Source organism: Bos indicus x Bos taurus, chromosome X (genome assembly GCF_003369695.1).
Source record: "Bos indicus x Bos taurus breed Angus x Brahman F1 hybrid chromosome X, Bos_hybrid_MaternalHap_v2.0, whole genome shotgun sequence".
NCBI classification, from domain to species: Eukaryota; Metazoa; Chordata; class Mammalia; order Artiodactyla; family Bovidae; genus Bos; species Bos indicus x Bos taurus.
The window spans coordinates 108,316,854-108,455,116 of NC_040105.1; the positions used below are offsets into that span (position 1 = coordinate 108,316,854).

General features: G+C 53.0%; 5 protein-coding genes and 2 non-coding genes across 15 annotated transcripts; 3 read left to right on the plus strand and 4 right to left on the minus strand.

The window, feature by feature from the left end:
* Nucleotides 1-6,621: 6,621 nt before the first annotated feature.
* Nucleotides 6,622-22,510, minus strand: ABCD1 (ATP binding cassette subfamily D member 1). The gene is made up of 10 exons (XM_027535035.1): nt 21,127-22,510; nt 17,614-17,794; nt 13,583-13,725; nt 13,308-13,476; nt 12,809-12,903; nt 11,040-11,185; nt 10,637-10,782; nt 8,210-8,294; nt 7,842-7,967; nt 6,622-7,753 (listed from the first exon to the last, which is right to left on the minus strand). The coding sequence occupies exons 1-10, from the start codon at nt 22,039-22,041 to the stop codon at nt 7,546-7,548; spliced, it is 2,214 nt and encodes a 737-aa protein (XP_027390836.1). The 5' UTR covers nt 22,042-22,510; the 3' UTR covers nt 6,622-7,545.
* A 284-nt stretch (nt 22,511-22,794) lies between these two features.
* On the plus strand, nt 22,795-51,857 carry BCAP31 (B cell receptor associated protein 31). Of its 2 annotated transcripts, none has more exons than XM_027535037.1 (8): nt 22,795-22,899; nt 23,759-23,892; nt 25,315-25,415; nt 29,036-29,183; nt 48,625-48,760; nt 49,617-49,737; nt 50,532-50,632; nt 51,500-51,857. In XM_027535037.1, exons 2-8 carry the CDS (start codon nt 23,801-23,803, stop codon nt 51,536-51,538), a joined length of 738 nt encoding a protein of 245 aa, XP_027390838.1. In that variant the 5' UTR covers nt 22,795-22,899; nt 23,759-23,800; the 3' UTR covers nt 51,539-51,857. The 2 variants fall into 2 exon arrangements, with proteins under 2 accessions (XP_027390838.1, XP_027390839.1); XM_027535038.1 differs by lacking the exon at nt 22,795-22,899 and adding an exon at nt 23,082-23,169.
* LOC113888337 lies at nt 27,586-27,690 on the plus strand. Its single transcript, XR_003509963.1, has one exon. It is a non-coding gene; the product is annotated as a U6 spliceosomal RNA (small nuclear RNA).
* A 3,751-nt stretch (nt 51,858-55,608) lies between the features above and the next one.
* On the minus strand, nt 55,609-64,227 carry SLC6A8 (solute carrier family 6 member 8). The gene is made up of 13 exons (XM_027535036.1): nt 63,846-64,227; nt 62,188-62,319; nt 61,107-61,356; nt 60,565-60,697; nt 59,693-59,827; nt 59,482-59,585; nt 59,267-59,391; nt 58,567-58,679; nt 58,304-58,441; nt 58,112-58,214; nt 57,926-58,026; nt 57,664-57,834; nt 55,609-57,091 (listed from the first exon to the last, which is right to left on the minus strand). The coding sequence occupies exons 1-13, from the start codon at nt 64,105-64,107 to the stop codon at nt 56,951-56,953; spliced, it is 1,908 nt and encodes a 635-aa protein (XP_027390837.1). The 5' UTR covers nt 64,108-64,227; the 3' UTR covers nt 55,609-56,950.
* Nucleotides 64,228-68,875: 4,648 nt separating this feature from the next.
* Nucleotides 68,876-69,003, minus strand: LOC113888276. Its single transcript, XR_003509912.1, has one exon. It is a non-coding gene; the product is annotated as a small nucleolar RNA SNORA57 (small nucleolar RNA).
* A 14,293-nt stretch (nt 69,004-83,296) lies between these two features.
* PNCK (pregnancy up-regulated nonubiquitous CaM kinase) lies at nt 83,297-86,925 on the plus strand. Of its 6 annotated transcripts, none has more exons than XM_027534693.1 (12): nt 83,297-83,371; nt 84,085-84,154; nt 84,304-84,435; nt 84,634-84,708; nt 84,812-84,950; nt 85,076-85,199; nt 85,367-85,442; nt 85,538-85,650; nt 85,753-85,831; nt 85,910-85,997; nt 86,150-86,294; nt 86,611-86,925. In XM_027534693.1, the coding sequence occupies exons 2-11, from the start codon at nt 84,087-84,089 to the stop codon at nt 86,285-86,287; spliced, it is 1,032 nt and encodes a 343-aa protein (XP_027390494.1). In that variant the 5' UTR covers nt 83,297-83,371; nt 84,085-84,086; the 3' UTR covers nt 86,288-86,294; nt 86,611-86,925. The 6 variants fall into 6 exon arrangements, with proteins under 6 accessions (XP_027390494.1, XP_027390497.1, XP_027390496.1 ...); XM_027534696.1 differs by having other exon boundaries at nt 83,299-83,371; nt 84,085-84,164; XM_027534695.1 differs by lacking the exon at nt 83,297-83,371 and adding an exon at nt 83,381-83,656 and having other exon boundaries at nt 84,085-84,164.
* Nucleotides 86,926-103,188: 16,263 nt separating this feature from the next.
* DUSP9 (dual specificity phosphatase 9) lies at nt 103,189-112,054 on the minus strand. 3 transcript variants are annotated; one of them, XM_027534548.1, is made up of 4 exons: nt 111,947-112,054; nt 106,514-106,915; nt 104,882-105,331; nt 103,189-104,723 (listed from the first exon to the last, which is right to left on the minus strand). In XM_027534548.1, the coding sequence occupies exons 2-4, from the start codon at nt 106,878-106,880 to the stop codon at nt 104,398-104,400; spliced, it is 1,143 nt and encodes a 380-aa protein (XP_027390349.1). In that variant the 5' UTR covers nt 106,881-106,915; nt 111,947-112,054; the 3' UTR covers nt 103,189-104,397. The 3 variants fall into 3 exon arrangements, with proteins under 3 accessions (XP_027390349.1, XP_027390348.1, XP_027390350.1); XM_027534547.1 differs by lacking the exon at nt 111,947-112,054 and adding an exon at nt 107,431-107,639 and having other exon boundaries at nt 103,191-104,723; XM_027534549.1 differs by lacking the exon at nt 111,947-112,054 and adding an exon at nt 107,431-107,630 and having other exon boundaries at nt 104,361-104,631.
* Nucleotides 112,055-138,263: the final 26,209 nt, after the last annotated feature.

Here is a 138,263-nt window from a genome sequence, read left to right on the forward strand (position 1 = left end):
AGTTAATATGGTAAATTATGTTAATTGATTTTGTAATTTTAAACCCCTCTTTCAAAGAAATGCTTACTCTTGTGCTTCTCAGACTAAACTCAAGTTTGTCATGGTATATTGGTGGATTGGTTTTGTTGCTGTTTTTGGAGAATTTCCTCTTTTTCTGTTCCCTGGAACAAATTATCTAATTACAAGGGTTATCAGTTCCTTGAAGGCTTGATAGAATTCATCTATAAAATGATCTAGGCCTTCCTTGTTTTTGCAGCCACCAGCCCCTCTATCCATACATTTTAAATTACCAATGTCTTTAATAACTGTGGGACTGTTCAGGTTTTCTGTTTCTTTTTGAGTCAATTTTTTGTATTGTGGTAAAAGAATGCATAGTATAAAGTTTACCATCTTAACCATTTTTGTTTACATATCAGTAGTGTTAAGTATACTCACATTGTTATGAAACAGATTTCCAGAACTTTTTCATCTTGCAAAACTGAAATACTATATCCATTAAACACATCTCCTTTTCCCCAGCCCCTGGCACCCACCATTATACTTTCTGTGTCTATGAATCTGACTACTCTAGGTACCTCATATAGGTGCATATGTGCTAAGTCACTTCAGTCATGTCCGATTCTTTGCAACCCCAAGGACTATAGTCCACCAGGCTCCTCTGTCCATGGGACTCTCCAGGCAATAATACTGGAATGGGTTGCCATTTCCTTCTCCAAGGGATCTTCCCGACCCAGGGATCAAACCTATGTTTCCTGTGGCTCCTGTATTGCAGGCAGATTCTTTACCTATGAACTACTGAGGAAGCCCTCACATAGATGGAATCGTGTGACTCTTTTGTGACTGGCTTATTTCACATAACATAATGTCATCAAGGTCTACCCATGTTATAGCATCTGGTTGGATTCCCTTCCATTTTGTGTATAGACCGCATTTTGTTCATCTATTCATCTGTCAGTGGACATTCAGCTTGCTTCTGCCTCTTTGCTATTGTGAATAGCACATGGATATGTATATGGGTCTACTTTCAGTTCTTTTGGATATATACTCAGAAGTGGGAATGCTGATGGTAGTTCTGTTTGCTTTTTTGGAGAACTTCCAGACCATTTTTTTTTATGGCAGCTAGCACCACTTTACAATCCCACCAACAGTGTGCAAGGCTTCTAATTTTTCTACGTTCTTGCCACTATTTGATGTTTTCTGTGTTTTTTAAAGTAGTAACCATTCTAATGGGTGTGAAGTATTTTATTGTGGTTTTGACTTACATTTTTTGATGATTAGTGATGTTGAGTATGTTTTAATAGGCTTGTTGGCCATTTGTGTATCATCTCTGGAGAAATGTCTATTCAAGTCCTTTGCACATTTTTTAATCAGGTAATTTGATCTGTTGTTGAGTTGTCAGAGTTCTTTGTGTATTCTAAATATTAACCCTTTATCAGCTATATGACATAAATATTTTCTCTCATTTTGTAGGAGGCCATTTTATTCAGTTCATTGTATCTTGTTACTACACATATGTCCCCAGTGTCAACTGGAGGGCAACATTACCAATGACTCTGAAGCCCTCGTATACCCTCCTCCTCCCTTGACAGAGGCAAGCACTATCCTTACTTTTCTTTGTACTTGGCACAAATATGGATAATCCTTAAACAATATACATAGTTTGGTTTTATACTTTTGGAATTTATATAAATGGAGTCATACTGGATGTATTTTTCTGTAACTTGTTGCTTTAGTTCCATATTACATTAGTGACATGAATCTAAGTTTGAAACATATAGCTGGAGTTTATTCATTTTTATTGCTGAATAGTTTTCCATCATATGACTGTAACATTGTTCTCCTGTTAATGGACACCTGCTTTTTTTTTTTTTTCTTGGCTTTTGCCTATTATAAATAAGGCAGCTATGAATGACCTGTACACATAATCTGGTGTATTTGCAAAAGACCTTCTATAGGATACACTCAGGAGTGACACTGTCAGGTTGTAAATATGTACATCTTCGATTCCACTGGGGTTTAGTTGCTAAGTCGTGTCCAACCCTTGCAACCCCATGGACTGTAGCCCGCCAGGCTCCTCTGTCCATGAGATTTTCCAGGCAATTCTACTAGATAATGCCAAATTGTTTTCCAGAGTGATTGTACTAGTTTATATCTCCCCCACAGTGTATGAGTTCTTGCTACTCCAGATCACTGCTAACACATGGCATTGTCTGACTTTTTGTTGTTGTTCAGTTGCTAAGTCTTGATTCTTTGTGACCCCATGGACTGCAGCACGCCAGGCTTCCCTGTCCTTCACTATCTTCCTGAGTGTGCTCAAACTCATGTCCAGTGAGTCAGTGATGCTATCCAACCATCTCATCCTCTGTCACCCCCTTCTCTTTTGTCTTTTTCATTTCTATCAATCAGTGCATGGGACTAAAATGATATCTCACTGTGGCTTTTTTTTTTTTTTTTGACCGTGCTTTATGGCATATGGGATCTTACTTCCCCGAGCAGGGACTAAACCCACACTGCCTGCATTGGAAGTGTAGTCTTAACCACTGGGCCCCTAAGGAAGTCTTCACTGTGACTTTATTTTTTTTTAATATAAATTTATTTATTTTAATTGGAGGTTAATTACTTTACAATATTGTATTGGTTTTGCCATACATCAACATGAATCTGCCACGGGTGTACATGTGTTCCCCATCCTGTACCCCTCTCCCACCTCCCTCCCCATACCATCCCTCTGGGTCATCCCAGTGCACCAGCCCCAAGCATCCTGTATCCTGCATTGAACCTGGACTGGTGATTCGTTTCACATATGATATTATACATGTTTCAATGCCATTCTCCCAAATCATCCCACCCTTGCCCTCTCCCACAGAGTCCAAAAGACTGTTCTATACATCTGTGTCTCGCATACAGGGTTATCGTTACCATCTCTCTAATTCCATATATCACTGTGACTTTAATTTGCATTTCCACAGACCTTCTTTTCTAACTCACGAGAGAGTAAAGTCAGCTCTTCTGCATGAGGTGGGACAAAGATGTGAGAATCTAGCAGCTTTATATATACATATACGTGTATATATATATATATGTATATATATAATTTATGTATATAATTGAAATACATGTGATCTAGTAGCCTCTTACACAGACTCTCAATAGATCCTCCTGTTCCCCACCCCAGCACACATACACACACACACACGCACACACACACACACGCACACACACACACACGCACACACACACAGTATTTCTTCTGAGTTATCTGGTGCTTCCAATTCTTGTGGAAACCAGCCTTTGCTGCCGGCTGCCTCTCAATGCTGTTTTCAACAAAACCAGAGGTTGGTACTTTGAAATTAGTTCTGCTTTCTCAAAACACTGCAGAAGTGATGGTAAGGGGATGACAAGTGAAAAAAGGAATAAATGTACCACAGAAAAGGAGTACCTTTCAGGGGCTACACAGGTGTCCACGCTTCCATGCTTTATCCAGAGCCTCTCATTACATTGGCAAGGGATGTGGCAGCTGTGATTCTACCTCTTTTCCCTCCTGACATCATTTATTTGGATACCCTGTCCTTTCATTCTTGCCAGTGAAAGTGAAACTCACTCAGTTGTGTCTGACTCTTTGCGACCCCATGGACTATACAGTCCATGGAATTCTCCAGGCCAGAATACTGGAGTGGATAGCCTTTCCCTTCTCCAGGGGATCTTCTCAACCCAGGGATCAGACCCAGGTCTCCCACATTGCAGGCGGATTCTTTACCAGCTGAGCCACCAGGGAAGCCCGTCTTTCTTGACAGAGCCTTATTTATGTTACTAATTTCAGAGAAATTTTAGTTTTATCTTTGTTTTTTCTCAATTTCATCAACTTCTACTGTCTTTGTGAGTTCCTTCTTTCAGCTTTCTTTGAGTTTATTCTACTGCGGTTTTTCTGACTTCCTGTGTCGGGGTTCAGCTCCCTCAACTTAAAGCTGGACGTTTTCTCATAAGTCCTACTTGAGCTACATGCCGCACGTCTTCATTGTCGTTCAGTTCTAATGTCTTTTAGATTTTCATTATCATTCTTCTGGACCAATTAATTATTCAGAAGTGTATTTGTAAATATAACTATGTAAATTTAAAATTTCAAATGTGGGAGGACTTCATTTTAGCTTTATCATCCATTTATGGGTTTATTCTATTGCAGTTTGAACATGCTCTGTGTGATACTCATTCTAGTATTTGTTGAGATTTGTTTTGTGGCTGAGAACACGGTGGGTTTTAGTAAGTGTTCAAGGTGAACTTGAAGTGTGTACTCCCTAGTTTTCGTATATCTGTTAATCAAGCTTGTTCAATTGGTGCTACATTCTTCCCCCTTTTGTCTGCTTGAGCTACCAATTGGAGTGAGGGGTAGTGTGACTTATTGTGGTGAATTTACTAATTTATTAATTTTTCCTTTTCCTACTAATTTTTGTTTGATGTACATTTGAGGCTCTGTCTTTAGGTAGCTACACACACACCTTCAGAATGGTTCAGTTCAGTTCAATCGCTCAGTCGTGTCCGACTCTTTGCAACCCCATGAATCGCAGCACGCCAGGCCTTCCCTGTCCATCACAAACTCCGCTTCTCAATGGATTACTTCTTTAATCATTGGGCAGCAACCTCTTGTATTTCTAGTAATGATTTGTGCCCTGAGGTCTACTTTGTCTAAACTTAACTTCTGTCCATTAACTTCCTTTTGAGTGATATTCACTGGGTATGTCTCTTTCTATCGATATCAATTAGGGTTTGGTGGCAGACCACAGAACCATTCTAGCTTTGTAAGTTGAAAAAAAAAAAAAAAAGGATTTATTATCAAGTAGGGACAACTTGCATAATCTTTGCAAGAGACGGGAATGACTCCTAAACCTCTGAATTGCTAGTTCTCCCAGGATCAGGAACAACTCCTAACCTCAAATCTCAGATAAAATGCAATCTGCCTCCTGTTTCCCAGATAAGAGACCAAGGCACCTCCTGACCACGCTGCTTCTCTGCTGGCCAACGCCCCTGCAGAGGACCTCCAGCCTGGAGCTCTCAGCCAGCTGCACCCTCCTAGTGCCAACTGCCTGCTCATCACTTCCACTCGTGCCTTCTGCTGGGGCTGCAGGCCCGGGGCCAGCAAGCAGTCATTGGGCAGAGTACCTTCTCTTTGACCTGTCCTTTCTTCAACAGGTGCCACCACCCACCCGGCCACCCAACCATCACCTTGAGTCTCACCCCACCCCTTTCCTGCCCTGGAGTTTGAGCTGTGCCCCCAACCATCTGTTTCTTTCTTTTTGGCTGCCCTGCATGGCATGCACATGCGAGATCTTAAGTTCTCCCAAGCAGGAATTGAACCCGGGCCCTCTGCTGTGGAAGTGCAGAGCCTTCACCACCGGACTGCCAGGGAAGTCCCCCTGTTGACTTCTAATTACTCTCTAATCCATCTGGGGTTTCAGGCCTCAGCACATCCGGCCCGGGTTGTCAAGCCGTATGCTCCTTGTCTATGTCTCTCTGTATCACTTCACCTATTATCCATCCATCCACCCATCATCATCATCAATCTATCATCTCTATTATTTATCGGTCATCCATCACTTCTACCTCTTTAGGATCAGTGTCTCTATCATCTATTTTTCGAGGTACAATTCACATAAAGGCATACCTTTTAAAGTGCACACTTTGTTGGCATTTAGCAGATGGACAGTATTTACAACCATGGCCTCTACAGATCTAGAACATTCTTATTACCCCCAAAAAGGAAAACTGAGCCCATTCAGCAGTCACGCCCCAGCTCCTGGCAGCCATCGGTCTACTTGGTAAGTGGAATAATACTCTATTGTATGCAGAGACCACATTTTGCTTGTGCATTCATCTGTTGATAGACATTCCAGTTGTTTCCACTTTGGATTACCATCAACAGTACTGTGAAGAATATTCATGTGTAAAGGTTTATGACTGAACATCTATTTTCCATTCTCTGGGTCTAAACCTCCGAGTGGAAGTGCTGGGTCACGTGGGAACTCCGTGCCCAGCTTTCCCAGACCCACCACCCTCTTGCCCACCATGGCTGCCCCGTTTCCGGTCCCACCAGCAAGGGATAAGGGCCAGGTGTGGTGTTCTTGCCTCCCTCCGCTCAGCCTTCTTGAAGCAGAGCTCCCATGTTATCTCCATCCTGCTTCCGGAGTAAGTCCAAGCTCTTTAGACAAGGCTCTGGCCCCTCTCTTCCCCCTGCGCTTGGCATGTGGCACAAGCGTCTCCCACTCCTACAAGGTCTAGAAGCCTTGTGTCCCGCTGCCCTTGGCCTAATTGGCTAGGGACTCTTGTTCCTCTGTGTCCCCCACCAGTCCGCTGCTTGGTATCTCTCTCGAAGCTTCTCATGTATGGACCAGGCATCAGCCCCTTCCTCTTCCCTGGCACAGGGTCCAGGGTCCTCTTTGGGCTTAAACATCATTTTGGGGAGATACTGCAGATGCCTCCTTGCCATGGCCGGGTCCAGAGGATGTGCAGGCCAGCATCTTTGGCTGCAGGTGGGCCCCTGAGGTTGCCCCTCATCCAGGCCCACGGCTGCTCCTCCTGCCTCTCCCCCAACCAAGCCCCCATGTGGAGACAGAGGCTGGGAGGCAAGAGTGCACTTTCCATGGCAGGTCTTTACTGAGGAACTCAGGGAGGCTCCCTGACCCCAGGGCTGAGGGCCTGAAAGGCACATGGCGGCATGGTGGCGGTGGGGGTCTCCCTCTCAGGTCGAGGCTGCCTTTGCGGACACAGCTTCCCCACTGACCTCTCTTTGGCACTGGACTGGGCACCACGGTGCCCTCATGCCTGATGGCCCCAGGGTCCGTCACCCCTGGGGCCGGCCCGCCCCCACCCACCCTCTGGTGGTCGGCAGTGTAGGCTGGTGGGGTGGTGGGTGGGCCAGGGGCTGGCTGACTGGGTGCTCCCGCTGGCAATGGAGATGTCTACAAACAGGAATCCAATAAATTAGCTTGGAGAAGGGGGGAGGGATGGGGCTACATTCTTATCATGGCTCGGTAGGAAAAGCTGTGCAATTCTTTTCCTTGTGGATTCTACAGAATGACGGGTGGCGGGGGGGCCATGAATGAGGGGCTGTGTCTCATTCTGAGGGTCTCACTTGGCCGTTTTTATGGCAAAAACGGTATCCCAGGGGATGGGAGCCTTGCTGGGTCCCTGGGATGATGGCAATAGAGGCATGGACCATGATGTCTCTGAGGGACTGCAAACCCAAGAGTGATGAGCTGCAGCCTTGGGAGGTGCTGCCTGGCAAACCCCAGGGCTCCAAGGCCCAGGCTGCTGCTGGCAGCTGGTTGCGCCTCTGGCTGCTCTCCCTTCCCCTCGCTCAGGTCCCTGGGAAGGGGGCACGGGTTTTGTGGGTGGTCCCCTGGGAGGCCCGGGAGGATGGTGAAGCATGTGGTGGGGGGCGGGGGGGCGTGGGGCCGGGTTGCACAGGCGCTCTCTCTCCTTCACGTGATCCGAGGGTTGGGGTGGGGGCGGAGGGGGGCCAAGGGCCAAGTAAGAGAGAGCCAGGGCCCTCGGTCAAGTGGCAGTGCCCTGGTTGGCCCCGGGGCCCTGGCCCAGGATCTGGCAGAGCTCCTGGAGGCGCCGCTGCATCTTGGGGATGCCTGCCAGCTGCTGCTCGAGCCGCTGCTTCTCCTCAGTCAGGCTCAGGCGGGCGGCTGAGTCCAGTTTCTCGAACTTCCAGCCACCCTCCCCGTCGAACTGCAGCAAATGGGTGTGGTACTTCCTGCATCAGGAGAGGGACAGGGAGGAGGCACTCAGCGGGCCGCCAGGACCCTATGCCAGAGTCCTTCGGGAAGGGAGGGCACACCTACCACAGGGAGGGTCGGTGGGTGATGGAAAGCAGCGCGATGCCTGCATCCTTGGCCGCCTGGAAGATCTTCCCTTCCACATCGATGCTCACAGCGCTGGTACACTCATCCAGAAGAGCGTACTTGGGCCTTGGGGGTGTGGCCATGTGGGTGAGGCTGTGGGCCTCTGGGGCCAATGCCCCAGGCTGGCCCCAGCCCCTCAGGCAGAGGCAGGGAGCCTGACCCCAGTCCTGCTAGGCCCCCAGGGCTGGGGCCAGGCCTCCAAGCAGTTCTGCCCTCCCCACTTCAGGAGGTCCCAGGGAAAGAGGATCAGGGAACTCCCGGTGCCCGAGGGAGCCCAAGCTCCTGGGACTGGGAGGCTGGCAGCTCACCTGTGGTAGAACATGCGGGCCATGCCGACTCTCTGCTTCTCGCCCCCTGACAGGACATCTTTCCAGTCACACACGGCCTCCCAACCTGGCACAGAACAAGGGTTGATGTTCAGTTCAAGAGGGCTGGGCAGCATCTGCAGAAGAGCCTGGGCATGGTAGGTGTGGTGGGAAGGCTTGGGGTTGCTCAGAGGGCTACAGACATGAGTGAGAGCAGAACATGGCAGGGAAAGGCCAGCCACTGGGGACGTCTGTGGACACTGTATTAGTCCAAAAGGACTTGGTCCAGATTTACACACATTTCCTCCAATAGACACCGGGCAGCCCTCACCCGGAGGCCCTGAGGATGCCACCCACCGCACGTGGACACTGGGTCTTCTCAGGGGTGATCGAGTTAAAGGGAGGTCACGAGGGTGGTCCTAGTCCAATGGGACTGTGTCCTTATAAAAGGGGACACTTGGAGATGCAGACACGCACGGAGGAAAGATGACGTGAAGACACAGGGCGCAGACGGCCTCTCCCATCCCAGGAGAGAGGCCTGGAACACACCCTCCCTCATGGCCAGCAGGAGGAACCAACCTTGCCCACGCCTGGATCGTGGACGTCTGGCCTCCACAACTCAGAGACAATATGTTTCTGTTGTTTGCCCCACCCAGTCTCTGGAGCCAGCAAAATCACACAGGACCTAATGGGGCTAATGAAGTACCAGTGGGCAGCAGACAGTCAAGGCAGAGCCCCAAGAACAGCTCCGGGGGTCTCTCCGGAAACCTTCTCACCCACTGGGACGAGGCCTGTGTGTCCCAGTGTGAAGCATGTCAGCAAGGCTCAGGAGAGTTCCTTGGATGAGGAAGGAAGTGGGTGATTCATGAGAAACGCCTCCTGGCTTGCTCCCTCCACTCTTTCCAGAGAACTAGAACTTTCGGTAGGGCATGTGGCCACCCACCAAAAAAAAAACACTTCAATGCTCAAGTTGCCCCGATGGGAGGTTTAACCACAGAACTGAATCCTGGCCAATGGGGTGTAAGTTTAAGTGTTATACATGTGGCAGCTTCTGGAACTTTCTTTAAAAGACAGCATTCACTCAGTGATTGCCCCCACCTCACCTTCTCTATCCTATGGCCCAGGATATATGATGTGATATGATGCCAAAGCAGCCACCGTGGACTGCGAAGTGACCTTGGGAATGGAGACCACATACAGCAGTGACCCAGGGGCCTTTATGGGGTGGGGCAATCCCCGCCAATTGCGGCCTGACTTCCTCAGGACTTCTATGTCCCAGTAAGATAAACTCGTAAATGATCTGAGCCACTGTTGGTGGGTAGTTCTGTTACTCACAGCTGAACTTCATGCTAACGGGGTGTAACAGCCAGCCTCGGGGACCCCAGGCACTCAGGGGCACGTGTGGAGCCCAGGTGGAGGGGAGTGCTCCCAGGGTGAGCAAAAGGGGTCCCAGCAGGCCAGGAGGAAGTGAAGTGAAGTGAAGTCTCTCAGTCGTGGCCGACTCTTTGAGACCCCATGGACTGGAGCCTACCAGATTCCTCTGTCCATGGGATTTTCCAGGCAAGAATACTGGAGTGGGTGGCCATTTCCTTCTCCAGGAGATCTTCCCGACCCAGGGATCAAACCCAGGTCTCCGCATTGCCAGGAGGAAGCTGAGGATAAAGCTTTTCAGGGATCGTGGCAACCAGGGGCCCCAGAGGAGCCGGCCCACTGAATCCACTGTCTGAAGCCCCTTTCTGCATAGGCGATGACACCTGTCGGCCCTGAGCTTGAGACTAGCACCTGCCTCTTCTACAGGTGGAGGGCATGTCCAGAAGTCAGGTTTGGCTCAAAGTTAAGCTGCCCCTCAGTGGCCAAGGCAGGACTCTGACTTCAATCATTCGGCTTTCAGTACAGAAATCCCAAAGCTGGCAGTTGGGCCACCCCACCCTCCTCTTGGTGCCGTGGGCATTTAAAGACCAACCTGAGAGGCCCCCGAGTACTGGCCTGTTCCTCCTTCCTGTGGTCTCTTCCCAGGGGACACAGCCCTAGGCTGGAGGGAGACACATGGGAGGGCAGGCGTCCCCTCCACCTCCACTGTCGCCATGCACATGCCAGGCTGCCCTGCCTACACCTGGGCTCTGTCCTCTCACTCAAATGCCTAACGTACCTGTGCATTCCCTGCCTGGCCCGAGGGGGTCTTGCCTGCCCCTGAGCCCACCGCCTGGAGACAGTGCCCCTCTGGATGCCCCTGCCAGGGTTGGCTCCCTTCCACGCTCAGGCTGTCTGGGGCTGTATGCTTCCTGTGGGTCCCCCACCGGGGTGAGGCTCTCCCGACTCCATTGCGCTTTGGACTCCTGCATGTTGCTTGGGGTCATCTTCACCCGGGGTGGGGGAGGCTAGGAGGGAGGCAGGGGCGGCACTGGTGGGTGGGGATGCCCCTTCCCCTACCTCCCTCCCGCTGCAGGATGTGGTTCAAGTGTACGATGTCCAGGATGCCTTCCAGATGCTCCTCGGAATAGCCCTTCCGGCGCATGTCTTCCACTGAGTCAGGGTAGATCACCTGGTCGCGCAAGGAGCCCACGGACATGTAGGGCCTGCAGTAGAGCCGGGTGGCCATGGAGGCAAGGCTGGCACCTCGGTGGGGGGCACCAATCGGAGGGCGGCACACCCACCCCCTGGCAGGCTCAGACACACTCACATGTGCACACGTGCCCCATGGCGGTGAAGCTTCTGGGCCAGTGGGTTGCGGCGGGGGACTGGCAGGTGGAGGTGCCCAGCCCTTCCGACCCCAGGGGCAACCTATTGCCACCCTCTGCCCCCTCGGATCAAAGGGGGCAGGGGTGCTGCTCACCTCTGGGGGATGTAGAACATGCGCTGGGGTGGGGGCTTGTAGAGCACACCGCCATACGTGGGCCATAGCCCGCCCAGGATCCGGAACAGGGAGCTCTTTCCGCAGCCGTTGGGGCCAGTGATGAGCAGGTGCATGCCTTCTTCCACCTGTGGGGGCGGCAGGCAGCTGTGGGCACTGCCCAGGCCCCCTCCCCTCACCTGTGGCTGACCTGCTGGCCTCAGAGAACACCCTGCACCTGGCCCACGCCCACCTTCCACCTCTGGCTTAGGCACGGCAGGGCCCCTGGGGCAGGCTCCGGGGTTCAGCTGTAGGGCTCTGGCTTGTCCCTGACACACGCCAGAGACCACGGGGACAGCAGGACAGCTTGTCCTGCCGCGGCCCAGTGAACAGTCAGCGGTGCCCCCCAGGACACCTGGAGGCCATGTGGGCAGCAGGTGCTTCAGGCTCCACAAAAAGCCTGACATCTGCTGATCTGGAGACACCTGGGGGGTGCTGCTGTCTGCAGGGTGGGGGATGGCACTGAAGGCACAGCTTCCTGATCGCACCCCCCCCCACCACCACCTTGTGTGATTTCACCGCAACACCCCAGGCCTTCCAGCCAGGGCGGTCCTCTCACCATCCCAGAGCATGTGTCCCAGGCGGTCTCCCTTGCCCCCTTCCCTGAACCTCTGCGACTGCCCTTCTTACCCCATCACCTGGCTGAACAGAGCCGGGTGCGCCCCATCCCTAACCTAACCAGAGCCCAGCTCCACCAGTGGCTCTGGCAGGATGGAGCTCTTTCTCAGCCCCCAGCCCCCACTCCCTTGCCTCACCTCACCTTCTAACTAGCTGCCCACCTGGGCTTCCCCTGGGCCTGCCTGGCAACCATTCAACCTGGATAAACCAGCCATCAGCGGCACCCAACCTCCCAAAGGTGACTACTCCCAGGGGTAATGGCGATCATACCACTGCTCTGTGCCCAGCCTCCAGCTGGCAGCCTGCCCACCCGCCCAGAGGCTCCTGGGTGAAGCTTCATGTGACTTCTACGCCCCCAGAGCTGGTGAGCTGTGATCCTTGCTGAACCTGGAGAGCTATCTGACCCAGGCTCTTTGTAACCCTTAAGGGCTTCCCTGATTTACCTCTGGTTTACAGTGCCCAGCCTGGAGCTCAGGGAACATTAGGTGAACGAATGAATGACTCCCATTCCCCAGGACGCCCCTTCAGTCCATCACTCCGTCCAAAGCCCTAGCTAGGCACATGGGTGACTGATGGCTGTTGGCCCCCAGGGAGTCCTGTCCATAGACAGCCTGCATCGTGGATGAGCGCTCTCCCAAGGAGCCAGGCCATGCCCACCACCTACCTGCCCTGGGGGCCTCTCACAGCATATGGGTGGGACCACCAACCTGGGACCAGAGTTGGACCAGAGTGCCCAAGTCCTGGGCTTCTCAGGGACAGGGCGGGGTGTGGGGTGCTGGCAACAATATGGCCAGGAACCTATGGGTGACTCTTGCCCAGTCCTGGTAATCACAAGGCTCTTTTATCAGCTCTGACTCCATTGCCCCAGAACTAATAGGTAGACACGTTGCTCTTTCACCTTCAGCTTCAGCTGCTGCCACGTAGACCTGGGTTCAATGGCTACTGACAACACAAGGCAGGCTGATCAGGCTGGGTCCTAAGGGCTGAGACTTGCGGGTGGCTTGTGGGTATAGAAGGCCAGGCGTGGGGCCTCAGGGTTGGCTTCAGCCCCGCCCGAGCTTCTGGGCTGGTGCTTGGCTGTGCCTTCTACTTACCCTGATGTTGAGACTGGCCACCACCACCTCCCCAGTGGGTGTGATAATGGGGATGTTCTCACACACGATGCCCTGTTCCACATCCACCACTTGGCCTGGAGAGAGGGCATGAGGCAGAGAGAGGGGGGCGGAATGCTCCCCCACCTTCTGCTGGCTTCCGTGGGCCCCCACCTCCAGGCAGCCCGCCAGTGTGTAGCTTTACCATGCTCCCCTTGCTGTGCTCGGGGCTGGGGAGAGGGATAGTGTCTGCTCCTGCCCCGCAGCACCCCCCAAAGCCAGCTTCAATGCTTAGGGCCTCTTCCACAGTGCGCCCCCTAGCCCCTACTCCACTCAGGGGCTACCCTCCACCTCTTTTACAAAGAGAAATCCTGGCAAGGGCTACTGCTCTGGGAAGTAGGGCAGTGGGGACCACAGCTTTCCCGGGAAGCCCTCCAGGGCACACCAGGCAGTGGTGGGAGGGCCGGGACCCGTGGGACCTTTCTGGGGAGGGCAACCTTACCTCGGATCTGCAGGGGCCCCTCCATGCGGATGCCAGACCTCATGATGGCCCCGGACCCTGTGTGCGCATCCTCTGGCTCCCCGGGCCTCTTAAAACGGCACTGCTGGACATCTTCGAACACCTGGAACATCTCGTAGACCCTGGCTGTGTAGCCAGCCAGCTCTGTGACCTGCAGGGAGGGTGATCCTGGCTTAGCCTCTGCCAGCAGGGGTGGAGGGGAGAGGGCATAAGTGGGGTCGGGGGAGGGCTGGGCCATGGGCTGGACCGGGGGCTACCTCCTTGTAGGATGACATGACCCGCTCGATGGCGTCTGCGGCAGCGGTGAGGAGGTTGCGGGCGATGGTGAAGGCTTCCGTGCGCTCGCTCACCAGTTCCCCCTCCTTCATCGCTTGGGCCGCCTTCTTCACTGTCTCCGAGTCTGCAGAGCATGGTGGGGGTGGGTGGGGTGGGTGAGGAGGGGGCAAGGACAGTGGAAAGTCAAAACTGAACCACTAGGGGAGAGAGGAAGTCCCTCTAGCACATGATGCTTGGACAACTGGGTCTCCACGTGCCAAAGATGAACCTCGACCTCACACAACACACAAAAACGAACTCGAAGTGGAGCCCTGGCCTGCACACAGAGCTGAGACTATGTAACTCTTAGAAGAAAGCACTTCGGCATTAGGTACGGCTCCTTGAATAGGACACCAAAAGCAAAACAGAGAAGGCAGCTTCATCGAACAGAAAAAGTTGGGGGCACCAAAGTAAATCATCCACAAAGTAAAAACACAGCCTATGGACTGGAAGAAAGTATCTGCAAATCATTAATCTGATAAGGGCCTAGGTCCCAGAATACATAAAGAACTTTGTCAATTCAATAGCAAGGAGATAAACAACCCAATTAAACAATGGGCAAAGGATCTAAATAAATGTTTCCATCGTACGATACACAAATGGCCAATAAACATGTGAAAAAATGTTGACTGACCCCGTTTTACCCTTATCTCTCCCCTTGATGCTGTATTCTCTGGCCATCCTCAATGCTACTATTTCTCTAAAGAAGCCCGCTCCTGTCTTGACTTGCTTTTTTCTTTTCTGTCTCAGTTGAGACCTCATGGTTGCCCAGTGCAACTCTCTTTTGTCCATGGCTTTGACTCTCTTGATCCTTGGGTCCCCTAGACGGGCAAGGCTTTTATACAAGGAATGTTCTCTAAATGGTGATGGGAAGCAAAACAGGCTGACTCTGAAGGTTAACTCTATCCACAGGCATGAACGTTTCTGAGCCAGGAGTCAAGGATATGATGGTGGGGGTGGGGTAGGAAGGGGCAGAAAGGTTAGGGCAGGGGCAATAGGGGGTAGACAATGCTGGACCACTGGCCAGAGCACCAGGAATCCAGGGCACTGGGTAGGGGAGGGGACTGGCAATTCTGAGAGTCTAAATCCCAGAACTTCCTTCCAACTGTGGTCCTAGGCAGGGCAGAGGAGGGGGGAACACAAACCATCCTCTCCAGACGTCCTGAGAGCTTGAAAGGGACTGCACACAAAGGGGAAGGGTCTGTGGGGACCCTGGCAACAGCGGGTACCTCCCTGGAGACAGCATAACCCTCTGCTGCTTTCCTCAGTGCCCACAGCTAGACCCTCGACAGCTATTCCTGGCCAGGTGGCCCCTCCCTGGCCTTCTAGCTTGGAGGTGCCGGCAGGCCAGAAGGGCAAAGTTAGCTACATCTGTTTCCCCTGATGATCGCCTGCCTGCTTACCTCGTTCCCAGCGCTCTCCAGTTTGCAGTTACTGGAGACACAGCAGGGACAAAACAGACACACCTCTGACTTCCTTGAGTCTGGCCACAAAGGTGGGCACAGGAGCTGAGGCCTCTGAATCGCCCACAAAGCCCAACACGGCAGAGGCTCCAGAAAGTCCTAGGCCTGCAGAGGAGGGAAGTGGCCGCAGGCACTTCCTCCCAGAAACCGCAGGTTGGTTTCCTCCTGGGTCCCTTCCCATGCTCCTGGCCTAAATCAAGGCCACCCCTTGAATAGGTCCATTGGTGGAAACAACGACCGCCTCCAACTAGATCTTTCCTCTTGGCAGAGAGAGACAGACAGCTGAGGGTACGGAAGCCCCAAAAGAGAGGCACCGATACGGAGAGAGTGAGAGATGCTTCTGGTTCTGGAACGTGCGCGTCAGGCTCACTCTCTTTACATAGTACTGAAAACCCTCTAACTACCCAACTGCACAAGATACAACACCTTTTCCATGGGAGCTGTGCTTGCAGGAAAGCAAGGGAAATTCCCAGGAGCGAGAAGAGAAGCTAGCAGCTAGTGCTCCTGTGACGTCCCTGGAGATGGAGATAGGAGCTGCTGTCACACAGCCAGGTCTCAAGATGCAAGGTCTCCTCTCTGAACTGGTGATTATGTGTCTAGGGCTCAAATTAATATCACCTCCAAATTCAGGAACCCCTCCACCCCAAGTGGAGAAGTTAACAGGAAATGGCCTCCAAACGGTTCATTACCTGGGAGCTCAGCTAAAACCAAAGCCAATGAGTGCTCTGGGGAATCCTACCCTCCAGTGCTTGCTAAGCCCACAAGGACCTTGAGCAAAGAAGACCAGCAGCTGGAAGATGAAATTGGTTTAGACTCTCAAGAATTCAGACAACCAGATGGCTGGATAGATAGTGAAGAGGCTCAGTCGTGTCCGACTCTTTGTGACCCCATGGACTGTAGCCTACCAGGCTCCTCTGTCGGTCCATGGGATTTTTCAGGCGAGAGTACTGGAGTGGGTTGCCATTTCCTTCTCCAGGGGGATCTTCCTGACCCAGGGATTGAACCCAGGTCTCGAATGCCTGGATAGAAACCTTGGAATAAGCATGATTAGTATGGTAGCTAGCAAAAGAGGGGCAGTCAGAGAGATGAGAAAGCAGACACAAACACACCTTGAAATTTCTATTTTCAAATGTCTATTTAAAAGAGAATCAAGTAGAACTTTATAGAAACATCATTGAAAATGAAAATAATTTAAATTAGATGCAGCCAAAGAGAAAACTAGCCAATGAGTGAGCAGGAAAATCGGAAGACCCCTCCCAGAATTTAGCACAGACAATGTGAGGTGGGGAAGGGGGCAGACAGAGGCCAGAAGTAAAGAGCACAAAGAACGAGAGAGGAATTCATTCAATTCATTAATATATTTGAAAAGGGAACAGCTGAGAACTTTCCACGATGGAAGCAATCTGAATGACAGAACAGTCTGGATATTCACAGGACATACAAGAAGTTTCAAGCAGAATAAATGGAAACACACGGGCAAACACCTCCCAGAGAAACTGCAGAGAAAAAGTCTAACCAGGGAGACCATGCAGGCAGCTGAGAGCAGTTAAGCTGATGGCAGGTTTTCCAATAGAGGCAATGGGATGTTGTCAACAGACTAAAGAGAGACCAACGGACCGCCTCAACTTCCTCATCCAACTAAACTTCAGTTGTTGGGGGGAGGGTAAAATAAAGACATTTTCAGGCAACAAAATATTCTCAAAGCTCCCTTGACAAAAGCCTCACGGTATTCTAAAACTAATTAAAAGTCTTTGGGAAAAAAAAAGAACAAAAGAGAACTTCTGAAGGACATCTGTCCAAAGGAGGGTTACCGGCCTGCAGGGAAGGGCTTTCCTAGAGAAAACTGCAGAGAAAGAGAACCAAAAAAAAGCAGAAACTCACGGGCGAATCTGAACATGCAGTGACCCAATAAAGCCATGGCAAACTTGATGGTGGGCTGGTCCTCCAAAGTGTGGTAAGCAAGGGCTGGGATGAGCAGGAGCTATTGATTAACCCAGACTTTTCTCAAGTATGCACATTAACCTTTGAAGGGCAACCACGAAGACTGCAAATAGAATGAATTCCTTGCAAACAGGTAGAGGAACAAACTGGGAATCCTTCACAGTCCCCCAGGCCTCAGGCAAGAGGGCCCTGCCCTTGACAACCTGCAAGAGCGGGCGTGGGAAAGCCCAGGTTTTAGCCAGAAAGGGGCTCCTTGAACGTACTTCCCCATAATCCCACTGCCAAGATGGGTCAAGACAGGGCCAGGTGGGCAACTGTGCAGATGCCTGTTGAAGGGTGTTCCTGAACTGACATCCTTGGGCTTGGCTGAGTGGGACCAAGAAGCGTGAGATACTGTAAGGGGGACCCACATGTAGGGTGGCAGAGAGGAGCTCTGGGAGGGTGTGACTGTGGATGTTTCCCAAGGGTGCCAGCTGGGATCCCCAGCAGTAGAAGAGGCAGGTGGGCCAGCTGGGCACTGGGCCCTCCCAAGCCTAGCCCAGTGGTCCAGAAGGCCGGCCCTCTCTCACCTGACTCTGAGTAGCCAGTGGCAGTGATGATGGGGACAGCCACCATGAGCAAGCCTGAGGCGCTCCACACGTACTTCATAAGGAACTGCTCCAGCATGACATACCACAGGCGTTCCAGCAGAATGAGGTTGATCTGCGAAGCCAGGTCCTGGTAGGAGTGCTGCAGAAGGGCCAGCTCCACCTGTGGGGAAGGGGTGCCAGAGACCCAGAGGCATGGCAGTCAGTCCCCCGGGGCAACAGTGAGCATCCCTGAGTGCCAGGCTACACAGGCCATGCCATTCGAAGGCCATGACACGGCTGAGAGCCGGGGCTTAGGACTGGGCCACGCTTGATGAGTCAAAGCATTGTTTACCAAAATTGGCTTTGCTTAATGGCTCAGCCTACCTGGTCCAAATGCTATACCTCTTGCCATCTCCAGGCTGTGTGAGCTGGAGCAGGTCACTTTCCCTGTCTGGGCTACCATGGACAGGGGGACAGGTCTCAAACTCAGGAGAGGTATGGCATAGACAACGCAGCGCTGGGGTACAACGGCAGTGAAGGGGCTCATCCCCTCATTTCTGAGGCTCCCACCCCCTTTCCACTGTCTCTTCAGTTGGGATGCTCACCATGCCCCCTCTCTGCCCTGGAGAGCTTTTCGACATGGGCTGAGGGCAGCTACCTTGCCCATTTCTTTGAGCAATTGCCGAGGGGTCACCCTGAACGAAGCAGAGGGGAGTGCAGGAAACCCAAAGGCAATAGACGGTTTCGAAGAACGTGCTTCAGTCATCTCTACCTCTGTAGGCCCTGGCCTCCCTTTCCTTGCCCACAGTTCCTCTGGGTGACAAACTTACACTGCGTCCTCCCATCGTGATCGGCAGGGCACACTCCCAAGCAAGCTCGTTCAGGCATCACCCCCAGTGGACAGCCCCATGCCAAAGCAAGCTGAGGATGCCAGCCCACCAGCCAGGCCACGAGGGGGCCTGCCCTGCCTGCTTGTACACTGGCCACCACTTGCCATCTCAGGAGAGAGAGTGGGCGAGAAACAGGCTCTCTGGGACAGCAGCAGTTAGATGGGCTGGAGTGGCCAAGAAGCAGTCACAGCAAGGTGGCCATTGGGTCCTGGATGGCTTGGTAGGGGCACCTGCCCTGATCCTGTCTCCCCACCCAACGAACAAGAGCTGCCCAGCCTGGAATAGTTTCCTTTGCCAATTCACCATGTTATAGCTGACTTTTGACTTGATTCTCACCACGTTCCATTATATGTGTATTCTCCTGTCCGTGGTAGCCCAGACAGGCAAAGTGACCTGCTCCAGCTCACACAGCCTGGAGGTGGCAAGACGTATGGCATTTGGACCAGGTAGGCCGAGCCATTAAACAAAGCCAATTCTTGTGAATGATGCTTTGACTTATTAAGAAAATCTATCCATGCTCAGGCTAATAAGAGGTTGGGTGTGTTGGTATGAGCCTGTTTAATAACCCTTCTGTGGAGAAGGAAATGGCAACCCACTCCAGTATGCTTGCCTGGAAAATCCCATGGATGGAGGAGCCTACCTACAGTCCATGGGGTTGCCAAGAGTTGGACAGGACTGAGCGACTTCACTTTCACTTTTCACTTTCATGCACTGGAGAAGGAAATGGCAACCCACTCCAGTATGCTTGCCTGGAAAATCCCATGGATGCAGGAGCCTACCTACAGTCCATGGGGTCGCCAAGAGTTGGACAGGACTGAGCGACTTCACTTTCACTTTTCACTTTCATGCACTGGAGAAGGAAATGGCAACCCACTCCAGTATTCTTGCCTGGAGAATCCCAGGGACAGAGGAGCCTGGTGGGCTGCCATCTATGGGATTGCACAGAGTTGGACACGACTGAAGCGATGCAGCAGCAGCAGCAGCAATAACCCTTCTCCTTGACATCCCAGGAATAGCAAAATACTCGGCGGTCTGCCCTCCAGTCAGCCAGCTACCTCTGCCCCAGCCTGCTGATCTGAGCCTGGGCCAGTGTCCATGGGGACATCAGCCAATGGGACTGGGCTGAGCCACGTGCCCACACAGTGAGGGCAATCAAGCCACCCATGAAGGCCCATCACATCACAGAGCCCTTTGCCCGAGGCCTCGACAGACAGGTTGGGGACGCACATCAGGCCCCTCCCACCCCAGCCGGTGAATCTGCCCCATGAACATGTTATTTCCTGAAATTAACCCAGAGGAAATCCTTCAAAGAGCTAGCGATTCTCCCTTCTTCCCACCTCCCCTAACCCCAGCCAGGTCTTGGGCATTGCTTTGCCATTCCTGAAGTGAGCACGCCTACTCTGAGCGCCCTGGCGATCCAGGCTCGTGCTGGGAGCTGGCAGGAGTGCCAGCTGGGGCTGACAATGTAGCTGCGGGGAATGTGCCAAGTGCCTCACCCAAGGGCACGGCTGCCTGCCAAGACCCTGCGTCCCTGGAGCACAGGGGAGGAGGATGGGGGATTGTGGCTGCAGATCCGGCCCTTTTTCTCCTTATCTGGAGCCCAGCCGGGAATGCCCCCTATCTGCTCAGGGATAAGTCTTTAAAAAAAAAAATCAGGGACAAGCCTGCCTCCCTGCCTGATAAGATGGGCTGCCAATGAGACAAGGTCGAGGACACAAGGCCATCTGATCTAGGGAGGATCCGTGGGCCTTCAGGAGCTGGATGCCATTGTACCCCTCCCCCAGAAGCACTGGGGAACCGAAACCAGAGTCGCAGAGAACCTAGCCGGAGGCAGCTGCAACCCAGGCAGGAGGAGGGGAGGGGCCGGAGCACTGGCCTGGAGTAACCTCTCCCAGGCCCCGGCTCCTGGCCCTAGCCGGCTGGCCGCTGACCCAGCCTGCTGGGGAGCTGCACGGCTGGGACCTGGGCGGAAGGGCGGCCACACTGGGGGCAAGGTGGCCGCCGGGAGGGCAGGAAGTGCGTCCTGCTGCAGCTGCGGCTTGGGCCCCGGCACCCCCGGCTGGGGCCTCGGGGAGGCAGCCAAGCCTGCAGCCAGGCCAGCCTTTGGGCTCCGGAGGCGGGGAGAAGCTTGATCTGGAGCGCTGAGATCCGATCAACACACCGAGCGCTGCTGCTCGTTAACCTCCGCTTGGGCTGAGTCATGCCCATAATGCCCACTTGCCTGGCCGGACGCCGGTCTTCAAAGGGCCTGGGGGACTAGGAGGGGGCCAGGCAGCAGGCTGCATCCCGTCATCCCTGCCCCCAGATGGCAGGAGCCCCTTCTCTGTTAGCTGCAGGCAGGGGGCAGGCTGGGAGCTCTTGGGTCTCCCATCACTAGGGTCCGCAGCCCTAAGGCCAGGACAAGGGAGGTGGGGAGGAAGCAGAAGTGACCCAGGACAGTCTCCACCCAGCCTTCCTGCTTCTCCATTAATGTACCGACCTGGGCTGCCCGCGGCTCTGGTCGTCCCCAGTCTCCCTCTCCCACGGCCAGCCCACACCTGTGCCATCAGCCGCAGGCAGCCCCCGGCCTTCCTGCCCTGGACTCCCCCAGCCACGCACTTTCCGGCCCCACGAGCGGCCCCACCTCATGGCCCCCGTAGAAGGCAATCTCCTCTGAGTTGGCCACCACTCGGGAGTGCATGTAGCGCAGCTCTCCCTTGCGCCGCGCCTCCTCAGCCACCAGCTCCCCGAACTTGGGCGAGAAGGCTCGCAGCACATTGGCCGTGAGGAAGACCACGAGGCCAGCAATGGCCGAGGGCCAGGCTGTGCCGGCCCCGCGGGAGCGGGCCGCTCGAACCAAGGTGTAGGTGGTCACGGCCACGTCCAGGAGCGGCTTGGTCAGGTTGGAGTAGAGGTGGGCCACGGAGGCAGCGAAGGCCACCACGTCCTCTGTCAGGGACTGGTCCGGGTTGCGAAGCCGCCCGTCCATGTTGCTGACCCGGTAGTAGGTCTGCTGGGAGAAGTAGAGGCTGTAGGCATGGGCCACCAGCCGGCTGCGGAACGCCAGGGCCAGCTGGCCCTCCAGGTAGCGGATGGCACTGTTGATGAAGGTGGCAGGCAGTGCGATGAGCAGCCACTGCACGAGCTGCCAGCTGAAGGCCTGAGGGTCCTTGCGCACGATGCAGCGGGCCAGCCGGCCGTCCAGGCGGGCCACATACACTGACAGGAAAGTCCGGCTCACCAGGGCAGCCGAGTGCAGCGCCAGCAGCCCCGTCTCCCGGCACAGGATCCTGGGGAACAGCAGCCTCAGGAGCCATAGGAGCCGCTGCAAGAACACCTGGTTGACGCCGGCCTTGCCCGCTGAGGCCACGGGGGCACCGGAGACGTCTGGTGTGGGCTCCCCCTCCACCGCGGGCGCTTGAGGGCCCCTGGCCGGAGCCAGGCACTGGCGCACCAGAGGGTAGAGTTTGTGGGCTCCATAGGCCACGAGGGCCAGGACCACGGCAGTACGCTTCAGCGTGGTCACCCGCGAGGCTCGGGGGGTAGAGAGCACCGTCATGTCACCTGGGCTGGACTCACGGGACCGGGACGGGTGCCTGAGGCGGCAGAGGAGGCAGGTGGCTGCAAGGGTGGTGGCTCTGACCCCGGGCTCGTTGTCTAGGCAACTGGAGACCTCGCAGTGGTCCCTGAGACTGTCGCTTTAGGCCACCCGGGTGGTGCTGGGGCCCCTGGCGCGGGTGGGCTCAGGGCCCTCCAGCGTCGCGGCCTCTTCAGGCGGCCGAAGTGGAGGAACTTGTCAGTCCTTGGAACTTGTCAGTCCCTTGGCCCTTGGGGTCAGAGCCTCCAGAGGTCTCCGGCCGAGAGGGCGTCTTTTTCTCTCCACCTCCTACTCCTCCTCCCCTGGTGGCGCCCCTCCCTGGGGTACCGGGCGCGTCCGTCCGCTCCACAGCCCGGCTGAAGCGACTGTGACTCCGCCACCCGCCCAGAATCCCCACCTACCCACCCACCCCTCCCCAGGGGCGAGTCGGGGGAGGGGGAGGAGGCGGAGGAGGGGCGGGAGGCGGAGCTCAGGCACGGGGCGCCCCACCCCGTTCTCGCCCCACGGTGGGGCCCCGCCCCCTCCCCGGACCACAGAGACGCGGGAGGACCGCGCAGGCTAGAGAAGCGGCACCTCGCCTTCCCGCCAAGGCCGGGGACCCGTCGCTCCGCGCGCGCGCGCGAGGCGCGGCTTCTTCCCCAGTCCCAGGCGTCGGGAGCCTCGGCTCGGGGGCGGGGCCTCCGGGGCCTTGTGGCGGTTGGGGGAGGGCCGGGACTAGCCGGGCGCTTCCGGTTCCGGCCGCGGGGAAGGGGCGGGGCCGGGCTCGTGGTGGGAGAGTTTGGCGGCGACGAGGCGTGCGTGGTGACTCTGGAGAACTCGGTGAGCGGATTCGCGCGCCGCGCTGGGCTCCCGGGCTGCCGAGATACCCCGGCTCTTCGACGAGGGGGCGCGGGGAGGCCCAGTGCGCAGGGCCAGGGCCGAGGCTGGAGTGCGGGGGCGGGACCGGGCGGAGGGAAGTCGGGGTGGCGGCGGGTGGAGCCGTCTCCCGGGGTGGGGGGCGACGTCGAAGTCCCTCCGGAGGAGCCGGCGGGGTGGGGCTTGTGAGGGCGTGCCGGGTCGGGGCCTCGTCTAGGGGTCTTCTGGAGCCTGGTAGGCGCCGCGACAGACCTGGGAGGCCGGGAGGGGTTTCTCCAGCTTCGGAGGAGACAGTCTTCTAGAACTTTCTCTGGACGGGGCCGTGAGGTGCTGGGTCGAGACCCGCTCTTACCCTTGGCTCCGACTCTCGTCCTCTAGGAGTCGCTCTCGGGGGCTCTCAGAGGTACCGAAAGCCCGAGCCGAAGGGGCGGTGATTGAGAGGCTTTGGAGTTCCGCTCCTGCCCTGGGAGGAGCTGCTCGCTCCTTCTCTGTCGGCCCGGGTGGAAGGGCCCAGAGGCATCGCAGCTTGGGAGGAAGCGCGAAGGCGTTGCTAGGACCGAGGCTGCGGTGTGGTGGGCGGTAGCCTCTGGCGCCCCTCGGCGGGCGGCGATCTCCGGGCTCCCCGAACTGCCGATTCCCACCCACTGCTGCCAGGGTTCCGCAGGCGGAGTCTCCCAGACTCCACGGGGAAGAATTGTTTGGAAAGGTGTCTCTGGAGGTGTTGGCAGCCAGGCTGCGGGGCTCGAGGGCTGGGAAGGCTCTGAGGTCTAGGGCTGGTGGCTGCCGAGCTGTCACGACGCCTATTCGTTCTGTGCTCCGTCAGGAACAGGCTCACATCTTCTGGTGGAAAGCTGCTAGGAACACGATGAGTCTGCAGTGGACTGCAGTCGCCACCTTCCTCTATGCGGAGGTCTTCGCTGTGCTGCTGCTCTGCATTCCCTTCATTTCTCCCAAAAGGTATGGGCAGGCAAGCCAGGAAGAGTCTCGGTAGCTTGTGCCTGCAGAGTTGGGGGGCCCTGGAATTGAAGCCAGCCGGAAACAGGTAGAACCTGTCTGGGATGGGGGTGGCAAGGACTGTGTTTATTATTGCCAGCTAGGCCCACAGTTGTGCTCAGTCACATCTTGACGAGGTCCTTTCCCCTGCACCCTGCCTTCTGGTCTTCAGAGTGTGCCAGAGGGGAGAAGACCAAGCGACCATTCTGGGAACGATGCCCTCCGGGTGTTTAGGGGATGGCATTGTGAGATCTGCAAGACTTGCCCCTGGGTCATGTTCCCATTGATTTGGTGACTTCTGTCCTCCTAACCAGTCTCGCTGGGGTTGCGTAGTGGCCTCATGAGCATTACTCAGCCTAGGAATGCCGAAGCCATGTTTCTTTTCAGTGAACAGAGGACTTCTGAAAAGTTATTTTGAAATTCATCTTGATTACATATACTGTAGGAACACATCTGGTCTTAAGTTAGAACATTACAAATAAGACTCTTTTCGCAGATGTTTTCATAAAAGCTTCTTTTTAATGAAAAATTATAGGCCACTGTTGTGATAGAAAGTGTATAGCATTGCTTAAATAATGTTCTTGACAAAAGCTAGATCTGAATCACCGTATATATTTCACAGGAAATGCAGGGACAGTGGCCCACTTGGAGCTGCTACATGGAAAGCTTTGCAGGACAAACAGCCTGGTTTCTGCAACAGTGAATTGGGGGAGAAAACAAAAGAGAGCAAGGGAGGGGGGAGTTCGTAGAATAAGAGAGGTTTAAGGTACTTATCAACAGAATGCAGAGTCAGAAGCTTGTCAGGATTCAAATAGACCAGTTGTTAAAAAATAATTGCCTCAATTGGACTTTGGAGTTCTGGCTCTGATGATGAGAGATTTTTCTTGATATTTTTGAGGCCTGGCGGTGGCATTGTGATTGGTAGCCATTTCTGAAGGCTCTTCTCTGATGGAGTTGTATGCTGAAGTATTTATGGAGGAAAAGGAAGGGAGGTCTGGGGTCTGCTTCACGGTAATCGGGTGTGGTGGGAGTCTAGATGAGCCGAGATTGGGCACATGGGAAAACAGTTTAAAGAAATAATGTGGATTTGGCAAGCATTTTGATACTACAGAGGGAACACTAAGTTTTGCATTTCTCTCCCCAGAGCCTACCAGTGTTTAAGACTTTTTTAGAAATTTCTATGCTTGGACAGGTTTTTTTTTTTTTCTTTTTAACACCGTTGAACGGATGTCATAAGTTGGAAAATTGCAAGCAGCTGAGGCTGAATCTGTATGAGATATTCAGCCTTTGAAGAAGAGTGCAAAACTGTATTTCTGTTTTCAGGGCCCTGGATCCCAGGTGTGTGTTCTTACTCTACTGACTTTAACCTTTTTGTCCTCTTCACAGATGGCAGAAGATTTTCAAGTCCCGCCTTGTGGAGTTGGTAGTGACATATGGCAACACCTTCTTTGTGGTTCTCATTGTCATCCTTGTGCTACTGGTCATTGGTGAGTGAGTTGTGGCTGCTGGTAGCTACCTGACTTAGACCTTTTGCTGTGGCCTCTGCTACAAAGCCCTGTGCCATGTGCCATGTTCCATGATTAGAGTACAGCTTTGACTTCTCAGAGACAGACCATTTAGTGCGCCTGTCTTTCTCTTGGGGGAAGAAAAGCTCCCTTCGTCCACAAAGACGTCAGCATCCCTGCTACTGCCTGCTGGCAGGGTCTTTGCTTTGACCAGCAGCCTTTGTGCCCCTGGTGCTGACCACCTCGTGTCTCAGGCAGCTCCTTGGGTCCTTCCAGAGCTGAAACCAAGAGAGGCTAATGGACCTGTGCTGACCTTGGTCCCAGTAGGCTGCAGGGTTTAGGGACTGGGTGTGTGTGCTTTTGCTTTTAGGTGTGGGCTGGGGGTAAGAGTTGGGGTGGGGAGGGACCATGCTGGGGGATGTTCACATAGAGCTTTGCCCTTCTGCACACCAGATTCCACGAACTCTCCTGGTATGGCAGATTGGGTGGGATTGGCCCCTTGCAGAAGGTGGTAGTGGGCAAAAGTGCCGTTTTTCTTTTTGAGGAGTCAGGGAACTGCCTGGATGTTCTAGAGCGACATCCTGCTATGATAACAGGCTGCTTCATATCCTAATGTAATCTATAGAGGCTTGCCTAAATAAGTTGTTCAGTTCAGTCGCTCAGTCGTGTCCGACTCTTTGCAACCCCATGAATCGCAGCACACCAGGCCTCCCTGTCCATCACCAACTCCCGGAGTTTACTCAAACTCACGTCCATCGAGTCGGTGATGCCATCCAGTCATCTCATCCTCTGTTGTCCCCTTCTCCTCCTGCCCCCGATCTCTCCCAGCATCAGTCTTTTCCAATGAGTCAAAAATAAGTTGCTGCTGTTGCTAAGTCGCTTCAGTCGTGTCCGACTCTGTGCGACCCCGTAGACGGCAGCCTACTAGGCTTCCCCATCCCTGGGATTCTCCAGGCAAGAACACTGGAGTGGGTTGTCATTTCCTTCTCCAATGCATGAAAGTGAAAAGTGAAAGTGAAGTCGCTCAGTCGTGTCTGACTCTAGCGACCGCATGGACTGCAGCCTACCAGGCTTCTCCATCCATGGGATTTTCTAGGCAAAAGTACTGGAGTGGGGTGCCGTTGCCTTCTCCGAGCAAATGCTAGGGACATAGCATAACTAGCTAGAAGCTGCAGCCCTGGCTGGCCCCTAGCCGTCCTTGGGAAGGGGTCTAGGGTACATCTCACTGGGGGAGTGGGCCTAAAGAGAGTTCAGGGTCAACTGCCTTGGGCTGGAGGCCTGAGATAGAGAGGGTAGCTCTCTGCTGTATGACTTGAGTTGGTTTGGCCCAATGCCCCCATCCCTGGTTGGCTCTTTGCCATTAGTCAAGGTGGACCTTGAGGTGCTGGGGTCTCTGGATGCAGAAGACAGTGTGGGAAAACATGTTTTTTGTTTAAATCACAAAAATAGCACATCTTTAAAAATTTACAAATTTAACTTACAAAGTTAAAGGTCCCCATAAACCCACGTCTCACAGGTAACTATTTTAACAGTCTGTGTTATGTTTCCACAGTCGTTTTCTGTGTTGCCGTGTCTTCACATGGAGGAAGGGACAAGGGAGCCCTCTGGAGTCTATTTTATAACGGCACTAAACCTACTCATGAGGGCCTTGTGCTCATCTCCCAAGGGCCCTACTTCCTAGTATCATCTGGTTGGGAGTTAAGGTGCCCAAATGGGAATTTTGGGGGTCAGGAACCCACATGTGTGCATGCTGAGTCACTCAGTTGGGTTTGACTCTTTGCAACCCTGTGGACTGTAGTGTGTCAGTCTCCTCTGTCCATGGGATTTTCTAGGCAAGAATACTGGAGTGGGTTGCCATCTCCTCCTCCAGAGGATCTTTGTGACCCAGGGATCGAACACACATTTCTTGTGTCTCCTGCATTGGCAGGCAGATTCCTTACTGTTGAGCCACTTGGGAAGCCCACAGATGTAACACAAAGATACCATTAAGTGGAGGTGTATATTTATGATGTAAAATCAGCCTAAAAAACAAGCAGTCTCATACCATAAATTAAGATCCAGATAGTAGGCTTACATTGCCCCTCTCCCATGGGGATCCATTAAGAGTCTTCTTTAGGTAGATCTTTATGTATTGATTTTTGATGTCTTAGATGTTCATTTCAGCAGCACATATCCTAAAATTGAAATGAGACAGAGATGATTAGCATGTCCCCTGCATAAGGATGACACACAAACTCATGAAGCATTCTATATATTTTTTTAAGCACGTTGTAGGGGATATATACATAGAAGTAAAAAATACTAATGGAACTTATATAATGTTACAAATCAGTGTACCTCAATTGAGAAAAAAGAGATAGCAGGGTTGAGGGAGAAAAGTAGTAGGTATGGGATGGTTCCATTTCTAGCCTGCAAATGCACAGATGTGAATATATGAGTGGCCAGCAGTGGTTTTTTAGAGCAGAGGTTTTTCACTGTTCAGGTGTTTGTGCTCCCCCTGTATGCCTAGAACTCTGTTAGGCCTTAGGGATGTAATAGGAAAGGTTTCTGTTCTTGTGGTGCTGTAGTCTAATTTGGGGGACATGGACATTAATTTTAGGTCTGTGTAATACAAAGAGAATAACACTAACTAGAAGACTCTTGAGAGTCCCTTGGACTGCAAGGAGATCCAACCAGTCCATTCTGAAGGAGATCAGCCCTGGGATTTCTTTGGAAGGAATGATGCTAAGGCTGAAACTCCAGTACTTTGGCCACCTCACACGAAGAGTTGACTCACTGGAAAAGACTCTGATGCTGGGAGGGATTGGGGGCAGGAGGAGAAGGGGACGACAGAGGATAAGATGGCTGGATGGCATCACCGACTCGATGGACGTGAGTTTGAGTAAACCCTGGGAGCTGGTGATGGACAGGGAGGCCTGGTGTGCTGCGATTCATGGGGTTGCAAAGAGTCGGACATGACTGAGCGACTGAACTGAATGGGACTGAAAATGACTGCTTTATTTAAGCTGGCCGCATGTAGTAGGTTCTACTGGAGGTGATTGATTATATTATGGGCTTCTTTCTCCTGCATTGAACATTGATGAGCGTGAATTTCTTTTGTAAGCAGAATACACCAGTTTAACCAGTTATAAAGCTTAGATGCTTAGAAATGAAAACCTTTGAGTCTTTAGCAGGCATGCTCCAGGTCTTGACTCCTAGGCAGCTCATGCCTGCCTCGTGGGCATTTCCATAAACAGGACTCGCCTGGTTTATCAGTTGGGTGGCTGATGGCCAGCCCCATTTGTGATAGAACCAAACAGTGGGGGCACCGTGGGAAAGGGAGTTGCCCCAGTTGCTGGCAACATCTCAGATTCATTGAGTTTCTTGACATGGAGAGCAAGCTTGCAGTCTGGGTAGAATGGGTCCAGAGGGTGACATGAGAAAAGCTGGAGGAGAGAACAGGTCGGAGGGCAGCACTTCTGACAGGGCACCCATCAAAATGTGTGTAGAAGGGGAAGAGCAGGGGAGACAGTTTCGAGGAAAGCAAGGCTGCCCAGACTCACACCTTGCATCTCAGCTGGACTGATCCGGGGCTGAACATCTGTATCTCTGCTCTGCCGCAGATGCTGTTCGTGAGATTCGAAAGTATGATGATGTGACAGAGAAGGTGAACCTCCAGAACAACCCTGGGGCTGTGGAGCACTTCCACATGAAGCTTTTCCGTGCCCAGAGGAACCTCTACATTGCTGGCTTTTCCTTGCTGCTGTCCTTGTGAGTGGGGAGGGGCGAGGGACTGAAGGGACCTATGGGCTAGTCTGTGGCCTTGAATTGGAGGCTCTTTCTACATTCGGGGAACCACACAGTTTCTCTAGAGGCAGCATGGAAGATGGGAGAGGGCTGACTGGTAGGCCAGAAGGCCATGCTGTGGCTCTGCCATAGTTGCAACATGTTCTTTTAGGGCCTGTGTGCTACTATCACCTTGCTCTCTGTACACAGTGGAGTAAGTGACGGGTGCTTTCCCTCCTATGAAGAGGCCCTTTGGAGCCCAGCTTTAAAAGGGAACAACTGAATAGGGCCTTTTTATGTATGGGGTCCAGTCCTGAGAAAAGTGGGCAGAAAGGGCACAAAACGGGGCTGAGACCAACCGTGTCGCCAGGGCCTTCCCTGGTGTAGACCTATCACAGGAGCATGAGACCTATTGGAACTTGAGGGCTGGCATGCTGCCTCCTGTTCACAGGGGTTCTGATGGAGTGAGGGGCTGGCTATTCTCAAGTGTGCTTACTTGGCAGGGAATAAGACATTGTGCTCAGGACAAGGGCTTCCAGGAGTATTGGGAAAAACTTACTGTGAGGTTACTCAGAAGTAGGGTGAGTTTGTGGATTCTTGGGCTGGGCTATCTTAATTCTAATCACCTGGACCTCCTTCTTTACTACACATTGGAATGACTGTCTTGGTTTCCCTTTTTCACACAAAAAAGTCAGTTGCTCAGCTGAGCCTGGTGTCTCTGGGTCAGAGTTGGAAAGTGACAAGAGGTGGAGCTGGCAAGGGCTTTTCAGGGGGATACACCTAATCCCAGGAGTGATCTGCAGGCCTGCCGTGTTCTACCTTCCGAGAGTCAGGAACTGAGAGTGCTGGAAGGAGTTGGACACAGAGGCCAGGGTTTTAGGGTTTCAGGAAGCTCCAAAAAAGTATGATCTTGTGGACTGAAACTGAAAGGGAAGCCGATCCAGAGGACTGAGTCCAACCGCAAGTGAGCCAGAGGGTGGGAAAAGAGAACTGGCTGTGTCTGAAGGACCACAGAGGCTCTTGGGGAGGATTTCATCTGGAAGTTAGAAAGGACAGAAAGAAAACTAAGGATTGGACTGCAAGAGGACAGGGAGCTTTTTTTTTTTTTTTTGGGAGCTTTAAGAATAGTATTGAGAAGGCAAAAGTCTGGTGAGCACTGGATCGGGAGCACAGTGAAGCCTGGGAAAAAGACAGTCCCCTCGGTGTTTCTGTGTAAAGTAAGGAAATGGTGGGTAGGGGGTCAGGGCAAAGGAAGCACTGGGATGAGAGAACTGAAATCCTAGATGGGCGAGGCGATACTGGAGCGCCCAGCTTCTCTGACTTAGTTTCCGCTTGGGCTAATGAAATGATGTCTAGAGGCTCTGGAGTTCATTTGCAGCTGGAATCGCCAGTCCTTGAGGAATTGCAGGGTAGGAGAGATTCTGCACGACTGCAGACGGGCAAGCATCCCAGTTTCCAAAGGAGGGAGATAGTAGGTGAGGAAACAGACTGGGAGGGTCTGGTCTGACTTTGATGTCAAGCTGTGTTCCAGAAAGAACAGCTTGTATGCCTTTATTTATTTATTTATTTTAAAAATATAAGTTTATTTTAATCGGAGGCTAATTACTTTACAACATTGTATTGGTTTTGGCATACGTCAGCATGAATCCACCATGGGTGTACACGTGTTCCCCATCCTGAACCCCCCTCCCACCTCCCTCCCCATACCATCCCTTTGAAGAGAGAGGGATCACTGGCAACTATTGTGAGTGCTGGGGGGACAGGTTCTGTCAGTCTTATCCCTGCCTTTGCCCATTTGGGGTGTGTGGATTTTCTGCAAAAGGTTTGCCAGTCTCCGATTCAAGAAGATTCTTATGGACCAGGTGCTGAAGTGTGGGCACTGTGCTGGCATAATAGTGTAGTTGGGTGGGGTCCTAAGTCCCAGGAGTGGCTGCTGTATGGGTCACCTCCATCCAAATAGGGGTCTCAGGAGCTTGCACTCCATCGCTGGCCGGCTCAATGCTTCTCTGCTGAGGATATTTGTTATGGCGAGCAGGTGCAGGGAGAAATGGAAGTGGGAGGAGTTGAAAAACAGGTATGTGAGCTACTACTCAGAACCCACGGCCATCTAGACAGGTTTGCTGATGGGGCCAACTCGAATGAGACTTGAGTTTTTAACAGGATTACGTTTGCAAATGTGTGTGTAGGTTCATAAAGGGCAGCGGAGACAAGGCCAAACAGGAACTCAGAAAAACTTGGGCTTGTGCCTTACTGCAGCTTAGTAGGAGTTCGTGGCAGAGCTACTGCAGAAGCTCATGAGCTGTTAGTCCCCTCCAGTGAGGGCTGGAGGCACCAGCCTTGCTTGACTCAGTGTCAGCCAGTGCTGTGTGGAGGGTTGCAGTTGGGGTCCCACCTTTAAAGAGATGCTGGCAAAGCTCAGGTAGTGAATTTAGAAGTAGTCACAGTGCTGTTGGGTGGAATGGTGTTTGTTCCTCACGTACTGTGATTTTGAAGTCTGACTCTCCTGACTGCTCTGCTTTTGTGATCTCTTCCAGAAGAATGCCTCCAGGGCAGGTATTATCTGAGTGGGCCGGGGGACAGTGTAGCCAGGTGTATCAGATGAGTGAGTGTGTGCTCAGCTCAGTCCTCTGCAACACCATGAAGCTAGGCATTCCAGCTTAATTCCTGCAGTTGACTTTAAAAAACTGGCATAAAGCACTAGTCAGCGTCTAGTTCTAGCTTGACCAGTGAAGAGTAGAACACCACCACAGTCAGGGTGCAGAGCAGTTGGCAGTCTCCTTTCGAACCCAGACTGGTGAATTTAAAGAAGAGCAGTCGTCGTTTATATCTCTGTCTTTTCCTAAGCGGGGTGTGGAATCTCTAAGAGGAGAGTGAGATCTGGACCACAGGTCCAATGCGCTCTGTCCTCTCAGCTGCTTCCCCCACTGTGCTGTGACCTCTCAATCTGAGAAACGTGTAAGGAAGGTTTCAGCGAATTCCCTTTAAAATGTGTCAGACAGTAGCTTCTTGGGCCGGGTTGTTCCCGCAGCTCCCCATCTGTTTGTTGTCTGTCTTGGCTGAAAGAGGCTTTGCTGTACCTGCCACACTCTCCTGGATCCCTGTCCAGTAGCTGATCAAAAAAAAGGATGTGAAATTCTCGTGTGACTTTTTAGAAAAGGAAAGTGACCCCGAGGATCGGTGTGGATTCACTAGTTGTCCACAGATGATCTGTTTAGTTTCTAGAATTTTCCAAGATGATACACTCCTCCCTAGTCTAGGGGTCAGACCCTGTATGGTGGCTGTGACCCTTGAGGAACTTCTCTCTTTGCATGACATTAGCCATAGAACTGTTCTTGTCCAAATACACAGCTCATATGCAGCTTGCAGGAAACACTTTAAAAACACAACTATCACCTATGTTATTCTGATTACAGAAGTTATCCCTACTCACTGTAAACATAAACAAAGCCTCCCAAACTTCAAATAGTTGTGTGTGGTGAGAAACTGCAAGTTTTCATCTCCAGAGATAGCTATAGGTAATAAGTGGGATGTTTCTGAAACTTTTAAAAATAATCTTTTACATATATGTTAACTGTTTTCTTATGAGCACTATGGTTTTTTTTTTTTTTTTTTGCTCTGCTTTGACTTGCCCTTTTCACTCAATTATCTTGGCAGTTTTTCTAAATGACTTGCACAGACTTCTCCTGTACTTCATGGCTGTGCAGTGTTCCATGCTGTGAGGGCACCATCGTGTATTAAATCAGTTCCCTGGTCACACATAGGTGAGCTGGTTGGAAATTTTTACCATTAAAAAACCACTTTCCCACATTGATGCTTTCTAATCTGGCACAGGATGCTTCTTTTTTTCCCCTTTTTCTCTGTTTAATTATTGGAAATGGGATCTGTGGGATCCTCGTTCCCTGGCACCTAGCTGCTCTCAACGTGGCCTGTGGCCAGCAGCATTGGCTAGACCTGGGGGCTTGTTGGGAATGGAGACCCTCTGCCCTGCCCCTGGCCTGCTGACAAGGACCTGCATTTTGCTGAGCTCCCAGTGACCCTGGTGTTTAATTGTTAACCATTGAAAAAAATCAAACTATAGTTTATTTACAATGTTGTGTTAATTTCGGGTGTACAGCAAAGTGACTCAGTGGTCAAGTACATTTAAAACACTGGGCATACTCTCTCCCTCTCCTTGTGTACCTGGTTGGTATTTCCAGAAACCATGCTCTTGTCTGTCCTGTAGTTTTGGAAGCGCTTTCTCTTTGAAGACTGCCTTCTCTCCTCTGTCTGCCCTACATGGACTAGTTCGTTTATTGTCCTACATGGCTTTGCTTCCATGTTCCTCTCAACTTTTGTACACTTTTCTTTTGCATAAATGACCCACTAACTCTTGTTAGCCGTGTGCAAGTCTGTGTGAAAGAACAAGAGAGATGTCTCTCTGTCACGGCTGGGTCAAGTTTAGGTGTATTAGATTGTTTTGCAGAGTCCCACTCACGGTCGTAGCTCCATAACCAGAACATCATTGTACAGGAGACAGAGCTGCTGCAGGAATACTGAGGGAGAATAGTTGTGTGTGTGAATTGTTTGGGTTCTGGTTCGGCTTGAAATCAGTAAGGACTTCTGTAATAGCTTCATAATTCAGGGGGCCTTTGTGAGTGGAAAAGGGCAGCCCAGGAGAGAGGGAGCACTGGAGAGATGGCCTGAGTTGCACAGGTTCTAAATGGCCAGCCCAAGCCTCTGCCTAGTTCTGATACCAGTTCGGATGCCCGCTTGTTTGTGTTGGTGTGAGCTCTTAGTAACAGATTGTTGGTTTATAGTCTGCCTCTGACTGTAGACTGGATTGTAGGCTGTTTTTTCCCCTGGATTTTGGTAGGAAGGTGCCTGGGTCAAGCACATAATATATGCATCAGCCTTAGCCTAAGTTTTAGGAGTCCAGTGACTTTAATCTCTTAGTCCCTTTTGTACTCTGAAGATTATTTATTTGGCCACATTGGTCTTACTTGCAGCCTGCAGGATCTTTGCTGTGTCATGTGGGATCTTTCTTTGTGGCCTATGGGCTCTCTAATTGTGGCACAGTCTCTGGAGTTCACGGGCTTCAGTAGTTGTTACATGAGGGCTCAGTTGCCCCATGGCATGCGGGATCTTAGTTCCCCACCCAAGGATCGTCACGTGCCTTGCAAGGCGGATTCTTAACCACTGGACCACCACGAAAGTGCCCCTATCTGAAGATTATTAAGCCATCTGAAAGTATATAGCCTTTGGAGGAAGTTGAGGCTTTAAATAAACAAATAAAAGACATCCTCTAAAATGTCAACCAATGTTGCCACATGCCTTTTTTGAATATCTTTCTAGACTGATATCAGTTACCATTTGTTAAGGATTCCATGTGCCAAGCACACGTTAATTTTTACAGTAGTTCTGCAAAGCTGAGGTTCAGAGACCCAAGTTCCCAGAGCTAGTCATCAGCAGAACTGAGAATTCCGATTTAAAGTGATAGGACCTCAGCACCTGGGTTCTTTCCCTACAGCAGCCACACGCGTCTTCACATTGGAACTACCACAGGCGAACTTGGATCTCCCACTGTCCGTCATGAACATTGTTCTACTACAGCCCATCAGTTTCCAGCGTTCTTACGAATCTTCTAGTTCCCCGCTGCTGAACATCAGGCTCATCCCCCCAGTTTTCTCTCATAAACCAGGAAAACCCCTCTCAGTTGCCACTTTGCATGCCTCTCAGCTGGACCTCCTGGTCATAGTGTTTGTGTCTGTCTTCCTGTTTTTCTCCTGCGAATTTGCACATGTCTCACTGGCAGGTACTGGCCCAGTCCCAGAACCCAGTGGGCTGTTAGAGAAGGAGCACGTGGAGCAGGGTAGATGACTCAGGAGTGGCCAGAGACATGGTGGAGGGTTTTTAATGCCAGTTTCAGAGTGTGTACCTGACCTCTGTGTGGTAGAGTGCTGCATTTTTCCAGCAGTGCTGTGCCGTGGTCCGAGTTGCACATTTGTACTTGGCAACAGCACCTGGGGTGGGGTAGTTTTTAGCGCAAGAGCACCTAGAAGCAGGGGGCGCAAAGGGGAGATCACTGAATTGGGAGATGCTGGTGGCCTGAACCAGGTTTCTGAGGTGCTGGCCGGAGAAAGGAGGGGAACTAGTGGGGACCCCAAGCCTTGGAGGCAGAAGCGGTGGTGGTTCTGCTGTGGGTGCCCGCAGAGTGGCAAAACCCAGAGGAAGACTGGTACATGCATGTAGGGGAAGGGAGCTCGAGAGGCCCACTGGAAGGTGCGAGGAAGCAGGGGCTGGGCAGTGGAGGGGGGTGGCTTCACGGAGGGGTCGAAGGATGGCGGATGGGTGAGAGGGCTGGGCGACCACTCCCTGGAAGCCAGGTTAAGGGTAATGAAGGCCGATTCAGGGAGAGACAAGACTAGGGGAGAGAGATAGCAGGTTAGTGGTGAGGGGACCACAGAGGGAGAGAGCAAGGCTAGGAGAAGAGGCTGGGAGTGGCACTGGCTCCTCCTGGGTCTGGGGTTAAGAGCACACAGCGGGGAGAATTCCCTGATGGTGGTCCAGTGGTTAAGAATCCGTGCTCTGACTGCCGAGGGCTTGGGTTCAATCCCTGGTCGGGGAGCATCACATCCTTAAACAGGTGTGTCCTTCCTCACAAAGCTCTCCCCTGCTGCTCCATGGTTGCTCTGATGTGGGGCAGCTTGCTACCTTCCCAGGTCTCAGTGCTTCCTGCTGAGAAAGCCCAGCTGTGGGCTGGGCCACGAAGTTCGAGAACAGCTGTCTCCACACAGAAGGCTGGGGGAGCTCTGCCCATTTTTCTCATCACAGGTGATTCCCCAGCTCCTGTGGTATCTTTTTCATTCGTTTGTTTGTAATTGTCAAACGTACATATAGCATCAAGCAGGCTATCTGAACCGCTTTTTCATTCTTCTGTCATATATGAGATTGTCAGACAGGCTTTCTCATATTCGTTGGTTGCTGTTTTGGCCTGGCTGCATGGATCCTAGTTCCCCTACCAGGGCTTGAACCCGGGCCCTTGGCACTAAAGGCACAGAGTCTTAACCACTGGACCACCAGGGAAGTACCTGCCCCTCCAAACCATTTTTAGGTGTGCAGCTCAGGAGTGTAGTTCAGGCAACCCTCCCAAACTCTTCATCTTCCAAACGGGAACTCTGTCCCCCCTCCACAAACCAGGGAGCTTACCTCCTGAGCTTCTCTTCCTCGGTGTCCAGAAAGCGCTGCGTCATCTCAGTAGGCTTCCTGCCCCACAGTTGCCCTCATAGCCTGTCTGCGCTGCCTGGTCCAGCCAAGCAAGCTTTCTGATGGTATAAAACCGCCCCACCGCCCCTGCTTCCAGTGCCTTCAGAGTGGCTTTGACATCAAGGCCTGACCCTGAGACCTTCGGGATGTGACCCCTTCCTGCAGCCCTCTGAGTCTTTGCTTTGGTCTCTCTGTCATGAACCAGCCACGTGGGGCCCCTTCCCTATTTCCGTGGCCTCAGCCTGGACCCCCCTGACCCCCACCTGCTGGCCTGCCAGTCAGCCTAGAACCCCCGTTTGTGCTTCCTGCCTTTCTCATCCTGTGGTCCAAGGCCTGTGTTGTGCTGACCTCCAAGGCCCTGGTGGCCTGGGACATGGCCACCTAGGGTCACCCCCTCTAGTCTTGCCGGCTCCATGCCAAGGGCCAGGCACATACACAGGGCTGCCTTCCCCTTTGGGCCTGAAGGGAGTGTCTGGGCAGACAGGGCCGGCTTCAGGCCCGTGTCTAGGTTGAACTCCTCGAGCTGCTGTGCCGACTGTTCTAGGTTGGATGCCCAGCTCTTCAGGTCTCCTTAGCACTGAGCAGGAACGCTGGGGTGGGGGGAGTGCGTGCGAAGACACACGTGTTGAGGACATGGATGCTGCTGGTTCTGGCGCCGCGCTGTGGGTCTTTGGTCCCTGAGGGCACGGTGCAGGTCACCATTTAGGATGTACCCGGGCACTGTGCACTGTGTCTCATCTGTTGCCTTCGTGCCTCCTTCCCTGCTCTGAGTGGGGCTGCAACTGGCCGGTGTCCCTCTGCAGTTGTGGATGTGGCTGCCCGGCAGCTCTTGCTGGGCTGAGGTTTGCAGGTTCTAAGAGTCAAGCTCTGTTTTCTTTGCCTTTGAGGAAATGTGAATGGTCAGGACCAAAGCAGTAGTTGCATCCAGGCCCTGTGTGTGAAATTGCTCCATCTCTAACGACCTGAACTTGGTCCGCGGTTCCCTCTTGTTTTCTGCCTACTCCTTTAGGGCTGGGTTCTGTCGCCACAGTCAATACGGATGGGGTGGCCTGGGCTTTCTTGCGAAGTTCCCTTCCCCAGCGGGATGTAATAGCCCACAACGGCCCTGAGAGGCAGGCAGCTGTAGTGAGAGTGGGTGTTGGAATTAGCTGGGTTTGGGCCCTGGGTCTGTTACTGTTGAGCCATGTCACCTCGAGGAAGTCACTCAGTCTCTGGAGCCTTTTCCCTCCCTGGTTAAATGGCTGAGGATGCCTTTTCACAGGCTTGGTGTAAGGATTAAGGTGACCGGGGCTGTGTTCTTGGCATCCTGTCTGGTCTATGGGGATTGCTTCATAAACAGTGACTGTTCCTGGTATCACCCCAAGTAGTGAGAGAGTTTTGTGGGATTTTCCCCACTTGTGTGGTGGGCTGTGCCACAGAGAATGCCAGGCCTGGCCCTCAGGGTCTTAACTTTCCAGGCTGGGCACAGGGTGGGGAGAGTGAGTGCAGGGGGAAGAGTGGAAGGCCAGGAGAGGCCGGCCGAGGAGGGGTTTGGGGGGAAACACCAAGGAAGCCTCAGGGCCCTGGCGTCTGGTTGGATGTTGCTGGGGGTTCTCAGGCCTGGCTGAGCACTGGAGGCAGTAGAGAAGAGCAGCCCCCTGCGGGTGTCACTCAGTTTCAACAGCGAGTGTGTCCTTGGCCAGTCTAGTTTGATCACTCCCGTTATCCTCTGGAGTATTTTGAAGCCAATCCCAAATAGCATGTTTATAGGCAAAATAGGATTTTGGCCTATCACTTTGAAAAGAGAGGGATTTGGTTAAAAAGTTTTAAGCACGCTAGTATTTTGCATATGAGAACCTTAGAGTAACTTCATAGTAACCAACTTAGTGGTGATTGGTCACATTTCCCAGATTACTTTGCAGGTTTTGCTTATACTTTTTTGAAAGTGAACATGAAAGTGAAAGTCGCGCAGTCGTTTCTGACTCTTTGGGACCCAGGCCAGAATTCTGGAGGGGGTAGCCTTTCCTTTCTTCAGGGGAGTTTTCCAACCCAGGGATCAAACCCAGGTCTCCTGCATTGCAGGCGGATTCTTTACCAGCTGAGCCACAAGGGAAACCTAAAAAAGTATATTTTTTTACTCTTGCTGTAATCCACATCTAAATAAAATAACTGAGGGGTTTTTAAAATCTGATGCTCAAGATCATCCCAGAGATAAAGTGATTTAACTGAAGGGCTGACCTTAGAAGGCCAGGTAGAGGGATTTCCTCTTGATCTGTCAATCAGCTGCCATCATTTTCTGAGACTTCAAATACAATAGTGCTTCAGAGCTAAGCACTGAATAACAGACTTTTTGATAAGTCCATTGATTTCTAGTCCCCTCCTCCTCCAGCCAAAGTCGCCCAGCTGCATTAGTGTGCTGGTGTCCTGTGGGTGCTAGGCCCAGCAGGGGCTCTGATAAAGTGGGGACTGCGGTAAAGTGTGGGGAGTTGCCTATGAAGAGATCACGGAAGACCATCTGACATGCATTGAAATGAGCATCAGCTTCTTTTAAAATTGGATTTTTTGCTCAGCTACTTGGTTTTGGCCAAAGAATTCTCTTCCTCATACTCTAAAGGCAAATGGCAAATGAGCAGTTTGGGGGCACGGTGCCAAACAATAGGGGCTCAGTTTTCCTGATTCCAAGGTCATGGGAAGGAAGCCTGATGTTCTAGCAGGGCCCCTTTCTCGGAAGGCAGAGGGCAGGAGGCATGGAGAGCAGGTCTGTAGATGGGAAGGACTGTGAGCTCCTCCAGCCCAGCGCCATCTGACCAGTTGCCTCCAGGCTGGAAACATGCTCGCTGTGAACAAGTGTGGCTGCTGTGACTGAGGAGTTGATTTTTCATTTAATATCATTTCAGTTCAGTCGCTCAGTCGTATCCGACTCTTCGCGACCCCATGGACTGCAGCACGCCAGGCTTCCCTGTCCATCACCATATCCCAGAGCTTGTTCAAACTCATGTCCATCGAATTGGTGATGCCATCCAGCTATTTCATCCTCTGTCATCCCCCTTCTCCTGCCTTCAGTCTTTCCCAGCATCAGGGTCTTTTCCAGTGATTCAGTTCTTTGCATCAGGTGGCCAAAGTATTGGAGCTTTAGCAGCAGTCCTTCCAGTGAATGAATATTCAGGACTGATTTCTTTTAGGATTGACTGGTTTGATCTCCTTCCTATCCACGGGACTCTTAAGAGTCTTCTTCAACACCGCAGTTCAAAAGCATCAGTTTTTCAGGGCTCAGCATTCTTTATAGTCCAACTCTCACGTCCATACATGACCACTGGAAAAACCATAGCTTTGACTAGATGGACCTTTGTTGGCATGCTTTTTAACATGTGTCTAGGTTGGTCATAGTTTTTCTTCCAAGGACCAAGCGTCTTTGAATTTCATGGCTGCAGTCTCCATCTGCAGTGATTTTGGAGCCCAAGGATATAAAGTCTGTCAGTGTTTCCATTGTTTGCCCATCTATTTGCCATAAAGTGATAGGACCAAAATATTAATTTAAAACGGAAAGGCCACCAGTGGCCTCTGCGTTGGATCGAGTAGCTGATACCACCTCTAGTCCTTGGCTTTGTTCCCTGTTTGGGCCAGGCCTCTTTCCTGGGCTCATTGCCTTGCAAGAGACACTTTGCTTTGGATTGGAGTACTGTGTGGGGCTTTCCTTGTAGCTCAGTCGGTAAAGAATCTGCCTGCAGTACAGGAGACCGGGGTTCGAACCCTGGGTTGGGAAGATCCCCTGGAGAAGAAAATGGCGACCTCTCCAGTATCCTTGCCTGGAAAGTCTCATGGACAGAGGAACCTGGTGGGCTGCAGTCCATGGGGTTGCAAAGAGTCGGGCACGACTGAGTGACTAACACTTACTGGCTGTGTGGGGCACATCTTGGGTGACTGCTCCCTCCCTCTGAAAGGTTGCTTCTGCAAGCCGAGCCATGACCTCCAGAGGAGAGGAGTTCGAGCCAGGGTCAGAGACGAGGCTTAACTACTTGGAGCATTTTGTGTAGCGAAGTTTTATTAAAGTATAACAGGTAGGGAAAGCTTCTGGCATAGACATCAGAAGGGGACAGAATATGTCTGTTAGTAAGCTTATTAATCAGATAAGAGAGATACCTCAAGGCTGAGGGGTTTCACCAGTCCCCTTTCCCACAGTGTATGTGCATGTTTGAGATAGGATGGTACGAGGTGTCTCATTCCCCCCGGCCATAAAACAATTGACATGAACACTGGTTTGTTGAACCATTATCAGCCCAAGGTTTGAGAAAAGAAAAAAAGTTAATCTTGAACCACTTTGAAGAAAGGCAGATTCTAAAGCGAATACATAGTTCCATTAAGAAAAACATTTCCATAAGAAAAACACTTGTGTGTGTGTGAAAGTTACTCAGTCCTGTCCGACTCTTTGTGACCCCATGGACTATACAGTCCGTGGAATTCTCCAGGACTTACTGGAGTGAGTAGCCTTTCCCTTCTCCAGGGGATCTTCCCAGCCCAGGTCTCCTGCATTGCAGGTGGATTTTTTACCAGCTGAGCCACAAGGGAAGCCCAAGAATAATGGAGTGGGTAGCCTATCCCTTCTCCAGCAGATCTTCCCGACCCCAGAATCGAACTGGGGTCTTCTGCATTGCAGGTGGATTCCCTGATAGCTCAATTGGTAAAGAACCTCCCTGCAACCGGGGTCTCCTGCATGGCAGGTGGATTCCCTGATAGCTGAGTTCCATGTAGGGTTCTAACTATTGCTTCTTGACCTGCATACAGATTTCTCAGGAGTCAGGTTAGGTGGTCTGGAATTCCCATCTCTTGAAGAATTTTCCACAGTTTGTTGTGATCCACACAGTCAAAGGCTTTGGCGTTAGTAAAGCAGAAGTAGATGTTTTTCTGGAACTCTCTTGCTTTTTTGATGATCCAGCAGATGTTGGCAATTCGATCTCTGGTTCCTCTGCCTTTTCTAAATCTAGCTTGAACATCTGGAAGTTTTCGGTTCATGTACTGTTGAAGCCTCACTTGGAGAATTTTGAGCATTACTTTGCTAACGTGTAAGATGAGCAGTTGTGTGGTAGTTTGAACATTCTTTGACATTGCCTTTCCTTGGGATTGGAATGAAAACTGATCTTTTCCAGTCCTGTGGCCACTGCTGAGTTTTCCAAATTGGCTGGCATATTGAGTGCAGCACTTTAGCAGCGTCATCTTTTAGGACTTGAAATAGCTTAGCTGGAATTCTATCACCTCCACTAGCTGTATTCGTAGTGATGCTTCCTAAGGCCCACTTGACTTCACACTCTAAGATGTCTGGTTTTAGGTGAGTGATCACACCATTATGGTTTTCTAGGTCATTAAGATCTTTTTTGTATAGTTCTTCTGTGTATTCTTGCCACCTTTTCTTAATATCTTCTGCTTCTGTTAGGTTCACACAGTTTCTGTCCTTTATGGTGCTCATCTGTGCATGAAATGTTCCCTTGGTGTATCTAATTTTCTTGAAAAGATTGGTAGTCTTTCCCATTCTACTGTTTTCCTGTCTTTCTTTGCATTGATCACTGACGAAGGCTTTCTTATTTCTCCTTGCTATTCTTTGCAACCCTGCATTCAGATGGGTATCTCCTTTTTTCCTTTGCCTTTAGCTTTTCTTCTTTTCTCAGCTATTTGGAAGGTTGTGGTGGAGAGTTCTGACAAAACATGGTCCACTGGAGAAGGAAATGGCAAACCACTTCAGTATTCTTGCCTTGAGAACCCCATGAACAGCATGAAAAGGAAAAAAGAATGGACACTGAAAGATGAACTCCCCAGGTCGGTAGGTGCCCAATATGCTACTGGAGATAATGGAGAAATAACTCCAGATAGAATGAAGGGATGGAGCCAAAGCAAAAACAATACCCAGCTGTGGATGTGACTGGTGATAGAAGCAAGGTCCAATGCTGTAAAGAGCAATATTGCATAGGAACCTGGAATGTTAGGTGCATGAATCAAGGCAAATTGGAAGTGGTCAAACAGGAAATGGCAAGAGTGAATGTCAACATTTTAGCAATCAGTGGACTGGAATGGGTGAATTTAACTCAGATGACCATTATATCTATTAATGTGGGCAAGAATCCCTTAGAAGAAATGGAGTAGCCATCATAGTCAGCAAGAGTCCAAAATGCAGTACTTGGATGCGATCTCAAAAATGACAGAATGATCTCTGTTCGTTTCCAAGGCAAACCATTCACTATCACGGTAATCCAAGTCTATGCCCTGACCAGTAACGCTGAAGAAGCTGAAGTTGAATGGTTCTGTGAAGACCTACAAGACCTTTTAGAACTAACACACACAAAAAGATGTCCTTTCATTGTAGGGGACTGGAATGCAAAAGTAGGAATTAAGGAGATACCTGGAGTAACAGGCAAGTTTGGCCTTGGGGTACAGAATGAAGCAGGGCAAAGGCTAACAGAGTTTTACCAAGAGAATGCACTGGTCATAGCAAAAACCCTCTTCCAACAACACAAGAGAAGACTCTACACAGGGACATCACCAGATGGTCAATACCGAAATCAGATTGATTATATTTTTGGCAGCCGAAGATGGAGAAGCTCTATACAGTCAGTAAAAACAAGACCGGAAGCTGATTGTGGCTCAGATCATGAACTCCTTATTGCCAAATTCAGACTGAAATTGAAGAAAGTAGGGAAAGCCACTAGGCTATTCAGGTATGACCTAAATCAAATCTCTTAGGTTTATACAGTGGAAATGACAAATAGATTCAAGGGATTAGATCTGATAGACAGAGTGCCAGAAGAACTATGGACAGAGGTTTGTGACATTGTACAGGAGGCAGTGATCAAGACCATCCCCAAGAAAAAGAAATGCAAAAAGGCAAAATGGCTGTCTGAGGAGGCGTTATAAATAGCTGTGAAAAGAAGAGAAGGGAAAGGCAAAGGAGAAAAGGAGAGATACACCCATCTGAATTTTATGTATGTAGAGAAGGCAAAAAACCCTGCAGTTTATTTCCTCCTGCTGCCTGGGGAGCTCTGGCCTCCCTACCTGTTACCCACTCACCTCCCACTCTGTCCAAGTAGCCAGAGTGCCCCCAGTGCATTTCAGCACTGGAGCATCTGCCTGGGGTGTGTGGCCTCTTTTGGTTGCTCTCTGTCCCTGATTTCAAGAAGGCAACGTGACAAGCTCGCTCCTGTTCACGGCTTCTCTTCAGCTCCAGAGGGCCTGCCGCCCCTGCGCTCTGTATCTGGCCTTGCTGTCCCCAGGGTAGACATCAGGGCTTAAGCTTGAGTTGCTGCAGGGCCTTGGCCTTTCCCCGACCCCCTCCTGTTTCTTCTGACTTCAAGGGTGAAGAGGACCTCTGAGGGCTGAAATGTACTCCTGAGATGGATGGATGGGGGCAGCCCTCAGAAAATTTTTCCCTGGACAGTTTCTGAGTCAGCTCTCCTTCCCCTTCTGCCGCCTCCTTATTTCTGTGACTCCAGACTCATTAGGGTGAGAGTTCCCTGGGGCCACTTCAGCCCTACTATTAGACTTTGCCTGTGTCCTTGGCCTCAAGCTTTTGCTGGGGCGGCACCTGGCTTTCGGCTCCTCACCAGGGTGGCCACCTCCCCACGCATCTGCACCGCAGCCTCTGTGTTGCCTTGGCGTCCACCTGCGGCCCAGGGCACCACCTGGGACAGGGTTGTAGTCAGCTTGGAATGTCAACAGGTGGCGCTGTGACCCCAGCTTCCTGCTCGCGCGGTGCAACAGGGTAAGGGAAGGTGCCTGCCCATTTGTCTTGTCCTGTCGTGTCCTGAGGGCCGAGTGACCTGGTAAATGCTCATGGCAGGATTGGCAACAGCCAGGGTGGAGCGGGGTGGCCACAGGCCTAGAATATTCCATTTGGGATGTGCGAAGACACTCCTTCTTGCTCTCTTCTCAATTCCTATGAAGCCAGCCCTCCCCTCCAGTTCACCCAGAGGAGGCAGACAGGATTGGTGGAGAGCACCTGTGAAGCATGTCCCTGCTGCTTGATATGCTTGGCTCTCTCTCTACTGCCGACTCTTGTTTACTCAACCTTTTAGAAAAGCAGGAAAGCCCTCCTCAGTGTCCAGAAACATCTTACTAGGTCTCTGGGGGTGACATTTGTCCGCCAAGGCCACTTTTGGATTCTCTTATGGTTTGGGCCCTGACGTCTCCCTCTGTTACTGAATGTGTTTATAACCCAGACCCTGGGCCCCTCTGCCAGCCCTGTGCCTCTGGGAAATCCCTTTGGCGGTGGCTTCTCACCTGTTGTCCAGAAATGGCTAAGAATAGGTACCTGCAGAACAGGACTTGGGCGGTCGAGCTGAGCGTGATGGAGCGGGGCCAGCAGGCATGGGGAGAGCAGGCCGCCAGCCTTCTCTCTAGGCTGACTGCCATCTCTGCGCTGTTGAGACTTGGAGATTCTGAAGTGGAGCACCTCCCACCGTGTGCCCTGCTCTGTCCTGGGTCTGGGTCCCAGGGGAGACGCAGAGCATTCAGGAGACAGACAGAAAAAGGGTGCACTGATGTGCCTGAGAGGGAGCGGAGGGTTCCAGGAGCTTTGGAGCTGGATCTTGGGTAAATGAAGGGCAGGCCCAGGAGCATGGGGCCTAATGTGTCAGGGGCAGTAAGAAGTTCTAGAATGCCGACTCCTGGGTAGGCATGGGTGGCCATGCTAGGGAGTGCCGCTCTTGGTTTTTCCGGGTAACTGGCAGGGGCACCCTTTGAACTTGGGCCGGGGCACTGGGCTCTGCCCCCAGCTTTGATGATGAATGTTTTCCCAAGTGCCTTCTCAGCTACCATGGCAGTCACAAGCCTAGCTGGCTTATCACCACAGGTCTGACATGGCACCTGCTGTTGCCGTTTGCTGTCACCCTATGGTTCAACTGACGGGCAAGCCCTGCCCGTGTCAGCCTGTGTCCCCCTCGCTGCGGCCGGGCTGAGGAAAGGCTGAGTCTGGGGAGAGCCAGGGCCCTAGACCCACGTTCTGTCCTGGCCAGAGGTGTGATCTCACCGCTGCGGGGGGCGGGAGACGTCATCTGCTGGGCCCCTTCCCAGTGGACCTGGGACAAGAGGGTCGGGAGATTGAGGGTGCTGTCCCGGGCCTGAAGGCATCTGTAGCTGGGCAGCCAGGTGAGGAGCAAGTGACACGGTGATGTGGGGAGATGATCAGGAAGAGCAGGGACTGTGCAATGGGCGGAGGGGACCCTGGGCATTCAGGAGAGGCTTTGAGGGGAGAGCAGGCTGGCTCTTGAGTCATCAGTGAGCGCGCTCCACCAGGAGGGGGACTGGCGAGGGCTGACATGCAGCGGCATGGAGATGAGGCAAGCGAGGACTGGTGTGCTCACGCACAGCCAGCAGTTCGGTGTTACTGGAGCAGAGGGCCATGCAGGTGGGGAGGGGATAAGAGCCAGCTCACCGACGGCTGTGTGCCAGCCAGAGGCAGTAGGCGGGCATCAGGGATCGCAGCAGAGGGGTGACATGGTCAGACTGTCTTGGAGAAGGGTCACTGGCTTTCCTTCGGGTTGTGGTTTGCAAAACTGTATGATCAAGGGTAGGGAGGAGGCCAGTTAGGAGCTGTTACAGTCACCCAGGAGAGAAGCAATGAGGCCTCAGGAGGACTGGGGCTCCGGGTGACATGCAAGTCCGAGAGCTCAGGTAGATCAGCGATGCCATCTACTGCAGGGCTGGTTGGCTTGTCTTGGATGGGCTGAGTCGGCCATGCCTTGGGGGGACACAGGAGCCACCAGAGGGTAGGCTGCCGGATGTCAAGATCTGGCCAGGATCCTGAAGGCAGGCATTTGGGGGTGTTGGAGGGAAGGGCAGGGAAGAATTGCAAGGGGATGACCTGTCAGCCGCCCCAAACGCTACAGACAGGCTGCTCCTGGGATGCAGCGGTTACTGCTGGTGGCGTGGTCAGGGCAAGGCTCAGGTCAGTGTAGGTTGGGGCGTGGAGGGGCCAGGGGATCCGTGAGGGCCTTGGGCTGCTGGGCAGGAGAGCCTGGAGGGATGAGGCTCCTGGCGGAGGGAATTACCCGGAATTGCCAGGGGCTGGGTTGGAGGAACAGGTCTAACAAGAAAGGAGAGGACAAGGATGAAGACGGTTGGTATGAAAGACATGTGGCGGGGGCAGGGCCCTGATCCTGGAGGCTCCTGACCTGAATCGGGGAGGCCCTCACGGTGGGCAGTTCTGGGGCTCGGTACCACGTGTTTGCTCTTGCTGCTCACCCTGGTTCTCCGTAAGTGGGGCTGGGCCCGGAGGGCCCCGAGCAGAGCTGGGCCCGGCCTTCCTGGCTCGGCCGCTGTAGTCACTCACAGCCCTGCCGCAGTCGGCCTGTGGGGGCCGGCAAACAGGGAGTGTCACTTTGGGTTGGCCCGCCCTGTCATTGCCAGCTGGGTCTGCCAGGTGGCACACGTGCCCTCCCCCCCAACCCAGTCTCCAGCTGGGAGGAGCAGCTGGCTCCACCCCACCAGGATCGTCTGGGGGCTGCCTGTGGGCTCGGGGTTGAGTGAGACTTGCCTTTCCTGCAGGGCTCCTCCGGGGACCGCCACTCTGCCTGTGTGCCTCAGGCACATTGCTTCTCTCTCTCTGGCTCCCGGGGCGCTCGAGAGGTCCCTGCATTTCCAGGGTTCCAGCCTGGTGGGGGGCAGGCTGGTGGGCAGTCAGGGCTGAGACAGGGAAACCTGAGCCCCAGGCCACGAGGTCCCGCTCGCTAATTTTAGAGAGCACATGTCACTGGAAACTCTCCCTTCCTGCCAGGAATCAGTCGCCTGGCTCTCCCCGTCCTGACAGGGGCCCCTGGAGCCGCTCTCTGAACCAGGAAGCGTGATGGGTCCCTCACAGCCCCCATGAGTCGCTTCGCCTCGGGCTCATCCCTGGCAGGGGCTCGGCCAGGACGAGCTGGGCGTCTCGGCCCTCCCGTCTCTCCCTGCTCCTCTCAGCCGGTGTGAGTAGCGGGTGTCCACAAGAGCCCTGAAGAGGCCGGAGATGATGCCTCAGAGCAGGCAGCCTCGGTTGCTTTGTCTCCTAAGAGTGAGCACATCGTTGGGGAAATACCCTTGCTGAGTCCTCCCCTTGCCCCTGGGGCCCTGGCTGTCCTGCACCCTCCTCTGGGCAGTGACTGGGCAGGTCCATCCTAGCCTTTGCCCTGCTATATTCTGTACTCCAAGGCCAAACTTGCCTGTTCTTCCAGGTGTTTCTTGACTTCCTACTTTGGCATTCCAGTCCTCTATAATGAAAAGTACATCTTTTTTGGATGTTAGTTCTAAAAGGTCTTCATAGAACCATTCAACTTTAGCTTCTTCAGCATTTTGGGTTGGGGCATTGACTTGGATTACCATGATATTGAACAGTTGGCCTTGGAGACGAATAGAGATCCTTCTGGCTGGCAGCAGCGTGGCTGGTCTGGACCTGAGATGTGTACCTGGGCCCTGATCCCTTATCCTCTGTCCCCCTCACCCTGGGAAACCTAAGGGTGGTGATCCTGTCTAACACATGTGCTCTGGCAGCCGCCTGTGGACTGCCTATGGGAAGGGCCTGAGGAGAGGTGTCTCCATCTTGCAATCGCCCTCGGGTGTGGTTCCCTGGAAACTGAGAACATGGCGTGGTTGCCAGCTCGGGCCTTGGGGTCAGAACGGGCAGGAGTGCACATTCCAGCCACATTGGTTTCTGGCTTGTAAGCGATGGCTTCAGCAGCCTGAGTCTCTGTTTCCCTCTGTAAAATGGGGGCAGTGGTAGTGTCTGCCTCCCCAGGTGGCCTGCACGATTCAGCTGGCCCGTTCGAAGTGCCCCCAGCACGGGCTGCTCCGGGTGATCAGGGCAAGTGCAGCCTTGCAGCAAGGAAAGGGGCATTGGGGCTGCTTTGGCATGTCTGGGCTCCGCCCTGCAGTGCCGGGTTCTGGGCCTCCAGGCTGGACGTAAACCCGGTCCCCCTTGTCCTGTCAGGCCCCTGCTGCCTGTGCCTTCGAGGCTGGAAGAGAGCCTCAGGGCTGCAAGCAGCCTTTTGGGGGCATTAGCAATCATGGTGGCGGAGGACAGCTCCCAGCTCCATCTCCATCTTTGCCCTCATGTTGGCTCTACGTTGCTCTTCTCCAGGCTGGCGATCCAGAAGGACAGGTCTCGGTTGGAGGCAGGTAGAGGGTGGGCGCAACCCAAAGAAGTTCATGCAAGCCATTTTTTTCTCTCCCTTCGTTTTATCAACAATTATAGTCTGCTTAGACGCCTGGTGACTCTCATCTCCCAGCAGGCCACGCTGTTGGCCTCCAACGAAGCCTTTAAAAAGCAGGCAGAGAGCGCCAGTGATGCAGCCAAGAAGTACATGGAGGAGAACGACCTGCTCAAGAAGGTGAGTTGGGTCCACCTGACCCCCTTCCTTCCCCTCACCACGAGACATTCTTCGTGGGCCTCGGAAATATGTGACGCTGCTGTTGTCCGAAAAGTGAAGCAGTCAGGCAGACGGACGAATGGACATTTTTCGCTGTGGAGGGCGGGTGTGTGGGAGGGGTCTGGGGGTCATGGTGGGCAAGGGGGCACCCCGGCTATTCTGTTTGCCTCCCTCTGCTATAGCCAGGTCAGACTCTTCCCTGATAAAACCTACTCCCTAAGGAGCCGAGCCCTGGGCTGCGAGCATGGGGCAAGTTAGCACAGAAACACCCAAGACAAGACGCCCCCCCCCCCACCGCCCTGGTCTTCCTGAGGATGGCTATCAGCTGGGGATGAGGTGGGGCAATCCTCAAAGGCTTGTCTGAGGAGGTGAGGTGTGAGCCAAGCTGGGGAGGAGGAGATGGACGGAGCTGGATTCAGAGGCAGAAGACAGTTGGCACAGCAGCGCTGTGTGGGGGCTTGGCTAGAGTGAAGGGTGGCGCTTGGGGAGAGGGAAATGGGAGGGCCTGGGTCAGTTGGGGGTGACTGGCCACAGTCCCCAAATGACAGCAAGTTGAGTTGTTGGCTAGCCTGGGGGTAAACTCGGAGGAGCTGCTGAGAACGGAGCCAGGGCAGGCAGGGCATGTGGCCTGTGAGCTGTAGCAGGTGGCTGGGAACACACAGTGGCCTGATTCTGTGCTGACATTTCCGAAGGGGCAAGTGCCCAGGGCAGCTTGAGGAATCCCAGCTCAGTGGCGAGGACGGACCAGGCCTCCTCTCCCTCCCTCCCCCGTCCCCTCCTCCACCTGAGTGACCTGGATCCTTGGCGCTCTTCCTAGGAAGCTGGCAGTGTCACCAAGTTGGGTGGCAGGGACAGCGAAGTGAAGGTGCAGGAAGAGAACAGGAGCCTGAAGGCTGATCTCAAGAGGCTGAAGGACGAGCTGGCTGTCAACAAGCAAAGTGAGTGCTACCCTCAGGTCGCCCGTGGCCCCCAGAACTCTGGAGCCTCCGCGGGTGGCTGCCGCACCTTCTGTGCCAAAGGATTCATACCAAACTCGCACGCAGGCTGAAGAGCTGGGCAAAAGTAAACAGTGGCTCCCAGCTCGCCCAGCCGAAACCCAGCTGGGGTTGGCCTCAGCCATCGGGGCTTCGTGGTTTAGCAGTCTGTGTAGAGTCCCAGCAAGGAGGGCCCAGGCACCCCAGAGATGCAGGGGCTACCTCCAGAGCATCTCAGCCAGTGCCAGGCATGGGGAATGGCACTCTGTGTCTTGTCAGCAGGGGCCTGGTGGGTGGGGAAGGCAGGCTAAACCAGAGCTGCTAGAGATGCTCCCATCTGCTTTCTTCGTAAAGCCCTCTCTTGACATGTCTCTTGTTCCCAGCTTCAAGGCTGGGGTCCTGCTGCTCTTGCCCCGAACCTTTTCAGAATGTTTCTCCCAGGCCCCCAGGCCCCGTGAAGTCACTCCTGCTGAGAGCCACACAGGGTATCTCCATGACAGGGTTTGGGGGGAGGGAGCCCTAATGTCTTCCTGTTGCTCCGGGTTTGTTGGCCAGGCCTCTCCCACTTCTGGAGACTCGCCTTCTGGATGCTTCCACAGCACCTGGTGGAGGAGTCTTCTTGAGAGGAGGGGTCTCCCAGACACTCTCACTGGGGACGGACCTGGGGCAGCCACATCTGCTGTCTCCAGTAAACGGCACTTTTCTCCCTCAACCTCATCTTTTCATTTTCCTTCCTTCGCCATTTGTGCTCCCCCCAGAGCTGGAGAAGGCGGAAAATGAAGCTCTGGCCATGCGGAAGCAGTCTAAGGGCCTCACCAAGGAGTACGACCGCCTGTTGGAGGAGCACACGAAGCTGCAGGTCAGCCCCTCAGCCTCCAGGCCGATCTCTGTCCGCTTGGCGAGGCCTTGGCAGCAAGCTGGCTGCAGTCTCTCCCAGTTCCCCTGATTTTCTCTAGTGCTGCTCCAGCCAGTGCCAGTCTGGGCCCCAAAAGCCGGAACCCCTCCTTGGGTAGGAGGGCTGTGGCCTGGTAGATGGCTGTCACTTAGCAAGGTGGCCTTGGTCTCCAGGCCAGCCCTTTGCACTGTGGGCCTTCCCAGCCTCGTGCCCAGCATCAGTGCCCTTGAGAAGAGTGCCTTTCCTGCCGTGTACCCCTGGTGCACAGTTTTGAGCCCCCCTGACTCCTGTTCAGGTTCACTGAAGGGCCCCAGCAAGTACCAGAGAGATTCATGGGAAACTCCCCTCCCTGCCCCAGGCCTTCCCTGCGCTGGGGCAGAGAGCAGGGAGCATCACAGGTCCTAGTCACTTGCCCTGTTTCCACATGCTCTGGGAGACCGGAAACTCGGCATGAGGGCTACGGAAATATCCCTGAACTCTGACAGCTTGACTGAGTGCTTGGGGGCCCAAGTTGGGGTGCCACAGAGGGTGGAAAGGCTGTGCCCAGCCCCCAAAGGAGGACCAAGAGCTGAAGTCGAGGGCAGGCTTGAAGGCAGGACGCGGGAGGGACTTGGAAATGTGGAGGCCACCGTGAGGATGAGGGGGGGTGCAGGTGAGGCCCGGGAGACAGGGCTGCTCAGGGGGGGCTTCCCAGGCTTGTCGGCTGCCTGGCGTGTGGCGAAAGGGGTGCCCAGCCAGGTCTTTGGGGCTGAGGGCACTGGAAGGCAAAGGGGAGGGGTGCACCCTGGCCTTCCCCCCCCACCGCTTTGCAATCTTCTGTCCCCTCTGCAGGCTGCAGTAGATGGCCCCTCGGACAAGAAGGAGGAGTGACGCTCCCCGGCCGCCTGCGGCCGGCTGCCTCTGCAGGGCCCAGCCTCGCTCGGTACCGCCACTCTCTCCTTTGCGCTTCTGTTTCCTCATGCTGCTTGCTGTTCCACGCGCTGCCTGCATTCCTTAGGGGACCCGGGTCCCCCCCCCCCCCAGAATGAGCCAGGCTGCAGCGGGGCTTGCTTCTCACTGGGCTAAGCCCCTCGATGTTGCGTGCTGATATTCTGGGCTCCTAAGGCCCCCCTCCTTCGGTCCTGCCGCAAGGCAGGCAGAGCAGGAAGGATAGCTTCTTGGGGGGCAATAAAGTCTGTTGTGTTATGTCTGTGCTGCGTGCGTGTGACTGAGGCCCCCTTGTGATCCCCCCGCCTGGACCAGCTGAGACACTGTCCAAGCAGGCAGCTCGGACAGAGACTCCGGCCCCAGGCTTGGCCCCAGAGGCCTGCAGGACGCTTTTCCCTGCCTTTGTTCTAATTCCCAAAGGCTCCCTCCTCCCAGGCTGGGTGCGGGCTCGAACTTGCCCCGTCTATGCCCTGCCTTGGGCACCCCAGGCCAGGCCCGGCTTGACGGCCACGCAGGGCATATTGGTCCTGTCATCTCCCTGGGCCCAGGGGAGCTCGGGAGACGCAGGGAACCCACTGGGCTTCCGGGTGGCAGCCTCGCCCGCCTCCTCTGGGTCCTGTTCATCACATTGAGGCCAGATAGAGCATGGCAGAGTGCCACCAGTCCCTCCCTGCCCTGCCCCCTCCTGAAGGTTTCCAGGATGACCTCTGACTAATGCCGGCGAGAGCGAAGACGTGCCCTTGGTGGTGACCTACGCCTGGCCCAGGGCAAACAGAGGAAGTGGGCAGAGCCTCCAGGTGGCTCTGGGGTCCCCTCCGCCACCCCATGATCCTGCTCTGGCCTGGACACCCCCTGGGCTGGCTTGGCAGGTGGCCGCCATCAAGGAGGCTCTAGTGTTTTTCTCCTGCTTCTGAGGACTGGGTGAGGGGGGTTGGGGGCAGGTCAGAGGTGTTTTCTGTTGGCATTCGGGGGCCCCTGGAAACGGGTGCAGACAGCCAGCCTTGAGCACCAGCTTCTCCCACCGGGCTCAGTCTGGTGGCTCCCTTAAGCAGTGTTCTTTGCCCATGTTCTTGTGGGGAGTGCCACCCCCGTTTCCGGTGGCCTTCTAGGTGGTGTCTGCCGCGGAGGGAGGCTGCAGATGACACCCTCTGGTTGCTATGCCAAGGCTGAGAGCTTGTCCCACTTTTCCAGGAAGTGTTCCCTGACTACCTCGGCCTTCCTGAGCTTGCCTTGCTCTGAACTCCTGCAGGCCAAAGTCCGCACCATGGGCCCTTAGGCTCTTCCCCGGGCTGGGCGGAGCGGAAGCAGCTAGCTGGGGAGGAGAAGAGAGTGACGGGGATGGCCAACTCTTAAAAGTGGAAAGCATGGTGCCCACCTCACTTAAGACTGGAGGGCCAGCTGTGGGCACTGCCCCCTCCAGCCCATTCTGAAGGCTGCTTTCAGCCGGCAGCCTCTGCTCAGAGTGGGGCTGTAAGCCACTGTACCCAATAGTCTTCCCTGCCTTGCTTGCACCTCTGGTAACCTCGTGGGCACCACAGGGCTGGGCTGATCCATACCCTGACCTCTCTCTCCCACTGCTGGTCCGCATGTTCTCTGTCTGCTGCAGGGACGGGTTCCCTAGTTAACAGGACCCAGCCAAGCAGCATGACCTCTGTCAAGTGCCCCTTACTGCACTGTTGATGTTTTCTGACTCTTTGGTGGCCTGGTGGCAGGTGGCCTGGAGGCCATTTGGCAAGAGGTGACAAGGATGTGAGCCAAGGCACGGCTACAGCTAGAAGAATGGAGATGTGAAGGAGCTGGTGTGACTCAGGGTCAGAAGACCCCCTGGAGGAGGAAACGGCAACCCACTCCAGTATTCTGGCCTGGGAACTCCCCTAGACAGAGGAGCCTGGTGGGAGGCAGACACAACTGAGCACATGCAGGGTGGGGAGTGGCGAGGGTCTGGGGCGGTAGGGACTGTTGAGTTGGAGGGTGCGAGGGCCTTCTTGGGAAAGCCACACTGGTGGTGCTGAGCTGCCAGCGCACAGGCTTCTTGGGGTTGTAGGTGTGGCGAGAGCAGAAGCTTGTAGGATGAGGAGCCTTTCAGAGAAGGGTGGGACAAGGGTTGGGTTGGCAGGCCAGGCGTTGGCACTGCAGCGGCTGGGCCACCATCTCGCCAGGGAGGCATCTCTGCCAGCTGAGGCTCCAGAGGCCCAGGTTGACTTGGGGTGGGGCCTACTCAGCTGATATTCCTCCCCAGGCTCCGGTGACCTGCACCCTGTCCAGGTTCTCCTTGGTGACCACCGGAATGTTTGCTTGTGACTGGCACAAGCCAGAGCCCACCCCTGGCTGTCCAGTTAAGAGCTCAGGCCCTCCCCTCACTAAGGGGTCGCTGCCTGGCTAAACGGGGAATGGCCTGTGAGGGACTGAAGAGGAACCAGTTGTCCGTTTTCTCTGAAGGGCCACCCCATCCCTTCTGCTCAGGCTGGCATTCAGAGCAGGCAGCCGGTGCCCTACCTTGACGCCCACCCCAGGAAGGCCCGCCTCAGCTGATAAGCGGACTGGCCCTGGCCACCTGTATGTCTGTGTCTCACCCCATCCTCCCTCCTGTTATTCTGGATGGATCCTGAATGGGTTTCCTTGGTCTACTTCTTCCCCGCCACACCTCTGAAACCTCGTGCCAAAGCGTGTGTAATCTCAGACTTCCCCCGGAATCATTTTCAGGATGGCAGTTGAATGGCAGTAAGTGCACTTCCGTCGTGTGCAGCCATCCCCATTGCGCATCTCCTGAACTGTTCCCTTATTCCAAACGGACACTGTCCCCATTGAACACTAACTTCCCCCCTCCCCCCCACTTTCTTGGAATTGCACTCCTCAGAGAAGTCAAGTCACACAGGATGTGTCTTCTGGCTGCTTTCTGCCACGTGTCATGTCTCAGAGGTTCATCCATCTTGTTGCAGGTGTCAGAATTTCCCTCATTTTTCAGGATGGAGCTCCTTTTCTTTATTCCTCTTTGCGGAGACGGGTTGCTTCCACCCCTTAATGCCATCCCGATCAGGTTTTTGCCTTTGCCTTCGCCCCAGGTTTCTCATCCTGTGTGATCTTATCACCAAAGCTCCGACAGAGCCCATCACCCCCTCCTCCCTGACACCTGGAGGGGATGGTGGGCCCTCACATGTGTGTTCTGGGTGGTGGAGGGGTGTCCCTCCCAACTTTCCTGACTCTGCAGCCAGCTCCCCCTCTGCTCTGCCACATCCAGAGTGTCCCAGGGCCCCAGGGCTCGGTGCCTGGGCCAAGGCTCCCTCTCCAGCTGCCCAGGGACTCATCCAGGCTCAGGGCCGTCTTTATGTAATGAGAACTTCCAAAGTTCTGTCTACAGTGCAGACTTTCTAGAACTTCAAACTCCTTGTCTATCTGCCGACTAGACATTTCTACTTGGTAGATAACACTGTCCCCTCTGAACCTCGTCTCCCTGGTGCAGAGCCTGGCAACACCACCCAAGAAGGGGTCCCAGCCATCCACAAACCTGTTGGTTGTTCAGTTGCCAAGTTGTGCGCAACTCCTTGCAACCCTACAGACTGCAGCATGTCCACAGGGTCATTGATGTCATTCAACCATATCATCCTCCATCACCCCCCTTCTCCTGCCTTCCATCTTTCTCAGCATCAGGGCATTTTCCAGTTAGTCAGCTCTTCATATCAGGTGCAGGCAGGTCACTAACCTGGTGACTTTGCACCTGCTAGTGCCCTGGTCCTGCCCAGTGACCAACCTTCCCCCGGGCCCTACCTGCTCTCAGAGGAGCACCCTTGAGAAGCTAGAGCCTGGACTTGACACCCACCTTCCCTGCTTAGTGCGTTCCTCTTTAGTGGCCCTTGGTCCCCAAGTATGTCAGCTCCCTGCACTGTTCCTGGAACTGTGCCAGGTGTAGAGACCTCAGAACCAACACTTGCCCAGGGAAGCCACTCAGGGTGGGGAGGGCTCACACCCCATCATCCCCTGACTGCCCCCCCAACACCTGACAAGCAGGAGCCAGCTTTGGAAAATGACGTCTTTATTGCTGTTTGCAGTGGCTTTTAGCACAGTAAGGGCGTCCCCACTGGACCCTGGCCCTCCCCCAGCCCCACCCGTCCAGCCCATGTCAGGGTGTGAGGGAAGCCCCTCAAGGGCCCCCTCAGGACTGGACGTGACACGCAGGGTTCAGTGAACCTGACACATGGAGGATTTGAGACATGGACAGTGTATCAGCCTGAAGCTCTCAGGTGGGAGCCATACCTAGGCTGGTGCCCACCTCGGGTCCCTGCAGTGGTGGTGCCTGTCCCAGGTGGTGCCCATCCCAGAGGGCAGGGTGGGGGCCAGCCTGAGCAGGCCAGGTGGGAAGCCACGGGCCCCCATGGTGATGCATCAGCCGACCTTGCCGACTTGTGGGGACACCCAGGGAGGCTCCCCCCAACCTTGCACTTTTCCACTGGTCTGGGGCTGGGGACTGCACATGCATACCCACACGACGGACTTGCACACTTGATAGCTTGAAGCTTCTGTTTTGCCTATGAAAATTAGATCTAGAAATTCACACTCCTTGGCTGGGGGGCAGAGGTATAAGAGGGGCTGAAAGGGATGGGGCGTGGCAAGGAGAGGGACATTGGGGTGTTTCTCTTAGAAATATACAAGCAGAAATCTCTCAAGTTTTTATAAAATGTGCAAAATACAAGCCTCATTTGCCCACAGGCACAACTTACACCTGGTATTCACCATTGCTGAGAGAGAAGAGATCTATACCCTATGTACTCACACACACGTGCACTCATACACAAGCTCACACAATTGATATTGGTGGCAATTGGCGCAGGAACCGAAGGTCCCGTTGCTGGCTGGCTCTCTAAGCGTCTAGATCGGGGATGGGGAGAGGGGTCTAGCCCAGCTGAAGTATCTGCCTTGGTTCTGTGGCTGTGCGCCCCACCTTCCCCCTCTGCTCTCCAATCCTGGGCCCCACGCTGCTACCTCTGGGGTGGGGGCCACCCAAGGGTATGTTGGGCAGAACCTGGAGAGGCAGGCAGGGAGCAGGGGGCTGAGGTGAGACTGCAGTGGGTACTAGCAGGGGCGGGGGGGGCGGTGCGCTGGGGAGCAGCGTGTGCACCAGCTTGGTTATGGGGGCGGGGAGGCATCTATTTTTGGTGGGTTGTGGTATTTTTTTGGTGTTTTATTAAAAATGGAAAAAAAAGTGAGTTATAAGCACTCTGGTGCTTCCTCCCCTCCCCCCACCCCAGGCAGGCAGACCCCCGTTGAGTGGCAGGGAAAGGCAAGCCCCCCGGGAGGGGTGGGGGGGGCTAAAGCAGGGATGCTATGGCTACAAGAGGGGGAGCTGGTGCCGGGGGCCCGTCACATGACGCTTTCCACCACCACCACCTTGCTGCTCTCAGACACTGGGGTCAGGGTGGTCAGGCCCCTGACATCCGAGTCTTGAGCTCTGTATTCCAGGTGGTGGAGGCCCCAGATGGGCTGCGTCAGGTGCTGCCAGCGCTGTGGGAGAGAGGGGCGTGCCTTGAGTGCCTGGGGAGGGGCCCCTGCTCACTCTGGGCCTCTGGCCACTTCCCGCCACCTGCCACCAACTTGGAGCCCCAGGCCTGGTCACTGGCCAGGCTGTGACGCCTGCAGTAGGGAAACTGGGTTCAGGGGAGGGTCGAGTGAGTGAGTACAGTCACTCAGTTGACTGCGACCCCATGGACTGTCACCCACCAGACTCCTCCGTCCATGGGATTTTTCCAGGCAAGGGTACTGGAGTGGGTGGCCATTTTCTCCAGGGGGATCTTCCCAACCCAGGGATCAAACCTGGGTCTCCCGCATGGCAGGCAGACGCTTTACCATCTGAGCCACCAGGGAAGCCAGTGTAGGGTTGAGTGGCTGTAAAAACAGAGGCTGGGGACAGGTCTACATGACCAGAGTCCCTGGAGGGACCACTTGTTTTCCATCTATACCCCATCGAGGGTGTCCCGGGCACCTGTCCTGGCAGCTGGCAGGATGGGCACCCTGGAGGTCCTGTTTGGACCAAGGGGGGGGGGGCGCGTGGACAAAGGGAGGCATGGGGCACTGACCTCAGCCATGGTCCCCTTGGCCCTGAGGAGGCAGCCCAGGAGGTGGAGGGGCACACATAGCATGGAGGAGAGCGCAAAGGCCCAGCCCACGGCCTCGCCCCACCACGGGTACACGTAGGTATTGTTGTAGACCAGCGGCTCATGGTAGACCACGTTGAAGATGAAGATGCCCTGTGGGTGAGAGAAGCTTGGCACTCATCCCCAGCAGCCATGGCTGGCTGGCCCCTGGGTGCCCTGCACCCTGCCTGGCCTTCTCCCTTACCATGCACACCAGTGGGGTGAAGAAAGACCAGCACCATTTCATCCAGGGGCAAGGTCGGTACCCGATCATGCAGGCCACATCATCCATGAAGCGATCAGCTCCTGCAGAGACGGAGGGCCAGAGCTCAAGACGCCCACCACCGCCCCTGACTGCCCCAGCCTGGCTCGCCTGTTGACCCCAACCTACCGTACACCCAGGCGACCACCACACACTCCCAGAAGGCCTGCCAGAGCAGTGTGGTGCCACTGGCTGAGTAGTAGTCAAACAGCTGGAAGACATACATCCCGCCCTGTGGAGGGGGCCGGGTCAGGGGGGCTGGTAGCTGGCCGCCTGCAAGGCGGGGTAGGGGTGGGCAGCCCACGTCCCACTCACACTCACATCAGTCACCATGGAGAGGTCGATGACAAAGCAGATGGTGCAACAGAGGGCCACGGAGATCTCCCTTTGGAATCGGAAGTAGTAGGAGGCTGGGAGGAGGTCCAGCAAGCCAGTGATGAAGCCTTCGACACCTACAAACTGTAGCCGGGCAACTCAGGCCAGGCCCCTCCCCTGGCCACCCACTGTCTCCTGGCGCCCAGGGTGCCCTAGGCCCACAACCACCCCCCATCACACACCTTGTAGGCCCATAACCCCTTGCAAACCTGGCTGTCCAGACCAAGCAGCAACAGCATGAAGAAGAACAGAGCTGCCCAGAGTGGGGCCACGGGCATCAGCGTGACGGCCCGCGGATAGGCGATGAAAGCCAGGCCAGGCCCTGAGGGAGAAGGTGCGGGGTGTGGACATCCAGAGCCCCCCACCCACATCTTGTCCCCCACCCCACCCTGTCCCCCAGCACCAGGGTAATGAACTACGGCAGGGTACCCTGTGGACAGAGGCCTTCCCACTTGTGGCAAAGCATCACCGGGCCTCTCCCAACCCTGTGTGTGCGCCATGCCAGGGACCATGATGGCAGGTTCCCGCAGGCCCTTGGTAGACTGACACCTGTAACAGGGATGTCTGGCTCAGCCTTTGGGGCCTGGGTTCCAGTAGCCATTGCAGTCACAGGTCCCCACGGACCCAGAAAAGGCCACCCTTTCCCTGGGCAACACTCTGGCAAGCAGGACACACCCCGAGGCCCCTGGAGAGAGAGAGATGGGGGCTTGGGGCTCTGGCCCTGAGCTGGAGGCACATCTGTGCCTCCCAGTTGCTCAGCCAGGCCTCCTCCTGGCCCATGCTGATGGGACAAATCAAGTTGGACTTTTCCCCATTTCTCACAATGGCTATTTGCGTGTGTTCATATCCGTGGTACAGCTGCGGCTCCAGAAGCCTGGCTGGGGCTTGGTGGGGCGGGGGGGTCTTTACCTGATTCTGCTACCTTGGAGATGTGCACGCCCTGTTCTGTGGCCATGAAGCCCAGGATGGAGAACACCACGAAGCCTGCAAAGAAGCTGGTCCCGCTGTTGATGAGGGCGAGTATGATGGCATCCCTGTGGACAGGGGAACACTCAGGCTCTTGAGACTGCCTGCCGCCCACAGGTGGGTAGGGCAGGGCAGGGGTGGCCGGCTGCGGTGCCTACTTGTAGCAGTTGTTGTTGAAGCGATTGTAGCTGCCCAGGGCGGTGAGGGCCCCCAAGCCGATGGCGTAAGAGAAGAAGATCTGTGTCCCTGCGTCGATCCATACCTGGAGGTGAGACAGGGAAGAGAAGGTGTGGGGAGCCCTGCTGGGGTGCCTGTCTCGACCCCGTGTCCCCCGCCACCACCGTGTCCCCTCCCTCTGCTCTCCCTCACCTGAGGGGATGCCAGCTTCGACCAGTCAGGCTTGAGATAGTAGATGATGCCATCCAAAGCGCCAGGTAGCAGCACTCCGCGCACCAGCAGCACAACGAGGACCACATAGGGGAATGTAGCGGTGAAATACACGATCTGGGGGGGTCGGGCTGCTTAGAGGGGGGTCCTGCTGGGAAGGCCGCAGTACCCCCCATGCTGGCCACTCAAACCACCGCCCCCTACCCTGCCTTCTAGTCAGAGCCATGGCTGCCAAAGGAGGCTGTGCTCAGCTGGGATACCGGCAGCCCCAAAGCAAGCAAGGTTAGCGGCAGGGAGGGGGCCAGGATCAGGTCCCATGCTTCCTGGGCCCCTGACTCTAGGTCATGTGCTCGCAAGGTCCTTGGGATTAGAACTCAGCCTGCCAGAGACAGGTAAGAGTGAGATAACACTGAAGGCGTCTGCCTCCCAAGCAGGTCTGCCTGCTCAGCAGGCTGTCTTATTTTGTGTCTGTTCAGTGGTCCCGCCAGCCGGACAGTGGGCCCCCGAAGGAGCAATGTGTCCAGGCTCCCCGCTGGGGTCCTCTAGGCCACACATCAGGGGATAGAAACAGGCAGTAGACCGGGTCTACCCACACCCTAAAACTGACCAGAACCCTAAACCAGAGCTGGAATCAACAGAAACTGGGAGGGTGGGAAGGTGGGACAGGGATGCCCCACCCCCAGGGAAGGGGCAGCCACTGTGGGGGCCTCTCCCCCTCCACTGGGTGGGGCTCTGGGGCTGGACTGAAGTACAACCCCTGATGCAGTCACCTCCTGTGGCAGCAGTGGTCCCTGGCAACTGCACCCCACGCCCAGGCAGTGGTGCCCAAGCCCCGGGGTCTCCCCCGGCTGTACCTTGCCTGTTGACTTGACCCCCTTCCAGACACAGAAGTAGACCAGCACCCAGCAGGTCAGCAGACACAGGGTCACCTCCCAGTTGAGGGCCCCTGGCACCTCCAGCCCTTCAGAGAGCCGCAAGACTTTGTTCCTGGAGAAGGAAAGCCTGTGAGAGTTGTGCCTGCAGAGGCCAAGAGACTGGGAGAGTCCTGGGTGGCATTGCTCTTCTGGCAGCGCTTGAGTCTAGCTGGTCCTACTGGTGCTTCTGGGAGGCCTGTGTTAAGTCCCCAGCCTGGGGTCCCTGCAGTCTGTGTGCCCGGACCCCCAGGCAGCCCAGCGCCATGCCATCCCCAGTAGGCCCAACAGCAGTTCCCGCTTCCCTCCCCAGGCGGGCAGGCACAGCCTGCTCTGCATCCCTGGTCGCATGCCTCCAGGGCAGGGTCCAGGACACACCCATGTGCATGTACCTGTGCGCGCATGCACATACACACATGCGCATACACAAGCTATGTGCAGGAGGCGAGACAGACTAGGCCTGGCTCCGAGGTGCTTTGACTCACTCCCAGAACTCGATGACCGGGGACCGGCGGTCAGCAAGCTGGTCACATGTGAGGTTGGCCATGGTGGCATTGGCACAGTCTTCGTGGCGGAAGATCTCCACGCAATCGGGAGTGTTCCACGTGTGGCCACACGTGGCCCAGGGCAGCGTGGTGGTGAAGGACTTCACCAGATAATAGAAGCCCCAGGCCAGCACCATGATGTAATAGGTGTTGCAGTAGAAGACGATCACCATGGAGGCGTAGCCCAGGCCTGGGGAGCAGGGAAGAGTCTCTGTCCAGGCTCATCCCTGGCCAGGCCCCATTGCTCCCACGATCTCCTGACCAGGCACTGCCGGTGATCCCTGCTGGGCCCCTAACATCCTGCTCCCCACATCTGCTGACTCTGACCCCCCTCAGTGCAACCAGACCCTTCTGTTGCTGTCCACCCAGACCCCTCCGAGCCCCCAACTTTCCTTGTACAAGTGCCCCATGCCAGGCAGACCTCTCAATCTGTGGCCAAAAATCAGATCCTCCCCCAGCCCCCTGCTTCCTCCCCAGCCCTCGGACAAGCACACATCCCATCATGAGAGGCAAGTCCTGTTTCCCTAGTCTCACACCTGTCATCCCCTGAGTCCCACTGCCAGCATGATGAGTGAAGGACGGGCAAGCCTTCACCTGTTTCCCGCCCCTCCCAACAGCAACCTCCCATACTCAGCAGCTGGGGGGTTTTATGGGGACCTGGGGCAGGGTGGGAGACAGTCACCCTCTCAGGGGCAACCTCAGCCAGTCACTTCATGAGTCTGTGCCACAGCCTAGGGTCAGCTCCTTCGGCTTTTTCTGCCATCGTGTCTCACACCAAGCCACCCTCCTTCCAGCCCCAAGGGTGGTGGGCAGGGCTTTCTCGCCCGGCGGGGAGGGGAAGAGGTCCACCACCAAGGTCACCCAGGTAGGTGGTCTTCAAGTCCTCGCAGCTTGAGGGCCACATGCCAAGCCTGGTGCTCAGACAGGATGAGGTTTTCTGTAGTGGGTACCATCTTTGTCCCAGGGGTGGAGAAAGGCAGAGGTCCGCGGGGGTCACACAGGAGCTGCCAGGGCTGCTCACCTTTGAACAGGGGGCAGATATTCCAGACGTTGATGCTGCCGGCCTTCATGAACTGGCCCAGCGAGATCTCCAAGAAGAAGATGGGGATTCCTCCAATCAGGGCGATCAGGATGTAGGGAATAAGGAACACACCTGGGGGGACAAAGCTGGAGGTGGGCACTTGCACAGGGTTGCCCCTTGGCCAGGCAGGGGACTTGACCAGAACTGTGGAAAGACAGTCCAGGGCCTTCCCAAGCCCTGGGGTGTGGGTGGAGCCCCACCTTCAGGCTCCACCCAGGCCATGATAACTTCCCACTGAGTGAATCAGTATAAGGGGTGGCCGCTGACTCAGGAGCCCAAGGTGAACAGTCTTGGCGGGGAGGCGGGGGGGCAGGCACCGAGCAGAACCCCATTTCCTTTTGGTTTCCTGAGAGCCCCTTTCCCCTATAGGGCTTTGGCCCCTACTCACCGAGGGTGAGCTAACTAACGGGCACGGCAGAGACACACACTTGTGGATACAAGCCACCCCTTGAGCTGCAGTTTGCTGGGCGGCAGAGGAAGGAACTGTGAGGGCATGAATGAGTGTGCATGCTCATGCCTGTTGGCTGTGGTTGGCACTCGGGCCCGGGGACCCACTGGGGTTGGGTAAGGGAAGGGAGCCTCTTGCCCGCACATCTGAAGGCCCAGGAAGAAGAGGGTGGGTGGGTGGAGTTGTCTACCAGTGAGCAGAGTGCAGGGTATGTGAAAGGGTTGCTAAGCAAGGACACGAAGTGAGCAAGTTGGGGGAGCCTGGCAGGTACAACAAGACAGGAGCGCCCAGGATGGGGGTGGGGGACCCCTCCCCTCCAGGCCCCTGACCCTTGGCCCAGCTCGCCAGGCAACTACTCAAAAGGCTAAGCTTTGGCTGCCGCTTGGCTGGGCCCGTGGTCTCTGCATCCTCCTGCTGTGACCTTGGGCCAAGGCCTTTGCTCTGAGCCTCAGTTTCCCGCCTGCTGCCTAGTCCCTGCGGCTTTTCCCACCCCACCCCTGGGGCTGCTTTGCAGTCACAGGACACACGCGTGCCCATCGCTGTTGCTAAGCTGGGCTGGGGCGGGCAGGCATGGGGTGTGCATGCAGTGTGTCCAGCAATGGCGCCAGGCGGCCCGGGCTGCCGGCTTCCCAAGCCTGGCTCCGGCACCCAGTGTTCCAGGCCCAGGCTCGAGGGGAGGGGAGGGGAGGGGAGGCAAGAGGAAGAGAGAGAAGGGAAGGGAGGGGAAGTCAGGGGGAGGGACAGAGTGGCCCATTGTGTGTGTGTTCGTGTGTGCACACGTGGGGGGCCCGCACAATGTGCCACTTGTGTGCCTGATCGGAGGGGGCATCCAGGGCTCCTCACCTCTGGAGGCCTCCCCCCAGGCGGGAGGCCTCGCCTGGCCACCTCAGTGGCCAATCACTTGCGGGTGTTGGTGCTGGGGTGGGGGGCCGACACAGCTCGAGGCTTCCTTCGCAGGCCCCCTCCCCCACCACGTTGCCAGGCACATGACCGGCCAGGGGGGTGGCCGCCCGGCTGGGCCACCGAGCGGCGACGGCGGGTGAGGGGCGGCCCCCCGGCCCTCCCCTTCCCTCGCCACCCCGGGGGCCTCCCCACCCTCTGGACTTCGCCCTGCCGCCCCAGTGGGGCTAGGGAGGGGCCCGGTGCTCACCTCCGCCGTTCTTGTAGCACAGGTAGGGGAAGCGCCACACGTTGCCCAGGCCCACGGCAAAGCCCACGCACGACATGATGAAGTCCATCTGGCGCGTCCAGGTCTCGCGCGGCGGAACGGCCAGGAGGCTGCCGGGCGCCCCCAGGGCTGCGGGGCCGTCGCCCTTGGCCGGGGCTCCGTCGGGCCCGGGCGCGATTAGGGGGCCCTTCTTCTCCTCGCCGGACACGCTGTAGATGCCGTTCTCCGTGCTCTTGTTGGCCATGGCCGGGGGCACGGCGGCCCGCGGGGGCGGGCGGGCGGACAGGCGCGGGGTCGCCAGCGGCGCAGGGGGGGATAAAGGCCCCGAAGGCGCGGGCCCGCCGGGGGCCGAGGACGGCCGGACCGGGGGGTCGGGGCGGCGGGCGGGAGGCGGGCGGGGTGCGGGACAGCGGGGGCGGCGCGGTCAGAAGCAGTCCACGAAGCACTTGAAAGTGAGCCTAAAGAATCTCATGTGTGTCGGGGGCCCGGGGGCTCGCGGGCGGCGGCGGGGCCCGATCGGGCGGCGGCGACGGCTCCCGAGGCTCCTGCCCGCAGCTCCCGCGGCGGCGGCGGCGGTGGCTCGCCCGGCCTGAGGCTCAGCCTAGCGGGGGCGCGGGCGGCATCCGCAGCCCCCTGTCTGCAAGCGGCGGCCGGAGCAGGAGCAGGAGCAGGAGCCTGCGGCCCGCACCTCCCGCGCGCTCCCCCCCCCCACCGCCCGCTGCGGCCCGGCCCGGCCCGGCGCGGCTGCCCGACTCGCCTGCGGCTCCCGCGGCGGCGGCGGCCTAGGCGTTCGCCCCTCCTTCCCGGCGGCGGTGGTGGCGGCGGCGGCGGCGGCGGCGGCGGCGGCGGCGGCTTTAGCCGCTCTCCGGGCCGCAGCGAGCTCAGCGACTCACCACCGTGTTCTGATCTCGCCTCTCCTCTTTGGCCGGACTGCTGGCCGCTTATGAACCGTCTCCAAGGTGACGTCACTCTCGCCCCGCCCCCCGAGGACGGGCCTCGCCCCTCCCCCTCCGCGCGCCCTGGTCACCCCGCCCACCTCCTCCCGCCCTTCTCCAGAGCCAGAGACGCTGCTCCCGCGGGAGGCCGCCCGCTACCTGGGGCGCCCGCCAGCGCCTCCTTCCCGGATCCCAGCCGCCCCTGATCCCGGGTTCCTCCAGGCCCGCAGCACCGTCCAGCCACCTCACTTGCCCTTCCCGCTTCGAGGCCAGCCGCTGGCCCGGCTACCTTCTCGGACATCCTGGGGCGCCCCCCGCCCCAACCTCCTTGCAGCCTGGCCCATCTCTGAGTCCCACCCGAGGTTGGGTACCAAGGCCTCCAGCTTCCGGGCCCCGTGACACCACCTCAGGGGTGCAGGCTGCTTCCACCTGCTGAGGCGCTGGGCCCAGCGAGCCCCCTCAGAAAGGCTGCGGTGGCGGTGCGGGGGTCTGTCTCCAGGCGTGCTGAGGGGCTTTGCCGAGACCCTGTCTCCTGCCCTTGGGCCCTCCACATCCCTCAGGGAGACAGCCTTGGTCTGTTAGTGTCCTGGTTGTCAGAGTGACAGCGCTCGCTGACTCTCCTGAACAAGCCGAGGGAAGCCTGACTGGCCGGTGGACAAGGCCGCACTTTTTCACCCAAGTGGACGGTGGGAGGGACTCCTGCGGCCCCTCCGCGTGCCCGACCTGCAGGAGACTGTGGCACTATAGGGTAAGGGTGCCCTCTGGTGCTTGGCAGGTGCACGGACCCTCCCCCCAAAGGCCTCCGCTCCACGCTTTTCTCTCCCCAGGGATCAGCAGGACCCAGGTTGTTCAGCTGCTTCCCCAGCAGCCCTTGAGCCGCCTGTTTGGAATTTTCCAGGACTGAGAGTAGCCCCACGAGGGGGCAGGGAGGGGTTACCATCATGGCTGCAGATGCGCGCTGTGCCCACCCCCAACCCCCTGCCCCCAGTCCCAGGCTCCCCCGAGCGTGCCACCCTGCAGTCCCCAGATGGCTCATCCCGTTAAGCTAAACCCTCAGCCTTCCGGGCGGCTTTAGGAAGAAAAGCAGTTCCGGTCCGAGCCAGCTTGAGCTTGTTAGGTGAGGGAGGGGCAGCGTCGCTCAGGGAGCCTTGACTGGCCGCTGGGGTAGACAGGCAGGGTCTCTGGGCTCAGGTTGGGGGCGGGGCCTGGAGCTCAGGGAACCCCTCTTCCCAAGGTGACGAGGGTCCCCTGACTCCTCAGGAGCCCCGATCTGGAGCTCTGGCCCAGCCTCAGAGTGAAGCAGCTTGGGAGACAGGCAACTGAGGAGTACAGGACCCAAAGATGGCCTGAGGAAGCCAGGGCCCAATCAAGCACAGGCACCCCCAGACACGTTGGAGAGAGCAAAAGAGTATCTAAGCAAAGCAGGCAGAGGGGAAGGGGCAGGATGCCATTTGCAGGCCGGGTGGGGTGATGCCTCTAAGGGGAGGCATCAGCTGTGGCGGGGACCTGGGTGACGTGACTGCTGGGACAAGTTCGGGAATGGTGAGGTCTTGGCTGGGGCAAGGAGCCTCCAGAATGTAACAATTTGCTTGTTCTGAGGAAGTTGGCGGGGAGAGGGATTGCAGGGCGGAGGATGATATGGTGAACTGCTGGCACTTTCTGAGGAGGACACAGGGTGAATGGAGCAGAGCCAAGAGTGGGGGCCTCCTGTGACCTTGCCGGGAGGGCGGGGCACATGTATCAAGGCCAGCAGCAGGACGGGAGGGAGCTGTCACCTGCCTGCCGCGAGATCATGGTGGGGTCAGAGGCTTCTCAGGGAGAGGTGACTGGGTCCTAGAGAACTCTCAAGGGTGAGCTGGCTGCGGAAAATGGCTCCAGCTCCTTCAGGGACCACCTCCAGCCACTTGGAGCTGGGGTGTCCGCATTCAGGGGCTGCAACAGGCTGGTTCCAGTGGTTCCTGACACCACCTCCCGCCTCCCGGGACCCCACGTGACCCCCTCCTGTGACCCACGCTTCTCTCAGCAGCACAAATCTGACCAGGCCCTCCCCACATGTCCTCTCCTGTGGTTTCCTCGCACCGAAGATCCACCTAACATTCGTGGAGCTGGCCCATGGGCCACGACCCGGGGTGCCTCTTCCTTGCCTACCACCTTCTGGTCCTGCAGGGTTCAGCTCAGCTGCTCTCTGGTCCAGGAAGCTGGAGAGGAGGCTGAGAGGGGCCTTGACCCAAGCGCATACCCACACAGCCTTCCACGTCCAACCGAGGTGAGCTGGCCTTTGGAGACACATGGAGTTCATGGACTGGTCCTCTGGTGTGTGGACCCCAGCAGCCCGTGGGAGTGCCCCAGCAGACAGGGAGGTCTCCAGTGTTTGAACACAGGCAGAGGGGTTTCCAACCCTCGGTGAGGTCTCAGGGCTTTGTCAGACCTCCCTCTGCTGCAGCAGAACCTCAGCTGAAAGCCAGGAGGCTGTCCTCCACTGGACCCAGGTATTGATGGCCCTTCCAGTCAGTTCAGTCACTCAGTTGTGTCCAACTTTTTGCGACCCCATGGACTGCAGCATGCCAGGCCTCCCTGTCCATCACCAGTTCCTGGAGCCTGCTCAAACTCATGCCCATCAAGTCGGTGATGCCATCCAACCATTTCATCCTCTATCTCGCCCTTCTCCTCCTGCCTTCAATCTTTCCCAGCATCAGGGTCTTTTCCAGTGAGTCAGTTCTTTGCATCAGGTGGCCAAAGTATTGGAGCTTCAGCTTCAGCATCAGTACTTCCAATGAATATTCAGGACTGCTTTCCTTTAAGACTGACTGGTTGGATCTCCTCGCTGTCCAAGGGATTCTCAAGGGTCTTCTCCAACACCACAGTTCAAAAGCTTCAATTTTTCAGCTCTCAGCTTTCTTTATGGTCCAACTCTCACATCCATACATGACTACTGGAAAAACCATAGCTTTGACTAGATGGATCTTTGCTGGCCAAGTAATGTCTCTGCTTTTCAATGTGCTGTCTAGGTTGGTCATAGCTTTTCTTCCAAGGAGCAAGCGTCTTTTCATTTCATGGCTGCAGTTACCATCTGCAGTGATTTTGGAGCTCCCCAAAATAAAGTCTGTCACTGTCTCCATTGTTTCCCCATCCATTTCCCATGAAGTGATGGGACCGGATGCCATGATCTTCGTTTTTTGAATGTTGAGTTTTAAGCCAGGTTTTTCACTCTCCTCTTTCACCTTCATCAAGAGGCTCTTTAGTTCTTCATTGCTTTCTGCCATAAGGTTGGCCCTTCCAGATGGGTTCCCAATCACTCCTCCTCTGTGAGATGCAAAGCATTCCTCAGGAAGAAGCCACAATTAGACTGTGGGTGAGAGGGAGGAGGTGAAGAGGAAGGGGAGGGGAGGAGGGGAGAACTGGAAAGAGGGAAGGCCAGTCCGGGGGGCTCCCATTGTCCAGGGAGGCCTGGGAATTCGGGCTGGGGATTGGACCCAGTGCTGGTTCCTACTGGGGTCTTCGGAGTAGTGGGTTGAGTGGGAGAGCACCCTGCCCTGGGGTGACTGGTTATGCCAAGAGGGTCTCATAGCTGGAGACAGGGTGGGGGCAGGTTGGGGGCTCCCCCTCTTTGGAGGCTGGCAGGCACAGGAAGCTTTGGAGTTAGAATTAGCTGGGAACAAAGGAAAAACTGGCGTCTACCTTGAAGGGCTTTGTGCTTCCAGCCACTGGGAAGGGGAAGAAAGGTGCAGGCTGCCCGGTGGGCTGGGGGGAGGGCCACCCGAGAGGCTGGAAGCCTGTGGAGGCTGATGGTGGACAACCTACCACTCCCCAGCCTGCACAGCACGCTGGTCCAACAGCTGTGCTCATCCACACAGACCTCCCCCAACAGGATTTTTAAAATTGGTTTCTGTGTTGTAAATGAACTGTCTTTTTATCAGAAGAGCTTTAGAGGCACAGACCAACAGCAGAGCTAGTAGTGAGAATTCCCACCCCCACTCCCAGCTTCCCCTGTTACTAACACTCTCCGTTGCGTGCTCCCGTTGTTACAATAATCAACCAATGCTCTACATTGTCACCCACTGAGGTCCAGTTTTCCGCCTTTGTCCTGGTGCCTGAAGCTGCCGGTACCGAAGACATGATGCCAAGGGACCCAGGGCGCTTTCCCTCTGCCTCTGTACGTTATGCAACCCGGGACCACACACCCAATCCCTGCCAAGAAAGGGAGGGTTCCAGTCCACGGTCATATTCGTATTTCCTCATGTCTTTTTTCTGCCCCAGGATCCCACACTGCATTGGTGTCCCATCTTCTTTGGTTCCTCTGGGCTGTGACCGTCCTCGTTTTTGGTGTCTTGGAGGAGGTCCTGGAGGACTCCTTGGAGTTTTTCTGGTTTTCATATCTCGAGATAACAGGGTGATGGTTATTGAAAGGAAGCCCGTGGAAGTAAAGTGTCGTTCTCATCACACCCCAGCAGGACGTCGTGCTTTCCACATGACTCCCACTGTCAGTGTTGACCTCGGTCACCTGGTCGTGGTAGTTCAACGGATGTCCCCGTTTTCATCCTGTCCTCTTGGGAATGAAGTCACTGTGCACGGCCCACCCTTGATGAGTGGTGGTTATGCTCCCGAGATAGGAAGAAAGGGGCCAAGGCACAATCCTTAAAGAATGACACACCCATTGAGAAAAGCAGGATATGACAGAAACTGGTTAAAACTGATTATGTCCAAGATGGCAGAAGATTCTACTTTCAGTAGACCTTGAGCCCCAATGTACTGCATTAACATACTAAGTGACACACCCACAGGTGACAAGACAGTTCACAGGCTGACATAAAAGGCCAAAAAGAAGGCAATGGCCAGTTCTTGTCAGCCTCCACCGCTTCTCCAAAATAGTTGGGATAATCCTCCCCCTAGGTAGCCTATGAAGCTACCCAGCCCCTAAAAACTAAGCACCTATATTTCAGGACCACTGTCACCTCTGAGACACACTGCATTCTGCCTTTCGAGTGTGTTGTTTGCTGCTTAGTCACCAAGTTGTGCCCCAGGCTTTGCAACCCCAAGGACTGTAGCCTGCCAGGCTCCTCTGTCCATGAGATTGTCCAGACAAGAATAGTGGAGTGGGTTGCCATTCCCTCCTCCAGGGGATCTTCCCAATCCAAGGATCAAACCTGAGTTTCCTGCATTGGCATGTGGATTCTTTACCACTGAGCCACCAGGAAAGCTAAGGAGTATGTTTCTCTCTGTAAACCTGCTTTCACTTTATTCTGGCTCACTCTTGGATTCTTTCCTATATAGAGCCAAGGACCCTCACCCGAGACCTGGGCATGACTATGCTCTTATGGCCCGTTTTCCTGCACCATCTTTCCTGATGGTGGGACCTCAAAGGGCATAATCTCAGTCCATCTGTAGGGCTGTGGCTCTCCTCTGTGGAGGGTGGCTGGGCCTCGTCCCAAGCCAGATAGATTCAAGTAGCCTCTCAGGTGGTGGCTGACACCGCCTGTGGAATCCAGCAGAGACCAGTTCTGGCCATGAAGGAGCCCGAGGCTTTTGTCCTTTCATCTTTCTCATTCTCCCCTATTGCTCTGTCTCTTAGGACTTGAGAAGATTCACCAAGAGAACCATGCCGGCATCCTAATTACAGGGGCAAATAAGGGGTAAGCCAAAAAGTTCGTTCGTTTTTTTCCCTAAGCTGGTTCGAGTAGCACTTAGTTGTCTTTAACTTCATTCAAAATGATGCTCTTAGATTCTTTGGTGACAGCTGTCATATCAGTGAGCATTTTTAAAAAAGCATCAAAATCAGTAAACGTTTGTGTAACCATTTTAATATTGAAGATGGAAGAAGAACAGCAACATTTTCAGCATATTATGCTGTATTATTTCAACAAAGGTAAAAAGGGAACTGAAATGCAAAAAAAAAAAAAAAAAGATTTGTGCTGTGACTGATTGAATGTGTGGAAAGTGGTTTGTGAAGTTTCATGCTGGAAATTTGTCACTGGACAACACTCCTTGGTTGGGGAGACCAGTTGAAGTTGATAGTGATCAAACTGAGACCTTAACTGAGAACAATTAAATTTACACCACGCACAAGATAGATGACATATTCAAAATATCCAAATCAAGCATCGAAAATCATCTGCACCAACTTGATTATGTTAGTCACTTTGATGTATGGGTTTCACATAAATTAAGGGGGCAGGGGGTTGGGGGGAACCAAATTGGAACACGGAATGGAAAGTGGATACTACACAATATTGTGGAATGGAAGAGATTATGGGCCCCGTGAAATGAACCACCACCAACCACACCAAAAGCTGGTGTTCATCCAAAGAAGATGATGTTGCATATATGGTGGGATTGGAAGGGAGTCCTCTATTATGAACTCCGGAAAACCAAACAATTAATTCCAAGCACTGCTCCCAATTAGACCAACTGAAGTCAACAGCAAACACATAATCTTCCATCAGGAGACTACAAGATCACATGTTTCTTTGATGACCAGGCAAAAACTGTTACAGCCTGGCTGGGAAGTTCTGATTCATCCACTATATTCACCAGACAGCCCACCTTTGGATTTCCATTTATTTCCGTGTTTACAAAATTCTCTTCGTGGAAAATATTTCATTTCCCTGGAAGACTGTAAAAAGAACCAGAAATAGTTCTTTGCTCAAAAAGCCAAACTGTTTTGGCAAGATGGAATTATGAAAGTGCCTGAAAAATGGTGGCTCAGATGGTAAAGCGTCTGTTTACAATGCGGGAGACCCGGGTTCAATCCCTGGGTCAGAAAGATCCACTGGAGAAGGAAATGGTCACCCACTCCAGTCAGTATTCTTGGCTGGAAAATCTCATAGAGGAGCCTGGTAGGCTACAGTTCACAGGGTTGCAAAGAGTCGGACACAACTGATTGGCTTCACTTTTTCTTTCTTTAGTGGGAAAAAATGGTGACTATGTTGTTCAATAAAGTTCATGGTGAAAATGAAAAATATGTCTTTTATTTTGACTTTAAAGCCCAAGGACTTTTTTTGGCCAACCCACTCACTGGTGACTCAGTTCCCCTCTATGGATCCTTAGGCCTGACTCCAGCTCCATACTGGATCACAGTGTCAGTCTGGTTCTGAGACACCAGAACTGTGCTGAAGAACAACTTGGGGGACTCTCTGAAGCTTCCTTGAGGTTTTCAGCTTGGCCCCCCATGAGGGCTGTTGGGACTAAGGCCCTCATAGCACCCCCAAACAGAAGTTGCAGGCGAGCACCTCCTTCTTGAGGGTCACAGTCCCTTCCCACGCTAGGAAGTGCACCTTCCTAGTCCCACTCAGTCTTCTTCTTGATTTCAACCCCCTCATTGATGGTGTCACTGAAATGAGGGCTGTGTTCCCCACTGGCATCTCTTAAGGGAGCCCGGATACCCCTGCGTGGAAGCTGTGAGTGAACGCCTTCTCAGGGCACTTAGTAATCTCTCCTGGGAATGGTCGTGGGTTGGACACCTTCCCTCCTATCTTGGTTATTGCTTATGTCCTCCTTGTCTCCTGACTTCTTGGCCTTTCTCCTGATCCTTGAACCTCTTAGCCAGCTTTCCCAGCAGATGGGTGTTGCCTCTTTTACTTCTGAGGAGAGGGAGGCTCTTCTCCATCTCAAGGTCCATATCCTGAGGGGAATTTCAGCCTTGAGTTGTTATCACTGCCTGGTGGGTACGAACCAGCCCTACCCTTCAACTCTATTTGTTTCTCTTTTGTGGCAGTGATAAAGGTAACCTCTAGTTGACTCAGAGCCTAGGTCTCCTTCCTCCTTCTTGAAGGATTTAGGCCCTGGGACTCTGGTGGGGTTTTTTCCCCCCAACTAATCCAAGGGGCCTCCTCAGGCTAACCAACCTGGCACATTTGGGGTGCTCAACAGGGAACCCACGGTTGCCTTTGGCAAACAGACCCTTTCTCTCATGGCTGGACAGCCACAATCCCAGTTTTCCATGCTTAATTAAACACCTTTTCTGCCAAATCCCCAGAGTCAGGGACTGTCAGGGATCAGGCCAATTATATTGTCTCCTAAATTGCCATCAATGAATAGCAAGGAGATATACGAAGACCTTCTTAAATGAACAGTGCAAAGAAATAGAGGAAAACAACAGGATGGGAAAGACTAGATATCTCTTCAAGAAAGTTCGAGATATCAGGGGAGTATTTCCTGCAAGAGTGGACACAATAAGGACAGAAATGCCAAGGACCTAACAGAAACAGAAGAGATTAAGACAAAAAAAAAAAAAAAAGATTAAGAAGAGGTGGCAAGAATACACAGAAAAGTGAAAGCGAAGTCGCTCAGTCGTGTCCAACTCCTTGAGACCCCACGGACTGTAGCCCACCAGGATCCTCTGTCCAATGGATTCTGCAGGCAAGAACACTGGAGTGGGTTGCCATTTCCTTCTCTAGGGGATCTTCCTGACCCAGGGATCGAACCCTGATCTCCAGCATTGCAGGTAGACTATTTACCATCTGAGCCGCCAGGGAAGTCCACAGAAGAGCTATACAAAAAAGATCTTAATGACTTAGATAACCACAATGGTGTGGTCACTTACCTAGAGCCAGACATCTTGGAGTGAGAAGTCAAGTGGGCCTTAGGAAGCATTACTACCAACAAAGTTAGTGGAGGTGATGGAATTCCAGCTGAGCTATTTCAAATCCTAAAAGATGATGCTGTTAAAGTGCTGCACTCAATATGCCAGCCAATTTGGAAAACTCAGCAGTGACTACAGGACTGGAAAAGGTCAGCTTTCATTCCAAGCCCAAGGAAGGCAATGTCAAAGATTGTTCAAACTACAGTATGGTTGTGCTCATTTCACATGATAGCAAGGTAATGCTCAAAATCCTTCAAGCTAGGCTTCAACAACACATGAACCAAGAACTTCCAGATGTACAAGCTGGATTTAGAAAAGGCAGAGAAACCACAGGTTAAATTGGCAACATTCATTGGATCATAGAGAAAGCAAAGCGATTCCAGAAAAACATCTGCTTCGTTGACCATGCTAAAGCTTTTGACTGTGTGAGTCACAAGAAATTGTGGAAAATTCTTCAAGAGATGGGAATACCAGACCACTTTACCTGTCTCTTGAGAAATCTGTATGCAGGTCAAGAAGCAACAGTTAGAATTTGACATGGAACAATGGACCTTGGTTCAAAATTGGGAAAGGAGTATGTCAAGGCTGTGTATTGTCACCCTGCTTATTTAACTTATATTCAGAGTACACCACGCGAAATGCTGTGCTGGCTGAAGCACAAGCTAGAATCAAGATTGCCAATAGAAATATCAATAACCTCAGATATGCAGATGACACCACCCTAATGGCAGAAAGTGAAGAAGAACTAAAGAGCTTCTTGATGAAGGTGAAAGAGGAGAGTAAAAAAGCTGGCTTAAAACCCAACTTTCCAGAAACTAAGATCATGGCAGCCAGCCCCATCACCTCAGGGCAAATAGAAGGGAAGAAAGTGGAAGCAATGACAGATTTTATTTTCTCAGTTCAGTTCAGTTCAGTCGCTCAGTCCTGTCCGACTCTTTGTGACCCCATGAACTGCAGCACGCCAGGCTTCTCTGTCTACCACCAACTCCCAGAGCTTGCTCAAAATCATGACCATCAAGTCGGTGATACCATCCAACCATCTCATCTTCTGTCATCCCGTTCTTGGGCTCCAAAAATCACTGCAGACGGTGATTACAGCCATGAAATTAAAAGACCTTTGCTCCTTGGAAGGAAGCTATGACACACCTAGACAGTGTATTTAAAAGCAGAGATATCACTTTGCTGACAAAGGTCTGTCTAGTTAAAGCTATGGTTTTTCCAGTAGTCATGAGATCTGAGAATTGGACCGTAAAGAATGCTGAGTGCCAAAGAATTGATGCTTTCGAACTGTGGTGCTGGAGAAGAGTTTTTAGAGTCCCTTGGACAGCAATGAGATCAAACCGTTCCATCCTAAAGGAAATCAACCCCAAATATTCATTGGAAGGACTGATGCTAAAGCTGAAGCTCCAATACTTGGGCCACCTGATGTGAATAACTGACTCCTTGGAAAGGACCCTGATGCTGGGAAAGATTGAAGGCAGGAGGAGAAGTGTTTGACAGAAGATGAGATGGTTGGATGGCATCAACGACTTGATGGACATGAGTTTGAGCAAACTCTGGGTAGTGGTGAAGGACAGGGAAGCCTGGTGTGCTACATTCCACAGGGTCACAAAGAGTTGGACATGACTTAGTGACTGAACAACAACAAAATTGCCATCAAGACTTATCTCTGAAACACTATCTCGAGTGTTTAACGGGGTCCACCCATTTCACCCATTCAAATCCCTGGCAGCACACTCAGGCTTGTGGGATATCTATCAGGGACACTGGCAAAGTGCCAGGATGAATAATCAGGATCTGGTCAGAATCCATCAGACCCCTGTGTCGTCGTGATACCCTAAACAAAATGGGAGCGACTGTAGACCCCCTGAAAGAGTCTTAGCTAGGATGCATATTAGCTAATTGGGGAAAATTTAGACACTGGTTTAAGAAAAAAATTAATTTTCTTTTGTAATCCTGTATGGCTCCAATACAAACTAGAGGACCAAGAGATCTGGCTAGAAAATTGAGTCGTTGAGTTACAACCCTATCTTGCAGCTGGACTTATTTTGTCAAAGGAAAGGGAAATGGAAGGGAGCCCCGTATGTTCAAAGGTTCCTGTCCTGAATCTAAGATCCAGGTCTAAAGAACTCCTATCAAACGTGGCTGGCTCACAACCCTTCAAAGTGGCTTCTTCCCTGACAGGAGACTGATGTTTTGGAGAGTCCCCTTATGAGTCCAGCTCTGGGAATTCCCATCTCCCCTGATTCTGAGAGGGGACAGTCTTCCAGATCATTCCCCCTGACTCCTCATCTAGACGTCTGGAGACCCCAGGTCCCCTTGAATCAGCTCATGGACTTGGCCTTTGGAGTATTCAGTGATAGCAATAAGGTTGAAGAAGCAAACCAGATTCAGGGACAATAAGGATGAAAAGCACAATTACTGGGGGCAGCCCTGACCCCTGCACCACCTCAGAGTTACCCTCCATTACAAAAGCCCATGGCGTGGGCAGAGTTCAAGAAGCCAGGATCAGAGCCACTGTCTTGCCAAGAAAGTATCGAAGTGTAGCAAAGAGGGCCGTTGCAAGGATAAATGCCCTCTGCATGGGAAAAGCCCACTGGGTCCCTGCCTGATATGAAAATGAGAGGGCCACTGGAAGTGGGACTGGCCAGGACCCTCCCCGGCTCGACAAGGAAACCTGGTCATTTGTCTGGAGGAGCCTCAGGTAACACTTGACGTGGCAGGTAGGACAGTTATTTTCTTATCAGATACAAGGGCCACCTACTCTGTGCTAACTGATTTCCTTGGACCCTGGTCCTTCTGATCATGTGTGATAATGGGGCTCAATGGATGGCCAAAGCTAAGCAATAAGCCCCCTACCACCCTCAGCTGCTTGCTAGGAAGTCGTACCTTCACATGTCAGTTTCTGCTCAGGCCTGAGTGTGCCTTCCCCTTGCTGGGAAGGGACTTGTTCACTAAATTCGAGACAAGAGTCCAATTTGGAGAACCTTACGAGGAAGCCACCCTCCAAGAAAAATGATCGCTCTTGCACATGTGAGCCTGCCTAAGTCTTAAGCCAGAGGGGGTCTCCCCTCCACCCCAGGTTGATTCTCAAGGGAACCCCACTGTGTGTGATGCTGAGATTTTTGGTGGAGCTACTGCTGTTAGGCTACTTTTAGAAACAGGACTACGTGAGGCTGCTGTTGGCCAGTCTCTTCAGATATGAGGCTGAACTGGGGGCCATCATCAGAGAATTTTTTTTAAGCCCACAGAAGATCTTCAAATAGTTTATAGACAAGTTACCAAAATGGGAGGCCACCTGTCTGATTAAACTAACCATGTGTTAGTCGCTCTGTCGTGTCCGACTCTTTGCAACGCCATGGACTGTAGCCCGCTAGGCTCCTCTGTCCATAGGATTTTCCAGGCAAGAATACTGGAGTGAGTTGCCATTTCCTTCTCCAGGGGATCTTCCTGACCCAGAGATTGAATGCAGGTCTCCTGCACTGAGGGCAGGCTCTTTAACATCTGAGCCACCAGGGAAGCCCTGTAATCATAGCTAAGCATAGCTGTTAGAAATCTGGGGGGAGGCTTTCTCCCCTAAGCTAAATGAGGGAAACTGAAACATGCCAACGTATAGGTGAATGGGTGTGTCAGTCCTTTAATGTCCTTGAGGTGGCCACCCAATTGTTTGATGTAAAAAACAAAACAAAACAATGATCTTCTTGTTTTGTAAATCTAGTCTTTACAGGACCGGAGGTGTGGCTCCAGAAATAATCAAATGCAGGGGACATTTGTGAGCCAGTGTGAGTTGGCTCCCTGGTCTGGGAAGATCCCACATGCTGTGGAACAACTAAGCCCATGTGCCACAACCACTGAGCCTGTGATCGCAGAACCTGTGAGCTGCAATTACCGAGCCTACGCCCCCTAGAGCCCGTGCTCAGCAACAAGAGAAGCCACCGCAATGAGAAGCCTGCACACCGCAACTAGAGAGTAGCCTCCGTTTACTGCAACTACAGGAAAGCCCACACAGTAATGAAGACCCCCGCACAGCCAAATAATAATAATAACAATAACATAAAACTGAAAAAAAAATGCACATCTTGCAAAAGAGGGTAGGTAACTTGGACCTTAACTGGTCAAGGACAAATAGAAATTCTAAGTGGATCCTTCTAGCACCTGCCCTTGCTCGTGTGTGTCTTCCCACTGGCTCCCAGCATTTGCCTTCCATGTATTTAATTGACTAATTCCAGCAGGCAGGTAGAGAGTGCTCAGAATTATTAACCCTTACCTTCAGGAGGAGCAATGTTGGTAACTACAGCCAACGGCTTATATGTCGCCCCTTCTGCTTTTGCTTTTGACAGATGCCATTCATTTCCAAAGTGACGTAGATCAGCTCCTTTCCATCCCACCCCCTATTCAGTGACGTGGTTTTGTACATTTCTAATACGTGTCGATTCTTTTTGTCACAGTCTGCATTCCTTCTGAGGCTGAATCGAGTCTCAGAGACAGAGTTTCATGTAAAGTAGAAAGAAAGAAAGAAAGAAAAGTGAAGTCACTCAGTCGTATCTGACTCTTTGTGACCCCATGGATTGTAGCCCACCAGGCTCCTCCATCCATGGAATTTTCTAGGCAAGAGTACTGGAGTGGGTTGCCATTTCCTTCTCCAGGGGATCTTCCCGACCCAGGGATCAAACCTGGCATTGCGGGCAAATGCTTTACCCTCTGAGCCACCAGGGAATCCCAAAGTACAAAAGTAGAAAAGGATAGCTTTATTGCTTTGCCTGGCAAAGGGGGACACAGCAGGCTACTGCCCTCAAAACTGTGTGTCCCAGCTTGGAGAAGACAGTGAGGAATTTTATAGTAATTGTTCAAAGAGAGCAGGATCAGCTTGTGGACCTTCTTCTGATGGTGGTGAGGTAAGTAAGCATCAAGATTATCAACCTTCGGGTCCAATTGATCTGGGGTCTACATTTTTTGTGGGCAGTGTACCAGAGGTCATTTCCAGAATCTGCAGGACAGCTCAAATATGTTGTTCTGTATAGATAGGGAAACAGGACCTTGCCCCAAGCCTGCTCTGCACAGTTTATTTTTCCCTGGTGTGACATCCCCTCCCTCTCCTAAAGAACAACTGCTTGAATCTGCGCACTGGAACTCAGGGAAGGTCATGGAGGCTGAATGAATGCTGTTTCCTGTAATCAAAGACACAGGCGCACAGAAAGTGTTTGGGCCCCAGAGGATCACTTCCTGGGATCTCCCAACCTCCTCCCTCTTTCTGCTGTACATTTCTCTACAGGGTGTCATGTATCCACCGTGACAGCATCATCACGCAGAGTATTTTCATGGCCCTAAACACACCCTGGGCTTCCCCTAGTCAAACCCTACCCCTCTTCTCAAACCCCTAGCAATCCCTGATCTATTACCGCCTGTAGCTTTGCTTTTTCTGAAATATCATATAAAAGTAATCATACAGTATGTAGCCTTTCCCAAACTGGCTTGTTTTGCTTATCAATGTGCATTTAATATCTGTGCATTTTTTTTTCATGGCTGCATAGCTCTTTCTTCTTTATCACTGAATCATATTTCATTGACTGGATGGGCCACAGTGCGTTGATCCATTCACCTAAGAAAGTACATCTTGGCTGCTTCCAGTTTTTGCTGATTGTGAATACAGCTGATGTGAACATTTGTGTGCTGGTTTTTCTGTGCCTGGTTTGTCTCTACTCCTTTGGGTAAAATACAAAGTGGTGTGGTTACAGGATTGTATGGTACATTTAGTTTGGTAAGACACCACCAAGCTGTCCTCCAAAGTGGCTGCACCATTTTGCAATCCCTCCAGATTGCAAACTCCAGGAATCAGAGTTCCTGTTGCTCTACAGCCTCTACATGCCACTATGGGTGTTATCCATGGTCTGGATTTTGGCCGTTATCATCGGTATGTAGTGGTGTCTTATTGTTTGAATTTGCAATGCATGAATGACCTATGGTGTGAAACATCTTTTCATATGCTTATTTGCCCTCTGTATTTTTTCCTGGATTAGGTATCTTTGGCCTATCTTTAAATTGGGTTGCTTGTGTTCTGTTCAATTCTCAGAGTTCCTTATCTATTTTGGTCCTTTCATGGATCACAACCTTGAGATGGCGAAGGGGCTTGCATAACTCAATGAGAAAGCAAAGGAATTCCAGAAAAACATCTACTTCTGCTTCACTGACTACAGGGAAGCCTTTGACTGTGTGGATCACAACAAACTGTGGAAAATTTTTCCAGAGATGGGAAAACCAGACCACCTAACCTGTCTCTTGAGAAACCTGTATGCAAGTCAAGAAGCAATAGTTAGAACCTTACATGGAACAACAGACTGGTTCCAAATCGAGAAAGGAATATGTCAAGGCTGTATATTGTCACTCTGCTTATTTAGCTTATATGCAGAGTACATCATGTGAAATGCCTGACTGGATGAAGCACCAGCTGGAATCAAGATTGCTGGGAGAAATATCAACAGCCTCAGATATGCAGATGACACCACCCTTATGGCAGAAAGTGAAGAGGAACTAAAGAGCCTCTTGATGAAAGTGAAAGAGGAGAGTGAAAAAGCTGGCTTAAAGCTCAACATTCAAAAACGAAGATCAGGGCATCTGGTCCCATCACTTCCTGGCAAATAGATGGGGAAACAACGGAAACAGTGACAGACTTTATTTTTATTTTCTTGGGCTCCAAAATAACTGCAGATGGTGACGGCAGCCATGAAATTAAGAGACGCTCGCTCCTTGGAAGAAAAGCTACGACAAACCTAGACAGCGTATTAAAAAGCAGAGACATTACTTTGCCAACAAAGGTCCATCTAGTCAAAGCTATAGTTTTTACACTAGTCACGTATGGATGTGAGAGTTGGACTATAAGGAAAGCTGAGCGCCAAAGAATGGATGCTTTTGAACTTTGGTGTTGGAGAAGACTTTTGAGAGTCCCTTGGACTGACTGCAAGGAGATCAAACTAGTCAATCTTAAAGGAAATCAGTCCTAAATATTCATTGGAAAGACTGATGCTGAAGCTGAAACTCCAATACTTTGGCCACCTGATGCGAAGAACTGACTCATTGGAAAAGACCCTGATGCTGGGAAAGCTTCAAGGCAGGAGGAGAAGGGGACGACAGAGGATGAGAGGATGGCATCACTGACTCAATGGACATGAGTTTGAGAAAACTCCAGGAGATAGAGAAGGGTAAGGAAGCCTGATGTGCTGCAACCCACGGGGACCCAAAGAGTTGGACATGACTTAGTGACTGAACAGCAACATCTATTCTGGATACCAGTCCTATATCAGATATACCTTTTGCAAAGATTTGCCCCAGGCTGTGGCTTGTCTTCTCCCCCCTCTGTCTTTTTTTTTCTCATTGTCTTAACAGTGTTGTCTACAGAGCAAACATGTCACATTTTGATACAGTGCAATGCATCATTTTTTCTTTCATGGACCATGCTTTCCATATTGTATCCCCAAACTCATCATCAAATCCGAGGTAAGACAGATTTTTCTCCTATGTTTTCTTCTAGATGTTTGCCATTTTACATTTAGGTCTGTAATCCACTTTGAGTTCATTTTACTGTAAGGGGTCCCCTGAAAAGATTTTGAAAAGCTCTTTACTCACCACCATATAACACACACACATGTATTGTGAAGTTGACATCTACAGTATTTCAATGGATGTTTCAACAGTCATGAAGGGTATAATTTCCAGTGTATTGTAAATAGTAGATTTCAAACAAAAACTGTGAGATCACTTTTTTCCATTTCCACAGGTGATTTTCATGCCACAGGCTCTTTGGAGGTGGTTCTTTTTCTTCCTGCCTCCCCTTTCCATCCGCTGCCCCTCCTTTGCGGTCCTTCTTCACACGGGCCACCTTTTATTATTCACACACCCTCGTACTTCTCCAAAACACCAATTACATTTCTTGTTAGGACCTGTGACCATGGGGGCAGTGGATTAGACATGTGGATGTGTAATTATGAAACAAGCAAGTAAGACGTGGTTTCTGTGTCAATTAGTCCAAGTGTCCAAGAACAAATAGTACTTTCTGCCAGTATGAGATGGGGTTCACTGTTGGCTCCATTCCTCATTTTTTGCTCTTTTAGGTGGAGACTCTAGGAAACCCTGTGCACAGATCAGAGCAGTTGGGAGGGGGGACCAGGCTGCCAAGTGCTGAGGCCCCTGGAGCCTTCTCAAGGGAACTGAGAGAGGCGGTTGAGAAAGTGAAACTGAGGGGGCATTCTCCAACTACCAGTTTTTAAAATGTAGTTTGAATTGGAGGATAATTGCTTTACCATGTTGTGTGGGCTTCTGCCATACATCAACATGAATCAGCCATAGATATACATATGTCCCCCTCCCTCTTGAACCTCCCTCCCACCTCCCATCCCAGCTTACCCCCTCGGTTGTCACAGAGCACCGAGACCCCACTATTTCAAACAAAGGATGTGCAAGTGTTGAGGTACACAGAGATGATTTTGATTTTTTAATTTTATCTTTTGGCCCACATGGCGTGTGGGATCTTTGTCCCCTGACCAGGGATTGAATCCATGCCCCTGCACTGGAAGAGCAGAGTCTTAACCACTGGACTGCCAGGGGTCTTGAGAGAGAGTTTTAAAAACCTTTGCCTGCTCCGTGGACTTTCTTGAACACTTTGTGTCAGACTAGGGGCCTACAGACCCCCTAGAGGACAGATTCAGTGGGATACTCACAGACCCTGAGATTCCTTGAAGACCCTGCAACACTGGCCTGTGTGGGTGCCCTCCTGTCAACAGCCAGGACACATGTCATCCCCATCCTTGGTGGGACCTGGACCCCCTGGGAGGAGTACCAGAACTGAGATGAGACTGGATGGGCCGAATCTACTTATTGTCAGACGAAGGATTGAATTCAGTCACCCAGCACTTAACTTCCTAAGCGATTCTCCTGGGCCAGGTCGGCAGAGACACTCTCTGGGAATGGGTGCTTTGCTGAGACATATGTTCTTCAGACAAGGCAGGCAAGGTGACGTTCTATAGAACGTGTTGGAGGGGGACAGCTGAGGCCTGTCAGAGGAGGCAACATTCTAGTTGAGACCTGATGGAATGAGGTAGCCAGCCAAGCAGATACCTGAGTGAAGAGTATTCCAGGCACGAGGCTGGCAAGGGCCAGTGCAGAAGCCCTAGGGCATGTGCCTGGGTGGCATGTTTGAGCACCAGTTAAGAAGCTGGTGTGGCTGAAGCTGGCTGCAGCTGCTAGAGCAAGGGGCAGAGTGTGTAGAGCATGGCCAGAGCATTGATGGGGGAGAGGGACCCATCCTGCAAAACCCTGGGGCCCCTAAGGATTCCTGCTTTGGTTTGCAGTGACACAGAGTGCCACGGCAGGGTTTGGAATTCAGGGTTGGCCAGATCTCAAGGAAAGGCATGCTCCAGAGGCTCGGGGTGGAGGGGAAGAAGGGGCCAGTCGGAGAGGGTAAGGGTGTAATCAGAGGGCAGGGGAGCCCAGCAAGGAGGCTGGGGCTGTCCCCACCTGAATGCCCAGGTGGGCTCAGGCCAGGGCTGCCAGAGGCGGCAGTAGCAAGGCTGGGGCGAGAGCGGGAAGCTGTTTTTGGCCAAGCGGCCTGGACGGCCTGTCGGCGGAGAGGACGGTAGAGCGGGAGACCTGAAGGCAGGCGGAGAGCCAAAGGCAACATGTGGGTGAAGAAACTTCTGCATGGCTGCCGCCGGTGGTGGTGCAAAGGCCCTGGGGTCGACCCCGTCTGGTTGCCGGCGGGGGTGGTGGGGTGGTGGTTGCTGGAGCCTGCAGGAACCCGCACAAATGACCAAGGAAGGAGGCGGGGGCGGCCAGCGCGGGCCGATTGCCTTACAAGGCGCCCTGCAGGGCCGCGGCCTCATGCTCCGCCGCCAGCGGGCCGCAGGGCCAGGCTTGGAGGGGGCGGGACTGCCGGGGCGCGGGCGCGGGGCTCGGCGCGGCGGCCACTGCCCAGGGGCGACTCTGCGGCTTCGCTGGGGCTCCAGGTCCGCAATGGGCACGCGCGCAGGCGGGGTCGCGCTCAGGCGAGGTGGCGCGCGCAGGCAGGGCGCGCGCAGGGGATCGGGCCGTGTCCGGCGCCGCGCACACCTGTCACGCCCAGCGCGCCCCCGGCCGGCACGCGCGCGGCCCACGCAGCTCCGGACTTGGGAGGCCCGGGCTGCCGAGTCCCTCCCGCCACGAGGCGCCACGGGGCTGGGCTGCGCTGGGCGGCCGCGTGGGTGGCCGTGGCGGGCCGCTGTGCGCGGGGGTCGCAGGTGCATCTCCGGCAGGTCGGAGCCCTCGCGGGGGAGGGGGGCCATGGGTGGCAGGTCTAGGCCTGGGGGTGAGCGGGAACGGTGGTGGGGCGGGCGGCCCAGGGGAGGGGGGGAAGGGGCACGGAGCCTTCTGGAAGGCGGCAGATCGCGGCTGACTAGGGGGTGCGGGGGCGGAGAGGGGGCGTCTGGGTGCTGATCGCTGTCGGGGGCTGGCCCTGCGCGGAAGCGGGGAGGAGGGTGGGCGTCCACCTGGGATTGTGGACCCGGACTGTGGGGGAGGGGCGGGCCGGGTCGGGCTGGGCTGGGGGAGGGTGTGCGGGACCGGGGTTCCGGACTGAGGCTGTCTCTGAGGGCGCCCTGGGGGCACCGCTGAGTCTGGGCTTGAGGGCCGGGGCTGCCCCTCGCCCCTGGGAGCCTCTCCCCACCTCGCCCTGCACCCCCAGACATGCTGCTGCTCAAGAAACAGACGGAGGATATCAGCAGCGTCTATGAGATCCGCGAGAAGCTCGGCTCGTGAGTGTGTGTGTGTGTCTAGGAATTTGTGTGTCTTCGTGGGGGGGGGGGCAGGGGTGCTATGGGACCTAGAGGGCCTCTCCATCTCCTTCAGCTCAGGGGTCCTTTCCTGTCCTGTCCCTCCCTGCCTGCCTGCCTCTCTGCTGCAGGGGCGCTTTCTCTGAAGTGGTCCTGGCCCAGGAGCGTGGCTCCTCACACCTTGTTGCTCTCAAGTGCATCCCCAAGAAGGCTCTTCGAGGCAAGGAGGCCTTGGTGGAAAATGAGATCGCGGTGCTCCGCAGGTGTGTGCCCCACCAGGGCTGGGGAGTATTCTGGGCTGGAGCACCATCCCCCCACCCCCCACCCCACCTGCCCTGGTGGCCCCAAGAAAGGCCTGGCCTGGTCTCTGCCTGGCTGGACTGGGCCAGGCTGGGAGGAAGTAAAGAGGTTGCTGGGCTTCCCAGTGGTGGCCCACAGGGGACGTCTTTGTGCCGTTGCAGGGTCAGCCACCCCAACATTGTGGCTCTGGAAGATGTCCACGAGAGCCCTTCACACCTCTATCTGGCCATGGAGCTGTGAGGACCGCAGGGTCAGGCGGGGTGGGGTGGGGGGCGCTGGGTTTGCGTGGTAAGCTGGGGCCGGTGGGGCCTGGGTCCGCTGAGTCACTGCTCTCCTCAGGGTGACAGGGGGTGAGCTGTTCGATCGAATCATGGAGCGCGGCTCCTACACAGAGAAGGATGCTAGCCACCTGGTGGCCCAGGTCCTTGGCGCTGTCTCCTACCTGCACAGCCTGGGCATCGTGCACCGAGACCTCAAGGTGCCTGCCCACCTGGGGCTTGCCCGGTGTCCCTGTGCCAGGGATCTTGGGAACCTGAGGGCACCCAGCTCCCAGAGCCACACTGGGGCTGACCTGCCGTTCTTTCTGCCATCTGTGCGTCACAGCCTGAAAACCTCCTCTACGCCACCCCCTTCGAGGACTCCAAGATCATGGTCTCTGACTTCGGTCTCTCCAAAATCCAGGCGGGCAACATGCTAGGCACCGCCTGTGGGACCCCAGGCTATGTGGGTGAGTGAGGGGGTGCCCCCAGGCTCCACGGGGAGCCGGGGGAGGGGGCAGGGGGTGCTGTGGGTGCTGTGGTGCCAGGGGCAGGGCAGGCGGTGGGTCCACTAGGCCGCACTGAAGGCACAATGTGTGTGTGCACGGGTGTGTGTCTGTCTGTCTCTGGCCTCCAGCCCCGGAGCTCTTGGAGCAGAAACCCTACGGGAAGGCCGTAGATGTGTGGGCCCTGGGTGTCATCTCCTACATCCTGTGAGTGACCACTGGGAAGGTTCTTCTTCTGCCTGCCTGCCCCCGGCTGGGTTGGGGAGGTTTGGACAGCTGGCTGATTCATCTGTGGGCGCCAGGCTGTGTGGGTACCCCCCCTTCTACGACGAGAGCGACCCTGAACTCTTCAGCCAGATCCTGAGGGCCAACTACGAGTTTGACTCTCCCTTTTGGGATGACATCTCAGAATCAGGTGAACTTGAGGCTGATCCAGAGCTCAGGGAGGTGGGTAGGGATGAGGGCCCATGGGGACATGGGGGGCTGACCCCGGTCTGACCTGGCTTCCCGGCTTCAGCCAAAGACTTCATCCGGCACCTTCTTGAGCGAGACCCTCAGAAGAGATTCACCTGCCAGCAGGCCTTACAGCATCTTTGGTGAGTGGGACCTCTGCTGAACTGTCCAGGGGGAACCTTCAGAACCCCCACTGCCACTGACCTCCGGCCACCCTCTAGGATCTCCGGAGATACAGCTTTTGACAAGGACATCCTGGGCTCCGTCAGTGAGCAGATCCAGAAGAATTTTGCTCGAAATCACTGGAAGGTCAGTGTGGACAGGGACCTGGGGGAATCAGCTCAAGGCTGGCTGCTCCTCCCGTCAGCCTCAGGAGGATGGTCTGGGTGGCCAGTGACCTTTGTGGGCCTCCAAGTCTTGGGCCCAAGATGTGGTGGCCTGACACCCCTCTCTCCTGGCAGCGCGCATTCAATGCTACCTCCTTCCTCCGCCACATCCGCAAGCTGGGGCAGAGCCTGGAGAATGAGGAGGCCTCTGGACGGAGGGTGATGAGCCGCAGCCACCCGGGCCTTCCGACCAGCCAGCCCCCCGAGTGGTGACAGCCAGGTGCATGCTGGGAGATGGCTCCTTGGCGAACTCCAGAAGTGGCAGGCCCCGGGTGACCTAGAGCTCAGTGGGCTGAGGGTGGAGAGCACAGACAGGGGTAGCGGGGGAGCCGGGGTCCCCCAAGAAGGGGATGAGAGAGAGGTGCGGGGGGCAGGCCATGCTGCTGGCCTGGATTCTTGAGGGGCCCAGTGCCAGGCCCCAGTGGGCACCTCTGCTGAGAGCCTGGGCTGGGGGCCGGGGGCACAGGGCAGGCCATGGTGGGGGGGGGCTCCTGAGTGTCCGTTTTCCTGTGCTTCTCTCTTTCCCTCTCCTCCAGGCAGATGCCCAGGCTGAGCGCATGGACCCTCAGAGCCCCCAGCTCCACACACCCCACCCCGCCAGCCCAGGGTGGGTCGCTGTGGGGAGAGTTCGAGTCCTGTTGGGTGGGGTGCATGGCGCTGGGGTGGGGCATTTGCAGACTTTCCCTCCCCTGTTGCCACCACACCCTGGCTACGAGCCAACAGGCCCCAGGGATGTCTGGCCCGTGCCTGTTGTGTGCTTTGCTGTGGGTGGTCCTGCTTATGTCGTGGCCCTCCAGATCCCCCCACCCACCCCAGTCTCCCCCAAATCAATAAAGACAGACAGAACAGTGGGCAGTGGTGAGCTGGAAGGAGGGATGAGGGGTGGCAGGGCGAGGGTGGAAGGGGCTGGGTGTCTTCCACGGGAAGGAAATCAAGGAGGCAGGTCCACGGCCGTGAGACTTGGTCCATCATTGCCCGAACTTCCGCACACAAGCACCCGGTGGGCCAAGGACTTCCTGTCCTCACTCTCCAAAGTGCCAGCAAGAGTCAGCCCAGCAGGCCAGCAGGGCCACCACTTGGGGTCGGCCTGCATGTGGCTCTGGGGCCCTGGGAGAGAATGGGCGCATCTCCTGCTGGCAGCGGGGGTGGGAGGCGGCGAGGGCTGTCTCCAGGCCTCCAGGGCTGGGCTGGGCTGTGCTCAGGGGCAACTAGAGTCTTGGGCCGTTTTTTGCCCTCTCCGTTCCTTCCCTTGCTTCCTGGGGCCCTGGACGGACAGTGCACGCCCTGTGTTTGCAGGCAAAGGCTCTCCAGCCTCGGTATCCAAGGCTGAGGGAGGAGCTCCTGGCCAGTAGGGGGCGCCACTGGGGCCCGCACCGTGTGCTGGGTCGTGGCTTCGGTGCACCTGGGCTCCAGGCTCCACAGGGCCTTTGCCCTGTTTGTGCTCCTCACGGGAAGACTCTGAGGACCTTGGCCCCATCCGGGCCAGAGGGAGCACCCTGAGTTCTGGGCCAGCAGGCCACCCCTTCGCCCCACCGGCCCGTGCCAGCCTGAGTCGCCCTGAGCAGCACTAGGAAAGGCTCTGGACCTATCAAGGCCGGGCTCTGGAGCTCCGCCCCGTCCAGCCACTGCAGAACCTGATGAAGACACTTCTCCGTGTTGACATTTGGGCCCTGAACGGAGGCAGCGAGAAACCCCAGAGCAGGGCTGGCCTGGTGCTCAGGGGTGGGGCTGGAACAGGGCATGCCTGCCTGCTGCTTCCCAAACCCCAAGTGCCTTCTCTGGCTTTCTCCTCCCCCCACTCACTACCTTCCATATACATCTACCTATGGGCCCCTGAGCCCTGGGGCAAGTCCTGTGGGGGAAGGCAGCTTCATCCTCTGTCACCACGGGCACTTTTAGGCTGTCGTTTGCTCAAGGCCTCAGGGTCAAACAGTCAAACAGTGAGGTCCCACCACACCAGCTGCCAGCAGTCCAAGGGACTGTGGCCAGGTCTCCAGAGCTTGGCCTCTTAACCTCCAGCAACCTGGCCTGCCTGCCACTTGGGGCCTTGTCAAGAACTGTCCTGCCCCCTCAGACGTCCACTTCACTGGCTCTCCTTCCCTCATTTCGGTTGTTCATACTGTCTCCCCAGTACACCCACACTGTCTCATTCTGCCGTCCAAATTGATGGGGCCTTTAGTGTGCGCCAAGCGCTGGGCCCGCGGGTCAAGGGTGCCCACTCTTACACAGAAGGCCCTGCAGCGGAGGGGCTGGGCTTCCTCAGACGCAGGAGAGAGTAGCCGCTGGCTGCTCCTGGAGGCTTGAGCCGGCACACCAGAGCCAGCCTTCCAGAAGGAATGGCACTCCTTCAGAGACACCCAGCCCAGGTTGCCCCCTGGTCCTCACTGAAGAGTCAGCCCTGGCTCTGGCCGCAGGGAAGTGAAGTCACTCAGTCATGTCCGACTCTTTGTGACCCCATGGACTATAGCTTACCAGGCTCCTCTGTCCATGGGATTTTCGAGGCAAGAATACTGGAGTGGGTTGCCATTTCCTTCTCCAGGAGATCTTCCCGATCCAGGGATTGAACCCGGGTCTCCCGGATTGTAGGCAGATGCTTTACCATCTGAGCCACCAGGAAGTCAGGCCGCAGGGAGATACAGTGCAATTTGACTTCCGGCCAGTAGGTGGCGCCAAGGTCACGTGTTCCCCAAGAGCCCACCCCCTCCCCCTACCCCCGTTGATCCTTCAGCACCTGGGGCAGCTGCTCAGAACCACGTCTCCCCCAAATCCTGCCTTCTTCCGAGTCAGGCAGAGGTGGCATCCTTCCCTTCATCCCTCCAAGCCCTTCCCATCTGAGGGGCAGTTTGTGAAAAGAAAGCTTTGGGTCACCCAGGCCATGGGAGCATTTCCAGGCTCAGGGAACAGCAGGTGCTCAGGCACTGGGGCTGCTACTGGAGGGACCTGTCAGACTGGAGCCAGGCTGGGGAAGCCTCTGGCCAGTGATGAGCCAGCGTTGGGGTGGGAGCCAGACAGCGCCATTGTCCACGCTGGGCAGGTGCTGAGCTTCTGTGAGTTGGGAGTCGGGATCAAAGGACTGGCCAGTCCATCCTAAAGGAAATCAGTCCTGAATATTCACTGGAAAGACTGATGCTGAAGCTAACACTGCAATACTTTGGCACTTGATGATCAAATTTGGCATTTGACTCATTGGAAAAGACCCTGATGCTGGGAAAGATTGAAGGCAGGAGGAGAAGGGGACGACACAGGACGAGATGCTTGGATGGCATCACTGACTCGATGGATGTGAGTTTGAGCAAGCCCTTGGAGTTGGTGATGGACAGGGGAGCCCCTGTGGGTGAGATGAGACGAAGCTGTCTCCCTCGTTCTGGGCCACTCAGGGTGGGTCTCATGCTCTGTCCTGGAGCAAACCCCTGGGTGTCAGGAGTTTCAGGGATGCTCAACCTAGGGGCCCTCCCTGGGTATCTGGAGACTAGGGCGGTGGTCCTGGGAGCTCTTTAGAAGTCAGTGATGGGTTGAGGGTGGGGAATGAAGGAGAGGAGGTCTGTGGTGGCCCATGGAACCATTCACCAAGAGGGGTTCAGCTGGGGTGGGTTTGGGGGAGAGACAGCGAGATTGGCTTTGAACATGGTGGTTTGGCACTGCCTGAAGGGATATAGAATTAGAACATAAGAGACACATTCCTCACCCTTCTCTAATCAGAAGAGTTAGCTCAGTGGCGAGTCTTTATTGAGCACTTACTGTGTGCCAGGCACCTGGATTAACTCCAGCCTCGACTATGAGGTAGTCATTCTCATGAGTCATCCCCTACTTTGAATACAGGTGGACCAACGCATCAGTTCAGTTCAGTCACTCAATCATGTCCGACTCTTTTCGACCCCATGGACTGCAGCACGCCAGGCCTCCCTGTCTATCAACAACTCCTGGAGCTTGCTCAAACCCATGTCCATCGAGTCAGTGATGCCATCCAACAATCTTATCCTCTGTTGTCCCCTTCTCCTCCTGCCTTCAATCTTTCCCAGCATCAGGGTCTTTTCCAGTCAGTTCTTTGCATCAGGTGGCCAAAGTATTGGAGTGTCAGCTTAAGCATCAGTCCTTCCAATGAATATTCAGGGTTGATTTCCTCTAGGATGGACTGATTTGATCTCCTTTCAGTCCAAAGGGCTCTCAAAAGCCTTCTCCAACATCACAGTTTAAAAGGATCAGTTTTTCGGTGCTCAGTCTTCTTTATGGTCCAACTCTCATATCCGTACATGGCTACTGGAAAAACCATAGCTTTGACTAGACGGACCTTTGTTGGCGAAGTTATGTCTCTGCTTTTTAATACACTATCTAGGTTGGTCATAGCTTTTCTTCCAAGGAGCAAGCATCTTTTCATTTCATGGCTGCAGTCACCATCTGCAGTGATTTTGGAGCCCCCAAAATAAAGTCTCTCACTATTTCTATTGTTTTTCATCTATTTGCCATGAAGTGATGGGACCGGATGCCATGATTATCGTTTTTTGAATGTTGAGTTTTAAGCCAAAATTTTCACTCTCTTCTTTCACTCTCATCAAGAGGCTCTTTAGCTCTTTTTCGCTTTCTGCCATAAGGGTGGTGTCATCTGTGTATCTGAGGTTATTGATATTTCTACCGGCAATCTTGATTCCATCTTGTGCTTCATCCAGCCTGGCATTTCACATGATATACTCTGTATATAAGTTAAATAAGTAGGGTGACAATATACAGCCTTGACGTACTCCTCTCCCAATTTGGACCCAGTCTGTTGTTCCATGTCCATTTCTAACTATTGCTTCTCGACTGAGGCATAGAGGCCATAAAAGTGAGCTAAGGTCACACAACCTTGTGCTTGACCTCTTGCTGGCCTCTGGGCAAGGAGGATGGCTCCCTGGGAATAGGAAGGCCATATGGGGACTGAGAAGAAGATGGTGGAGCTCTTCTCTACCTTTCCTTTGGTGAGCGCAAACTGTTGGTGTGAGGACAGAGGAAGAACACTGGGCCGGGGGGCACCCTGGATTGGAGTCTCAGCCTTGCAAGTGGTTCTCTTGCCTTTAACATCCTCTGTGCCTCTATTTCACTGAGTTAATTCCTTGTGAAATAGGAACCTGGGTAGTGGGGTCAACCCCTGGGGTTCACTGTGAGGGGCTACTAGGAAGTGGGGCAGGGCTGACACTTCTGGGGGACCGTGTCAGGCGGCAAGGCAAGAAATGGAGGGAGCCTGTGTCAAGGCAATTGAAGAAGGACAGGAAAGATGGAGGTTGGCAGTGGTGGACGGAACAGGGCTCTGTGAGGGAGACTAGGAGAGAAGCAGACCAGTTGAGGAGGTGAAGGGGGCAAGCCAGGCCCTCTGTCAGGACTCGAAGCCTAGCTCTTTCCTGCCAGCCACTGGGTGGGCCCATGGCAGCCATGTTCTCTACCCAACCCCAGCTCTGCCCAGGTATCCTTGTCTCCATCCCTGTCTCCTCAGGTGGGCAAGACATGGAGTATGGAGTGTTTCAGGAAGAAGCAAATAACCCGATTTGATTTCTTGAAGGTGGTTGTGAAAAGTGGTTCAGAGATTGGCCAGAAAAAGTGAACTTGCTCAAGAGGGCACTGTGGAGCCACTGGAGGGCTGTAGGTAGGATAGTGACAAGATTAGATTTTTGCTTGAAGAGAGTTTTCCAGTATTTTTCGACCCTATCTGATCTCTCTTGATAAATATAAAAATCTCATCTCTAGATTCCACCCCCCGACCCAGGCCCCACTGAGAGTTCTATAGTTCCCCTCATGCCAGGGAGCCAAGCCTGCCTCATGTGATGTTCCGAGTAGAGGCCCAGTTGCTTTTTCCTCAGTTGAGGCTTGTTGTTCAGTCGCTCAGTCGTGTCCAACTCTGTGACCCCATGGACTGTAGTACTGCTGTTTTCCCTATCCTTCACCATCTCCTGGAACTTGCTCGAACTCATATCCATCGAGTCAGTGATGCCATCCAACCCTCTCATCCTCTGTCGTCCCCGTCTCCTCCTGCTTTCAATCTTTCCCAGGATCAGAGTCTTTTCAAATGAGTCAGTTCTTCGCATCAGGTGGCCAAAGTATTGGAGTTTCAGCTTCAGTATCAGTTCTTCCAATGAATATTCAGGGTTGATTCCTTTAAGATTGACTGGTTGGATCTCCTTTCAGTCCAAGGGACTCTCAAGAGTCTTCTCCAACACCACAGCTCAAAAGCATTAATTCTTCAGCATTCAGCCTTCTTTATGGTCCAGCTCTCACATCCGTACAGAACTACTGGAAAAACCATAGCTTTGACTACACAGGCCTTTCTCGGCAAAGTAACATCTCTGCTTTTTAGTATGCTGTCTAGGTTGGTCATAGCTTTTCTTCCAAAGAGCAAGCGTCTTTTAATTTCGTGGATGCAGTCACCATCTGCAGTGATTTTGGAGCCCAGAAAAATAAAGTCTGTCGCTGTTTCCATTGTTTCTCCATCTATTTGCCATGAAGTGATGGGACCGGATGCCATGATCTTTGTTTTTTGAATGTTGAGTTTTAAGCCAGCTTTTTCACTCTCCTCTTTCACTTTTATCAAGAGGTTCTTTAGTTCCTCTTTGCTTTCAGACATACGGGTTGTGTCATCTGCATATCTGAGGTTATTGATATTTCTCCTGGCAATCTTGATTTCAGCTTGTGCTTCTTCCAGTCCAGCGTTTCTCATGATGTACTCTGCATATAAGTTAAATAAGCAGGGTGACAATATGCAGCCTTGACGTACTCCTTTCCCAATTTGGAACCAGTCCATTGTTCCATGTCTGATTCTAACTGTTGCTTCCTGACCTGCATACAGTTTTCTCAAGAGGCAGGTAAGGTGGTCTGGTATTCCCATCTCTTGAAGAATTTTCCACAGTTTGTTGTGATTCACACAGTCAAAGGCTTTAATGTAGTCAGTGAAGCAGAAGTAGATATTTTTCTGGAATTCTCTTGCTTTTTCTATGATCCAGTGGATGTTGGCAATTTAACCTCTGGTTCTTCTGCCTTTTCTAAATCCAGCTTGAACATCTGGAAATTCTCATTTCATGTACTGTTGAAGCCTTGCTTGGAGAATTTTGAGCATTACTTTGCTAGCGTGTGAGATGAGTTCAACTGTGAAGTAGTTTGAACATTCTTTGGCATTGCCTTTCTTTGGGATTGGACTGAAAACTGACCTTTTCCAGTCCTGTGGCCCCTGATGAGTTTCCCATATTTGCTGGCATATTGAGTGCAGCACTTTAGCAGCAGCATCTTTTAGGATTTGAAAGAGCTCAGCTGGAGGTCTATCACCTCCACTAGCTGTGTTCGTAGTGATGCTTCCTAAGGCCCACTTGACTTCACACTCCAGGATGTCTGGTTCTAGGTGAGTGATCACACCATCAGGGTTATCTGGGTCATTAAGACCTTTTTGTACAGTTCTGTGTGTTCTTGCCACCTCTTCTTAATATTGTCTGCTTCTGTTAGGCCTATACTTTTTCTGTCCTTTATTGTGCTCATCTTTACATGAAATGTTTCCTTGGTATCTCTAATTTTCTTGGAGAGATCTCTAGTCTTTCCCATTCTATTGTTTTCCTCTATTTCTCTGCATTGTTCACTTACACATGAACAGGTATACGTATACATATAGCCACTCATTTTTAGATTTCCCTCCTGTTTAGGTCACCACAGAGCACTGAGTAGAATTCCCCGTGCTATAGCAGTCGGTTCTCATCAGTCACCTATTTTATACACAGTAGTGTATCTATGTCAACCCCAGTCTCCCGATTCATCCCGCCTACGCCTTCCCCCCTTGGTGTCCATATGCTTGTTCTCTCCATCTGTGTGCTTGTGCTTTATAGTCGACTTATACAGTGATAGTAACATAGCAACTGTATCTTTCTTTTGGTGAATACTTGTCTGGCATATCTTGTTAAGTTCTTTTTCTTTCAAACTTAATTTTTTTTACTGAGATATAATTCACATACCATAAAATCCACCCTTTAAAATGTACAATTTATTGTTTTTTTTTAGTATACAGATGGTCCCTGACTTAAAATGGTTTGACTTAACGATTTTTTGACTTCTACGCTGGTGCGAAAGCAATACACATTTAGTAGAAACCATGCTTTGAATTTTCAATTTTGATGTTTTTCCAGGCTAGCAATATGTGGTGCAATCCCCTCTCATGATGCTGGGCCATGGCAGTAATCTGAAGCTCCCACTCAGCTACTTGATCATGAGGGTAAACAACTGGCAACACTCATCAAAATTCCGTACCCAGATAGCCATTCTGTTTTTCACTTTCAGTTCAGTATTCACTTATATGAGATATTCAACACTTTATTATAAAATGAGCTTTGTGTTAGATGGTTTTGTCAAATTGTAGGCTAATATTAGTGTTCTGAGCACGTCGAAGCTAAGCTATGATGGTAGGTTAGGTGTATTAAGTGCATTTTTGACTTAGGATATTTTCAGCTTATGATGAGTTTATTGGGATGTAACCCCATCGGAAATTGACGAGATCTGTATTTACAGTTTACATCATCACAATCTAATTCCAGAACATTTTCATCACCCCAGAGGAAAATGCTGTACCCGTTAGTGGTAACTCTCCACTTCCCCTTCTCCAGCCCCTGGCAAAGACTGATTTACTTTCTGTCTCTGTGGATTTGACTTTTCAGATATTTTACATAAATGGAATCCTAACATGTGGCTCTTTGTGTCTGCCTTATTTCACTAAGCATAATGATTTCAAAGTTCATCCACGTTGCAACGTGTATCAGTACTTCATTTATTTTTATAGCTGAACATGTTCCATTGTATGGATAGATCATGTTCTATTTATCCACGGATTCACTGATGGACATTTAAGTTGTTTACACCTTTTAGCTATTGTGAATAATGCTGCTATGATCATTTCTGTGCAAGCTTTTGTGTGGACATACATTTTCAGTTGCCTTATTTGATAGAATTCACCAGTGAAGATTTCTGGAGTTGGATTTTCTTTGTGGGAAGACTTTCAATTACTATTTCAACTTATTTGCTTGTTATAAGCCTATTGAGATTTTCCATTTCATTTAAAGTCAGTTTTGATCATTTGTGTCTTTGTCCGTTTCACCCGAATTGTCTTAATTTGTTGGCATAACGTTTGCCTTATAATCGTTAACATTTTTTAGTTCAGTAGTAATGTTCCTCTTTTCATTCTAGACCTTGGTAACCTATTTTTTTTTTGCTCATTGCGTAGTCTAGGTTCCCCAACCAGGGACTGAACCTGAGCCTATGGCAGTGAAAGCACTGAGTCCGAGGTAATCTTTTTTTTTGATCAGTCTAGGTAAGATCAACTGTGTTGGTCTTTTCAAAAAACCAACTTTTGTTTTCACTGATTTTCTGTAGTTTTCCGATTTTCTAATTCATTTCTGCACTTATCTTACCTCTGCTTGTTTCAGATTTAGTTTGCTTTTCTTTTTCTTGTTTATTAAGATTTATCATTTGGCCATTGATTTGAGACTTTTTTGTTGTTGTTGTTGGTATAGGCATTTAAAGCTCTAAATTCCTCTTGTAAACAATATATATTCAATAGTTGAATCTTGTTTTCTTGACTCTCTGATTTTTGATTGGGATGTTTAGACCATGAATATTTAATGTAGTGATTGATATGGCCGAATTTACATTCGCCATTTTGCTATTGGTTTCTCTGTATCTTCTGTCTTTTTGTTGCTCTCTTCCTCCTAGACTGCCTTCTTTTGTGTTAAATGTTTTTTAGTGAACCTTTTTTTCTTCTGCTGATTTTTAACTATTTTACAATATATATCTTAAGTAATTATAATCTACTTCATATTAACACTCATTTAATTTGGGTAAAATGTAGAGACTTTTCTCTAACATAGCTCCATTCCTGCCTTCCTCTTTTGTGTTATTAATGTCATATATATATTACATCTATATAGATTATCATAGGAACTTAACATGACAGTGTTATAGCTATTGCTATAAAGCAATACAATACAATCTTACTTTTTTTTGAAGAAGTTAGGAGAAGAAAGTTAGGAGAGACATTTGTATTAACCCAGATTTTAATCATTTTGGCTCCTCTTCATTTCTTCTTATGAATTCAACTTACTAACTGGTGTCAGCCTGAAGGACTTTTTTTTAGTATTTCTTGTAAAGAAGTATGCTGCTAAGTCGCTTCAGTCATGTCTGACTCTGTGCGATCCCAGAGACGGCAGCCCACCAGGCTCTCCTGTCCCTGGGATTCTCCAGGCAAGAACACTGGAGTGGGTTGCCATTTCCTTCTCCAATGCATGAAAGTGAAAAGTGAAAGTGAAGTCACTCAGTTGTGTCCGACTCCTAGGGACCCCATGGACTGCAGCCTACCAGGCTCCTCTGTCCATGGGATTTTCCAGGCAAGAGTACTGGAGTGGGGTGCCATTGCCTTCTCCAAAAGAAGTATAGTAGCAATGAATTCTCCCAGTCTTTGTTTACCAGGAAATGTCTTTTTTTAACCTTCAATTTTTTGAGGTATAGTTTTGCTAGATACAGAATTTTTGATGGATACTCTTCTTTTCTTTCAACTCTTTGATTATGTCACTTCACTGTCTTTTGGCCTCCATTATTTCTGATGAGTAGTTAACTGTTAATTTTATTATGGTTTTCTTCTACATGGGTCATTTTTCTCCTATTCCTTTCAAAATTGTCTATCTTTGGCTTTCAACAGTTTGACTGCAAAGTGTCTATGACTATCTCTTTATCTTATTTGGGGTTCATTGAACTTCTTGGATCTGATTAATGTTTCTCATAAAATATTGGAAGTTTTGGTCTTGTTTCTTCAAATACTTATTCTGACCTTGTTCTTCAAAACCCCCCAATACACATATTTTAGAATGTTTCATATTGTTCCAGAGGTGTCTGAAGTGCTATCATTTTTCTCTCCATTCTCCAGATTGTATAGTGTATATTAATATTGTTGATCTATTTTCAAGGTCAGTAGTAATTTCTTATGACATCTTGAACCTACTCTTGAATACTTCTAAAGAAGTTGTCATTTCAATTATTGCACTATTTAAAGCTATTTTCATTTAGTTATCATTTCTTAATTTGTGTATCCATATTGAGACTCTCTATTTGTTGATTTGTTGTTGTCATCATACTTTCCTTTAACTCTTTAAACATGGCTTCCTTTAGTACTTTGAACCTATTTATAATATGTGCTTTGAAGTTATCATCTGCCAATTCTAGCATTTGGAAACACTCAGAGACAGTTTCTGCTGACTTCTTTCCCTAATGTGGATCATACTTTATTGTTTCTTTGCATGTTATACAATTCTTTTGTTGAAAATTGAACTTTTAAACAAATATTTATTTCTTTGGCTGTGCTGGGTCTTAATTGTGGCATGTGGGATCTATAGTTGTGGCACGTGTGATCTAATTCTCTGACTAGGGATGGAGCCTGAGACCCCAGCATTGGGAGTGTGGAGACTTAGCCACTGGACAACAAGGAGGTCCCCCCAAATTGAACATTTTAGACAATCAGATCAGATCGGATCAGATCAGTCGCTCAGTCATGTCCGACTCTTTGCAACCCCATGAATTGCAGCACACCAGGCCTCCCTGTCCATCACCAACTCCTGGAGTTCACTGAGACTCACGTCCATCGAGTCAGTGATGCCATCCAGCCATCTCATCCTCTGTCGTCCCCTTCTCCTCCTGCCCCCAATCCCTCCCAGCATCAGAGTCTTTTCCAATGAGTCAACTCTTCACATGAGGTGGCCAAAGTACTGGAGTTTCAGCTTTAGCTTCATTCCTTCCAAAGAAATCCCAGGGCTGATCTTCTTCAGAATGGACTGGTTGGATCTCCTTGCAGTCCAAGGGACTCTCAAGAGTCTTCTCCAACACCACAGTTCAAAAGCATCAATTCTTTGGTGCTCAGCCTTCTTCACAGACCAACTCTCACATCCATACATGACCACAGGAAAAACACAGCCTTGAATAGACGAATCTTTATTGGCAAAGTAATGTCTCTGCTTTTGAAAATGCTATCTAGGTTGGTCATAACTTTCCTTCCAAGGAGTAAATGTCTTTTAATTTCATGGCTGCAGTTACCATCTGCAGTGATTTTGGAGCCCAGAAAAATAAAGTCTGACACTGTTTCCACTGTTTCCCCATCTATTTCCCATGAAGTGGTGGGACCGGATGCCATGATCTTTATTTTCTGAATGTTGAGCTTTAAGCCAACTTTTTCACTCTCCACTTTCACCTTCATCAAGAGGCTTTTTAGTTCCTCTTCACTTTCTGCCATAAGGGTGGTGTCATCTGCATATCTGAGGTTATTGATATTTCTCCCGGCAATCTTGATTCCACTTTGTGTTTCTTCCAGTCCAGCTTTTCTCATGATGTACTCTGCATATAAGTTAAATAAACAGGGTGACAATATACAGCCTTGACGAACTCCTTTTCCTATTTGGAACCAGTATGTTGTTCCATGTCCAGTTCTAACTGTTGCTTCCTGACCTGCATACAGATTTCTCAAGAGGCAGATCAGGTGGTCTGGTATTCCCATCTCTTTCACAATTTTCCACAGTTTATTGTGATCCACACAGTCAAAGGCTTTGGCATAGTCAATAAAGCAGAAATAGATGTTTTTCTGGAACTCTCTTGCTTTTTTCATGATCCAGCAGATGTTGGCAATTTGATCTCTGGTTCCTCTGCCTTTTCTAAAACCAGCTTGAACATCTGGAAGTTCACAGTTCACATATTGCTGAAGCCTGGCTTGGAGAATTTTGAGCATTACTTTACTAGCGTGTGAGATGAGTGCAACTGTGCGGTAGTTTGAGCATTCTTTGGCATTGCCTTTCTTTGGGATTGGAATGAAAACTGACCTTTTCCAGTCCTGTGGCCACTGCAGAGTTTTCCAAATTTGCTGGCATATTGAGTGCAGTACTTTCACAGCATCATCTTTCAGGATTTGGAATATAGTTTCTATCAACTCTGGATTATGATATTCCCTTTACCCCTAGAAGTAGTTTTCAGTGTGTGTGTGTGTGTGTGTACTTGTTTCTTTGTTGTGTAACTTTTTTGCACTAAGTCTGTGAAACTGTACTGTCTCCCACCCCCAGCTGCAGTCAGTGGTGTCTCTGTTGAATTAAAAAAAAAACAGTTTAAAATGTAAGCCTGGTTTCCTAGGGGCTGCCGCATATCTGTCCAGCTTAGTGGCCAGTCAATGATTAGTCAGAAACTATGTTGAAAGATCTCAGGCCACTAAGGCTTGTGTGCTCTGATGTATCTGTGTGTGGGCAGGGGAGTTCTTTCAACGTTCAGGTTATTTTCAGGCCTTCCCAGGGTTTTCTTTCCCCTGACGCCTTTGAATCTCCTACATACATGTGTATAGCCTCAGTGTAGTCAGGAAACATGATTAGATTGGGACCTCTCCATTCTCCAACTAGTCAGGAACACGCTTGCCCCAACCACATTCACAACCTGTCTAGTAGAGCTGAGTTGTTGGCCCTTCCCTGTTGGTCTTCCCCCGAGAAGTTTATTTCCATTGACAATGTCCCTGGGTGTGGATATTCCCCACCAAATTGACTTAGCCCCCTTCAAACCTAGGCAGAGAAGCTGCTGGTTTTCTTGAGCTGCCTTGTACTGGTAGAACCTCCATGACAAACTGAGCTGGGAAGGATGGGAGCAACTCTAGGCCAGAATGCCACAGATTCCCACAGTTCAACTTCTCATTTTATTATATACCTTTGGTTAAGTTCTAGATCATAAAGGTATTTGTCAGCTTTGTCCAGCTTTATTTTTTTTTTTTTGAGGTTATTTGTTGATATCCTCATTTGGCCATAGCTAGAAGTCCTGACTTTTCAATATTTTCCTTTTCTGTCCTATCATTTAGATGTACCAGTCTTTTAATTTTTATTTTTGTGTATTCTTCTTCTTCTTATTTTTTTTTTTTGGCTGGGCTGCGTGGCATGGGGGATCTTAGTCCCCCATCCAGGAATTGAGCCCATTCCCCCTGCAGTGGAAGTATGGAGTCTCCACCACTGCACCACCATGGAAGTCTCTAGATGTCCCTCCTACAAACTGCTTATGGGTGGATTTTTAAAAATCTTGTCTTCAATTGAAGAATTTAGTCGATTTTGTTTAGTGATGTTTGGCCTAATTTCTAAAATTTTATTTTATGCTTTCTACTTATTCCAATGTTTCTATTTCTTTATTTTCCTCTTTTGACTTTTGAATTGAGATTTTTTTCCTTGTTATTATATGATATTTTCCTCTACTAGTTTGAAAGTAGTATACTCTATTTATATTCTTTTAGCAATTACTCTAGAAAACCTAGCATGCATTTTTGTCTTAACAAAGCTTAAAGTTAATACTGATATGGCCATGAAGGAATAACATGGTCCAGAATTTCCCTCTCTCCATACATGATTGGAAAACTTGGCAGATATATGAATCAACCGTTTTAAGGTGGTGAAGACCTGGTGGTACCAGAGAGAAAGGAAACAAAAGAGGTGAACTCCACCACCAAGACTTTCTGACTGAGAGAGAAGAAGCATAAAAATGTAATCTGTAATGATAAAGAATCAGCCAATCAAAACAGACCCAGGGAATTTCCAGTCTATTATCTGGCACGTGAGGAGCCTGGGAGTCATCACTTGATGCCAACAACAAGAAAATGTTGAACAAACTGAAAAACCAACAACTGTTTTTAGATCCATTAGAGAACAGAGGTCAAATGGCAAAGTATTGCTCACAAAACTGAAGAAACAGACAGGTGGATACAGAAAACCACAGTTTACCAGAGCAGAAACTTGTGAGTGGGTACAGTGTTGGGGTAGGAAAACCTGAGCTTTAACTAATGATTTGCTGGAGGCTAGTGTGGAGAAGTATGAGAGTTAAAAACTGCAAGGAGCCTAATCTTAGGGAGGTTCTCACCTCCTACACTTCTGTGAGTTTTACCTCTAGGAGCCCCATCAGATTCTCAGAGTGAATACTGGAGAACAATCTCCTCATGTTTCCAGTTGGGGGAGAGGGGAAAGTTGATACTTTGAAATACACCAGAGCATTCTGTTCTTAACAAAGCCTGCTCTGAAGACAAACCATTATACCAGAGTCTGACCTATTGGGGTTTTATTAGAGTCTAAGGGACTTGGGGGAAGGGAAATATCCAACTTCAGCCCCCTGTAGCCATCCTAGCCCACCTTGGAGAGGGGGCACTGATAAGCACTTGCGAAGATCACAACCCAGAAGCACAGGCTCACCAAAACACTGAGAGCTAACCATTGGACTGCAGAACACTTCCCCTTCCACCACTAGTAAGTAAAGACCTCCTTCCTGCAGCTCCTTTATCCAGGACATCGTGCCTGACTTTCAACCAAAAAATTGCAAGGCACACTAACGGGCAAAACCCTCCACAGTTTGAAGAGACAGAGCAAGCATCAGAACCAGACTCAGCTATGGCAGGGATGTTGGAATTACCAGACCAGTCATTTCAAATACTATGATAAATACGCTAAGGGTTCTGATGGAGAAGCAGATATCATGGAAGAACTTGGCCATAATTAGCTACAAGGCAGGATGGGAAATCAAGTTTCTGGTTGGGAACCAAGATTCCCCATGAACCTTTGGAGATTTTACTTCTAAAAGGGTCAGAAATCCAACACAGATTTAATTGAGCTAAAATTGAGGTGTGGGCAGGGCTGCATTCCTTGAAGAGTCTCAAGGAAAGAATCAGTTGTCTTGCCTTTTCCACCTTCTAGAGAGCACCCACATTCCTTGGCTGGGTCCCCTTCATCTTTCTTCAAAGCCAGCAGTGTTGTATCTTGGAATCTCTCTGACTCTGACCTCTTTTCTATCATTGCATCTCATCTCACTCTCCTGTGGCCCTCTTTCCCTTATAAAGATGCATTTAGGGCCCACCTGGGTAACCCAGGACAATCTCCCCATCTCAAGATCCGTGACTTAATCACATCTGCAGAGTCCCTTTTTGCCATATGCACAGGATTCCAGGATTCCCATGAGGCCATCTTGGGGTGGGGGGCAGGATACTGTGCTGAAGACACCTGTTGAGAGCACAGCACCACCCTTCAAAAGTCCTGGCTTTATGTGTGGGCCCAGGCGGTATCTCCCATCCCATGATTGGTGTCTGGAAAGCCATGGAAAGCTGTCTCAGGAGAAAGGATGGGCTCTGGCTCCTGGGTGTAGATGCCCCTGGGTCAGGTGCTGGCCCCAGAGCTGACTTACTTCTCTGGACTCAAGTATCATTCCTGATCTTGGAGGCTTTCACTTGTTTCCCTACCAGCTCAGCCATTCATGCAAACAGGTTTTTAGGTTCATTCTCCATTTTAAAGGTTCTGGACCAGGAGGGTGGCTCTAGACATGTGGGCCACATTGCCCATAAAGTCTCCAGTGACTTCTCACACCGTGCTTGTTTCTGCCCACCCTCCAGCTCCCTTCCACTTCCAGCTGTGTCTCTGTCAACGGGAATTGTGACTTTAGAATGGCTGCTCCAGCTCCAGTGTGCAGAAGGCCCTGGAGGAGGCCAGAGAGGAACAAGGCCCTGCTGTCGCTTCAGGTGACCCAGTGGCCTCCGCATGCTCCCCCAGCCCCCAGCCCCAGCCTCTGGAGTCCCAACTCCACCCTGTGTCAGCCAGAGGGCCGCACGCTGGGACGAGCAGTCTTCCCACATCCCTCACCAGCTTGGGTCTTCCTGTGGCTCCATCTCCTTGTCCTGGGGCTTGGGTTTGGCTCCGCACTGAGTCTCGGGGCTCAAGTGCCCACCCCTCACGGTCACACCCGAGCCCTTGCTCCCCTCGTCTGTTTGCCACCCTGGGGACCTGACGTCATTTGCTGCATCACCAGATCTCAGTGCCTCCCTCCCACTCTGGGAAGCTGACCATGAGCAGGAGGCCTCTGACTTGCAGCTGCATGCTAGTCTGCAGCCTGCGCCCTAGTCCCAAGCCATGGGGCACGGAGTTGGAGTTCAGTGGCTTGTGAGTACAGGAGGGGTTCAGCCAGAGGCTGGGCAGTGTGGATGCTGGATGGCACATGACAGTGGTGACAGGGTGTGGTGTGCGAATCCCCCATGCACCCCCTTCCCCAGGCCTCCCTCCCCACCTTCCCCTCCAGACTCTCCAAGGTGCTCAGGATCTCAACAGAAACCATTTATTGAGGAACAGTTAAAGAAAGCAACCACGCTGTGGATTCCCCAGGGTGAGATGGCCTGGCCACAGGGACTGCTGGTCCCAGGCTGGGTTCGTAAACCAAGAGGGTGTGTGTGTGCAAGTGCTGATACGTGGACACACAGACATACATGCACACAGGCTGCTCATCAGGGAGATGTACTGCAGTGAATGACCGTGTGTGTGTGTGTGTGTGACGCTTGGCCCTTTCCCCACCCCCCAATCCAACCAGGGCTGCGTGGGACCCACAGCAGCAAATTCCAGGCTGTCTTCTCCCCCTCCCCACCCAGCTCTTGCTTAGACCCCCATCTCCTCCGGCGGCAGTCTGACCACCCTCAGTCACAAAGAGCCCCAGTGATCCTGTCAAGACATCTGGGGGAAGAGGAAAAAAAAAAAAGCATCTTTTCAAATGTCAAGTGGATAAACAGTCAGGGCGCCAGATGTGAGGCCAGGAACCTGCCCAGCGGCTCCTGGTGAAGAGCGCACCCAGACACGGATGGTCCCTGTGGCTGCGGGGTGGCTGCTGAGTCTCCAGGTCATGTCCCCTGGGAGTCCCCCCCCCCACCCCCCCCCACCCCCCCCATCCCAGGAGACCTCAGGCCCCTGTGGAGGAGCAGCAGGTGACTATGCTGGTGGTGGTGGTGGTCTAGCCATGGGGCAACAGGAATGGGGCTGGGAGCAGGTCCCTGTGGCCATAAGAGGCCCATGTGCTTCCTGAATGGGAGACCCCGGGGAGGCTCGGGAGTTGGCCAAGCACACATCTCCTGGGCCCTGGGAACCGGCAGCCACCTGGAATCGTCCCTCGGAATGGGAATCCACCCCCCACCTCCAACCACCCCCCACAAAAGAAAAGTAACAGTCGTAGAACAGGCAGGTTCTGGAGCGGGGTTCCGCCCCAAAGTGGCGCGGGTCAGGCCGGTGGCCCCAGGCCTGGCCCGTAGGCACGTTTAATAGGATTCCCCGTGGATGTTTCCAGTGGGTAGGACAGGGCTGTCCCCACCGCCACCCTGGAGGGGGTCCCCAGCCTCTGCCTCATCCCACAGCCCCGAATGAGGTATTGTGCTTTCCCCCCACCTCCCCCCACCCCGCCCCCGCTTAGGCCAAGCCCCCTCTGGCCTCCTCCCCAGCACGTGGGTGGCTGGGCTGGGCACACCCGCTGGAGGGTGCCCTGGGGCCCTATGTGGCATCCAGCTCAAAGACACCATCGCTGGTTGGGGTGGTGAAGAAAGAGGGGGGATCAGAGGCGGCTGACTCCTGCCCCCCGCTGCCCCTCTCCCGGGCACGGCGCTCTTCCAGCTGCAGGCTGCGCTCGAAGTCCAGCAGCTGCCCCATGAAGCTGAAGTTGGGCGAGATGTTGGACTTCTTCCTCTTGACCAGATCGTAGGCATCGTTGAGCGAGAGGTGCAGCTTCTGCATGAGGTAGGCCACGGTGACAGTGACGGACCGGCTGACACCCGCCAGACAGTGAACGAGCACCCCGCAGTTCTGCGACAAGGCCTCGTCTAGTGGGGGCAGATGGGGGCCCTGTGTGAGATGGCCCATCACGGGGATCACATCCTAGGAGTTGCCTGGCCCCAGCAGGGCCATCCTGGGCTGGGCCCAGGGGGAAGGCAGGCCTGGGGGGGCTGGGGAAGGAGTGGGGAGGGCGGAGTGGACTCACCAATGAACGCGATGGCCTCCGGAAAGAACTGGGACAAGTTCTGGCTCCAGTGGTCCGAGATGGGGATCTGCTTGTAGTGAAAGTCGCCATTCTTCTCGAAGAGGTTGGGGAGGTTGGGGGTGACATTGAGGATGTAGCGGATGCCCAGCTTGGCCAAGCTCTCCACGTTGGCTGAATCACGGGCACTGCCCAGGTACAGGTTGGGCAAGATCTGGACAGGGAAGGACGGCAGCAGCCCCGCTGGGGGGGGTGTGGCGCCCTCAGAATCCAGGCCGCAGCTCATGGCATCACGGTCAGGCTCGGAATCCACATCAGAGCAGTCGGAGCCCAGGCACAGGCCCCCCAGCCCCACCACTGGGCTGGGCAGTGGGGCCATGCTCGGGCCCCCCTGGCGGTCGAGGCTGGTCTCACAGAGGTGAGGGCACTCGGCCTGGAATCTGCTGAAGCCACCTGGGAGAGGGGATGAAACGAGGGGCCCATTGAGGTAGCCTCCCGGGCAGCTAAGTGCCCTGGCTGGGGTTAGGGATGCAATCCTAGATCCTTCTGATGCCTGAAGAGGTGGGTGGGCAGATGTACCCAAGGGGCACTCAGGAGTGAGCAGCCTTGACCTACGTGGTGTCCCAAGTGGTGTCTCTGGAGCCGGTCCTCTGGACGGCAAACCAAAGAGGATCTCACATCCCTGGGGCCAAGCCAAGGCGGGCGTGAGGGCTCAACACGTAGTGCCAGCCTTGGGAAGGACAGCAGGCATCAGTTAAAGACGAGGAAAGGTTCAGATGTGAGTTGTCTGCCTGAGTGATTCCGGAGATCAGGGGCCAGGGCACAGCCACGTCTGCGTGCTCTTCAGAGAGCCTGGGAGAGTGTATAGCGTGCCACCTGGATGTTCCCAAGGTGCTCAGAAGGGAACATCTCCATCTCCAAATAACTACTATTTTCCTCGGACTTGGGGGGGTGGGCGGCGCTAGAAATCCAACAGGTTCTATATTTCTATATCTCTGCACATTCAGAATTGAGCAAGGGAGGACAGTACAATGACCCTCCTCAATGGGGAGAGGGGTCTAGGTTCCTGGAAATCCTGTCTCTATCCTGGATCTCTGAGGCAGAGGGTGTGTTTGGCTTGGCAAGGAGCCAACACGTCTGTGTCTGTCCATCGCCTCCCCCAGCCCTGCGCTGACCATGGCAGGGGGAGGGGAAGCGGGGAAGGTCTCTGCCGTTGCAGCTTCTCTCCCTGTCGTCCACCCCCCCGCCCCCGCCCCGCCAGCCCCCGTCTTCCCCTCCCCCTTCCAGACCCTTCGGTGAGCAGGGGAGATTTGTCCTGGGGCTCCAGCCTCCTTCACCCATGGCTGAGCAGCTGGGGGAGGGGGGCGATAGGGACCCGCTGGGGTTCCCGGAGCCAGGTCAGATCAGATTCTCCCATTTTCCAGGCTCAGAAACTGGGGCTCCCAAGAGTGAAGGGCTTCCCCAAGGTCACGCTCAGAGGAGGACAGACTCTCATCTCCACTTTGGACCACAGGAGGTCGGGCTCGCCCATGATCAGATGGATTCGGATGGCCCTCCGAAGGTGGGGTCCTGTGCTCCCCGGGCAGGGGTCCTCCCCAGACGGGTGCCCACCCGCCGCCCACCACCGGTACCTACCCTGTAGGTAGTAGGCCAGGTAGCCTTCCTCCCGAAGCTTCTGCAGCAGAGTGCCCAGCACCGAGTCGGCCTCCCACTCCTCGGCCTCGGCCTCGGTGCGCCGGTGCCGGCCCCCGCCCTGGTCGTACAGGAGCACCGGGGCGGGGGGCGGTGGCTGCAGCGGCGGCCCCGGTAGTAGCGCTCGCACCGACAGGCTCCCTCGCCGCAGGCGGCGCAGCAGCAGCGCGGGCAGGGCCACGCTCAGCGCCCCGCCGATGCGCGCCGACTCGTAGAGCTCACGGCTGCGGCAGTCAAGCAGCAACAGCCGCGGGCGCGGGGGCGACAGCTCCCGGCGCAGCCACAGGCACGAGCGGCCCAGACCCTCCATGGCTTCGCGGCTCCCGGCACGTCGGGCTTCCGGAGCTGCGGAGAGAGGGAAGGCACGAGACGTGAGCCCGCGATCTGCGCGCCCAGAAACAGGGCGCCTGGGGTCTCGCGGGGGAGTCCCTCTATCGCCGGATCTTCTCCTGCCTCTCCCACGGCATGCCCAAAGGCACCCCCGTGCGCCCCAAGAAAAATGCCCCAGGCAGCCACTCGAGTGCCCCACCGGAGAAGGGAAATGCGAGAGGTGCCCCAGCCGAGCAAGGCTGAGCGTCCGACGGCCCCCTTTGAGAGCCGCTAGGGTCCCTCCTGGCCCTTCGGAGGAGTTCAGACCCCTTCCTGCGTCTCTCACGCCCGCGATCACCCCCCGCTTTTCAGCTTCCGACTGGGGGGGACCGCGTGCGCTGAGGGGCGGCGGGGAGAGGGGCTCTAGGCCGAGATTGTCCCCACGGCCCGCCGGGGCCGGGGAGATAAAGGCGGTGCCCAGGCGCTGGCCCTCGGCAGGCGGGACCTCTCGGGGCTGCCCGACTCCACCCGGAGAAAACAAAAGGAGAGACCTGGAGCGTGATCCCGCGGCGAGCGATCGCTCGCGGATGTCCTGGACACAGCCACCGCGGCTCGAGGGGCGTCGTTCCCGGGCTGGGTTGCCCCGGCCCCGGCCACTGGGAAGAGGGAAGGATGGCAGAAAGAGCGCGCCGCACGTGGAGACAAGTCCACCGCCGCCTGCGCGCACCGGCAGCTTCCTGGCACTGCGACCCAGCTTCCCACCTTGGAAGCCAGTTGCCTTTGGACGTGGAGTTGCCTTTGGAGGGGCGGGGCGGCGGGGGCGGGCTCAGGGGGGCCAGCGAGCCAACGGGTGCCCTTGAAAGCTGGTGAGTGGGCCCCGCAAGTGGCCCGCTGGGCCGGGGCTTCCACCCAAGCGGGACAGGGCCAGGGGCAGAGGCCAAGGGCAGGTCAGGGGCCCAGCAGGGGACCAACTGCAGCTCCCCTGGCCGGCGCCAGCCAGGCCCCTGGAGGCAGGGGGAGGGGTGTGGACAAGAGCCCTGTGCCCCAGCCCCAGAGGCTACCTCCAGCCAGGCTCACTTGGGGTGCCCCTGGACCATCTGGTCCTGGGACTGGACTTCAGTGGCTTCATCCATATAACAGGCTCATCACCACGGCTGCCAGGGAAATGGTGGAGGGGAAAAGAAAGCGGAACCACAAATCTACTGCTGCCTTCTGGCCAGAACTCGGCCCAGGGCTAGCTGGAAGGCTAGGCAGGCAAAGGGCAGCTTTGGGGCACCCCAGTAGCTTCACTGGCATGAGCCAGGCCAAAGACTCCAAGAGCCTGCCCTACTGATCCTGGAAGTCAGCCTGGCTTCTCGGGTTGCCGCCTCCCTAGTCAAGAGTCAAGGCGTTTCTACTGAAATGTCTCTCACTTCTGTACTGTCCCCTCTGCCCCTGTGCTGGCCCAGGTCGCCATCAGGGCTTTCAAAGCCCTCTCCCCATCTCCAGGCCTGTTTGCCTCAACTCCCCTCAGCCCTGCCCTGCAGCAAAGGCCCCACAGTGGCCTCCAGAACCTTCTGTGGACATAGGACGATGAACCGGCAGGGCACACTTGGGCCCTTGCTTGCAAGGCACTCCCAGGCCAGCAGGACAGGTCAGTAATAAACCGAGGGATGGAATGAGAGAATACCAGGTGTGATAAATTCTGAGACAATGAAATGAGGTGGCGGAGCTTCTGAAAAGTCTGGTCTATGTCCCCCCCTTTTTTTTCTTAAAGCCCTAAAGCAAATAGGCCAGTTGAAGGGAAGTGTACAGCAGATAAAAGAAAGCTCATACAAATGAATCAAAAAGTTGAGACTCTTATAGGTACATGGGCAAGGAACCAGAAAAGACTGCATGAAGGAGCACATGCAACTGGTGCAAGGCATTTGGAGAAAGGTACAACTTCAGGCATGGGAAGGAAAACAAATTTAAAAGCCCAGCTAACAATGACAGAAAACAAGGTAACACTTCCAATGTTCTCAGACTGAGAATACCCATGTGAGATGGGCATGCTACTCTGTTGCTGATTGCTAGAGGTATGCTGGTGTGACTCTTTTGGAAATTAACTTGGTAATATACATCCAGAGCTGGGAAGAACCCCACACTGGGAATGTACCCCAAGGAACTAAGTAAACAAAGGTAAAGCTATGCACACAGGATGGGTACCATAAGAGAGGTAACTAAGGAGTGAAAGGTGCAAAACTGCTGGAAGGTCACTGATCAGAACATAAAGTAGGATAGGAAAAGGCAGGAGGTATTGCTGGGGAGAGGGCAGGTCACAGAGAGCCAGGTTGCCTCAAAGGGGCCTCCGGTTGCCCCTTCCTACCCTGCCTCCCTTCCCAGCCCAGTGGGCCACTAGTCCCATCACCTGGCTCCAGGGGCCCTGGGCAGCTAGGCTGGGTCCCCTCGCCCCTAGCCTGGGCTGCCTCCTCTGCAGCCTGTCCTGATTCTATTCCTTCTTCACTCCCCCTCCCCCAGGTTTCTGTCTCCCTCCTCTGTGCTCCAGACCTCAGTTCCCTGAGGTTACCAGCTAGGCTGGAGCCGAGTTGGGGGGGTTGTGTGTGTGCATTTCGTTTCTCTCACATCCCAGTTCCCACAGGCAGAGGTGGGAAGCCACCAGGCCCGGGGCGGGGGGGGGGGGGGGTCCCTCCAGGCCTGCTGCAGCTGTGGGCAGGACCCCGGAGTGGGCTGGGGTTGAAGGCACCCAGGGGTTCCAGGATGTGCCAGCCTGGTGTGTCTGGCTTGGCCAAGTCGCCAGAGTTGGGGTGGCCGCCCTGCACGGGGAGGTAGAGGGAGAGACACACCCCTGCTCCTGCCTGGTGCTGTGGTCTCAGGGGGTTGGAGAGAGGGTCACCCTGCGGTGCCAAGGCCTGCTTTCTGGAGACGGCTCCCTGCGGGAGGGGACCAGCATCAGGCCAGGGAGGCAAATTCTGCCCCTGGGCGGGGGTCGTGCGGGTCTGCCCCTTGCCCAGATCTCTGCTGGTCAGCCGCGCGAGAGTGAGCCTTCAAGGGGAGGCGGGGGGCGTTCAATCACCAAAGTGCTCGCTGCCCAGCGCCAACAGCGCCCGCTGCGCCAGCAGCAGGAAGACATCCTGGAACCTGTTGCCACCTCCGCAGTGCAGGGCTGAGCGCCGCCAAGCCCCCCTCCCCCGACCCTCGCCGGCCCCCCCGCAGCGCCGGCTGGGGTAGGGGCGCCGACCCTGGGCCCCGCACCCACTCCCCAAGCGCGCGCGCGCTCCGGGCGCGCAGTGGCCTCCCCAGGCCCCCTCAAGCGGGCGGAGCTCGGCTGCGCGCTTCCTGTAGGATGGGCGCTGCGCCCGCTGCCCGCCCTCCTCTCCTGCAGGGCGCCCCTGGCCTCCGCCCAGCCCAAGCAGTGCCCCTCGGAGGCCGCGGAAACGCCGCTGCCCGTAGGCCTCTAGCGCGCTGCCCATGCGCCCCCGGGGCCCGGGAGCCTCCTGAGAGCGGCGGCCCGCCTGCCCCCCCACGCCCGCCCCCACCCCCAAACACTTGGGTCCCGCCGGCCCAGTGGCGGCAATTGGGCCGTCCAGCCCGGTTAGAACTCCCAGCCACAGCGCTCCGGGCAAATCCAGTGTCTTTTCCTCCACATCCACTTTCCGCGGTGATGGCTCTCTGCTTTGCCGGGTCGGCCTCCTGGCGGGACTGGGAGTTCCTCCAAGGCAGGAGCGGGTGTGTGCCCGGCCCCGAGCTGGCCCCAGCCCCCCAGGGAAGGGCCTGGCATGCGGTGCTCACGGAAGAAATGCTCGTGAACAAAGAAGGCATGAATGAATGAAATCAATTGTTGCACCAGGGAGCCCAGGGGGGTGGCTTTCTCCCTCAGCGGGTCACTCACCCAGACACACAGAAGCACACGTGCGCACGCGGTTCCTCCCCCCGCCGCCCCCCCACCGCACAGGCAGGTGGACACACACACACACACACACACACACACACACGGACGGGCACACACACGGGCACTCCGACTCCTGCCTCCAGGAAATCCACCTACTACGTGCGTGCCAACACCTGGGGCCCCTTTGGCCGCAGCTGGGTGGCCTCCATCTCAATTGCCTGCCTCTCCCTTGCCCTCCCCCATCTAAGTACGGTACCTTGCACCCCAGTGCCTTCCTTATCTTTTAGGGACCAGGCCAAGTCAGTCGCTGGGGAGACTCGGGGCCTGTTTAGGGAGCCACCTGGGGGGGCCTCAGGGTGGTGAACCGCTGCTGCAAAGGCAAGCCAGTGGCGCCTGGCAGAGATGCCACCAAATGCTGCAGCCTCCAGAACCGGTGTGCCAGGTGTTGGAGGGAGGGACTGAAATGTGTTAGAGGACGTGCAGGGCTATGTGCCATGGGGGCAGGCCAGGGTGCCCAAGAGCCAGAATCCCGCAGGTGTGCACATATTGGGGGTGTACGAGGTGCAGGCCTGGGGAGCCAGCTGGGCTTCAGGAGTGCGGTGACGGCCTCTGGGCGGGGGTTCCTGTTGGGGCTTCGTCCAGGGGTGGGTAGATGTCAGCATCTCTGGACTGGGAACGTGGGTGGGGTGTCTGTGATGAGCATATGGGGAGTTGGAGATGGTGCGGGCCGGCGAGGGGAGCTGTGTTAGTGCAGATATCCCAAGGATGTGTTGGGTATCTATGTGTGTGTGTGCGTATGTGTGTGTGTGTGTGTGTGTGTGGTGTGAACGCGCGCGCACGCTCACGCGCGCCTGGGTGTGTACTGAGGCGTGGCAGCGTCTGGGATGGGTGCTGGCCTGAGTTGGGGACAGTAGTCGATGGTGACTTAGCGGCTGCCGGGGCGTGCACTGCAGGGCCCTGGGTCCGCGGTGCACTGTTTGTGCACGCGCGTGTGTCAGGGGGTGTGCGTGGCCATCGACACGGGAGGTGCACGGGCGGGCGCACTGAGTGGGTCTCCCAGGGGCGCGTGCGTCGGCCTGACGGGGTGCGCGCTGGAGAGACTTTGGGGGCGCAGGGCGGAGGCGCACACACGTCGGGGGGGCGGCCAGGCTGGGTGGGGGTGGGGTGGGTGCCCGGGCGCCGCGTGCCCAGCTCACCTCCGTTCCGCTCGGCTTCCTGCGCCGGCTCCGCGCGTCGCGGCCGGGAAGTTTCCAAAAGCCGGGCCGGCGGGAAGCGCTACCGCCGCGGCCGCCGCGCGCCACCGGAGCCTCGGGCGGCGGCCTCGCCTGGAGCCGAGGGGCTGCTGCCGCCGCCGCCGCCGCCGCTGCGGAGGGAAACTCCAAATCCCGCCTCCGCCGCCGCCGCCTCCTCCCCTCCTGCCGCCGTCTTCTCCGCCCCCTGCCCAGGAGGGGCAATGTCGCCGGCGGAGGCGCGCGAGGAGGGAGCGGGGAGGGGCCGCGGCCTGCCCGGCGTCTGCTCCCACCTCCCCCGCCCGCCTGCCTCCCACCTGCCGCCGCCGCCCGCTCTGCCCCCGGCGGCCCCTCTCGGCGGGGGCGGGGGGATGCCCCAGCAGCCCCGGCTCCCAGCCGCCTCGCCGCGGGGTCTCTGAGCCTGGGCCACCGGAGTTGGGTGGGAGGCCCTGACCTCAGTTGGGCCTGGGCTGGGCTGCCTGGAACAGTCCGCCCTGGCACTCCTGCGGCCATCGAGGACCAGACACAGCTCGGCCCCAGGGGCCACCTCCTGATGTCCCAGGGGCTAAGGTGTAAGGTCCGGGTGAGAGCATCCGAAGCGCCCAACCCGCGGTCCCCTGACTCCTGTCTTCTGCCATCCTCCCGTATCAGATTCTGGCTCCTAGAGCTTTGGGGCCTGAGTGCCTGGAAGGGGTGCGGCCAGGACGGTGGGGGTGGGTCAGGGAGGAGGTGCTGTCTGCAGGCCTGGGGTGCTTTCCTCTGGCCCTCGGGCCAGGGCCCCCCACCATCACGGGCCTCCTTTGGTTTTTACACCCATCTGGCAGTTGGAGGAGACGGGTCCCCTGCTATAGCTAGGGAAACTGAAGCAGTGGTTTCCCGGGGGTCACGCCGCTGTGTGGTGACAGGGCCAGAGTGGAGGGGGATGCAGGGAGGGCTGGGATGCCAGCGGTAGCCTAAATCCCCCTGAGTCATCACCCCTGGGAAAGAGAGGACAGAGGCTGCGTGTTTGGGGATGGAGCAGACCTCACCATCTCCAAGGGCCCTCACCAGCTTTGCAGCAGTCTCTCTCCAAGGTGTGGGAGCTGGGGCAGGGTCCAGATGCCACCAGCCTGGCAGGCCCAGCCCGCCCTTTGGCCTCCTTCAGCCCTCATCACGTGCCTGCCCTTGCCACCCTCCCCTCTCCAGCGCCTGGGCCTTTCGGGGCTACCGTCACTGGCAGGTGCATCTGTGGGCCGGGCTGATCGTTCACCTCCCATTCAGCAGCAAGGCCCCAGGGGCTGGCGTGGAATCAAACTGCCAAGACGATGGCATGCAGGTGGGCAAACGAAACCCATGGTGGTTTGGGTGGATCCTGCCACTCTACCCTGTGCTTCTGTGCCGTCCACGCTGCCAACTGTCCTGGAGTCAGAGGGCCCTTTGCTAAGATAGCAACCTGTGCTTAAAGGCATGCCGTTCAGCAATAGGACCATTTTGATCTGTCAAAGGGGCAAAATACATGGTAACCAGAAAAGATGGGGGCCAGCTCCCCTGGGGACCCTCCCATTTGGGGAAGACACATGGCAGCCATGCCCCTGGCTCTGGGCACTCGGCCCCCTGCAAAAGCTTAGGGAGCTGACTCACAGAGGAGTTTCTTGAAAGGTTGGAGAACTACCCCCACCCCCCGCCCAATTCTGTGCTTTAGTGACTCAGGGCTGAACGGCTGGAGGAGGAACATTTGGACTGGATGATGCCACCCTCACCCCTGCAGAGCTGCTATCCCAGCCCTCCCACAGGGCCTCTGCACTCCAGGCAACAAGACCCACCCAGCACTGGACGCGAAGAAAGCTAACCTGAACCACCGGGCCAGTCCCGGGAGCTCCGAGGACACAGACCTGGTCCGCCTGGGAAAATGGGGGCCACCTGCCTCATTCTCAGGGGCTTGGCTAGCCAGGCCTAGCCTGTGATCCTGTTGAGGGATGAGCTGGAGAACCTTCTCGAAGAGGACTTGAGTGAGAGGCCAGCCATGTCAGAACTGAGGCTGTTTTGAAGGCATAGCTGGGCCTGCCTCTGAAGCAGCCAAGCCTGCATGCTCAGGTCCTAACAGAAACCTCATGGTGGGTTCTCCTCTGTGGCCTCCCTGATTCTTCCACTGGGAACCCCCCCAAGCCCCCCACCCGCCCCAGACACGCAGCAGAAATTGCCTGTGCAGGGTGGAGGAGCAGAAAACTGGGCAGTGGCCGGGATGCGCCCCCGTGCACCGTGGCTGAAGGTGGCCGTACCTGTGAATATGCAGCTTTTCCAGGTCCTGATTCTGGGTCACTTTTCAGACAATTGAAGCTTTGAAGAAAGGCCCGTCTCACTGGGTCCTTGCATGGAGGCCCTGGCGTCCCCAGAGCACTGGCGTTTGGGTGCACGTACACGTGAGCCTTTATTTCTGGGCAACCATTGGGTCCCACCGAGCGCAATATCCTCCGCTGAAGCCATTTGCTCACATGACAACCGCCCCCCAGGCCGCCGCCGCCCCTCCACCGCTGGGGAACTGGCTTCACTGCCCCTCCCCCCTCAGAGGCGCGTTAGCCAGCATCTTCTGGATGCATCTCGCGCTACCAGTTGCCATGCCTCCGGGAGCACATCCTAGGCCCTGTTCCGGGGCACCCCACTTGCCCACCGCAGCCCCCCTGGCAGGACCACCTGCGGGCATTGGAAACCAAATAACCCAGTGATGGCTCTCAGATTGGCGCTTGAAGCCCAGGTGAAAGGGACAGAGAAGACAGGAGGGAGGCAGTGTGTGCAGCGCAGCAGCGATTGATTTCTGAGGGGCAGGACCTCAGGAGCCATTAACATCCCCATTCTGGGAGGCCTCCCGTTCAGGTTCGATAACCTGGTTATCAACCCCCTCTGGCCAGCCGCGCGGGCTCCCGGTACTTGTCTTCCCAAGAAGCCATGCAGCACGCGTGTCGGGATGTACGTTTCAGATGATATAATTCTTTTACTGGGAGATAGCCAGACTCCCATGCCCATTGGCTGGACCGGCAAAGGGAGGCGGGAGGGAACTGGGGGCCAGTGGTGGGAGGGGATGAGACAGAGGGCTGAATAGGGCCAGGAGAGGGGAACCAGAAAGGTGGAAGGGACAGGCCAGGAGATACGGCCCCTTTCAGCCCTGTCTCTCATCCCCTGCTGCGGGACCTGTCACCAATCGCTCTGATGATGGCCTCTGTGAGTGAGGCCATCACTGGGGTCTCTGGTCACATCTCCCTGTCCTCCCTCCAGGAACATGGCTCTTGACAGAGGCCATCACCTCACAGGAAGGAATGTGTTAAACAGAACAGTGGGTTCAGGCCCCTGGCTCTGGCTCAGTTCTTTGGGGGGCCGGGAGGGGCTTCTGGGGACACTGTGGGTTTTTCTCATGTCCTCATCCTCAGGGGTCTGATTCCCTGTATCACAGATCGACCACCTTGCTTCCCAATACGGCAAGGCCAGCCTGGGTCCCGGGAGCTCCTTGCACCCAGACCAAGGCCTGCTAGCAGGATGGCTAGGTCACTGCTGTCCTGGGGTCAGGGGTGCTGAGCACAGCTCTGCACACGTCTCTTCCCGTCATGGGAGCTTTCCACCCTAGTCTGGTCTGGGAACACCTCAGCAGTGACTGGAATCAATTAAGTCAGGAGGGGGCCAGGGCCCAGGTCAGGGACCTGCCCCTTGGCTATGGCATCAATGCTTAAGCTGCCAGAGTCAAGGGGAGGGTGTTGCACAGGGCGAGCCTGGAGCCATTTCGCCCCTGGAAGGGGGACTCGGGTGGGCTTTTGCCACGTCAAGTCACACTTGCTGCCCTTTGAAGCCTTGCTGTCACCAAGTTTCGAGCCAGCCTTCCTTGCTGGCCCAGAAGGCCCCCTCGTGGGACCCTTAAATAATGAGAACAGTGGCTTTTTCTGGTCACCGTGCCAGGAACAAGGGCCACAAAGCTTCCATATGAGGAAACCAAGGCCCTGAGAGATGAGGCTGAGGATCCCAGCCTCTGATGTTGGGGCTCAGGTCCAAGCCCATCTTTCTCACAGATTTCAAGATTTCGCGATGTCAGGAGGGGACCCAGTGACACAGCCCCAGCGAGGAAGGACGGAGCTCCAGGTCACAGAGAAACCGTGGTGAGTGGTCCACACAGTCCCAAATGGCAGCACACGGCCTGTGGAGAGGCCCTGGCCTGCCTGTGAGTTCAGGCCCACCCTGGCCCAGATGAGGACTTCTGTCATTGTCCCTCTCCCTGTCCCCAAGCACCCCTCCCCACCAACCCCGCTGCCGCCCCCTCCCTACTTTCGTACTCGAGAGGCTTGCCACAAGGAAGGCCCAGGGTATCTCTACCAACTCTGTGGGGATTTTTCCCATCTAAATTTAGAGAGTGCCTATTATCTTGCCGTATCCGCTTCTCACAAAGAGGAGAGACAGAAGAAGAGCGAGGGGAAGGCCAAGGCCTGATGGCGGCAGAGCCGGGGGAGGGTCACTCTCTCCCTGCAGATGCCTCCTCAGGCCCTTGAAGCTGGCCCTCTTGGCAAGAGGCTGTGAGGAGTCGGGGGTTCCTCACAGGGGTCCTCAGAGCTGTCTCCCTCCAACACGGTGTGTTCACCCCTCCTCAGTACCTGCCACCTGCCCCCTGCCGCCCACCACCCCCACCACCATTTCACTATCACAGAGAGAAAAGCCAAGGCCTGAGATTGGTTTCCTAGCCATGGTGGCCTCTCTTCACTGCACCTCCATTTTAGGGACCCATGTTGGGGCTGGCGTGGGCAGGACCATGAGTGTAACCTAGAGCCCAATGTGTCAACCTGCAGGACTTGGCTCTTGGGACCTGTCCGGAGCCACAGGGACTGTGACTGGGACTTTGACCTCCCTATGGCATCCTTGGCCTGAGCTGCCTGTTCTCTGTGGCCCCAGAAGAGAAGAGGGAATCAACGATGGAGTCCCCACGTCTATAAACCTGAGAGGACTCTTCCTAGTCAACAGAACGAAGTCCCCGAGGTCTTGTGCTCTTGCTCTCAGTGACAGCTTGGGATGCTGTCTCTGTCTTAGCCAAGCCTTCCCTCCCCATCTCTGTGTCTTCTCCCCTCACTGCTGGCCCTGTCCTTCCAGCACCAGCCTTGCCTCCACCCAAGTCTCTAAATTGCTCTCAAAGGTCTTTCCATGATACTTAGTAATAACGTATCAGGGAAAACAATCTGAAAAAGAGTATATGTATATATATGCATATATGTGTATATATATGTATCTGAATCACTGGGTTATATACTGAAGCTAACATAACATTGTAAATCAACTATATTTCAATAAAATAAGGAAATACCTTATGAAATTTTTAAAAAAGCTATGGCAAATAACATAAAATGTCTAAAGAAAAGCACTCCTGCATGTTCTTGCTCACTGCACTTCCCAGAGCCCAAGGCTGGTTGGCATCATCACCTTGCCTCTCAAGGTGATGGCTTCTAGATGTGACGTGTCCATCTTCCCATTGAATGCCAGGACCTTTGAAGCTCTTCTCAATCAACCCACCTCTCACTCCCTGGTTTTGGATTCACCGCTGGGGCCTTGGGTCTGGGCTCCCACCTCTGTCCTGTCCTGTCCATTTGAACCCCTGCATCTCCAGGCTTCTCCCGTAACCCTAGTCCCCTCTCCACTTGGTACCCTGTGGATCCCCTACTTGTCCCTGGCCACTTTCCTTTCCCACCATCCTCAGTGGCCAATCCAAAGCTCCATCAGTCTTCTGGAGCCCAGCTGAGGCCTGACCCTTCCAGTGGGTACCTTTGCCACCCATATGACCTGGCATCTTCAGGCCAATCAGGTGAGAGCTCCCTGGACTTCCTGCCCTTGCTGAGTCAAAGCCAGCAGCAGTTGTAGTCCCAGTCCCCTGGCATCCAGGCTCAGAAGAGCTGGGGTCCGCTGTCCCATCCCCTCAGCTACTGTCCCAGATGTCACCTTCAGAAGTGCCTTCCTATGTCCCTCCCACCCTTCTCTGCCCTCCAGGTTTGCTTCCCACCACTCTCGCCATTTCTGTCAAGTTTGTCTCAGGCTCTGAGTCCTCTTCTCCCCCTGAGTGTACCCCTGGGATGGCCTCCACTACTGTTCTGGGTGGGCTTCCCTGGTGGCTCAGACAGTAACGAATCCGCCTGCAATGCAGGAGACCCAGGTTCAATCCCTGGGTCGGGAAGATCCCCTGGAGGAGGACATGGCAACCCACTCCAGTATTCTTGCCTGGAGAATCCCATGGACAAAGGAGCCTGGTGGGCTACAGTCCATGGAGTTGCAAACAGTCGGACATGACTGAGCGACTGACACTTTCACTTCAACGTGTTCACCTTTCCTGGGTGATGACTGTGTCATCATAGTCTCCATGGCTCCCTGGATGACCCATGGCCCTTCAGATGTGTTCTTTGCCACAGGGAACTCACTGTCTCCCCTCAGTTGCCCAGATCCCAGCCTCAGGGCCATCATTCAGTTCCCTTTTCTCGCCACCCCTCCCACCTCGAGTTGCCACCTCCTGCTGGGTTCTCACCTAAAGAGTGGGCACGTGCTGCCCTCCTGTCCCTGGCCAGACCCTTCCTCAGTCCTGCCCTTATCTCCACAGGGTGGACATGGTGACTCTCGTAAAGCAGAGGCTCTTACCACCTCACCCCCCAGCATTGTTCAATGTCCCTGAGTGGCCTTGTGGACTTGGGGACAAAGTCCAAGCACTTCAGCCGGCTCACATGGTCCTGTGTGACCTCTTACCTTCCAGCTCCCCTCTCTCAGGAATCTTCTGCAACCCCACTGCAGTTCCGGTGCTTGCCAGAATGTACCAGCTGTCTCGTGTCCATTGGCCTTATTCAAGATAAGCTGACGCTCTGAGGCTCCAGGCACACACGTGTTCTGTAAGGCCACTCTTCAGCCCACTACAGCCAGCCCGCTGCCCCCAGTGCATGTCAGCCCACGTGCAAAATACATTCCCCCCACCCTGTTATCTCCTAAAGACTTCACCTGCCATACCACCACCACTTAGTGTCGCAGCTCCTTATCAGCCTGGTAAGGGCACATTGTCTTTCTTTCCTTCACTGGTACAGAACAGTTGGGGACAGAGGCCACATCGTGGTGGTGTCCCTCTCCAGCATGGAGCGCCCAGCCTGGCTCTGGGATGGGGCTCCTGTAGTGTGTGTGTACCCCAGGAATGAATGGATTCAAGAACCTGGCTATGATTGCTAGACAACTGAACCGGGTCACCAGACTCTGCTGATTAAGAAGCAGGAAGACAAAGCCGGCCACGAAGGAAGGGGCTGGGAGACACGGGCGTCACTACCAGCCACCTCCATCCCGGCCACAGGGGACCTCAGAGCATGGGGCTCTGGTCCTCCTGGCTCCCTTTGGAGTTGCAGGTCTGAGTCCAGGCCGGCCCTGAATGCAGGACACCACCCAGCCACTGTGGGCCCTTCTTCCTGACAGGCCTGGGCACGTCCTCTGGCCCTGGACCATGGGGCACTGGGCATCCCAGCACAGCTACATGCTGACATCCACCCTGGACCTACCGGGGTCGAGGCCAGTGGTGGTGGGCTCTGGGCCGAGCCTCTGTGAGACGACCGCTGGGCAGCTCGTGGTGGTGGGACCAGCCTGACCGTGAATGTTCAGTGCCCTCTGCAAGGACTGGCTGGGGGCTGCTGCCTGGGACCCCAGCCCTGGAGGCCTCCAGTCATGGCTGCGACTCTGGGTGGGAAGGGGGCGGTTTGGCCAGGGCCCCTGGCCTCCCTCTTCTGAGCAGGAGGCAGCACTGTCATCTCATTGCAGGGGGTGCCAGGCCTGTCCTCCCAACTCATCCCCCACCATCCACCAGCCCCTTCCTGGCTCTCGGCCTTAGTGGGCATCTGGCCAGGAGCAGGCCAGGAGGGAGCTCGGGGCACCAGGAAGGAGGAGATTTGGAACCCAGGGAAAGGCTGGTCTGTGTCCCTGATGGACTGTGTTGCAGGGCTTCCCTGTCTGTCATCTGCTCCTCTGCCCAGGCAGCTGGTGAGCCCAGCGCCCCCATTGCAGGTGCCTCTGGGCTCCACCTCACCTGGCATCGGGCCTGGGCACCACAGGCCCTCCACAGATGTCTCCTGAGTGAATGATGTATAACCCCACATGGACCTTCCCAGCACCCCAAACCCTGACCCACAGCTGTCTGACTATGGGGCTGGCTCCTGCAGCTGTGGCCACTTTCCAGGGCCCCTCCCTGTCCTGGGTTGTCCTCCTCCTCCAGGTGAGGACTGTGAATTCCTGGGGTTGAGCTCCGATGACTGTCTTGGCTCCCTCCTCTGTGCCCGGCTGTACCCACAGCCCGCAGGCTTGGTCACGGAGTCTGGACACTCCTGCTGGCCCAGGTGCCCCCACACTGCCAGCCATCTCTCCCAGAACCCTCCAACTGCCCACACATCCCTTTTCCAGTCCAGGCAGCTGGCCGGGGCCCCGGGGTGGCTCCTACCCACACCTGAGGGCCGAGCGTGTGGTTGCTGAGGATGGGGCCATTCACCCCCAACCTGCCTGAAGGCGCTTGCTGGGCATATAATGCAGAGGAAAGGTGGGCAGGGGCTGGAGGGAGGATGAGTTGCCATGCCATCCTGTCTGTATCCCTGGGACACCTCTGCTGCAGGTTCTGTGACCAGTCACCAGCCTTGGTTACTGCGGAAACCGGAGCCTCGTGTGAGTGCTTGTCAGCTGTGTGGAAGCGGACAGGCAGAGAGCACATCTCTCCAAGAGATGAGGGCCAGGGTGCCCACAAGACTGCATGGAACCCCACCGGGTGTCCACCAAGACCCTGGCTGGCTTTCAGGCTGACAGGGGCCCCGGAGTGGGCTAAGGGAGAAGGTTAGGGGCACCCGAGGCTTCCAGTGTCGGCGCTAAAACTTGCTCCATCAGTGGTGCTACGGTAGCACAAACCCAGAATCAGGACAGTCACGTGGTGTCCACACATGAATGTGCACAAGCCTTCACAGGGCATACATTCACCTCCCCAGGGAGCTTGCCAAGGTTGAGACACATGCACACACTTGTATATATCCAATTAAGATTTAATTGGACCACATAAGGTGTAGCCAACAAAAGGGACAGTGATGCAAAAGACCAAAATGTTCTAATAGGACATTAGTGTAGGGCTTGTTATGGGTTGAATGGTCCCCCTCCCACCACTCATATGTTGAGTCTTAACCTCCTTGTGCCTGTGAATATGACCGTCTTCGGAAACAGGGCCATCATCTATGTAATTAACATGAGGTCATACCAGAGTGGGGTGAGCCTCTAATTAAATATCAGGGGACCCCAGCCCCTAGGCCATAAACCAGGCCACACAGGAAGGAGTGATTGTCTTCCACAAAACCGGTCTCTGGTGCCAAAAAGGTCGGGGACAGCTGCACTATGACTGATATCCTTATGAAAGGGGGATATTGATTTATCTGTTGCTGCAGCATGTGGGATCTTAGTTCCTCAACCAGGGATGGAACCCATTCTCCTTGCACTGGAAGCATGGAGTCTTAACCACTGGACAGCTAGGGAAGTCCCAATAGGGGACATTTAGACACAAACACTCCCAGGGAAAATGCCATGTGGAGCTGTAAAACCTAGGGGCATCAAAGCCTGCCAGCACACCAGCAGGAGCCAGGGGCGGCCCCTGGGGCAGACCCTTCCCTACTGCCTTCAGAAGGAGCAGAACCCTACACACAACTCGATCTGAGACCTTTGGCCTCCAGAGCTGTGACACAATAAGTATCTTATTATTTTAAGCCATCTAGTTTGTGGTGCTTTGTTATGACAGGTGTAGCAGACGTGGAGAACCTTAGAGTTCTTGAAAGGCTTTCTCATCTATTGCATCATTTAAAGCTAAAAGATACCCTGTGAGGTGAGAAAGTGTTAGTCACTCAGTTGTGTCCGACTCTTTGTGATCCCATGGACTGCAGCACACCACACTTCCCTGTCCTTCACCATCTCCCGGAGTTTGCTCAAATTCATGTCCATTGAGTCGGTGATGCTAGACAGTCTGAATACATGCTAGTTGGTGATGAGGCAAATAGCCTTAGCATTTCTCAGATGAAGAGTTCAAGATTCAGCACACTTGAATGGCTTTCTCAGAGTAATTCAGTTGGAAGCAGACCTGGGGCTCAGTGCAACTCTTCTGGTTTAAAATCTAGATCCAGTGATATGTAAAAGCGCTAAAGTCTCCAAGCTTCCTGATATAGACAGATTTTAATTATTGTAAACGATTAATTTGTGAAGGTTTCGACCTGACAGATACTGTTGATTGAATGAATCAAGGCAAATTGTCTATCCTTACTCTGTGCACTGTCCTACCTCTGATAAATTGATTCCTTTTAAGGGAGAGAAAGAATCTTTCTTCTTCTTCTTCTTCTTCTTCTTTTTTTGCTATAAATATCCCTCCTTAGCACTGCTTTAGCTGCCTCTCACAGAATTTGCTATATTGGAATTTTATTTTCTTTCATTTCAGTGTATTTAAATTTTTTTCTTTAGACTTCATCTTTGCCCCACATGGATTATTTAGATGTGTGTTTAGTTTCTTAGTGTCTGGAGATCCTTTTTTGTTATCTTTCTGTTACTGATTTCTAGTTTGATTCTATCGTGATTGGGGAATAAACTCTGCATGATCCACTTCTTTTCAGTTTGTTGGGTTGTTCTATGGCCTGGGATATGGTCTGTCTTGGTACATATTTCATGGTGTTTGTAAGGAATGGGGATCTGCTATTATTGGGTAGTGGTGGTGTGGTGGTGGTTTAGTCTCTAAGATGTGTCTGACTCTTGCGACCCTATGGACAGAGGAGCCTGGTGGGCTACAGTCCATGGGATTTTCTAGGCAAGAATACTGGACTGGATTGCCATTTTCTTCTCCAGGGGATCTTCCTGACCCAGGAATCGAACCCAGGTCTCCCGCACTGCAGGCAGTTTCTTTACCGACTGAACTATTATTGGGTAGAGTGCTCCATAAATGTCTATTACATAGGGTTTATTGGTGGTGGTGTTGAGTTCTTCTACATCCTTGTTGATTTTATCTCGTTCTTTTGCCAGTTTTTGAGAGACGAGTGTTCACCTCTCCAACTGTAACTGTGGACTTCTCTGTTCCTTTTTTTGGTTCTAACAACTTTTGCCTCACGTATTTTGCAACTCTGTGGTTTGGTGCATGCACATGTAGGAATGCTGTGTCTTCTTGGTGGACTGGTCTTTTATCATGATAAGTTTTTATTGTTGTTGAGATGAATTTGTTTATTTTTATGCAGATGATTTTTTTTTTTTTTTTACCAGTTACAGTTTTCATGATTTAGGGGATGCAGCAGAATTAGAGGGTCTTGGAAAGCAAGGGAACTCATCTCAGAGGAGGTAGTTTTACTTTGTTTGGCCATTCTAGACTGAAATTACAGAAAAGAAAAGAAAGTCTGCACTCTTTTCTGCCCCTCTCCATGGAAAAGGGAGGTAGCCATGAGTGGACATTGTCACCTGCTTGGGAATTCCAGCATAGCAGAGGTATGGATGGGGCTGGGCAATCTGATCAGAAATCACAAAGAGGTGTTTCCTTATCTTACCTCTGAGACAGACCCAGCTTTAACAAGCAGCAGCAATCTTAGTTTACATTGAAACAAGGTTCTTAACTTATTCTTTTTTTTTTAAACTGTGTCCTGTAGCATGCAGGATCTTAGTTCCCCAACCAAGGATCGAACTTCTGCCCTCTGCTGTGGAAGTACAGAGTCTTAATCACTGGCAGGGATGTCTTTTTAGCTTATTCTTAATTAATTGTATTCCTTTAAACCTTGCTCTAAATTATAACTTTTCCCAAATATGCATCCCAACCTAGTAATTGATAATTAGTTATGTTAGCTAAGAGCTTATCTTTAAGGAGAAAGCATAATTTAGTTGACATCTAACAAATGCCTGTGGAATACATGAATGAGCTGATTCGATTGGTTTCCAGGGATAATCTAGGTCTGGGAATAGTTACTGACACGGCAGCAGATAAACCAGGAGGAAGTGGACTGCCTTCAACAAGTGGTCAACAAAATCCGCAGGCTGGGAAAGAACAGGGAAAGCTCTGTAGAAGGTGGGCCCCAGACCCTAGTCTTGCGGTAGGAGTCCGCCGGGTGGAGCAGGGAAGAAAGTGGTACCAGGCTGGAACAGCATGGGCAAGAGCAGGGAGGGAGGAAAATGCTGAACCTCTTCAAGGACTCAGAAAGACTCCCTGTGGCACGTATGTGTGTGTGTCTACTTGGGGTAAAGATGAAGCTGGAGGCATAGAAAAACCAAATGTGCAGAGCCACACAGCTGCCACATCAGAGAAGGGGACTCTGGGGAAGGCAATGCCCAAGACTGCCCCCTCTCCTTTGTTCAAGATCCCAAGGCTGCTTCCCAGATGCCAGCTTGCCTCCTAGAGTCTCTGGGACACACACACACACACACACACACATTTTTGGGCCTTGATCACTCCCATCCCTCCCACACACTTCTGCCTGAAATCACGGTACACGCACCCACACGTTCACAGTGTGAGTGCGAGCTCCTGGATACTGCCTCACCTGCCCTGTACAGCTGCCTGCATGCACACGTGCATGTGTGTACACACACACACACATAGAACTCTTTGCTTCTGCTGAGCAAAAAGCAGACAGACATGCCAGTCCTTGGGGCTGGACACTTTAGCTAGTGGCCTCTCGCCGAGCCTTCCCTTTGCCCCCTCTTATGCCAGCTTCTGGTTCTCTAGACCCTTCCAGAGGTGGGCAAGGGGAGCCGGGCACCATGCAGCGTGACAGATCCCTACAAGGGAGGCAAGGTGTCTTCGCATCCCCGTGAGATGGTGGGCGGGCGATTCGGTCCACGGATCAGCGGCTTGGCTGCCAGACTGGGCCAGGGACAGTGGGTCACGGACAGGGGTGGGGAGAGCCCTGGGTGAGCCCGGCTCTCCTGTCTGACCCACCCCTGAGGCTCAAGCTCCAGTCACACCTGACCTTTGTGCTGAGTTGACGCACATTCTCTCTCTTCTGGTGATTCTGCCTCCTTGTGATGCAAAACCCCAGGGCGATGGTCAGCTAGGCTGGCTCCCACCCCAGGACCCTGCTTTCCCCACGTGGCCCTGGCAGCCACCTCGTGCCCTCACCAGCTCTGAGCTGGTCCCCTGGGGGACAAGGTGTTGATCTGTGAACTCAAGGCTCCTGAGTCGCCACCCAGCCCAGCTGAGGACACCCCAGTGGGCTGCCTGCAGCCCCTAGCCCCAGCCACAATAAGGGCAGGACACCCCTGGCTGGTGCTGGCTGGTGCATCAGCAGAACCTCCACCCTCCTTTTTGCCACCAGCCAACATGGCACCAACATCCACTTCCTGCTCCCAGCAAAATTGGCCCATGGCCTCCTTGGGCCTGGCCTCCATGGCCGGCCCATGCTCTCCTTCTTAAGGGGCTCGCCCACTTCCCACCAATGTCTTAGCTTCACCCTGGACCCTTTCTCTAGGTTCCTTCCCCTGTGGCGTCCCAAGAACCTGCTGCTGAGCTCAGTCAGTTCCCCCATTGCTCCCTCCCCGGGGCCTCAGCTCCCTTGACTGGCCATCCTGGGCTAGTCTCAGATAAGGGGAGACAGGATGGAGAGAGGGAGGCCCGGGGCAACCTCCCTCTGCCCCTCCCCTACAGCTCCTCTTCACCCCTGCTCTTTCCTGTCCCTCTGGACCACCGGCCTGTAATGGTCTTGGCCCTTTGGCCTGTGGCCTCCATGCGTCAGTTCAGTTCAGTTGCTCAGTCATGTCCAACTCTTTGCGACCCCATGGACTGAAGCATGCCAGGTCTCCCTGTCCATCACCAACTCCCAGAGTTTACTCAAACTCATGTCCATCGAGTTGGTGATGCCATCCAACCATCTCATCCTCTATCGCCCCCTTCTCCTGCCTTCAATATTCCCCAGCATCAGGGTCTTTTCCAGTGACTCAGTTCTTCACATCAGGTGGCCAAAGTATTGGAGCTTCAGCTTCAGCATCAGTCCTTCCAATGAACATTCAGGATTGATTTCCTTTAGGAGGGACTGGTTGGATCTCCTTGCAGTCCAAAGAACTCTCGAGTCTTCTCCAACATCGCAGTTCAAAAGTATCAATTTTTTGGCACTCAGCTCTCTTTAGGGTCCAGCTCTCACATCCATACATGACTACTGGAGAAACCATAGCCTTGACTAGCCAGGCCTCCATGTCTGGTGAGCATTAACTCAGAGGCTGGTGGCCCCAGGCAGGTGGTTCGAGATTTGACTGTGGGGAGGAGACCTGGATCCACAGATGGACAGCAAGGACCCGGAAGAGGGCTTTGGTGATATGTACCCAGGGGCCAGGCTTCGTGGTTTTGAACACCCTCTCCTTCCTGCTCTTGTAGGGTGTGATGGGCCTCTTCATTCATTCATTCATTCAAAAAATAGTGAAGTACCTCTGGCATGTCACATACTGTGCTAGGAGCTGATAGAACAGGCAACAAAGCCAAGCAACTATTGTCGAGGTGCTGATATTCAAGCAGGGCAGGCAGATGGTGACTTAGATGAAAGGCAAGTTTCCCAAAGCTCAGGGGAAACCTGAGCCCAGGCACCCTCCCAGAGCCCCTTGGAGCCAGCATGGCTGTGCCAGGTCCCCTCTAGTGACGGCTGGGCCCCGGGTGGCAGTGGCCTAGCAGCTTTGAGGCTGGGTTCAGCCTAGCACACTGTCCCTTGCAGCCCCCATCCCCATGGGGGAGCCCCTGGGGCCATCCCTTCCTTGTGTATCCAGTGTCTCTCTTGACTACATCCTTCACTCTTGCCCACAGTACCGTTTCTGCACTGTTCTCATCTTGGCATGTAAACCCAAGGAGGCCTCAGAGAACCAGCCTGCTTGGCTGCCCTGGGTCTCCACCACTCCCCTGCCCCTCATCAAGGCCAGGGAACATGGAGCTGAGGCTGCAGAGAGACAGGCAGACAGGTTGATGGGCCATCAGGCCTGTAGGGAGGAGGGTCATTGTTGAAAGAAAGGAAAGGGCAGAAGTCACCAGCTTTGGTGACATGGAGGGCCTTGGCCAGAACAGTGTCAGTAGACACTGGGTGAGTGGCCATCAAATGGGCGGAAGGCTTGGGGCTGGGGGGTGATGGCTGGAGGGGTTCCCATGTGCTGAGTCCCAGTTGCCCAACCTTCATGGTCGGGGGAATGACCTGGGCACCTTGCTGGGTCCAGCATGCTCACCAAGTGATGGCCGCCAGCCGTTGCCCATGGTCAGGAGCATCAGCCATCACTCTCCTGGTGCTTAGAGGGGCTCTTTCCCACATCCGCATCTCCCCCGGAGGAGTGTCCTGGGGCTGCCCTCAGGGTCCCACAAAGGGGTAACGACCTTCCAGAATGTTCTCATCTCCAGAGCCTAATCTCATCACATCTTTGTCCAATCGGGCCACATTCATAGGGCCAGGATGTGGACCTGTCTCTCAGAGTTGTGGGGGGGTGCACCATTCACCCCATCAGACCCACAGTGTGTTACCCTCTCCGCTTCCGAAGGCAGTGACTTGCTGGAGGGTTCCTGGGTCCTCCCAGCCAGGGTGGAGGATGGGGCCTCCCGGCAGCTCTGTGGGGGGGTGGCCACCCTAGCCGCTGTCCAGCACGTAGCCAGATGGGAGTTTCGTCCCCAGAGGGGCTGCTGTGTTTGCAGCTGGGCACGTGCTCAGTGCGTGACAGAGAGCAGGCCAGCGGGGAGGGGCCCAGGGCCCCTGTGGAGGGTCTGGCCTCACAGGGGAGCAAGGACAGGCCATCTGGAGGGCTGGGGGGTGGGGAGTGAAGGGCTATGTGGGTCACGGGGATGGCCAGGGTGGGGGGAAGGAAGAAGCATTTGGGAAGCGGGCCCAACTGTACCTTGAGAACCTTCTTGAAGGCCTCCCTCCATCCTGCCCCCAAACCTTGGCTCACGAGGATCCCCTGACCCCTGCCCTTGCAGCCCCTCACCCCTCTATCCCGTGCTTCCAAGCTTCTCTGTAGGACAAGGGTTCAGCTCTCCACCCCCCACTCCGATCCCCCCAGCCTTGAAAATTATGCAGCCACGTAAATGCCATTCACCGTTAAGCCAAGCAAGCCATGGTTACTTTTCTCCTCTGCACAGCATTTTGTTTTCCCAGGAGTTAATAATTGTCCTCTGGCTGACTGTTTGCTTAGCTTCCCATGCACTTATCACTAATTCAACCCAAGACTCGTCCCGGTGTGTAAATGTTCTCTCAAGACGTTCAAACACACCAGGCATTCAAGTGATTTCATCTTGAAGAAAACCTCTCATGGCAGAGTCCTCTGACTGGCCATCTGGCTGCCTGTGGCCCTGTCCCTGAGCACAGTGGGCACTCTGGGTCTCTCTTTGCCATCTCCCAGGGAAGCCCCCCTGCTGCAGCCCTCAGTTTATGGTCAATTTCCCCCTCTTTTTTTAAAAAAAAAAAACAAACAAAACAACAAGCATGTGCTTACATACTGCTTATGTAAAGTTTAAAAAAAATATATTTTAAGAGAATGTTATTGGAGATCAGAAGGACTGTGATTCCATGTGGCCTTGAGAAGGCCTCCCTGGCTCTTGCTTCCATGATCTATAGAACTGCAGGTTTTGACTGTGGTTATTCATTAATCCTTCATGTATTCATTCAACAGACATTGGTTTAGCAGTGACTCTTAAGAAAACTGTTTATTGCGGAAAATATCAGCCATTAAGCAAAGGTGGAGAGAATCGTTAATGAGGCCCTGGGGACTGACCAGCCAGTGTCAACAGTTATCAACAACTGGCTTGGGTTTTTCCTTTTGACCCTTATTTTTCTTTTCCTGAGGTGTTTTTTGGAATTTATTATTTTAAAATAATTAGATTCACAGGAAGTTGCAAAAAAACAGGCAGGAGGCCAAGGCCCCCCTCTCCCAAGTTCTGTGTTAATTTCTGCTGTAGAGCAAACTGACTCAGTTATAAACACACACACATATATTCTTTTTCATGCTCTTTTCCATTCTGGTTTATCACAGGATGCTGAATATAGTTCCCTGGGCTGTACAGTAGAAACTTGTTGTTTATCCACCTTAGGTGTACTAGTTTGCATCTGGTAATCCAGTACCCCATTTCATTCCTTCCCTGTTGCTCTCCTCCTTGGCAACCAAAAGTCTGTCTCTATGTCTGTGACTCTGTTTCTGTTTCATAGATAAGGTCATTTCTGTCATATTGTAGATTCCACACATAAGTGTTATCATATGGGATTTGTCTTTGTCTTTCTGACTTACTTGGTATGATCATCTCTAGTTGCATCTGTCTTACTGCAAACGACATTATTTCTTTCTTTTTTATGGCTCAGTAATGTTGCATTGGATACATGTGCCACGTCTTCCTTATGCATTCATCTGTTGATGGATATTTAGGTTGCTTTCATGTCTTGGCTATTGTGAATAGTGGTGCTATGAACATAGGGGTACATATATATTTTTGAATTATAATTTTCTCTGGATATATGTGCAGGGGTGAGATTGCTGGATCATACAGCAGCTCTATTTTTAGTTTTTCAAGGAATCTCCCTACTGTTTTACATAGGGGCTACACCAACTTACATTTCTACCTACAGTGTAGGAGGGTCCTCACAAAGTGAGCTTTTGATTGTGGAATAATTTTGTGGTTGTTTAGTTGCCAAGTTGAGTCCAACTCTCTTGCAACTCCATGGACTGTAGCCCACCAATCTCCTCTGTCCATGGAATTTTCCAGGCAAGAATACTGGAGTGGGTTGCCATTTCCTTCTCCAGGGGATCTTCCAGACCCAGGGATCGAATCTGCATCTCCTGCTTGGCAGGCGGATTCTTTACCACTTAACCACCTGGGAAGCCCTGGGATAAAGATAGTACAGAAGCTCCTGGGTTCCCCTCACCTACCTAGCTTCCCCTATTGTTAACCCCTGGCCTTCCCAAGATGTTTGTCAAAACCGAGAAATGAACATTGGTACAATACCAGTAACTAAGCTCCAGACTTCATGTAGATTTCACCAGTTTTTCTACTCATGTTCTTTTCTGTTTCAAGATCTCACACGTTTCTAGTTTGGATCATTTGAAAATAAATGGTAGACTTCACATCATTTCACACATAAAGACATATCTATGGATTTCTAACAGATCCTGGCTTCTAAAAACAGATACTGGCTTCTAAAAACAACCCCACATTCATGTTGATGTATGGCAAAACCAATACAATATTGTAAAGTAATTAGCCTCCAATTAAAATAAATAAATTTAAATTTAATAAATAAATAAATAAATAAAAATAAAAACAACCCCACAAATCATGATCACACCTAATGATCGATGTTAGAAATAGTCCTTAATGTCACTTAATATACACTTTCTTTGTCTGAAAGATGGCTTCTTATAACTGGTTTGTTTAGATATGAGCACCAGCAAGGTGATCACCTAGCAGAGAGTTGATTTGCCTCTCATGTCTTATAAGATCTTGAAAAACCAAGTCCATCCTGGCTGATGATGGCATCCTTGTGGTGTCTACTGTGTCGTTCGTCACCTGTATTTCCTATAAACTGGTAAGTAGAGCAAGACGTGTGATCAAATTCAGGTTAAATTTTGTTGGTAAGGTGACACGTCAGGTGGGGCTGAGCACTTCACATCTTACACCAGGAGACACACCTCATCTAGCTGCCCACTTTCAAAGTCAAGATGGACTGGTAGGTGCAGGTGGGGTCAACCTGATACAGCAAATGTCCACCCAGCAGTTTCAGCAGGCATTGATGATCTCCATCTAGGGCCATTATTTTGAGTTATGAATGGTGATTTCTTGATTCTATAATTCTTCTTGCACCTCCTAGTTGGCTTTTTGGATGTAGCAATTACGGTAGAGACTGCTGGTTGCTTCTGTGGTGACCGATCTTTAGCTGGGCCCATGACTGTCTGAGGATAAGCCTACACTTCTGAGCCTCTTTTACAATTGAGTGTGGCCACATGACCAGTTCTTGGCAATGAGATTAATTAACTAATTAGCTTTGCTTCTGGGAAATTCTTTTCAGAGGTGCTGGTATTCTCCTTGTTCACCCTTTTCTCTATTTTCTTCCTTATCTCTGTCTGGTGCTATGGCTGGCACTCTGGCTGCCATTTTGGATCAAGTCAATGAAGGCCACACTTCAGGGGGTTGGAATGATCTGGAAGGATTCTTGATTGCTAGTGATTTTGTGAAATATCCATACTAGTCATGAGTGTTTTACCTCTGGACTTCATTAATGCACAAAACAAATAAATGTCTTCCTTGGTTAAGCCACAAGTAGGTTTTTTCTTGTATGTGTAACTGAACCTAAATGCTAACTGATGTGGTCTCTGTTATTACCTAGTGTGGAGACAGCCATTTTATGACATTCTTATTATCATTATTATTATTATTGCAGAACTATCTATTAAAGAAAAACACAAGGCTATCCCTTAAGTATTCTTGCCTGGAGAATCCCATGGACAGAGGAGCCTGGCGGGCTACTGTCCATGGGGTCGCAAGAGCTGGACATGACTTAGTGACTAAACTACTACTACTACCCCTTAACAAAAAAACAAGAATGAGAGAAAGAGAAATTTATCTTAGATGAATTTATCCAGATTTTTGCAATCAGAATACCAAGAAGGAAGCCATTTTTATGACAGAGTACATGCAAGGTTTGTGATTTTTAGAAAGGTGTAAGTTGATTTCTGTTTTTTTTTTTCAGCATTATAAACTAGATGTTCTGTGTGACCTTTCTGATGAAAATAACTAAAGTCACTGAATAAAAGATCTAAAAAATCATCCTTTTAAATGAACCAGTTAGATGGTAAAAGAGTAAGGAATCCCAGAGTCCAAAAATTCAATCAAGACAGAAACTCAGAGAGGGAAACAGAATGCTGAGGCCAGTCTTGAGAATATTTGTGGATCCTGGTGACCTTGAACTTCAGTTTTCATGGCGTCATGGATTGTGACTCCAGATATTTGAATGATCAAATATAAACTTGAAAATAGCTAAGCATACACTGTTCAAAGATATAATTGACAATATTGACAATTATGGCAAGGAACTGGAGCTATAAAAAGAGCTACTTAAAAATTCTAGAACTAAAAATGACAGTAACCAAAAGTAATAAACAAATGGATGGGCATAAGAGCAGACTATGTACAGCTAAAGAGAGTATCAGTGGACTGGAAGGTAAGTCAGAAGGAACTATGCAGAATAAACTAGGGAGAGACAAAGAGATGGAAACTAAAAAAAGAGGGAAAGAGAGACAGGATACAGAGCTAAACAAATGGATGATTAGAAGAGGAGAGAAGGAAGGGGACATGACCAGCATTAAAAGACCTAATGGCTGAGAACTTTCCCAAAACTGGTGGGGGGTACCTCAAACCACAAATTAAAGAGGGCTTAGAAACTACTTGCAGAATAAATGAAGAGAAATATGCACCTAGATATATCTGGGTAAAACAGCTAAAAACCAAATTACTGAAATGTGAAATGTTGAAAGCATTACATTTGAGGTCAGATACAAGATAACGCTACTGGCTAATTCCATTTGACATGGTACTTGAGTTCCTGGCCAGTGCCGTAGGGCAATCCAAATTAAAAAAGAAGATTTAGAAATTCTTTGCAGATGCTATGATAGTTTGTGTAAAAAGCTTGAAGATTCTGCAGATAAATTATTCAAATTAATAAGAAAATTTAGCACAGTTTCTGGATATAAATCAGTAAAAATAAGCAGGGACAGAATTTATAAATAAAAGAAAGATAATGTTTACAATAGCATAAAATATCTATGTAGGAGTAAATACAAAAAATGACATGTAAGACCATTATTTAGAAATTTACAATCATTTGAGAAGACATTGAAGGAAAGATAAAAGTAACAATAGAAATATATGCTATGTTCATGGACTGGAACACATACATATTTTTTTGCTTTAACTTTTTTAAACATAATTTCAAATATGTGAAAGATTACAAGAATAGTAGAAATAAACGGTGGAGGGGGGAACATCTTCAATGTGAAATAGGGCATGTAGGAAAAAACACAGCTAACATCATACTTTGGCATAGTCAATAAAGCAGAAATAGATGTTTTTCTGGAAACTCTCTTGCTTTTTCCATGATCCAGTGGATGTTGGCAATTTGATCTCTGGTTCCTCTGCCTGTTCTAAAACCAGTTGGAACATCTGGAAGTTCACGGTTCACGTATTGCTGAAGCCTGGCTTGGAGAATTTTGAGCATTACTTTACTAGCCTGTGAGATGAGTGCAATTGTGCAGTAGTTTGAGCATTCTTTGGCATTGCCTTTCTTTGGGATTGGAATGAAAATGGACCTTTTCCAGTCCTGTGGCCACTGCTGAGTTTTCCAAATTTGCTGGCATATTGAGTGCAGCACTTTCACAGTATCATCTTTCACGATTTGAAATAGCTCAACTGGAATTCCATCACCTCCACTAGCTTTGTTCGTAGTGATGCTTTCTAAGGCCCACTTGACTTCACATTCCAGGATGTCTGGCTCTAGGTGAGTGATCACACCATTGTGATTATCTGGGTCATGAAGATCTTTTTTGTACAGCCTTTGACTGTGTGGATCACAATAAACTGTGGAAAATTCTGAAAGAGATGGGAATACCAGACCACCTGACCTGCCTCTTGAGAAACCTATATGCAGGTCAGGAAGCAACAGTTAGAACTGGACATGAAACAACAGACTGGTTCCAAATAGGAAAAGGAGTACGTCAAGGCTGTATATTGTCACCCTGTTTATTTAACTTCTATGCAGAGTACATCATGAGAAACGCTGGGCTGGAAGAAGCACAAGCTGGGGTCAAGATTGCCAGGAGAAATATCAATAACCTCAGATATGCAGATGACACCACGCTTATGGCAGAAAGTGAAGAGGAACTAAAGAGCCTCTTGATGAAAGTGAAAGAGGAGAGTGAAAAAGTTGGCTTAAAGCTCAACATTCAGAAAACCATCAGATCATGGCATCTGGTCCCATCACTTCATGGCAAATAGATGGGGAAACAGTGGAAACAGTGTCAGGCTCTATTTTTTTGGGGCTCCAAAATCACTGCAGATGGTGATTGCAGCCATGAAATTAAAAGACGCTTACTCCTTGGAAGGAAAGTTATGACCAACCTAGATAGCATATTCAAAAGCAGAGACATTATTTTACCAACAAAGGTCCATCTAGTGAAGGCTATGGTTTTTCCAGTGGTCATGTATGGATGTGAAAGTTGGACTGTGAAGAAAGCTGAGTGCCAAAGAATTGATGCTTTTGAACTGTGGCACTTGAGAAGACTCTTGAGAGTCCCTTGGACTGCAAGGAGATCCAACCAGTCCATTCTAAAGGAGATCAGTCCTGGGTGTTCATTGGAAGGACTGATGCTAAAGCTGAAACTCCAATACTTTGGCCACCTCATGCGAAGAGTTGACTCATTGGAAAAGACTCTGATGCTGGGAGGGATTGGGGGCAGGTGGAGAAGGGGACGACAGAGGATGAGATGGATGGGTGGCATCACCGACTCGATGGACAAGAGTTTGGGTGAACTCCAGAAGTTGATGATGGACAGGGAGGCCTGGCGTGCTGCAATTCATGGGGTTGCAAAGAGTCGGACACGACTGAGTAACTAAACTGAACTGAACTGAACATTATACTTTATGGTGAAAGACTGAAAACTTTCCCCCTAAGATCAGGAACAAGACAAAGTTGTTGGCTCTTGTCACTTTCAGGTAACATTGTGCTGGAGCTTCTAGCCAGGGCAATAGGCAAGAAAAAGAAATGCAAGGCATCCAGATTAGAAAGGAATAAGTAAAACTATCTCTAGTCACAGATGACATGATTTTGTATCCTAAGGAATCCACTAAAAAGCTATTTGAATGAATAAATGAGCTCAGCGAGTTGTAGGATACAAGATCAAGGTACTAAAATCAATTGTTTCAATATACAGCAACAAACAATCCAAATGAAATTAAGAAAACAGTTTATTTATAAATCACAAAAAGAATAAAATGCTTAGAAATAAATTTAACAAAAGAAGGGCAAGTCTTGTACAACAGTATGTTGTTAAAGGACAATAAAGAAGATCTAAATAAGTAGAAAGACATCCTATGTTCACAGATCAAAGAACTGATATTAAAGTGGTAGTACTGTGGGCTTCCCCGGTGGCTCAGAGTTTAAAGCATCTGCCTGCAGTGTGGGAGACCTGGGTTTGATCCCTGGGTCAGGAAGATCCCTTGGAGAAGGAAATGGCACCCACTCCAGTATTCTTGCCTGGAGAATTCCATGGACAGAGGAGCCTGGTGGGCCACAGTCCACGGGGTCGCAAAGAGTCGGACACGACTGAGCAACTTCACTTTCACTTTTCGCTTTCACTGTCCAAACTGATCTATGGATTCAATACAATTCTTATCAAAATTCTAGCTGGTGTTTTTGCAGAAATGGACAAGCCAATTCTAAAATTCACATGGAAATGGAAGGGATTAAGAGCAGGCAAAATAATCTTAAAAAAGAAGAAAGAAGACTCACACTTCCTTATTTCAAAACTTCTAACAAAGCTTCAGGAATCAAGACTATATGGTATTGGCATAAGGATAGACTTATAAATTAATGTAGTAGAATTGAGGTCCAGAAATAAGCCCTTACATTTATGGTGAATTAAATTTTTTGAAAAGGAAGCCAAGACAATTCAATGGAAGAAAAAATGATCTTACAACAAATGGTGCTGGGACAACTGGATATGCACCTGCCAAAAAATAAAGTTGGATTCCTACCTCACACCATGCACAAAAAGTAACTCAAAATGGATCAGAGACCTGATTATGAGAGCCAAGACTATAAATCTCCTAGAAGAAAACATAGGTGTAAATCTTCATGACCTTGTATCAGGCAATGATTTCTTATATATGATACCAAAAGCAGGAGTGACCAAAGATAAAAATAGATAAATTGCACTTCATTTAAATAGTTTTATGCCGCAAATGATACTACCAAGAAGGTGAAAGCACAACCCACAGAATGAGGGGAAATGTTTACAAATCATATATTGCATTAAAGGGGATATAGATCAGGGGCATATATTGGACAGAGGGCTTGTATCTACAGTATAAAAAGAAACCTTACAACTTCATGATAAAAAGACAAAAGATTCAAATCTAATAATGGCAAAGCATTTAAATAGATATTTCTCCAGAGATGATGTACAAGTGGCCAATGAGCACATGAAAGATGCCCAACACCATTAATTGTCAGGAAGATGCAATTTCAAAACATCATGAGATACTACTCCATACCCACTAGCATGCTTGGAATCAAAAAGATGAACGGGGACTTCCTTGGAGGTTCAGTGGTTAAGACTCCATGCTTCCACTGCAGGGGACATGGGTGTAATTGCTGGTTGGGAAACTAAGATCCCAAATGCCATTCAGTGTGGCAAAAAAGAACAAAACATGTTGATGAGAAAGTGGAGAAATTGAAACCCTCATACATCACTGATAAAAAGGTAAAGCGGTACAGCTGGTTTAGAAGTTTGATAGTTTCTCAAAATGTTGAACATAGAGTTGCCATATGATCCAGAAATTCCACTCCTAAGCATAGTCCCAATAGGTAAATTGCATGGCATATGATTTATATCTCACTATAGTTGTTAAAAAGAATAGTAGATAGATTTTTTCTATACCTTTCATAAAGACTTCCCAAATGTTGACATTTTACTCTGTTTGCTTTATTCTTGTCACTTTTATCTATATATATACACACACACACTCATAACACATTTTCTGAATCTTTTAAATCAATTAAGACACGATGCTACTTTATCTGTAAATATTTCAGAGCGTATTTCCTAAAAACAAGAAACTTTCTCCAATCTCAGCACAGTTCAGTTCAGTTCAGTTCAGTCGCTCAGTCGTGTCCGACTCTTTGCAACCCCACAGACTGCAGCACGCAAGGCCTCCCTGTCTATCACCAACTCCTGGAATTTACTCAAATTCATGTCCATCGAGTCTGTGATGATATCCAACCATCTCATTCTCTGTCGTCCCTTTCTCCAGCTGCCTTCAATCTTTCCCAGCATCAGGGTCTTTTCCAAGGAGTCAGTTCTTCACGTCAGGTGGCCAAAGTATTGGAGCTTCAGCTTCAGCATCAGTCCTTCCAACAATTATTCAGGACTGATTTCCTTTAAGATTGACTGGTTTGATCTTGCTGTTCAAGGGACTCTCAAGAGTCTTCTCCAGCACCACAGTTCAAAAGTATTAAGTCTTTGGTGCTCAGCTTTCATTATGGTCCAACTCTCGCAACTGTACATGATGACTGGAAAAACCATAGCTTTGAGTATACAGACCTTTGTCAGTAAAGTAATGTTTCTGCTTTTTAATATGCCATCTAGGTTGATCATAGCTTTTATTCCAAGGAGCAAGTGTCTTTTACTTTCATGGCTGCAGTCACCATCTGCAGTGATTTTGGAGTCCAAGAAAATAAAGTCTGTCACTGTTTCTATTGTTTCCCCATCTATTTGGATGATGTGATGGGATCAGATGCCATGATCTTTGTATTTTGAATGCTGAGTTTTAAGCCAGTTTTTTCACTCTCCTCTTTCACTTTCATCAAGAGGCTCTTTAGTTCCTCCTCACTTTCAGACATAAGGGTGGTGTCATCTGCATATCTGAGGCTGTTGATATTATCCCGGCAATCTTGATTCCAGCTTGTGCTTCATCCAGTCTGGCATTTCGCATGATGTACTCTGCATATAAATTAAATAAGCAGGGTGACAATATACAGCCTTGATGTACTCTGTTCCCAATTTTGAACCAGTCCATTGTTCCATGTATGGCTCTAACTGTTTATTCTTGACTTGCACACAGATTTCTAAGGAGGCAGGTAAGGTGGTCTGGTTTTCCCATCACTTGAATAATTTTCCACAATTTGTTGTGATTCACACAGTCAAAGGCTTTAGTATAGCCAATGAAGCAGAAGTAGATGTTTTTCTGGAATTCTCTTGCTTTTTATATTACCCAAAAGATTTTGGCAATTTGATCTCTGGTTCATCTGCCTTTTCTAAATCCAGCTTGGACATTTGGAAGTTCTCAGTTCATGTACTGTTGAAGCCTGGCTTGGAGAATTTTGAGCATTACTTTGCTAGTGTGTGAGATGAGTGCAATTGTGTGGTAGTCTGAACTTTCTTTGGCATTGCTTTTCTGTGGGATTGGAATGAAAACTAACCTTTTCCAGTCCTGTGGCCACTGCCAAGGGTTCCAAATTTGCTGGCATATTGAGTGCAGCACTTTAACAGCATCATCTTTTAGGATTGGAAATAAGTC

What these genes read in the sequence shown, in the direction of transcription:
- PNCK (XM_027534693.1), top strand. Translation starts at nt 84,087, where the DNA reads ATGCTGCTGCTCAAGAAACAGACGGAGGATATCAGCAGCGTCTATGAG. An exon ending in ATCCGCGAGAAGCTCGGCTC is followed by an intron (nt 84,155 to 84,303) that starts GTGAGTGTGTGT and finishes TCTCTGCTGCAG; the next exon opens with GGGCGCTTTCTCTGAAGTGG. An exon ending in TCGTGCACCGAGACCTCAAG is followed by an intron (nt 84,951 to 85,075) that starts GTGCCTGCCCAC and finishes TGTGCGTCACAG; the next exon opens with CCTGAAAACCTCCTCTACGC.
- SLC6A8 (XM_027535036.1), bottom strand. Translation starts at nt 64,107, where the DNA reads ATGGCCAACAAGAGCACGGAGAACGGCATCTACAGCGTGTCCGGCGAG. An exon ending in GTGCTACAAGAACGGCGGAG is followed by an intron (nt 62,320 to 63,845) that starts GTGAGCACCGGG and finishes TTGTCCCCCCAG; the next exon opens with GTGTGTTCCTTATTCCCTAC. An exon ending in TATCTGCCCCCTGTTCAAAG is followed by an intron (nt 61,357 to 62,187) that starts GTGAGCAGCCCT and finishes CCTGCTCCCCAG; the next exon opens with GCCTGGGCTACGCCTCCATG.
- ABCD1 (XM_027535035.1), bottom strand. Translation starts at nt 22,041, where the DNA reads ATGACGGTGCTCTCTACCCCCCGAGCCTCGCGGGTGACCACGCTGAAG. An exon ending in GGGGCCCCTGCAGATCCGAG is followed by an intron (nt 12,904 to 13,307) that starts GTAAGGTTGCCC and finishes CCCTCTCTCCAG; the next exon opens with GCCAAGTGGTGGATGTGGAA. An exon ending in GCCCGCATGTTCTACCACAG is followed by an intron (nt 7,968 to 8,209) that starts GTGAGCTGCCAG and finishes CACACCCCCAAG; the next exon opens with GCCCAAGTACGCTCTTCTGG.
- DUSP9 (XM_027534548.1), bottom strand. Translation starts at nt 106,880, where the DNA reads ATGGAGGGTCTGGGCCGCTCGTGCCTGTGGCTGCGCCGGGAGCTGTCG. An exon ending in CCTGGCCTACTACCTACAGG is followed by an intron (nt 105,332 to 106,513) that starts GTAGGTACCGGT and finishes CCCCTCTCCCAG; the next exon opens with GTGGCTTCAGCAGATTCCAG. An exon ending in GGAGGCCATCGCGTTCATTG is followed by an intron (nt 104,724 to 104,881) that starts GTGAGTCCACTC and finishes TGCCCCCACTAG; the next exon opens with ACGAGGCCTTGTCGCAGAAC.
- BCAP31 (XM_027535037.1), top strand. Translation starts at nt 23,801, where the DNA reads ATGAGTCTGCAGTGGACTGCAGTCGCCACCTTCCTCTATGCGGAGGTC. An exon ending in CCCTTCATTTCTCCCAAAAG is followed by an intron (nt 23,893 to 25,314) that starts GTATGGGCAGGC and finishes TCCTCTTCACAG; the next exon opens with ATGGCAGAAGATTTTCAAGT. An exon ending in AGGAGCACACGAAGCTGCAG is followed by an intron (nt 50,633 to 51,499) that starts GTCAGCCCCTCA and finishes TCCCCTCTGCAG; the next exon opens with GCTGCAGTAGATGGCCCCTC.